The sequence below is a fragment of the Buteo buteo genome, chromosome 16, assembly GCF_964188355.1.
Source record: "Buteo buteo chromosome 16, bButBut1.hap1.1, whole genome shotgun sequence".
NCBI lineage: Eukaryota > Metazoa > Chordata > Aves > Accipitriformes > Accipitridae > Buteo > Buteo buteo.
Window position 1 is genome coordinate 27,155,680 of NC_134186.1, and position 137,999 is coordinate 27,293,678.

The 137,999-nt window shown below is 39.6% G+C and overlaps 4 protein-coding genes and 1 long non-coding RNA gene across 17 annotated transcripts; 4 read left to right on the forward strand and 1 right to left on the reverse strand.

Moving 5' to 3' along the window:
• Positions 1–10,614: 10,614 nt before the first annotated feature.
• On the reverse strand, positions 10,615–19,940 carry DHCR7 (7-dehydrocholesterol reductase). 4 transcript variants are annotated; one of them, XM_075048246.1, is made up of 8 exons: positions 19,816–19,940; positions 17,208–17,311; positions 16,124–16,346; positions 15,282–15,372; positions 14,403–14,616; positions 13,728–13,932; positions 12,700–12,831; positions 10,615–12,111 (listed from the first exon to the last, which is right to left on the reverse strand). In XM_075048246.1, the coding sequence occupies exons 2-8, from the start codon at positions 17,303–17,305 to the stop codon at positions 11,647–11,649; spliced, it is 1,428 nt and encodes a 475-aa protein (XP_074904347.1). In that variant the 5' UTR covers positions 17,306–17,311; positions 19,816–19,940; the 3' UTR covers positions 10,615–11,646. The 4 variants fall into 4 exon arrangements, with proteins under 4 accessions (XP_074904347.1, XP_074904349.1, XP_074904346.1 ...); XM_075048248.1 differs by having other exon boundaries at positions 17,208–17,371; positions 19,793–19,939; XM_075048245.1 differs by having other exon boundaries at positions 19,793–19,920.
• Positions 19,941–20,816: 876 nt separating this feature from the next.
• NADSYN1 (NAD synthetase 1) lies at positions 20,817–40,650 on the forward strand. 2 transcript variants are annotated; one of them, XM_075048249.1, is made up of 21 exons: positions 20,817–20,925; positions 21,185–21,245; positions 21,705–21,821; positions 22,696–22,749; positions 23,178–23,267; positions 24,179–24,230; positions 24,961–25,049; positions 26,495–26,612; positions 28,304–28,435; positions 29,214–29,288; positions 29,462–29,586; positions 29,803–29,851; positions 30,521–30,623; positions 31,305–31,473; positions 31,840–31,975; positions 33,458–33,564; positions 34,358–34,489; positions 34,969–35,038; positions 35,856–35,984; positions 36,709–36,885; positions 39,759–40,650. In XM_075048249.1, exons 1-21 carry the CDS (start codon positions 20,841–20,843, stop codon positions 39,810–39,812), a joined length of 2,124 nt encoding a protein of 707 aa, XP_074904350.1. In that variant the 5' UTR covers positions 20,817–20,840; the 3' UTR covers positions 39,813–40,650. The 2 variants fall into 2 exon arrangements, 1 of the variants encoding a protein (XP_074904350.1); XR_012653196.1 differs by lacking the exon at positions 39,759–40,650 and having other exon boundaries at positions 34,969–35,067; positions 36,709–36,849.
• A 2,481-nt stretch (positions 40,651–43,131) lies between these two features.
• TPCN2 (two pore segment channel 2) lies at positions 43,132–77,100 on the forward strand. 8 transcript variants are annotated; one of them, XM_075048250.1, is made up of 26 exons: positions 43,135–43,305; positions 45,515–45,579; positions 46,878–46,954; positions 47,646–47,823; positions 48,525–48,641; positions 50,478–50,584; positions 51,511–51,583; positions 52,243–52,311; positions 54,661–54,760; positions 55,062–55,127; positions 55,496–55,560; positions 58,547–58,644; positions 58,965–59,046; positions 60,444–60,530; positions 61,594–61,713; positions 62,028–62,087; positions 62,171–62,299; positions 62,974–63,023; positions 65,504–65,603; positions 66,585–66,656; positions 69,362–69,435; positions 69,811–69,901; positions 70,022–70,104; positions 71,207–71,288; positions 72,829–72,914; positions 73,637–77,100. In XM_075048250.1, the coding sequence occupies exons 1-26, from the start codon at positions 43,194–43,196 to the stop codon at positions 73,713–73,715; spliced, it is 2,322 nt and encodes a 773-aa protein (XP_074904351.1). In that variant the 5' UTR covers positions 43,135–43,193; the 3' UTR covers positions 73,716–77,100. The 8 variants fall into 8 exon arrangements, 7 of the variants coding, with proteins under 7 accessions (XP_074904351.1, XP_074904353.1, XP_074904354.1 ...); XM_075048253.1 differs by lacking the exon at positions 43,135–43,305 and adding an exon at positions 47,071–47,154 and having other exon boundaries at positions 43,399–45,579; XM_075048255.1 differs by lacking the exon at positions 43,135–43,305 and adding an exon at positions 47,071–47,133 and having other exon boundaries at positions 43,400–45,579.
• Positions 77,101–99,509: 22,409 nt separating this feature from the next.
• On the forward strand, positions 99,510–118,217 carry LOC142040395 (uncharacterized). Of its 2 annotated transcripts, none has more exons than XR_012653198.1 (6): positions 99,510–99,859; positions 108,015–108,111; positions 110,998–111,061; positions 113,905–114,073; positions 114,706–114,798; positions 118,080–118,217. It is a non-coding gene; the product is annotated as an uncharacterized LOC142040395 (long non-coding RNA). The 2 variants fall into 2 exon arrangements; XR_012653199.1 differs by lacking the exon at positions 99,510–99,859 and adding an exon at positions 107,053–107,183.
• A 270-nt stretch (positions 118,218–118,487) lies between these two features.
• SMIM38 (small integral membrane protein 38) lies at positions 118,488–135,848 on the forward strand. The gene is made up of 5 exons (XM_075048258.1): positions 118,488–122,347; positions 123,013–123,066; positions 123,564–123,685; positions 130,300–130,464; positions 135,620–135,848. Exon 1 carries the CDS (start codon positions 118,641–118,643, stop codon positions 118,770–118,772), a length of 132 nt encoding a protein of 43 aa, XP_074904359.1. The 5' UTR covers positions 118,488–118,640; the 3' UTR covers positions 118,773–122,347; positions 123,013–123,066; positions 123,564–123,685; positions 130,300–130,464; positions 135,620–135,848.
• The last annotated feature ends 2,151 nt before the right edge of the window (positions 135,849–137,999 follow it).

Consider the following 137,999-nt stretch of genomic DNA (forward strand, 5'->3'; position numbering starts at 1 on the left):
CCCCCCCGGGGTCCAGGACAGGGACCGAGTCCTGCAAACCCTTTCCCAGGGTTTTAGGCTGTCCCACCCGCGCCGCCTGGGACACGGGAGGACGCTTGGAACCAGTTCAAAGGCTGACAAGTCGATTTTAAAACACGAGGAGGACTTTCCAGTCCTTGTCAAGCTTGTAAACCTTTTGACACCTGATGGTGTTTAAGTGAACATTACACTACGAAAGGCTACCAAGGAATTACCCTAATGCTGAGCACATGCCGAAATAAAAAGCAGTGCCTCATTTATGACTGTCCATGCTCCGGTTAAAGCAGGGTGGGAGAGGAGGAGTGGGCAGGCTGTATCGTAAAGCACGTACAGTGGGGCAGAATAAGAGTTATTAAGGCAATTGTAAATCCAAGCTCTAATGCTCAAGGGTTTGATGTTGCAACCGTAAAAATATTCATTTGGTGTGTCTTTGTAGCTTTCTGCAACTACTTTTAAGGGGGGGGGGGGGAAGTATTTTCTCTTTGTAGAGTTGTAGCAAGGCTCTCATTTATCATTAGAGCAGTATTTACCAGTTCAGTCAACCCCTCCCCAGCACACAGCAAATGACCAAAATAAGTTGTTACCAGCTATCTTGAAAGAACTGAAAATGCTTGTTGGTTAACATTGTGGGCTGGTGTCAGCTGGAAGCTGCCCTTATTCCTTCCTCCCTCCTCTTCGTCTTTAAACCATGGAAAAATCTCCTGGTCAATGCAGTGTCAACCGATGGAGATCTGAATAGGTTTGGAGGGCTGTGTGCGGGGAATTCTGATCCGGGAAGAGGAATCCTGGGCTGGCGCATCACCCATACTTTCAGCTCAGTGTTGCTGCCTTGGAGAAGGGATGACTCTTCATCACATTCTTTGAGAAGTTCATAATCTGTTAGTAAGTTTGCCGACTAGCAAAGTTTCTCTGAGGCGTTCAAGTCTGAATGAGAAGATGGAAAATTTCAGCAAAAAAATTCAAATGCTTTTTTTTCTTTATTTGGGTGCAAGAAATAAAAAGAAACTTTTCACCGTACTACAGGCCTTGGGCTTGTCAGATCTCATGCTGAAAACAGCAACAGTAGCAGGGATTCACAAAAGTCACCAGAATACTGTAGAGTGCAGTGGTACCTTACAATAGAGTGGCTATCAAAATGCTTTAGTCATGAAAGCTGCTTTGGTTTTTTATGACTGCTGATAGCGCCTTGTACTTTACATGAACTTCAGCTGAGATTTTCAATTATTTTAAATATGTTAGTAAGCTGTTTATGAGGTAGGTAAACATTGCTCAGAGCACTCCTCTTACACACTTGGTTTTTATTTGCTTTTCCTGATCTTTTTACTGTCTGATCTTCCTGTCTCAGGCTTCGTTCTTCTACCCTCCTTTTTTTTTCCAGTCCCAATTGCCCTTTCATCCTCATTTGTTGTCTGGAAGGAAAGAGAGCGCTACATTGGGATCCACAATAACTGCTGAGAAGAAGACTCAGAAAACCATATTCCAGGAATCTCGACATTTATGAGCATGCTAAATCAGTATAGGAGGCTATTCCCCATCAAGCTCTTTTCATCGAGTACTGCAAGGTTATTTCTCTGGCCTGTGCTGTGCTCAGTCTTGTGGATCACACACCTACACCTGCACCTGCACCGCTTTAAGTCTCCTTCCACAACCTTGCAAAGGTGCAAGTTGAGCACCTCCTATTCATGCTGCGTATTTAGTGCTGGAATATCCCAAATTGTGTAATTTAGGCCCCCAAGTTGACTGAAGGAACGAAAATAATTTTTTTTTTTCCACTATCAGAGAAAAGTCTTTGTATTTCTAAATTCTTGTTTGTTTTAGGGTGTTAAAAAAAGGATTTAAAAAATTATCTGCCATGGAACATGTTCGCATCACCAAAGAAATAACAACTGTTATTTGTTGTTGTTTAAATCAGCTGAAACTGTGTTACGAATTTTTTTCTTAAAGCTAGTACCTTAAGGAAGCAGTTGCAAATACCATGGGCATCTGCTGTCCCTCCATGGTTACTGAGAAGTGAGCAAATAATAGAAACCTGATGCAAACAAATACAAGAGTTCCTTCACAAGAATACTTGGAATGAGTCCAGAAAAAATTAATTCTGATTGCGGCTACTGGAGGCTGCTCACAGTACATTGGGAAAAATTGCTTTATTCCAAATAAACTACAACTTGCTTTCCCAACGTTACTGTGGAAGAACAAACGTGGTTACTGATAGTCTGCAAGTTTGGCCAGCAATCAAGATGTTGCAGAATAAATGCAAAATCAAATTCCCGTTGATGGGTTAATACAGATTTTCCTTCCATATGCAGAACTGCTACACAAATAGATATTAAAGCAGCTCTAGTTGATAAAATAGAGAGCTTTAATTGGGTTCAGTATCACAAAATGTTTTATAGGATTTTTAATACAGAAATCACATTGGGGAAGCTTAGGAAAAAGACACTCTAAGATACCACAAAAAGATTTGGTAAGCATTTATTTTGCTGCTTGGGTATGTAATGGATCCCCAAAAATGCAGAAATGCAAAAATAAAACTGAAGAAGCGTTAGTGTTTTCCAGTTCGAAAGTTTGTTTGGCATGCGAGAAGTTAGAATTTGTTAAAACAGAAGTTAGTTTGATATAGATTTTCTGCATTATCTGAGACTATTTCACAAACCTGAAATCACGTGGTATGGTATTGTATGATAGTATGACAGTTGGTAGCAGTAATTACAGTAGTATGCAGTCAATTTTCAACTTGGTCTTTTTTGATCTTTGTTACCTGTGGATCTCAACTCTAGTATCCTTTTTTTAATCCTCCAGCTTTTCCAGAAGTAGGAAAAATTAAAGCTTTCCTTCTACCACATCTACAGCTGGCTTTACAAAAGAAGCCATATTTGATATTGCTGAAATCTAGAGGAAAGCTCCTAGCAGAAGGCAAGATTTGGTCCTCAAAGAACAGATGGGCAAATTTGCATTTAGAACTACATACTATCTTTATCGTGGTTGTGGGTTTTGGGACATACAGCGGTTACTGATTTATTATTACTATTTTTTTAATAATCAGCCACTATTATCTCACAGTATCTAGTGACAAACCAAGCTTAGGCAAAAGGTTTTGCTGAACTAGCTGAAGACAATACATCCAGGCTGAACTCAATAGTTTTTAAAGTTTTTTTCAGCACTTTGCTGTGCTATTAATACTGCACTGTTAACACATCTCATTTATTTATACTTAGTGAGTGAATCTGCTCAAAGTAAGTGTTTGTATGAGCAAGAACAACTTCTACTGGTTCACAATCCTTATGAGACTAAAAGACATAGATTAAGTGCATTGTCTTCAGAAGTTCTCAAACAATCATACTCCCTCCCAAACAGCCTTTTTCAAGTGAGTATGCCTGTGATTAGTGTCATTTCGATTAGATAACCGTAAAAAGATACTTAGCTGTTTAGCAGCTTTCAAATAGCATTTTGCATTCACTTCACTGGATAAATGACAGAGAAGCAAGTATTAAAAAATGCCATTAAATCAGATCAAATTACATGAAAATTGCAATTTAAATACTATAATGCTTTTTTACTATGGCAAATCATCAAATTATGCATTTTGCATTTTCCTTTATTGCTTTCAATGCTGTTTTACGAAACAGTAGAAGTAATAAGATTTTGCACATAAATGTATCTTTTTCTGAAGAAAAAATTAGAGGGCACAGATAGCTTCTAGAAGTAAACTGAACACTACTTCCTTATTGTATTGCTCAAAACCCCCCCCCCCCAAAACCCAAAACCAAACCACCACAAAAAACCCAACCACCAAAACAAACAAAAAAAGCCCCCAAAACCCAACCCCAAAAACTTTCTCCAGTTTTGCAGTACAAGGAGTTTTTATGGAGCCACAGGAATAACGCCATAGTCCCATAGATCACCCCTAAAATAAATCCATCAACTGTGTCTGTGAAATTTGAATAAGATGGATTGTATGTATCCTCAAAATGATTCAAATTCCTTTTCTAAATTATTCATGCATAGCCACTCACAGCCAGAGGCAGTACAGAGGCACTGAGGTACGAGACAATAACTGATGTACTCCAGTTTGCAAGTTCTCAAAGGAAAAAGAAGTCCGTGAACGTTGGCCAAGGGTTCTGCATTGCCGCTCATGAAACTGAACTACCAGGTACGTGGCAACATACAGACTGCCTGTGCATATTATTCAGAGACAGATTTCTTTTCAGGGAAGATTTCTAAACTTCATATAAAACAGCATGCCATACCCCCAAGAAAAGTACAGTTTGGAGATGCTTATGCATGAAGTTGAAGTGCTGGGGTTTTTATTCTCAAAATGTTTAATATGTAACTCCCTTTTCATCTAATGTAAAGAAGAGCGCCAAACAAAAAAATGGATTTTTATTAAGCTGTTGTCTATAAGGCAGTTAAAAACCAGGACACAGTTGGTGGCACTCAACAAGTGAGGAAAAGACACACAAATAATGAAAGCACTGAAGAAAACTAGATGTGTTGAGTACTGGCTTGTGGGTACAGCTTTCCCAGCGTTTCGTGAACAAATCTAAGCATGTATCACAGTGCTGTCTGAATTTTAACTAATAAAACCATCTTTTAGAAGAACTGACATTTTTATGGTTAGGGAAGTCCTGATCTGATGTCAGGTAGAAAGCAAGAGAACTCAGTGGGACAAAGCAATTTCTTTCCTATGCTCTCCACAGATAACAAATAAAGACAATGTTGCCTAAAGAGACTCGGATCATCCTGGAACCATCAGGCTGATGTGCCATTTGGCACTGCGTGGACAACTCTTCTTTCTTCCTCTTCATTTTTAGATTCTCAAGACTGTACGTTGCATTAGAAGCATGATCCTTCAGGTACTTGACTTTTTTTTTTAATTTTCAAACACAAAACTGCTGGCATCAGGACAGAACAGTTATCTGAGAATGTAAAAGTTTTACTTCAGAGCAGCCTCACTTCCTTGTGGCTGACCATAATGGATCTTAAAAAACATAGGAGGAACATTTAGAACATGTGCATAGTCTGCATTTCCTATAGCTGTGGCTTACGTTCAAATGGCAGAACTTCGTCTCATCACCACGGGGAGCCACTTCATTTACCTCACTAACTACAAAAAGCATAAAACCAGTGTAGGAGCAATCAGTCAATTCAGCCTCATGCAATTCCACTGAAGTTACACAACAGATGATATTAAACAATAGAAGACATGTAGTTCATTGTTAATGGTCAGAGAAGCTTTGCTAATCCAAAATAAGGAACTGCATAGTATAACCGAGGACAGAATTTATTCTGTCACATCAGTTTGACCTCTAGGGGATAGAAATACATGCATGTGTTAAAATACCAGACTCAGGCTACCCAGCTCTGCTGGAAGCACTGACACAGCTGAACAACTAGAAAAATAGAGCTATGCTAAACAGAAGCAACTCTGGGAGGAGGGGGGGGGGGGGGAAGTATTTACTGGTCTTGTCTTAAAACATAGGCGAAATCACTGCAGTAAAACAGCAAGCCAAGTGCCATCTTCATGGCATGTATGATACAATCCAGAAGACAGAGTTTTAACCAGGAATTGTAGAACATCAATGTACTGCTCCTGGTAATTTGTATTAAACTGTGCATTTCAGCTGCAATATTTTGAATGTTAACATCATCAAAATTAATTTATCCCACGTTCATGCTTGATTTTGCTTAATTGCCATGAGCTATCTTCTTAGGTGCATTTCACATATTATTTTTGTTGCTTTTTTCTCTTCCAGAGAGGGTAGCAACAAGCATGTGTTACACAATCAAAAGCTGACACTTGTTTTGCTCAGAGAAAAAAAGGGGCCCTCTTCACTGACAGGAGCTGAGATTTTTACTAGTTAGTTTGTGGTAGTACAAACCTTTCAGCTACAACTGCGCAAGGGTTACTCAAGTTTGTCATCTCTGTTTTGGTGTCTTTCTAACCCTGGCGTGTCTTTTTGTCAGCTGGAGTTTTACACACTAAAACCTACAAAACTTTCAGGCTAATACAGACCTAGAAATGCTTAGAAAACTATTTCATACATAAGCAAACGTAACTATCACAAGAGGAGGCATCACTCCAGTAACATAGTTTTATAAGGAAAACACTTAAGTATGTCAGAAGCAAGCAACATTTCAACATCTGATAATTGTCCTCAATGCTAGAGCATCCATTTCCTTTCTCTTTCTCTCTGTCTCCACCTAATTACACCACAGCTGCAAACCACTTCTCCTTAACCACCACACCTGGGCTCAGGACTGCCTAGTACATTGAATGACTGCATCAAAGCCTTGCTTATATTTGACTTACAGGGGGAAGGGCTCTTTGATATGTGACCTGCAGCATTATAGAGGAAACCCATGACTAAGTGATCCTCAATAGTAACTACAATATGCCAGCTGGAAAGCCAAACATTACAACAAAACATACTTTCCAGACACTGAAATGGTTACTTATTGCCAACTTAAGAAAAAAGAATGGGCACATTTCAAGATATTTGGGGAGTTTACGATAGCCATTTGCTTGCTATATTAATTTTTCAGCACAACTGAAATTCTAGCAATGATACCCATTTTTTCTCACAAGTGATTAGTCTTGTAGCACCACCCACTGTAGACAGTGAACAGTTAAATGTGTTCCCCTCCACCAGCACATTTTTTTTTCTGTCTGCAGAGAGGTTTATCTCTTGAAAGAGCAGTTAATTTTACACACATAATAAAGTGATAAATTCTGACTTGAATTAACACACTTCTTAATATGTACTTGGGTCACGTCTTTAAGGGCCTTATTCTAAGCACGTTGAAATTGATAGTAAGTTTTCTTTTTCAATGAAGAGAGATGAACATGGATACATGGTTATAGACACCACTGAATTGGGGCAAATAGTACTGCAGTGTGAAGCATATCACACCAAGAAAATCATAACCATGTCATATGCATTAGTTATTTTCTATCCCAGTACTTACGTAGCATGCAAAAATATTTCATTGTCCTCTTGGATTGTTTCTGTCCTGCTTCCTGACGTACTAAGTTTGCCTGTAGGTCAAAGAAGGACAGACTCAAGCTTAATCAATGTACTTATTACATGAGTTCATTCACATAACCAGGCTGTAAATATTTGGGACTTACAGTCCTTAAAGCATCACCTCCCAAAGGGAGATTATTAACAGAAAAATTAGCTAATCTAAGTACAAAGCTTAAGACAAGTCATGGAAAAATAAATTATTTTGATTCAATTCTTTCAGTATTTCACTAGTCAGAGAACTGAAGCCCTTATCATACTAGAGAAATTTGTTTTAATGTTACTGTATGTCACAAGATTAAATTCTGCAGTTATAAATTTTGTTCATATCAATGTCAAAACTATATCCTGGAGTTTTGCATTCTTTGTAATCACAGTAGCATGAATTCTTTCCATGTAGTCAGTCTATTTGAATTTATAGTTGATGGCTGATAATGCAAAAGGGAAGTATAAGGAAAACTCTCAGCTGGTTGTCCTGAAAGCATTTATCTCGCTCCACAGTAACACAAACAGAAGAAACAGAACCACTCTCTTCTTGCTAACTGCTGCACCTGCCTTAAACATTTCCCCAAGCACTCCTGACTCCCAGTAAAAAAGGGCAATAAACATTTTTATAGTCACAAATGAAAAGTTTTGTTCAGCTGCTAACTTAAGCCTTTTGTATTTCAGGAGGGAGACATCTGTAAGGCATTAAAAAGAAAGCCAGGGCAGAGATTAACACGACTGTTCAGTTTTCCATTAATACATATAAGATCTACAAAAAAAAAATGTAGTAGTTTCATTACCTGTCCAGTTGCCATAAAGTAGATCCATATCTGCAATCTAAAAATAAAAAAAATAATTAAAAAAAGAGCTTTTTTCCCTTTTGATTTGACACACACATTTAGGCTTTTTTTCCTGTACGAGTTCAAGCAGAAAAACTATTCCAGTTTTATTTTCAACTGCACATCACTTTCAACCTCCAGTGAAGACAGGGCATTATTTATAATAACCAAATAACCCAGTGCAGTTTTAGGTTAAGGTTAGCACATGATCAGAACTTAGACCGATAATTTCGAGCAGAAAATATTTTGTGGCTGCCACCATGAGGCAACAGCATGTACTTCTGTTGTCATTCATATCGTCTGAATAAAATGAACTGAGCAATCACATTTCATTATGTTCTAACCACAGGTCTTTGGACTAGTCACTGAATTGCTCAGAGGTATAGATTTAAAAAAGGGAGTTTACATATTTATGAACATGTTTAAAGCCTAAATGCATTATGTATGCTATAGTCCACCATTGAATTGTGTCAGCATTCTTGCAGGCTGCATGGGAATAAACTGAACTGTACCTTTGCACCAAGTGTTATAAATGATTAACCATCCTTATGCTGAAAGGTGGAGCCTTGATCTCAAAAACGCTATCGTATCGTCATGCCATCTCGTGACAGGGTTTTTAAATGTGGGAAGGCATCCTCCCTCCCTCTATGTATTGGAAGATCCTCTCTCCCCACTCCCCTCCATCTGTAGATTGAATACTGACCATCTATAATAGTTATACACCACAGGATTCTGATTTTATTTTTCCCCCCTTAGGTAGATCTATGGCTATCTGGAACTTGCTCAGCTTGCTGTGCCCTCCCGCTCAAGTAGGCATTTGTTACTTTTCTTCCTACAATAATCCAACCAAACTACTTCATTACTGCTCCAAGAAATTACCAGAAGCATTTGCTGTATTTTCCCATTAGTTATAACCCAAGTTAAATAAGTATCATTTTACAAATATTGGCAATTCTATATTTGAAATTCCCAGCATACTACAGAGACATATGTTCTCAAAGCTTGATAGGTGATATTGACAGCATATTACAAATAAATATGAAATATCAGGAAAAAAGTTAATCTAATATACACACCCACAAATCCAAAGAAAATATATATTGTTGGTTTTTTTTAAATTCTGGAGGAAACAAATTTAAGAGCGCTGCCATGCATACAACAAAATGTGACACAGGCATCACCCTGTCTGAAGATGAGCAAGTTGATAGCCTTTTAAATGATTCAGTTTTAAAGGGCGACATTAGTTGGACACTGCTTAGAGTACTGCTTCCACATTGCTTGTGTTAGGATGGAGCTTACATCACCTATCAAGAATAGATAAAAATGTTTTTCATGCTTCTCCAAAAATTATTTATAAGAAATACAAACCTGAATAGAATTAGCACTTTCTTTTCCAGTCAGATGCAGATCCCTGTATACGTACAGTATATACTTAGTCTGTATGCCACACGGAACAAAAAAAAGAAGATCTGTGTGGACAGCAGACAAGCCTGAAGAAGTAGAATCTATAACCCTTACAACAAAGAGGATGCGAGTTCAGCCCAGTGATGGCCTCTTTCTTGAAAGACCTTGCAACTAATTGCTTCCTACCATGAGTTTAACACTCTGGCCCACAAAGGGTTCTCACTTGCGGCAGCTAGGCTATCTGCAGGGTAAAGTATTCTCAGCAGGAGTAGCAGTCTGCAAAGAAACGGATAAAAGGGCTTCCATGCTCCAATGTCAGACAGTACAGAAAATCCTTTGAGCAATATTAGATATAACAGAAATCGCCTAAAAGAAGCATTTGAATGCATAATGTTCTTGCTACTCACAATACTGCCCTTTTGCTTCAAATTTCCTCAATTCTGTTTTTAAAGTGCTGATATTTTTATTGGTCTTTAATGGGCAATTTTTTCCACTAATCATCCAGGATTTATCACGAAAAGGGAGCCATGCAAGGCTACCATGATTTAGAGTTCAGATTATCTAGCAATATTTAAATAGCCTTGGCATTAACAGCAAACTGTCAGTGCAATTTCCAAGGCTACACAGAAAAAGGATGCAAGTACAGGGTCTTAGGGAAGCTGAGAAAAGAAACTATCCAATTACTCCAGCAAATTCAGGGGCAGCCTAAAGCAATGCAGTGCCAGGGACTGATGGGGTCCAACAGTCCTAGAAGCCCACACCTCAGTTTTCCCTTCCTCTGAACTGAGTTCTCTCAAATCAGCCACTTTATAAGCTTTGCCCCTTGGTGAACTGTTAAGGTACTGGGCTATATATTTTCAGTAAAGGCAACTGGCATCGATTTCCCCCCCTCCATTTCCATATTTGTATTAGAAGTCTTCTTCATTCATAGGAGTGCAAAGTTCAAATGTTCTACCACAGCAATACATCTGTTGCCAGTAAGCATGCTATTATGATGGCCATTATTCCTCCTGTTATTAACAACACTCTAATGTATCGAAATTGTTAACTGCAACATGGTGATAAAACAGTTATGAGGTCTACAGATAGTACTGGTGCCACAGTTAGGTTTCTAAGATCTGTCTGCAAGAAGTCATCTCCTACACTCTTGTACATCCAGCTCTGAAACAAAGACAAGCTACAAGATACATTTGTTTCCTAGGTTTGGAGGGATCCTTTTTTCCTGCCAAAACTGTCCTTTCAAGGAATACTGCAGCAAAACCAAAACACACACTCACCAACACACCTCATTCAAATCTGCCACGAAGATCCGTGGATTTGGCAGCTCCTACAAGAAACCAATTTACACAGTTATCTACTTACTGCAAAAACTATTACAAGATGCATGGTTAACACTATGATCCCTCTTTCTTTTTATTTGTTTCTCCTTTACGCATTCTTGAACCAGCTCTTGGAATTACACTCTTTGAAGAGCTCCTTTTGAATCCGGTAACTTTGAAATATAACTATGTAACAAGAAAAGAAATAGCTGAATGGAAAATCAGCAGCATTTTTTACTTGTCTTGGAACCAAGCATTTATTTCTTAAATTTTTACAAATAAGTTCTTGTACAAGTGATAGAGAACCAAGTTTTCTATCCACACTAAAGAAGTCAATGTATGCCCAGTATCTTCACAAAGCAAGTTTGGTTTCAGTATCAAAATGATACCCAGTTGGTCATGCACCGTATTCTCTGGTGCGGTCAACTAACATAACTTTTGAACTATACCAGTTTATACCAGCTTTCACAAATATTTCTATTAGATTATAAAAATCTTCCCACACACCAGTTTAGGATGAGGTTCCCCAGTTCAGTATTTCCCCGGTTAATCTCTTGAAAAGCAACAAACAATAAAACGTCCTTTGGGGAGTTACTGACTGTAGGTTATGACTGTCACAAGCAACCACATCATACAATTTCTTTCATAAAGAGATCACACAATTATTTTCCTCCTCTCCTAAGTCACTAGAAACTGGTTCCAGAACCCTGCTACTCTGAAGGGTAAGGCTTCCTCCCAGCTTTGGGAGATTTCAGGAGTCCCAATACATGCAACTTTTCTTCAATTCCAAGTTAATTTTGAGGGGGCAGAGGGGAAGTTCCAGGTAAGACAGTCTTCTAAAAAACCAGGCCATTTCAGTGCCTCATTTCATTTACTTTAACAGAGTCTGCCTGCATGTTCCTTCAGTACAGCAAGGATTATCATCCAGCCACCTTTTCTCCTTCAGAACCGTATAAGCGTCCTTCACAAAGTATTTTTGTAAGTTTAACTGTGTGGATAAACTCTCTTCACCTCCAAAAAAGGTTTCTTTTTTTCTTTCCCATGGATTCTGTGTTAGCCTTAAAATATTCCTGGTATGAGCCGGTAAGGCACTGCAGCAGTGTAGCGCTTCCAGTCCTTCCCATATTTGCTGAAACAACGGTGTTCATCCCTAATGCAACGGTGCGTTAGCAGAATAGTCATATAAACAATGTAGAAGTAAGGCAAGATGTGTTCAAACCCACAAGTCAGGCAATAGGCCAGGGAGCCCATCAAATCTCCTGTGTAGTTAAAATGGCGTGCCCACCCCCAGAATCCTGAGGTCATCAGTTTGCTGTAGTACTTGGTCCCATCCACAGACATGTAGGAGCACTCAATATACTCTGGTTTCTTCCCCCATATCTTGCAGTTGCCATTTGTACGACGGAAGAGGTCCTTCTGGTGGTTGGTCATTCTGAAGATGTAATAACCAATCAAGCCCAACATCAAGATCCCTATGGCATTAGCTGTGCGCAGCTGGACAGGGTGGTAAACCAAATACAAACCCTAGGAAGCAGAAAAAAAAGAGACAATCAGTGATTTACTTGAAATATATGCTCAGGATGCCAGACTAATCCCTTGACCTACAGTGACCCAGAACAGATGAGTAGAAAAAATAGGAAAATCCACCCTATCAGTAAAATTGTGGAAAACTTTCAGAAAACTCTGCATCCTACATTTTCTCTCTCTCAAATTCTATTTCTTAGGTGGAACAAGAAGAAGAGAGGAGTTGCAGGGATGCAAACAAACCAGGACAGAAGGAAAAAAAAACCAAAACAAACAAACCACCACCCACCAAAAGAACCCTCAACATGCAGAAGTACAAAAAGGGACTGAAAGGATTTAGAAAAAGAGAGACACAATGGATAGTTACAGAAAAGGGCACAAGAGAAGAGGAGGAGAGGAAAAGATGTCAATTCCATGCAGGAACAGTAGGCCTTCCTGCAAGTGAATTGTTACAAAGAATGTTGTAATGGTTACTCAACATTCAAACTGTCTAGAAACAATTTAAGATAGAAATCAAACTGCTGGGGAGAACGTTTCTGGAAAGTTTCTTTCCTTTTAGCCCAAACACATATTGTACCCCATTTTTACCTGCAAAGTATAGAGGTAGGGCAACCAAACACAGTCTCCCCAGCCCAAATACCATCCAAAATGATCATGGCAGATATCAATGGTTTTCAAATACCAGGCTTCGTTCCAAAAGAAGTCCAAAACATAAATACCCTGAAACAGAATAGTTTCACATTAATAACAGCACTGTCACTAGTTATCCTGTTTAACAGCATCTGCCTAATCTTTCTGTGCTGTCTTGTGACAAGATCTCAAAACTGACTTGTGTTTTTATGTTAACCCCTCAAAAATAGGTTATTAAGAGGAACATATCACACAAATATACTCCATCTAGACAGATAAAGCAATCATAAGTAATGCAAAGCAATATTAAGCAAGATGACTACGGCAAGTGTGCTACTTAAGGACATACACGTAGGAAGGGTACTTATATTTGACCACCCCTTCCTCTCTTCAGCTTTAAGAGTCTTATCCTTACAGAGCGGGGGAATAGAGCTTCTATTGAGTAGGCTTCCATTTACAAATACCAATGAATAAACCCAAACTATTATCTGTACTTATTACTTTGGGATCTCTTCAGTAGAGACCATAGCACCTGACTGGCTGTTTTTAAGTGTGAGACATCTATAGCTCTGCATGTCTCTCACACACACAAGAAAAGTTAGGTGTAGTGCTGCCCCCAGGAAAAACCCCTGCCCAGTCTTGCTCCAACTAAAGCCGTGGAATTTGTCATTGTTCTCTTTGGATTCAAGATCAGGTAAGCCTGTTTCCAGAGCTTAGGCTCAGAAAAGTATTTCTTAATTTAAGTTTACCCTGAAATCTGCTGGTGCAGACATGACCATGCCACTGGTGGCACTCTGAATGAATACACACATCCAAATAAATGAATACATGTGTCCAAAGAAGCAGGTCCCAGTGCATTATCACTGAATGAGACTGTTTAGGCCAGGAAAGACCCTACAAGTTCAATCACAATGCAAGGAGTTTTTTTCTACTTTAATACTAGTTTATTTCCAAATTGGTTTCTTATTTTCCTCCTCTGAATTTACCTGAAGGACATTGACAAGGATCATGGAGTTAGTTACTTGACCATACAGCTCCTGTTGTTTAGCAGCATAGGAAAGGTTAATTAGAGTCCAGGCTACAATACCAGGGCGCCCATTGAAGAATAGCTTGAAATCAAACCATTTTCCTATTCGAGGGTTAAATTCAATCCCCATCATGTAGTCATAAAAGAAGTTCCCAGTGAATTTGCTAGAAAGCATAAAAAATTAGAAATGTATGCAGTTATATACAAATACAGATAATTACTATTCTGACTATGCATTTCAGATTCGCTTGATGTAATGATAATAAAAATCATAAAACCACATAAAGTTGTACAAGATAACACAAACTGACCCAACCAAAGCATTACATTGGTAGAGATAAAATTTAGTTTCAGACGTACCCTAGCTTATTCTTGGTAACACTTTTGAACAGTTTAACTATAACCTTACTTATTTCTTACAGATAGGATGGATAGATCTGTGACACTGAGGCTGCCAGTCACATGACATGCAGCAAGAAACACAAAGGCTGGTGCTAACAAAGCAAATAACCACAGTCATATATTGGCCTATCTATCTGTGCCAGTAAAATATATTCTGTCATTATTATTCTGTGCAGCATTCAATTTACATGTCCAATTACCTAGTATTCTCTCATTATTGAAAATCACATACCAGTCTTTGGCATTGGTAGGGAAAAAGTAGCCTTTAATCATTGCAAATGTGGAAACTGCATATCCCAGGATATTGGCACACCACAGGAGAGGAATCCAGTTGTCAAAAATGATGGTAGGCGAGAAGCAGTGGAAGTAATAGGCATTTGCAAACCAAAGCACATGTGTAATGATCCAAGCCTGAAGTCCATTGATTTCATACTTATTCACTACACCTAAAATATGAAGAAAAATTTGAATGTTAGTGACGTCGCATTAATACAACTTTTTATTAATATGGATATGGATACAATATATAGAAGCTCAATCAAGTGCTAATGAAATGACCTCGCTCCCCTCACCCTCCCAATTAAATGTCTTGTGGCACTTTTCTGTAAGTTTCATTAGACTCTGTTGTTATCATCAGGCTTTGTTAGGCTGAGTTTTTTTCTTCACTCTAGCTTCACAAAACAGTCAATTTAGAATCTCCCCTAAAATTGACTGATGTAACAAGTTACCTTTTCTCACACTTAGTTCACATCAAGCATTTTGTTCAAGTCTTGTGGGTTAACTTAGCTTCAGCAGGTGCAACTGCATTGTCAAATACTAGCAATAGTCCACTGCCAATTTTAAGCGCCAATATTATCAATCTCTATTTTTCCATTGCTGGTATGGGGCCTGCCATATCAATAATTTTACTAACAGTAAGAGATAGAAATTCTGTAATTTATTCTAAAAGATGACATAGGTATTTTTGTTTGAAGTGAACATATGAAGAAGGTGAAAGCATTTATGTCCACATTTCCTCCAGATACACATGGGTCAATAAAGATTGTAAGTACAGAAATACTATCGTTTTAAAAGATTGTATGGTGTGCATATATTCTAAGGAAGAACTTACCAGCAGGTGTGACAGCTCCTTCTTGTACACCTCCTACATATCCAGGAAGAAATTTATGGCAGAAGTCAGGAACGAACACATACAAAAACACCTAGAAGAGAGAGAATGTATTAACAGCAAAAACAGACAAGACAACACCCCCCCCCCAATCACTATCCCTTTCATACATGTACCAAATATAACACATGACAGTTTCAGTTAAGTATTAGATAAGCAAATACAGCAAGATTTAGCTGTTGTGATTTTAGACTAGTAATACATCCAAGCTATGAAACAATTCTAAAGATGTACTTCACATATGGTTGTCATCCTTTTTTGGTGGGGAGGCAGGACAGTCGGTAACTAGATTCAAGTTCTTACCCTTTTATTTTGCAGTTAATCTGTGTTACATGTTGTTTTCCAATTTGGAAAAAAATTGGAGTAGTTTGGTAAGTTTGAAGATATTTTACAAATGTAGTTATATTTAATATGTGAATGTTCTTTTAGTGCCTGTCTATAGAAAATATTACCCCTTCTGCGGTGTTAGTTTATGATATATTTATTCTGTATTAACTTAAAACAAATGGGTATTGCTGTTATAGTTGCTTTTTTCCTGAAAACCACATCAAGGAATATGTCACGCAAGGAGTATTACACAAGGAATATTTGTTTATATTCCCCACATATTTATTTTTCAAGTGCATAAGCTTCATTTGGGTTGCAAAAAGCCATGGGAAGCGAAAAACACCAAACAGTAAATGCCAGCGCAACATTCCATTTTCCTTCGTGTTAAAAGGGTTAATCGAACAGCTGTTTGAAAAAAAACACCCGCTACATCTAGAGCATAACTCAATAATATATACCTGGAAAGTGACCCAAAGGGCATAGATGCCAGCAGCCCTATAGGTCAGTGTAGGAGTCTTGTTCCAGATGTCAGACAGATGTTTATTCCCCGTAAGCAAGTCAATGAGTGGGTCAATCAGAGAGCATTGGTACTGGTCACAGGACATTACGAAGTAATATACGATAAGTGGCGCAAACATGAGCAGGAAAAGGATGCTTGCCAAGGAAAACCAGTCCACCTCCCTGTAATCCAAAACAGGGCATTTTTTTTTCCAGCTTTCAGTTAGAACAGTGGTTTGATTAAGTCAGGCAATGTTTTCAGAGGACCTTCTAGATTAACCGGATGAAAACTGAAAATGTTTTCAGGGCACAGACATTTCTTTGGGTCAAATAGCTATAAAAAACTTAGCATGTTACATACTTTACCACAAACTGTTATAAAACTATGCTAGTTGATCAGAGCAACAGAATACATAATATCTCCCCTCCAAAAAGCAGATTATTATTACAGCCTTCATGTTTTTGATGGCAATCATGGGTATAACTGGTAGAGTCTTCAGTTGGAAGTGGTAACAGAATCACAAGAATATCATGCAAAGCTTCAAAACACAGAAAACACAGACCCTGGACAGCCAGAAGTTGAACTTGCTCTACCACACACTGTCTGTAGTGCCAAGCCATATAAACACCCACGGCTGTTTCCAGCTGCAATACAATACTCCACTAATATTTGCACACTCTTTGGGAACAGGGATATGACTCATAAATCTTGCTACAGCAGGAGATGTCAGCTGGCAATACCACAGATATATGCCTGTTTTCCAAATATCAAGAAATATTTTGTTCAGCCCTGAAGGAACTACAAATTTTACTGATTTTTATGATTTGTTAAACCCAAGCCACCTGGCAAGCTCTCTATCTTAAAAATCTTCAAGAACTCTTTTTTGGCATCCATTATTAGAGCTCATTATCCATGAGCTTTCAATGGAAGGGCAATGCAACAATCTGTTATTAATAGAGTGAAGTTTAAAAGGAATGTAACATCTATAAAAGTATGAACCAATTTGAAATACAGTGACTAATTAGGTCATCAGCTTCTCTCACCATGCTCTTCCCCACTGGACTTGAGATGTTTGAGTATCATTTTGGGTGCTTTTGTGTTTTCTTTCTTCAGAAGTTTTTTTCTCCTGATGGGCTGCCATGATGTCCTGTATGAAAGAAAATACTCATGGTATTACTCCATCTGGTTCTCAGTAATTCTTCTGGCTCTACAGAAGAGAAACACAATTAAAAGTTATTAAAGCTATTATATAGCCTTCTGACAACAAGAAATTTGGGGGAGGAGGATAGGAAGTAAAAAATCCTTCCCAATTCCTTATTATCTTCTATTCAGCAAATCATAATCAAAACACTGATGTCAAAGTAATCCATTAAACTTCTTGCTAACTGGAAAATTCTTTCAAGCCATATTGTGTAATATATGGCTTATTACTTACATGCGAGATGCAAAGGGAAAAAAGTGTTTTGCCGCATATGGGATCCATGCCTCCCTCCTGTTTAAAGGCCAGCAATTGCCACCAAGTTTTGCCTTTCTACAGAGCAATTTAAACAACAAGTGCCTACTTAGGACTATTCCCCGAAACAGATACACCCTAGTCCAACAGACAGCTATGCTGGCAGTAACAACCTCTCATGTTCAGAACTATTCGCCTGTCACTCAATACATGCTAATATTTCCGGATCAAGACTCCCATTGAAATCATACTCCTATTAGTAACTACTTCAATTTCTATTAATGCAAGCTTTCTGTTAGCCCACTAAACACACCCCAAGTATTGCCTTCCTTAACCCTTAGTGTGGTGGGTTGACCCTGGCTGGATACCAGGTGCCCACCAAAGCCGCTCTATCATGCCCCCTCCTCAACTGGACAGGGGAGAGAAAATATAACGAAAGGCTCACGGATTGACAAAAGGACAGGGAGAGATCACTCACCAATTACCGTCACGGGCAAAACAGACTCAACTTGGGGAAATTAATTTATTGGCAATGAAATCAGAGCAGGATAATGAGAAAAAAACCCAAATCTTAAAAGCACTTTCCCCCCCACTCCTCCCTTCTTCCCAGGCACAACTCAGCTCCTGATTTTCTCTACCTCCTCCCCCCTGCAGCGGCACAGGAAGACGGGGAATGGCGGTTGGGATCAGTTGATCACATGTTGTCTCTGCTGCTCCTTCCTTCTTAGAGGGAGGACCCCTCACACTCTTCCCCTGCTCCAGCATGGGGTCCCTCCCACAGCTGACAGTCCTCCACAAACTTCTCCAACGTGGGTCCTTCCCAAGGGCTGCAGTTCTCCACGAACTGCTCCAGCGTGGGTCCCTTCCCCGGGCTGCAGTCCTTCAGGCACAGCCTGCTCCAGCGTGGGTCCCCCCCCGGGGTCACGAGTCCTGCCAGCAAACCTGCTCCAGCCTGGGCTCCCTGCAGGGTCACAGCCTCCTTCGGGCATCCCCCTGCTCTGGCGTGGGGTCCTCCCCGGGCTGCAGGTGGAGATCTGCTCCACCGTGGATCTCCCTGGGCTGCAGGGGGACAGCCTGCCTCACCATGGTCTTCACCACGGGCTGCAGGGGAATCTCTGCTCTGGCACCTGGAGCACCTCCTCCCCCTCCTTATTGACCGACTTGGGGGTCTGCAGAGTTGTTTCTCTCACATATTCTCACTCCTCTCTCCTGGCTGCAGTTGCACAGGTTCCCCCCCTCACCCTCCCTCTTAAATACATTATCCCAGAGGTGCTATCGCTGTCACTGATAGGCTTGGCCTTGGCCAGCAGTGCATCTGTCGCGGAGCCAGCTGGCATCAGCTCTATCAGACACAGTGAAAGCTTCTAGGAGCTTCTCACATAAGTCACTCCTGTAGCCTCCCTGCTACCACACCTTGCCACACAAATCCGATTCACTTAGTCAGCTTCTTAACAAGAGCCTGAAGCAAAATTCACAATTCAAATATCACCTGGACAGAGCACTCCAGAGAGAATTCTTCCTCTGAGTCCAAACTTCAGGGCTAGGTGAAGTACTGCATTACTGCTCACACTGTGCTAAAGGAATAAGCATGCCAACCACACAATTCGCTTGGAAGCTCTCCCCATTTGGTGTCTAAGCCACGTATCTAATGTACAGTTCAGTCACATAAAGTCCTTCCAAGCAATAATAATAAATGTGTTTGATGCTTTTCATCAGCATGCTCTGGACTTACTGGAGAAAATCTCAACCAAGTGGAAGCATGGGAAAAAAACCCTTTTAGATTCCGTCCTACAAAAGTAAGGCAGACTCCTGTTCACAAATACGTATTTCAAAGGAAAATCCCCAGCTAACACCCAGTATTCCACAGATCCCCGTGTTTTGAGGAACAGAGCAGCAGGCTGCCCAGGAGGGGTTCAGCAGACTCACACAGGCAGCACCTTTCCGTACGCCAGGCCCCTCAGGCGAGACACGGGTACCTTGGGGAATATTACCGGGAGCCGGGGACGCAAATTAAAAGCAACCTCCGGAGCCAGGAGCCACTCACCGAGCCGACGGCGCCGCAAACGCTCCCTTCCAGCCCCGCTTCGCCCCTCCGCTCCTCGCCAAGGCCCGACACGGCTCTCGGTGAGGTCCGCACGCTGCCCGCTACCCGGAGACGGCGCAGGGGGAACTCACCAAGGCAGGGACGACTCACTCACCGGTACCGGCCGTCCGGTACAGCCTTTCCCCCAGCGGAGCTTCTCCCGCGGAGAAACAACCTCCCCGGCGTTACCTCAGCCGCTACCGGCGGCCCGTCCCGCTCTCCTCAGGCCGACGCCTCTCCGCCCCGCCCCCGCCCCATGGCTCTGACCAATCCCCGCCGCGCTCCGCTCCGCTCCGCGCCACCGCATTGGTGGAGCGCGCTCAACCCATGGGCTGAGGAGAGGGAGTGGGCGTGGCGGCGGCGGCGGGGGGCGGGAGCGGGGCCGGAGCGGCGGCGGCTTCGGCGTCTGCCCCTCGCACCGCTGGTTAGGGCAGGTCCGGGTGAGCCGGTAAAGCGACGGTGACCGGCGTTTTGCACAGGGCGGTTGTACGCGCAAGGGGAAGGCGTCGTTCGTGGCCGTTCCCCTGAGAAGGCCCGAAGGAGCAGGCAGGCTGCGGGCAGCGGTGGCCTCGGAAGGCTCGAGTCAGATCGCTAAAAAGAACAAAAGTTTTTTGAGAGAAAGGGGACCGACGTCCGAGGAGGCAATTTAGCGCAGAATTAATTTGCAATCCCGTCTGTAAGGAGGCTGCCGGCAGCCGGGCGCGTGGGGGACACGGCTGGGCTCCTCTCTCGGGGTTTGCACCCCGGCGCCGAATCGCCAATAACGCGCAAAACTCCGGTCCCTGCACCCGCCAGCGCCGGTACTCGCACCCCGAACTTGTTCGCAGGGACACCTCATCGCAGCCCGCAGGGCTGAGACTGCATTCCCGTTATTCCGGGCTTTGGGGGGGGGGGGTACCAAATTGCCGAAACCGAGTAAGGGCGATGCAGCGGAAAAAAGCCGCCGGCGGAGCCGCACCGGCGGCTCGGCAGCAGCTCTCTCTCCACGGAGCCGGCGTTCGCGGAGCGGGGGCAGGGGTTACCGCCGCCCCCGCCGAGCGGAGGCAGGCCCTCGCCCCCGCCGCAACGCCGCGGCCGGCCACTGGCGGGCGCCGGGAGGGAACGGCCCCGCCGCGCCCCGGAAGCGGCGGGGAGGCGGCCATGGGGCGAGCGGTGAGCCTGGCCGCCTGCGCCCTCAACCAGTGGGCCCTGGATTTCGAGGGCAACCTGGAGAGGATTTTTAGGAGTGAGTGGGGCGGCGGTACCGGCTTTGCTCCGCGGGCGCCCGGTTCCAGCTCTGCCGGAGCCCGCTGGCTGCTCCCCCCCCCGCCCCAGGCCGTCGGGAAGCGTCTCCTCCCTCCGCGGGTTTCTGGTCGGGGCGGCAGCGGACACCGGGCCTGTTTTATGCGGTCCGGTTCCCGGCGGCCGGGGGGCGTCTGAGCAGGGCAGGGCGGGCCGGGCCTGAGCGTCCGGCTGGCGTTTAATCCGTCCGACCGTTCTTCCAGGTATCGACATCGCAAAGAGGCGAGGAGCCCGGTACCGGCTCGGTCCAGAGCTCGAAATCTGGTGAGAGCGCTTTGCGGGTTCTGGGTGGGGTACGTTCCCGGTGAATTCCCGCAGAGCGGTCAGGGAGAACATCAGGCACGTAGTACCCTAATGCCCAAAGCATGCGGCTGTCAGTGGAAACGGGAACATTGTAGTTGCAAGGGGAAGATTGGTTCTCTTGTCTTGGAACCGTGGCCGGTACCGGTAATTTGTGACCTGTTTCAGCGCGTCTGCCTTCGCAGAAACTGCAGTGCTTTGAATTCCGCCTAGGCCCAGGCTGCTGCTCTTGAAGGGAATATCCCAGCGGTGCCACCGAGTTGTAAATGCTGTCGGGAGGGATGATGTTGACTGCGCTGCTTCTGCACGTTGTGTATAAATTGCCCGTGTGAATGAGGTGTTCCTTGCCTGGAGTAGTTGTGGTCCCTCATCTCTGGCACTGACGTTGGCTGAATTTTTTATTTCTTATCTTTTTATACGCAGTGGTTACGGCTGCTCGGATCACTATTATGAGTCTGACACGCTCTTGCATTCATTTCAAGTTCTGGCAAAGCTTTTGGAGTCTCCAGCGACTCAAGATATTATCTGTGATGTGGGAATGTAAGTTTTTTTGGTGTAAATGGGATAAAGGGGTAGCTCCTTTAGGAATGGTTCCCCTCCTGTGTTTCTGGGTAGCGAGGGCTCTGCGCCAAACTTCTAAACACATCTTAGGAACTGCGCTGCTTTCCCTTTTGCTTACCATGACTAGGCCTGTGACATGCAAGACACTTTCTGAAAGATAGTCCTTTCAGAGATTTCTGGTGGTTGAGCCCTTCAAGAGAGAAATAGGATAATTACAGTTATTTATTGGGAACCTTAATGGCTGGGCCCTATTGCCATGGGTAAGACTTTGTATTATACATAATGCAAAAGGCTTCATAGATTTACTCTCTTTCAGGAATGTCAGGGCTCACGTAACTTGCTTTGATTGACAGGCATCTTTAGGCAACATACCCATATGTCAAAATCACTGAAACCGTTGCAAGTCACATACTGGCAGTGAACAGGGCTAAATTATAACTGTAAAATTAACATACGTACACCTACTTGTTTTAGTATTGATATGAATGTGTAAAGCCAGCTTTATTTTGAACTAGCCTGGTAGTATCACAGGCAGTCAGGTTTGATTAAATAAGGTAGCCAGGGGGATTCTTCTGGCCTGCTTGCGTTTCTCAGGCATGCCAGTGATCTGGCAGTTGTTGATGTATCTGAGACTGACAGAATGGTCAGTAACTCTGATTTTTGCAAACAACTACTTGAATTAAAACATTAGAAGCTAAAACTTGATATATTGTTTTGTTTGATTCCCTTTAGTGATACAGTGTAGAAGTGTTGTCTTAAAAGTAGTTTTTGTGCAGTGAAGTAGATTCTGTAGCTGTTCTTTACTTCATTTAATGAGCTTAGCCACTGGTAACTTTGCTGCTTATTTTCACAGGCCTGTTCTGCACAGAAATGTTCGCTACAATTGTCGAGTGATCTTTCTAAATAAGTAAGTAGTTCTTTTCTTTTTAAATAAGTAAGTATTTTATAATAAGTAAGTTCTTTATGCATTTTGTGAGACAATACGTTAATGTATCCTTTCAGAGACCTGTTTGGCCTTCAAGAAGGATTCTTCAGTGCTATGTAGAGCAATGGAGTTGTCTTCCTATCTGCCAAATTTTAGAGAGAAAGCTAATGTTTTCCATTATCTCTTTTTCCTTTTTGAATTTGTAGAAACTAAATTTCCGCTGCTTTCTGAAAGACTCCAGGAAAAAAAACTTAAGTCTGCAAACAGAAACTTAAAAAATTATTGTGTGTAGTAGTTGTTTAATATACATCATAATAGAAAAAAAGAGTTGGTATTGATCAGTGTTTTTATTTAGTCGTGTTTGGCTGTACATCAGGTCTTAACTCACCCTTTCTGTTTTATGTTTTAAGGAAAATTCTTCTGATCAGACCAAAAATATCACTGGCAAATGCAGGAAACTACAGGGAACTTAGATGGTTTACCCCATGGAGCAAAGCAAGGTGGGCCAGCTACTGTTAAAATTGTGTTTAAAAACACAGCCTGCCGTTTGCAGCCACAGCAGAAGGATTGAAATCTCTGTAGAAATCCATCAATGCTGCTACAGGGTGAGCAGCAAGACAGTCAGCTAAGCTACCTAATTGAAGCTCAGTTAGAAAGCTTATTAAGTACAATGAAACTCTGAATTGCTGAGCTGGAAGGAAAAGTGTGGCTGAATGATCCTGCAGCCAGTGTAGTAGTGTCATTTTCCTTGTGTCTACTTTCTAACTATATGCAGTTCAGGATTGGAAGAGCCTGTGTTTATCTGCTTGATTGCTGCATCCTGTTCAATATTAAACTGGAAAACAATGTGAAATGGATGCGCTCTGTCAGTATTTTAACAACTGCAGAGGATGAAAGCTACGTACCTTATGATGATGCAAAAGATGCTTGATGCTCATCTCTGATGCCATGCGCTCATCCAGTAGTGAGAGAACGGTTCTAACTTGATGGTCTCAGTAAAGTATTTCTGAGAGGGCCCCTGAGCATCTGTCGTGTTAACCTCAGTCAACTCCAGATGAGTTCTGCATTACTCGCGTAGTAACACTGCAAAAAGAGAAACTTTTATTTGGTATTTGGTTTGCATGGTGTCTTCTTTGTTAGGTCTAGTTTATAGCTAGGATGGAGCGTTGTTTACCATGCATTTCTGAAGAAAAGTGGGATGTTGCTAACTTATAGTCTTAACGTTTCTGAATAATTTCACAGAAAGTACGAAGGTCCTTTTTTTTTCTTTTTTAAACGTAACACAGCCCTGTACAGCTGAAGTGCAATTTCTTTAATCAATGTTAGAAGGTGACAGAATATAGAGATTAGAATCAGTTTTTATGCTGTGATTTCCATAACGATGTACTCACAACTTATAAACCTGCTTTAGGCATGTGGAGGAGTATTTTCTACCCAGAATAATTCAGGAAGTGACTGGACAGGTAAGTTTGTGAAGGATTTTTTTCTTTTCTTTTTAACTTTAGCATCTTCCAGATTCAGTAATTTAAATGAATAGAATTTGTGGCATAAAACTGTAGCATGCCAAATTCTGCTGTCAGTCATGTTGCAAATTCATAGGTTTCAGTGACGGCTCTCAGATTAAATGAGAGCATAATTTAATCTTGTTTATATTAATATTTGGCAGCAAAACAAGTAAATTTTAAATTTGCCTCAGTTATTTATATATACAGGACCTTGAAGATTGACTTATTTTGCACAGTTCTGGTACAGAGTTTATCTGTGCTTGAGACTAGAAATGAGTATATGTTTTGAGGTAAAAAAAAAAAATTAAAAAAAATTAATCTTCTCGATTCGGAAGGGTCTAAAACTTAGGTTATTTTCCGCTAAAGCATGAGTGTGATTCCTAGCAAAAGACAGTATCTGTTTTGTAGATTGTTTGATTCAAAAGCAGTTGTCCTGTCCTGAAGCAAAGCACTGGATCTTAATACTACTGAAATTTCAAGACAAAATTTCAGTACATAGATTTGCAGTTTAGAGCTTTTTTTTTAGCTTGGTGTATAATGAAGGAAGGTGTAATGTGGTTGATACTGTGTCACTCATTTCACAGAGGTGAGTATTCAATTTTATATTTTTTTAGAATTGTAGTAAACTTTTTGAATGGAATAGATTCTTCTATTACGTGTGGGTAAGGATGTTCTTGTTTTTTCTCAGGAAACTGTTCCTTTTGGGGATGCAGTGCTAGCAACCAAAGATACCTGCCTAGGGACAGAAATATGTGAAGAACTCTGGGCACCAAACAGGTAAAGGAGGAGAAGGAATGAAAAGTAAACGAAAACTTATTCTGGATCTGCCTGAAATAAATGTTTGAAAAATTCTGCTTATTATTCTTCCAGGTAGTATATCTTTCAGGAAGTGCCAGTAAGGTAAAATATAATTAGGAGCAATAAATACATCATGGGGAAGATTTCACTAGGCTAGATGCAGGGTGGCAAAAGAAATTTTAGGTACTTTAAAAGAAAAGAGAAGAAGCGGAATGAAAAAGGTGACATGAGGAAACAAATGACAGATAACTATAGTGCTCTCATTCCAGACATTGTTCAGCTTTTAGTTCAACCTGGTGTTGAAATGTCCTCTCTGGATCCATCTCTGTAACTTGATCTAGGGTCAAAGTGACAAAGTTATTTCGTATTAATTTGTATTATCAATCTTGTCTAGCAAATATAATCCTGTATTATTCCCACTTATTGTGCCTAGTTGGAAAAATTTGAGAGTACTAGTAGGTCTTTTTACTTACTTTATTCTTTTTATCTTCGGCTTGGACCAAGTCCTCCAAAGCATTCCATTTAAGAGACAAATTTAGCTCTCTTATATTTGACAAGCTAGAGCATAGGCTTCTAGGCAACATCACTTTGAGATGTATCATTTATGGTTTTTTCTATTTAGCTGTTAGCTTAATCATTCTGCTTTATTTTTTATCAAGCATCAGACAATGCATAAAGACAATGCAGAAGGAAACAACAAAAGGTCATTGAGGGAAAGGAAAGCCTAGTGCCCTTAAGTAATATTTCCTGTTGTTATTTTAGTTCGTGCTACAATTTAAAGTTCTTCCCAACCACAAAGAAGATCCCATTCATAAAGGTCTGATGTGGGGTGGGGGTGGAAATTAACGCAAAATAAACAAAATGTTCCCGATGTTTTTCCAAATCTCCCAGTTACAGACGTTCACTTCCTTGTAACTGCAGAAGGTGTGGCATGTTACAGGCAAAGATGTGATTTTTTTTTTTTTAGTATTTCTTTCTTTTGACAGTGGAAAAATCAAAAAACAGTAAAAGTCTTTTCCTTCTTGTGGTTCTGCTTGCTTTTATGCTTTTGGGTTTACCGAGAGAGAAGGAAGATGGGACAACTGACCTTGCAAGAGTATCTCCATGTTACCTTTTCAGACCAAGATTGTCTTATTCTCTCTTTCTTTGGGACCCAAGCTTCCATAGAGTAAAGTAGAAGGCATTTTATTTAGAACAGAATGCGCAAAAGCCCTTCTGCCCTCTGCGACCACTGCTGGTCTTTAGAAGAGTCAGGCCATGCAAGAAAACATGTTTTTGAGAGTCCTATCCTTGTTTGAGCTAAGACATGCAGAAAACTGACAATGACGTAGATGTTTTTATTTGTCAGTGGTTTTAAATGATACCTGCAGTATTCACAGCATAGTATTGCCAGCTGAATTTTTTTCTGCCTTCTGCTTTGACAGTCCTCATATTGAAATGGGACTTGATGGTGTGGAAATTTTCACTAACTCTTCAGGGAGTCACCATGTGCTGCGGAAGGCTCACACCCGGGTGGATTTGGTGAATTCTGCCACAGCAAAGGTATAAGCTTAAAAAAATTTTATTAACTTCTTGGTTATGCACCTCTTTTTTTGTTTGTTTGTTTTTGTTGGGTTTTTTTTGTTTTGTTTTTTTGGGTTTTTTGTTTTCAAAACAGTGTCCTCTCCTTTGACAGGACATAGCATGAGCATGGGGGCCTTGACTGTCCTTGTTAGTTTCTTGTTTTCTTACCTGTAATTACCTTCCCGGATTGAATCAGCTAGAGGGGAAGAGCTCTCTGGCTGGGGGACTGTACTTCTTTGGCACACCCTGCTAAATATCATGCTCTAATGTGAAGCACTGTAACTTGTTTCCAGCTCTGTGACCCCAAATGCCAGGGGCTGTTTGATTGCAGGTCAGCTCTGTCTGGTCTGTGGAGCAGCAGGCTAGAAGAGAGGCCATTTGGTATTTGCATGGGAATAGGGGAGATACAAACCTACCTGTGTGTGTGCAGGGGGAACTCCCTGATGAAACTTTGCATGGGACCTCATAGTTCTGCACTGGCATGCCAACTATATCATCTAGCTTTCATGCACATCTATAAAGAAGAGTCAGAATACATTAAAACAGTTTGGTAACTCCCAGCTCTGGCGACTGATGTTCCAAAAATGTATTTGATGTCCTCGATCTTAATTCCATTAGACATTGAAGAAAAAAAATATCGCACTCCTATAATGGATAGAAAATAGTTAATCAGGGTAGCTGACTTTCAGTAATTGGAAGTATGAAATGCTGAATCCACTGCGTAGAGAGTATAACCAGCTTGAAAGGGTGTTGTTGAATGCACATTCTGCACAAAAGGCGAACAACCAGTGGCTGTGGTTGCTCCCTGTAGTTATCTGTGCCTAAACAGTCTCCCTCCATATGCATTGTGTACTGAATGGCAGCTCGTTGCCAGCTTGTAATTTGGTCAACAAATTCCTGGCACATACAAAAGCATCCAAAAGTCTCTTTCGTTTCCTTAAAATGACAGTTTCCCTGTTCACATAGCAACATTATGTTGGAGAGGAATACCGGTAACTATTGGGAAGGGGGAATAGAAATCAGTGTTTAAACTCAGACTTCATGGATTTTTTTTCCCCTGCTGTCATCTTCTTAAAATATATTATATTCTTCTACTTTGAAAGTTCTGTTTATTTTAGAGAAGACATTTAGTTATTAGACTGTAATCCTGTCTAACAGTGATGGGGGGACAAAAACAAAGTAATGAATGTATATTACACTGTGAAAAATGTTTGATTTGTACAACTGCTTTGTCAACGTTCTTTGGTTATATTTAACAGTATCTGCTCTGTCCTCAGATATCCAAACACAGCTTCTGTCATCATCTTCCTGCTTTTCTCGATCTCTATTTGAACTTAAAATTTAAATTTAGAAGTGCAGCCCTCTCTATTTGAGCTACGGGAATGACTCTTGCTAATAACAGAAGACACCTGTCTTCCAACAGTGTGGAAGGGATAGAGTTCACTTACTACATTTACTTATGTAATTACTTGTTTCTGTCATGTATATCACATGCAAAGTACTTTTTCAAATGACAGGAGAGAGTCCCGGCCATAAATCATTCACAATGTAAAGACAGAGGAAGATTGTAAGAAGGACAGGAACAGAGAAGTAATTTTGTCTTTTAACATTCTGTCAGGTGCTGTATTCTGAAAAGCATTTTTTTGTCTGCATGTTTGTTTTCCTCCTAGAATGGTGGAATATATATTTTAGCGAACCAGAAAGGCTGTGATGGTGATCGTCTATATTATGATGGCTGTGCCATGATTTCGATGAATGGAGAAACAGTTGCACAAGGATCCCAGTTTTCACTCGATGATGTGGTAATATATTCAACCTATAGCTGCTACTTACAGCTGAAATTAGCATGGCTACGTTTATGCGCTATGCAGACGTTCCATCTACTAGGTCCATGTCTCTAGACTAAAAAAGATATATTTTTACTATGCTATTCAACTAGATCCAAAGTTTTTCCTAGTCAAACTGCCCAGACCTGATCTACAGTAGCTCTCCTGCTTTTGCGAGTGAGGAAGAGCTGTCACAGTGGAGGAACTTCATGAAAATGTTTGCATATGCAATCACCATGTTTAGGAGAGACTCTGTTAACTTATATTCCCTTGTCTAAGAAAAAAAGGGCAAAGGTTGCGGTGTTCTAGTTATGACCCAGGTTGGTAGACAAAATGTTTAATAGGTTGAGCTTCACTTCAAAGAGCCCTTTCTCAGTAAATGTGTCATCAAAGCTGTATGTTTCCTCACATTATGTGTCAAATTAATCTCTTTCCCCAGTATGCTTCTTGCCTTTTCCTCTTGTCCTTTGCCCCAGCTGATGGTGAACCTATTGTTCACCCATCTGACAAGCGCTATAAATTTGTTGCGGTTTATGAGCATCCTAGTGTACTCGGTGAAGTGAGTCAGTTGTGCTTGCTTTGTAATGGAAGTAATTCTACTAAGTCAGAAATGACTTGTGAAGTGAACATAAAAATCTGTGTTGAAAAAAGTTGCATGCATTCTTCTTCCCCAACATTTTTTGTAGTCCAGGCCTATCAAACATTGTTTATCTGTTTGTGTAGAATTAATCTAATGTTGAAAGCCTTTCCATAGGAGGTGCTGGTTGCCACGCTGGACTTGGAGGACATTCGAAGTTACAGAGCAGAGATTTCATCTCGTAACTTAGCGGTAATAATCTTTACGGAGGTGATGTTTGTAGACTCTGCCAAGTTTGAATAGTTATTGAATTTAAAAAGTAGTTGCATGTCTTGATTTTTGCAGTATTCTATAGATCTGATATTTTATAGGTATGTGCTACATTAAAATTGATGTCTTCCCAATTCTTTTGTACTATTGCTTAGGCAAGTAAAGTGAATCCTTATCCCAGGGTAAAAGTGAATTTTGCTCTGTCATGTTCTGATGATGTAGCTGTACCTACTTCTGTGCCAATCCAGTGGAGACATCATAGTCCTGAGGAGGAGATCAGGTAAGCACATAGTGAATCTGTTGCTTGAAAATTATTTTGATTAAAAAAACCCCAAAAGCCAAACTCAAAAACTCAAACAAACAAACGAGATAAGCATAAGATCTTATTTATATTTAAGTAAAGAAAGTATCTCACTGGAAGACCACAGTAAATATGTTGACTTGCTTAGGTCTTATTCCATAACCCTGTTGGAATAAGTGTATTTTGTAATTTCAGCCTTGGTCCTGCATGTTGGCTTTGGGACTATTTAAGGCGCAGCAAACAGGTAAGAACAACTGTTTTTGCTCTTTGCCTTGGCATACACATCATCTCCTGTGCTGTAGGGACAGTACACATTGCTATCCTGTGCTGTCGTTAATGCAAAGTGATGTTAGTCCAAGGTGCCAGGTTTGAGTTTTTCACTGGTAGCTCATTCAGACTTAAAACCTGTATGCAAAGTGTGACTTCAGTATGCTCTTCAGAACTTTTCCTCAGGAATCATGCTTTCTTTGAAAGCAGCAGTCAAGCTTACCTAATAAAGGGGATTTCTTTTTCTTTGAAACATTGTTTTTTCCAGTAAGGAAAATATTTCAGTGGCATAATGGAGATGTTTAAAATAAGCAGAGTGACATGAACTAGTAATTCAGTTTAATAGTGAAATATATATGAAAAATTTCATCCTTTTTATTAGCTCTTCAGTCTTACTAGAGGGTAAAGACATACTGGAAGTTTTTCTAGCCAAAGGGTTTACACTGACTACTTGTTTGATTATCCAGTCGATGAGAGTTCAGAGGGTTTGCTAGGTCTGGTTTGTTTGTTTGTTTTTCCTCAGTAGAATATAAGCAGACTTGAACAATGCGTGTGTAATTTTTTTACAAGAGTATGTTTGTGAATGGTACAATATATATTTTTCTAATTTTGCTATTTGGAACGTCTTCCTTGCTCTATTTTCAAGGCAGGATTTCTCCTACCTCTTAGTGGTGGAATTGACAGCTCTGCTACAGCTTGCATAGTATACTCTATGTGTCACCAGGTTTGCCTGGCAGTCAAGAATGGAAGTAAGTAGATATGCATGTCTGGACAGCCATGCTTACTAATGGTTATGGACAAGTTAATATTAGCTGGGTGCAATAGATGCAAGAGGTCATTAATGGTAGACTCTTGCCCAGTTGTTCTAGTGGAATCCTTTGTATCTGTTCAGAAATTCCAGCAAAAATGTGCGTCCAGATTTCAGGTTCTTTGAATCGGCTTAATAGTTTTCATTTTGGGTTTAAGAATTGGATGTGGAACTCAGACTAGTTTCTGTCTAGAGTATCGTTCAAAATATTGGCTGATGTAGTTTTGGGATTTCAGTTAATCATGAGAGTTTTCTCCTATTAAATTCTGCACTACAAAACATGGTTAGGCATGGTTCAAGCTCTGAAACTGGCTTTAAATAGACTATATGCATTTAGCTAAGCCTTTGTACGTATTGGATCATATTTTCTATGAAGTTTCTTTAAGGTATAAAACAAAAGGATTTAATATTTCCATGTTCAAAATTAGGAGCAATATCAGTAATTCTTTTATTTGATATATGAAAATATGTTTGGGGAGTTAGATGATGGAGTTGTCTTATTTGTGAGGGGCAGTGTAAATCTTAATTGGAATACAAGAAACATAAAAGTTACTTACATATCCTGGATAGCAGGAGTGCAACAATTTCCACTCTTGTTCTATTTCTTTTGCTTTGTCCTCAGATGCGGATGTGCTGGCTGATGCGCGCAAGATTGTGAATGATGAGACCTATGTCCCTGAGGATCCTCGAGAATTTTGCAAGCGTGTCTTTACCACTTGCTATATGGCTAGTGAGAACTCCTCCCAGGATACTTGCAACAGGGCTAAACTTCTGGCTGAGCAAATAGGCAGGTACAAGTTGAGAAGTGCTGGAAAAAAAAAATCACATTCTGGCAAAGACTTTCATGTAAAACTTTTAAACTCTTAAAATGGGAAAAAGTAGGAGAGGAATAGTAGGTGTGTTAAGCAGGAGTATTACAGACATTATTATATAAGTGTGTAAATGTTAGGCAAACGTAAAAGCATTTGGTGAAGGACATGGAAATTTGGAAACAGACTCTGGAAAGTGTTATTCTTTTCTAAGTGTCTTCATACCAGATCTGAGATGATAGCAGCCTTAAAACATCATTTGATGGGTGGGGTTTTTGCTTTTTTTTAATGCTATTTTATATAGTCAGATTGTGCTAGTTGAGTCACTTCTGCTTGAATTCTTCTCAGCTATCACATCAATCTGAACATAGATGCGGCTGTGAAAGCTATTGTGGGAATTTTCAGCATGGTGACAGGTCGAACTCCCTGTTTTTCTGTCTACGGAGGGAGCAGCAGAGAAAACCTGGCACTCCAGAATGTGCAGGTGTGTTTCATGTAGGCTGAATCAAGTCAGACCCTTTTTTTTTTTTTTTTTTTTTTTGAAAGACTACAAAATGGTAAAGTAACAAGGGGCCCCTTCGTCTGCATTGCTGTGAAAACCTGAACTTGTTGTGGTGTGTCCCTGAAGATTCATGGGCTTCCAGTAAACGCTTGGCTGCAGCAGAAATCTACAATCCCACATAACTCAGGAGAAGACCAAGATAATTACTGCTTGTGTCTTTTAAAACTTGGTCAGGAGGAAATAGTACATGCCTGTATCTCATCAATAGCATTGATCTAGTTGCTGTTTAGAAAAGCATCCCAAGAGAAAGTTGCCAGGTCAGGAGAATGAGCGGCAAAGTATTCTAATAGTTGAGTTTGAGTCCAGTATGATTGTGGCAGCTCAAGACTCAAAAATATTGCTGATGTATACTAGACTTTCCTCTGGTGAACGTTAGCAGCCTTTAAAAGGCTCTGCGTGAGACGTCAAGCTTACCCATTCCAATTTCTAGATGTCCTCAGTTTTAGAAGGTAGAAAGTTTTTATACATCAGAAGGTGTTTAATGTTCAAAAGGCTTATAAAAAGCAGCTCCAATACACATTTCCAGTTATGTATTTTCATTGTGTCAGAACAGATTGGTGCTGTGCCTGGGTAGCGCTGGTGTACGTATCCTACAGAATCACAGAAAACATAGTTGCCTAGTTACTTCTAGTCCCTGGCTCCAGTTGTAGACTTTGTTGTCTTGATAGCTTTCTTTTTGGCCTACTCTTAAAAGCTTCCAACCTAACCAGCGACTCTGTTTTAATTCTGCCTAAATGTTGATTATCGTGTTTGATAATTTTTGTTAGCTGAGGACTTGATCTTTCTTCCCCTGCTATTACTGGAGGAAGCCAGCTGTCTCCTCTGGAAGCCAACACTGAATCCTTTATCAGCTTTTTGGCAATGGGATAGGCTTTAGTCACAGGGGAGTGTGGCGATTTGCTTAACATCGCACACAACTGTGCCTAGAGCTGGAGGCTGAATCTCAGTTCTGTTCAGTATTATTACCATCCTTGGAAAAAGTTGAGTTTCAGGATGGGGACTAAAGCAAAGAGAACTTTTTACAAATTTTATGTAAATAAATCCCTTTAGTCTAATACTCCACAAAAGGGCATGGTAGACAGATGGTTTATCTGCATACTCCATCCGTCATGGATCCTTATTAGTGCTTGTAGGAGGTAGAAAATGGCAACTACTCCCCATTCTGCAATTCAGAGTAGAATAAACTTGCTCAGTCATGTAAGTTTGTGCCAGTAGCGGATATTGAACCTGGCTTTCCTACGTGTGTTCGGCATCTTCTCCACAAGACCATCCTTCTTGCAGTTACACTTACCCCTCTCGCATTTTGTTCTTTATGGGTTTGTTTTGGGAATTGATTAGTAAAAGTGATTGGGAAGATATTATTTTGCTCTGTAAATTTGCTTTATTTTTCATTTTGCTTTGCAGGCTAGAATAAGAATGGTCCTTGCCTATCTGTTTGCTCAGCTGACACTGTGGACTCGTGGGATGCCAGGGGGACTTCTCGTGCTAGGATCAGCCAATGTGGATGAAAGGTTGGTGAAAGTTAGAAATCTAAAACCAAGTGAATTGGGAACAGGTCACTTCATTTCCTTGCAACTCTACCAAATCCCAGTGTACCTCAGAAGAGGTAACAAGCTAAGAATACACTGATAGCAGTGAAATTACTGAAAATAGCTGAATTGGCCTGAATGTAAAATTGTGTATTTTTCAGTTTAGCCAAAGCATTGTCATAGTTTTCCAATAAAATGCTGTTCCTTCCTTAGCTGTTTTCGGTAGAGCTTGCCTGTTTAGTTGACAGGTTAACTTTCCAATCTGTTATTTGTTGTATTTTCAATTACTGTATTAGGAATTAAGTTGTGAACTTTGAGTTGAAAAATAGATTTTAAAAAATCTGGAGTACTGTTATTAGAGCTGACTATTTGAAGATTAAAGCAATCCCCATAAGATTGTAGAATTGATAACCTCTAAAGCTGTGAAAGTAGTGTGTGCTGATTCTATGGGGTTTGGGGGTTTATTTTTTTTAATTGGTCAGGACAGTATTTTAATTGTTTTGCATCAAATGTATCACCTTAGCATGGGCAGTCTTGTAATGCTTCCTAGTTTAAAATATTGTCTTTCTTCTCCTGGCCATTTCATGGCTTTAGAATGGCCCTGTTGTAGCTGGATGTGTTTGGCCCTTACGTATAAATACATTTAACAATATGCAGTCTGTTTCTCCCTGTCTTTATACTACAAACATGTGCTCTCTAGTATAAACTATTACATGTTATGCTAATGTTACATTATTATTTACTATTACTATATAAAATTTCTTCTCTTGCTCAGTCTCCGAGGTTACTTGACGAAGTATGATTGCTCAAGTGCTGATATCAATCCCATTGGTGGAATCAGCAAGACTGATCTGAAGAACTTCATACAATACTGCATTGAAAATTTTCAGCTCACGGCCCTCAGAAGGTGAGTAGTGAAGCAGTGATATTTGGTGACTGTATTTGTATGCAGTATATCGTGGACTTCATGGTTTGGTTTTCTCTACTAACAGAGCTAAGCTGCAGTAATATTGCAAATGCTAATAAAGCATTCTGCATATCCCTCTGTTTTTAAATGATTGTGTACGTTTACACAATGTAAACTGTTGGGTGCTGAAAATACCAACAGTCTTATAGGAGTTACCGTGTGCAAGCATTTGTGTTGTTAATTCCACTGAAGGAACTGTTTGAACCAAATGCTTTATGTTTTTGGCATAAAGCATTGCTTTTTAAACGTGGAACAACTTGCAAGTACCACTTCTTTAGAGTTACCTAGTTCTTTAGCAGCTTATGCCCTGAAAATGTTTTGAATAAAGCATTTGATTTTTAACAAACCAGACTGTCTGTTAACTAGTACTCATGAGACTGGATAGAATTCATGTTTTTCTTTTTACCTTTTTCTTACAGTATCATGTCAGCTCCACCCACTGCGGAGTTAGAGCCCCTGGTGGATGGACAAGTGGCTCAAACTGATGAGGTAATGGGCAGTGACTTTAAAATGCTCTGGTAAGCCTTATCCCAAAATTTGTTTGTTGTCCAGTAACTATTGTTTGCTCTTGTATGTATCCATGCTGATTGACAAGCATGTTGTAAACAGTCTTAAAGCTGCTGACAAGGCACTACTATCCCATACCAGCCTTATCTATGTTGACAACAGTTTCCGAAACAGCAAATTAACTTTTTTTTGAATGATTTTATATTTGGGGCACTTAGAAAGATGGCAGTTCTGAAATTCAGCTTGTTTTAAATTTTCTTAATATCAAAAGAGAGTTAGGGCCTTACTACTATTAAAACGACTGGTGGCAAAGCCCTTCTTTTTCTTCCCCTGTCCTTCTCTTTGCTGTCCACTTGGATAAGAGAGGGCTGGTAAGCCTAACAACTACCTCTAAGGGCTGTTGGATATTTAACGGTAGGGTATTGTAAAACTCTTTATCATAAAGCAAAGGGTTGCTGAACTAGAATTAGTGGTTTTCTTCATTTGGCCTTACCTTACTGATACACACTACATTTAAGCTCCCTAGAAGGGAAAATGAACAAATCTCAGGAAAGAAATGTTTTCACTGGCCAAATCAAATACATTCATGGAACAATTTAAAATCTCCCATTTCAGAAAGCTTCCATTTTTTTTTTCCTTCTGCTCATAATATTACTATCTCGTTGTCTTTTTGATCATTGGCAATTTCATTTTGGTGTTTCTTTGATTAAACTGGGTTATTGTAATTGCTCCATAAAACTATTAATTATAGTTTGCATAGTAAAGATTTTCAGTGATTTTTCTGTGTGTGTGATTTCAGGCAGATATGGGGATGACATATGCAGAGCTCTCAATCTATGGCAAATTAAGAAAAATTGCAAAGGCTGGACCGTACAGTATGTTCTGTAAGCTGATTAATATGTGGAAGGAAATTTGTACTCCAAGAGAGGTAATACACACAAAAAAATAAAAAAAATTCAAATCATGTAATATCTTTGCCAAAATAGAGTCTATCTGGAAAAAGGTCAAGTAGAGTTCCTTTTGACTGAAAGGGATAGTTTAATTATTCTGTGTTTAGAGTTTGTTCTACAACTGTAGCAGAATATGCTGGAAAAACTGGTAAGCATCTCTTAAATTAATGGAGCTTGTTGTCTGTGTTGCAAACTGTTAGAACAATGACTGGGTAATTTGAAAACAATTACTTCAGAACTATACCCTCAGGGGAAAATTATTCTCTGAAATACACATGGCTAACTACTCTTGAAGCCTTTGGTTATGTCTTCTAAGACAGAAAACGGCTCTTGCTTTGAAAGGCTATCTACACTGAAGAGGTATCTGCTTTGCTGTTATGCAGTTCTTCTTTTCTTGGGCATGAAGGAAAAAGTTCAGATTATCACCCGAGTTGCAGAGGCTAGTGCTTACTGTTAGATTTCTTACAAGGCACTTCCTTATTGGTAAATGTTAGGTGCGGAGACCGAGGTGGTGTCTGAAAATGGTCTTAAATGCCTCTTATATGTAGGGTCATCCACAGTGATTTGTACTAGTTGTGGTAGGTAATTTATGTAAATGTTAATGAAAGAAAATGGATGTGTAAAGCTAGAACACATTCTTAGCTAAACTTTTAAATACTAAGAATCTTCATCCCATTAAAAGCTATATTCTTTGTACACCAGGTGGCATCAAAGGTTAAGCATTTCTTCAGGATGTATTCCATTAACAGACATAAAATGACAACCCTGACTCCTTCCTACCATGCTGAAAACTACAGTCCAGATGACAACCGATTTGACCTGAGGCCTTTCCTTTATAACACCACATGGTCCTGGCAATTTAGGTGTATAGATAAACAGGTAAATGCCCTCTACTTCTTGTATGGTTTTATATTTAAAGCCCTCGCAGTGGTACAAGCCCAGTTCCAGTGAATCCCTAGCAAAAGACAACTAGCATTTAGGAAAATAGTTATTACAGAAATAACTGTGATTGTTCTTTTCTCATAACTGTGAGGCTAAGAATTCTCTGGTTTCAGTGTAGGCTGGTTTTTAAGAACAGCTTGTCATGTTGCTAGGAAAGCAAGAAGAAAAAAAAAGAGATACATGAACTGAGGCCAGAAACTAATAGGTGTACCCATACTCATGAAGTCTTGTGCTAATGCGGAGAACAAGCTTATGTGTTTCGGTTTCAGTTCAGGACCCGTCTGAAGGGATCTGCTTAATCACGGGATTAAGACTTGACCTACATCTGTGTGGGAAGAGCCAGTAAGAGGCAGCAATTCATTGTGAATGCTTCTCCCACCTGCTTCTACAACAATACCTTTTTCGAAACTTCAAGTCAGTTGACTCCCAAATACTTGTTTGCTCAAATACAGCAACGCTAATGGTACAGTGCTTAGTTTGAGCACTGTGAGGTGTGGAGGGGCTCAAGAAACTATGGGAACCGTGCTTAGCTTTTTGTAGTTTTTAGTCACACCTTCGATGTTATTTTAATGAATTTTTTTGAGGCAAAAAGTGCTGGGCTGAAGAATTTTAGCACCTTGAAGTTTTTTCTGCCAGAGATTTTACACCTCAGTTGCTTTTAAGAATATGTTTATATATGTAATAAAATATTAATTCCCTCGTCTGTGAAATGCCAGACATGCTGTAATAGTGTTTTATTACCTTGAAGCCTAGGATAAAAGCTACCACGTGCAGTGCTTTTTTGTAGCTCTGTATGGTGGGTTTTTTCCATCGTTTTGGACTTTTTCCTACTGAAGTCCAGGACAAAATTTCTTTTGGCCTCGGCTGGAGTTGGGTAAAATATTTTTGTAGGGTCTGGACCAAAATATAATTATTTTATGCTTACAGTAAATGTGATTAAGTTCTTTTAATGATACAGGATATTGTTACACTCTTTAACTAGATTTGTATGTAATAGCAGTTGTGCTATGCAAGGGTACTAGCCATTGCAACTTACTCCTGAAAATTGGGAGTCAGGTCTGGGGAAGAATCTGTTATGTAGGCAGCAGTAACCTGAACTGATAAAAGTTCAGCAGTAACCTGAACTGATAACTCATTTTTACGCATAGCTTTTTGCAAGACTGAAAAATAATGGCTTGCAATAATGTGAGTCAAATCTGCCCTATTCAAGAAAGGGAATACTGTAAGAGTTTCTGCTTATTGTGCATGTTCAGCACAATTGTAATTCCCAAGACAATCACTCTCTAGGGCAATGTCTCACTGATAATTATGCTCCTGAGACTTCATCAGCACTTAAGTTTTTTCTGGTGTAGTAACAGGACTGTGAAAATAAGGCATAAACTCTAAATGACATAAAAAACACCTTTAGTTAGGTAATGCCAGGTTTTCCTGTAGAAGAGTCATGTTACAGCTTGATCTCACTGGTGAAGGGAAATGGTTTGAAGTGCTAATGATAGAGAAATCTGTTGAATTTGTGGAAAGTACGTTTCTACTTTGCATGTTTGTAGTGTAGTCAAGCCAGTTTAGTTATCCACTGTTTGAGTGCAAAATTTCCTCTGTATTTGCTGCAGAAGGAACAGGGGTAAGAGGAAGTTGAGATCATAGCATTTGCTGTGAATTGCCAGATTTGCCCTTGGAGTCTTAATGTCATTCAGCTCTACCTAGCTGAAGGTTCCACCTGGCTGATGAAATTTCTAGTGGTTTAGAGCAACCCTAGGAACTCCAGTAGCACTGTCTGTAGCTTCTGCCTTTGAGTTATGCCTGAGGTAAAGGATGTGTGCTCAGAGCATGCACTTTTGCAATTTCTAGGTGCCAAAATGTTCGGTGGGGTTTTAATAGCTGGCATAATTTGAAGGAACTGTGACATAGCTCAGAAGAAAGCTGGCACATCTACCCCCAAGGATTACATATCTGTAGCCTGTCTTCTGCTTTTTCCAGTGCTTACTGGTCATACCACAACATTAGCTGCGTTTGGTCAAAATGAAAGATTTATCAACCTGAGTATCTTTGTGCATCACTTTCGTGACCCGTAGCAGATGTTGAAGCAAGAACATAAGAACAGGGAATTTATAATACGACCCTCCCTTTATATGCCCATAGATTTGAGGAATGTAGAACTGAATTTTCCAGAGTTAGAGATAACGTGCAGAACATTGTGTTTACTTTGTGCTCTTGGTCTATCCTCCATGAATTTGTAGAATTCTTTCTGAAACTATTTATATTGTTAGTCTTAACAATAGCTTAGCTTAATTAAGGTAATTCCTTTTTCTTAAGTTTTAAGATCAGTGAAAGTCAGTTTTATAAAATTGTGTATGTGTGCATGAAAAGCATTTTCTATGTTCGTTCTAATTATTCTAGGCTCTCTGTTACAGGCAGGGTTCCAGGTTATGGCCTGCTCTGATCTGACAGCTGTCACTGGAAGGGGCAATCTTGCCTCCCTTCCTGTCTCTCCTGGCTTCTCGGATGGCTTTGGTGCTTGCCTCGCTCCTTGGTCAGCCAAATGAAGTCACCAAGCTGACAAAAAACTAGGAACTGACAGGAGCATGCAGCTGAAGGGAGGTTAAGGGAGTGGGTGGGAAGAAAGTTTGACCGTCTCTTTTGACTGCAACTGAACACCCTGTTCAGCTCAGTTGTCCCCTGCAGTGTATCCCACTGTCAGTTCCTGGTAAATCTGGGCTCTACACTGTTTTGTGATGGAAGCCTGAAAAGACAGGAGAGTTTAAACGCAAACTTATTTTTTACTATTGAATCAGTTTCCTTTTAACTTGCAGGTATCCAAGCTAGAAAAAAAGGAAGGAATTTCTGTAGTTGAAGATGTGGACTGATCTGCTGTCTTGTTTAACTGCGGTAATTAATTTGCTAAGCAGAATGTTCAAGACTGGAGTATACTGTGAAGATGAGCAGAGATGACCCAAACAATTGTTGAGATGACCGTTGTAAATGGTATTTGTAATCGGGTCCTTTTTTTTTTTTTTTTTTTTTTTTTAATTGACTCCATTTTGTTCCCAATATACTTAAACCATAGTTTGGCTAAGGAATCATTTATTAAGAATTTTCTTCAACTACTGGAGTTAATTGCCTTTAATTGCAAATATTTGGATAAGCCCATCAATCATAAATAAATGCAGGGTAGTCTTTTGTGAAAGTGAATACACATACAAATATTAAGTTTGGTTCTAGTAATTTGGATATGATTTTTGAGTAACATTCAGCTGAAAGTATAAAATTTTAACAGTTCTGGCATGTGCTATTGAGAGGACAAACTCATTTTACTTTGCAATAAACTTGTAATTTAATAATGCTAATTGACTCAGTTCTTATTTTAAATGTTTTTATTTATCTAGCATTGGCTATGTAGGCTGGTCTAGTGTTTTGAATGGCCACGTAAGGTCTAATTCAGCAGATATTGGAAGCATGTCTAACTTGAAGCAGATGGGTAGTCTCCTTGTTAGCTGGATCCAAATTAGAGTTCAGCTTCTTGTTTTTGCATCTACTTGCTGTGTAACTTGTGGCAATTAACTTTAAAATCTCTGACTTAATTTTCTCAGAGAGGAGTAATACCTACTTCATCAGGATGTTCAGGGATTGTCTGATTGTTATTGCTCTCCAAGATCCTCAGCTGTATTTTAAGGATTTTGAATAAAGTTCGCATGGTGTCTTTTCCCTCCTGGCATTTTTGATGTGTAAGGGTAACTTGGCGTACGTGAAATAAAAAATGTCTTATGGTGCATGGTATCTTGAATAGAGAGGACACGAGTTTGGTATCCATGCCACTGTTGTCATTTCTATATGCTCTGCTGCTGCCTGTCCAGGAGCTGTGATCCATTATCACTGACCATGCCATCAGTGAGTGGTTGGACTTGCCCGCGTAATCCCTTTACTGTTGGAATCGAGCTCGCTGGGTGTAAAACATCTGGGAATGAAGTGAGTATTGCAGAATGAAGTATAGAGCCAGCTTCCTTTGAGCTCAATTAGTTTGTTACCCACCTTCCACCTACTGTTTGCAAAAAGTTATTTTAACTGCACTGATCTTTTAAATGTGTCCAGTGCTGTGGAACAATAAAAAAGGTACAAGGATAGGCTTGTTCCTTCACTTGAGTCCCTTTTCTGCTTGTTCATTTAATGTTTGGCCATTTTCATTGCTTTTTCTTAATTTGATTTGAAAGGTGCACTTTTAATAGGGGAAACAAGAAATGCATTTCTGAGATTCTGGGCAAACAATGCTATAACTGCAACACAAGGGGAGCTTAGGCCAAGCTAGATCATTTTGTTAAAATGATCGTACATTGTGCTAATGGAAAATGTCTGCCAAAGGGCATGTTCTCCACCTTTGTTTTCCACAATCCACAAAGACAGAGTTGATTCACTTGGGGTTGAGGATGCTGCATTGTTCTTGGTGGGTTTATTATATAGTATTCGTTTAAATACATAGCTAACTTACCTTAGTGGATGTTGCTGGTACTAAGAATGTTTGTCTGATGTAAAACCCTAGCTGAGATTCGCCTTCCTTTACCATCAGTTGGGTCCTTCCACTTCCCCTTTCCAGCCAGAGGGAGTGGATGAATTTTGAACAGAAGTTCAGGAATCTGTTGTATATTTGAAGGCTTCTTAATTTTTTTTTCTTCCCAAAGTTATTGATTCTCTTTCCTGACAATCACAGAAGAGGAAAAAAGGAAACACTTGCTTTCGTTCAAATAAAAAATAATAGCAAAAATAATACAAGTTGATGTGCGTTTCCTGTTACTGTGGTTACCCTGAATATTTCAGACACTTAGCGAAAGGACACTTGTGTTTCTTAGCAATGGCACTTATGGCATGTGTGCAAATTGCATTTTATTTCTTACCTGCTAGTGCTGAATACAGATTGTACTAGCCCACCGCTGCTTTCCTTTCACTATCCTGAAATTTTCACTGTACCTGTTCCACCTGATGCCTCTAGTTCAGCTGTTATCTAGTTCAACGCTAACCCCAATTTTATCAGTGCTTTGCTCTCTGCTGGGAATGGGAACTAACATGTAACTGCTGCTGTTCACTTTTTCCTAGTGATGACTATTATCGTAAAGGTAATGTCATGGAGTTTTCCTTTTTATCTTAAGCTCTCCAAAAAGGCTGGATCGTACCCTGACTTACACAGAGGTCAGTGTGAAACTGTGATTTTTTGACCCATCAGTTCTGCAGCTGAAGGCAAAAACTACCCCTTCGCTAATTAAAGAGTAGAGGATGGACCTACTTTTACTGCTCCGACTGGAATACCAAGAGGAGGGATTGATACACCTTCCTATTTATTGTTAGGCTGCCATAGCTCCCAGTCTGTGGCAGAAAAGAGGGTGGAGTTGTCAAATTATGCTGACATCGCCCCTTTTGAAATTGCAGCTTCATGAAATTGAAGGGTGAAAGTGTGTACGAAGGGGACCATGAGGTAAAGGGGGAGAGTAGCAAAAGTGAAGCATCTTTTCACAGTCAAAGTAGCATAAGCTAAGTCCATAGTTGCTTCTGGGCTGCCTCGGTGACTAAATACAAATTAAATACTTTCTGCGACTAGAGGTGTAAATGATCATTTGAGTAAGTGAATACAAGCAGGAAGCAATGATTTCTATCCTGGCTCTTATTTTCTGCAGAAGTCCTAAACCCAACCCCCACAGGGCCGCAGTGTTGTTCCACAGCTCCCCCTGAGGCAGTGACTGGCTTAGAGGTATAGCTCAGCCGAGGGTACCGAGTTTACAGCTGCCGTGAGGTAAAAAAGCCGCAACTCCTCGTGAGGGATATTTTTCTTAAATCGTAAACGACGTCGGGGATCTGCTCTCGTCAGTTCAGGCGAAGAACCGACACTTTTTACCACAGATTTACCGTCACGTCTTCCATCGACCCCCGACCGCCTAAAAAAAAATCCTCGTTCCTGAGGCGGCGGACGCTGCCGGGGGGGGACACGGTGCCCCCTTTGCTGCCGGAGGCAGACAGCGGTCTGTCAGGGGACAACGCCGTGACCGAAGCCGTTTCCCGGCGGCAAAACCGGCCGGGAGGTTTGGGGCGGGGGGAGACGGGCCGGGGCGGGCAGCGGCGGGAGGAGGCGCCGTTCCCGCCCTCCCCCGGCAGCCGGTCACGTGCAGCGGGCGGGGGCCGCCCCGGGCGGGAGGGGCCCGCCCCGGTCCCGTCCCATCCCATCCCCTGCCGGCGGCGGCACGGAGGGAGCGCGGCGGTTGCTGTCGATGGAGGCGGGAGCCGGCGCTGAGGCGGAGCCGTTGTTGCCTCCGCAGAGCTGGCGAACGCGACGGGGGCTCTGGCGGACCGGTGGCGGTGCCCGCTCCGCCGCTGAGGACGGTGGGTGCCGTGAGGCGGGCGGGCGGCGGCGGCGGCGGCGTGCCCCGGGGCCGAGCCCGCGGCGCTGAGGGAGCCGCTGCCTGAGGCGGTGAGGCGGGCGGCGGCGGGGGGCTCGCCTTTCCCTCAAGGCTTGTCCGCTCCCCGGAGCGGGGCGGGCGGGCCGGGTACCGGAGGAGGAAACCCTTCCCGGCCTGCCGAGGGGCCGGGGCTCGGCGGGGGTCTGCCGGCCCGCCGGGGCTTCGGCGGCGGCTGCTGCCAGCGGCTCCGCCTTGGGACGGCTGTGAGGGACCCGCTGCGGCCGCCCTGGCTGGTTGAACACGCCGAGCCGCTATCGCTGACCTTAGGCACAAGCCTTGGGCTGCTTCAGCCTGAGGCTTGATTTTTTTTTTTTTAATTTTTTTTTTTTTTTTAAAGTGCTTACAAGTTTTTTTCCCTAACTCAGTGAACGTTAGAGGTCAGACTTCTCAATTCTCTTAGGAAAGGTTCTTTTGGTGACCTCAGGTTCTCTGTTTTCAGGGTATCGCATCATTTACGTGAACCTTCTCTTTTTGTTCCCTGTTTGTTCAGTGTCAAAAGTGCAGTGGGGTCTCGGAGAGATCCTGCACGCCCAAACTGAGCAGTACTTTAATCATCACTTGTGACTAAGTGTCACTTGCTGTGACTAAGAATTGCAGAATAAATTGGACATCCTTGGAAACATGCAGGAAGAATGTGTGGGTTTTGTTTTAGTTTTTTTTTTTTTTTTTCTAAAGAAAAAACCAACCTGAAATTGCTGAAGTAACCATTTCTTGGTAATTTCCCTGGTTTTGTTTTATATTAAGAACGGTTGCTTCAATTCTGCCCCTTCAAAATCGTTGGGATCAATGCTAGGCTTGGTGTGTGCTCCAAGAACCTAAAGCTTTTGCTGTCCTTGCTATCCTTTTAACTAATACTATTCCTTTCAACAACTTTATTTTTATCTCACTGGTGTGTCATGTCTTGAAAAAGGTAAGATCTTTATTGCATGAGCCTGGCTTGTCTCCTGTTTATGCTCAATCTTCTTGCACCGTGGTTCATATCAGAATCAGTACAGTGTTGTTGCTTACACTCAGATAAATAGTGACATTTAAAAACTGTTTGCAGTCGTTGTAGAAAATTGATGCCACTGAATCATGTGGAACAGAAAATCGTCTGGGACTCAGATCAGTGGTGTTCCTGGCATTGCATGGAGAACGTTGTGCTAGCCCTGGGACTGACTCTTTCTCACTGTGTCCCGTGCTGTGTTTGCTGTCTCCTGAGAGGGGATGGCATGAAGTGCTCCTTGGGCCTCTTCCCCGCTGTGGGAAGGTTACACTAGCACGTATTTTTTGTATCTCTAGCCACCTTGGCTTTCTCTTTTTTTTCCTTCCTTTTTTTTTTTCTTTCTCATTTTGGCCATAACTGCCTTTGTCTCTCTTGTTGTTTTAATTGCCAGGTGGGTTACTTAAAGGTCCTAACTCAAGTGAACGCGAGTGATTGCCCTTTATACTTTATGTATACATCTTCATATGGACTGCTTAGTAATGGGGTTTGAAATGTTGCATGGTAACTAATTTGGTGATATTTTATTTCACTTTGTGTATTTTCACCCCTTTCTGTGTCTTGAACTCTGATCTGTTTGGTATGATAATAATAACTATCAGGACAAATTAAAAAAGGGCTTAATTTTGTTCTCATCTGACTAGAGATTTCTGTTGGTTATGGAGAGAACAAGATTGATCTAAACCTCAGTACCTATATTAAACAAAAGTAAAAATGCCTAGAATACTATTCTCTGATTTTTCCAGCTTCACTTGACTGTACACTTTGTCAAAGAATAATTTGATTGAAGCTCCATTACGATGCATGTGACTTAGGACTTTTCTCTGTATAGCAATACTCCAGCCTTGTGATAGCTATTTAACTACTAGTGTAATCTAGCTACTTAAGCTAAACATAAGAGAGAACCTGTACACAAAATACAGAAAGATGCATGATGCGTTTGAGATGATTATTATTTATTTAATTTAATGCACGGTGCTGCTGACAGAGCAAACGTGGCAGGAGCTTTCTTTTTACTTTTTGTGTGTGTACAGTGCCCTTTGTCATGAGAACCACGGTTGTGGAGCTTCTGTTAACTAATAAGCAAGCTGTAGGCTTTATCCAAAATACAGCAAGTGATTCTTCTTTTTTTTTTTTTTAAACTTCATAGGTACTGGAACTGATAATGACCTTTATATAAATCAAGCTGTAGTATTTATTGAAGATGCAATACAGGTAAATATAACTTATTTGTTAGCTATTATGCTTCCTATGCTGGATATTTGTCACACATTCTGCTAGCTTTTAAGTTTTTATGTGTTCAGGTAACATTGTTCAGGTAACTCCATGTAATATTGTCTTGATTTACAAATCAAAATTAGAAATCCAAATTCCTGGGGTATGCAAGTTTCAGTGAACTTCTGCCTAGGAGAAACATGTTTTTCCACACAATGAAATAGATAGTGTCTTCTCTTCAAGGTTGTCAAAAGACATGCTGGTTTGTGGGGTGGTTTTTGGTTTGGAGTTTCTGTTTTGGCGATTTTTTTTTGAGAGTGACTGGCCTTACTGCTATGAGAAACTATCTGAGCAAACCCTGTAATTTGTCTCTAAATGTGACTACTGGCATAGCTTAAAGAGCTGGTAGAGTTTAAGGCTAGCTTCGAGCGAGAAGGTGGAACTCTTGTTTCAGCTGTACTTAGTGCCTTTGGAAATATTCATTCTTTCTTTGTCTCTCCTTTACTGGCCGTTACTGCAGATTCCTAGATACTGTTATCTCCCAGTTATTAGTTGCAGGTAGTGGGAACGCTGGAGGGCAGTTCTTGAGCTCTTTTGCTGCATTCAGGTAGCTTTTGGTTGGGAGATTTCTGGGGATCAGATATATTTAAGGTATGCACACCTTTCTGGAACCGGATACTTCTCAGCGGAGGCAGAATAACAGCAGCCCAGGAGCAGCTGCTGAGGAGGGGCTGAGCAGACTTCAGCAAAAGCAGGCCCGTTCTGAAGAATCACGGGTACTTCCTTGAACTTAAAGCATGTTTTGTTTAGAGACCTAGGTTGAGGTCTCTTGTATTCAGAACTAAATTCTTTGCATCTTATGGCTTTTTGGAAGAGAAAGACAAAAGAAAATCTGTGAATGGAATGAATGCTAGAAAGGTAACCTAAATGGGTGGACCATTTTGGCAAGTAAGTAGACTAGGCACTGAATTATTACAGATGTTATTTGTAATGGTGATAATGCTCGCTTCAGATGACTGCCACACAGTTTGATTATCTGTGCAATGGTGCGGTCTTTAGATTAGGAAAACTTCATTAAAATCTTTCCCATTGCATACGTGTAGGCTACAGCTATGGTCATTGATGACTGACACTTTATTAACTTGTACAATAATTTCTTTATCTTATTGTGAAACTGGAATTGTCTCAAGACTTGAGCTTTGTTAGTTAGCATTTGGTTTATTTTGGTAACTTGATCTTTGTCTTTGAGACAAACTGAATGTAATGTTTGAATTGTCCTTTTTGCTTTCCGCCTTCAGTATCGATCTATAAATCACCGTGTGGACTCCAAATCCCTATGGCTTTATCGATGGTACTATTCAAGAACTTGCCAGTGGTAAGAACTTGGTATTCTTTTTGCTTTTTTGTTTAGGAGTAAGTCTTTATAAAAAATTATTCTTAATCTTTCTTTTTAGCTAAATAATTAGCTAATTGTGCTTTTATCCTTATAAGAACTTACTGTAGGAAGCAAGTGGATTGACTACATGTGAACATGATAGAAGTGGAAAGCAACAAGTTATATGAAAGTGTGATCATGTAGATGGCTCTTTGGAACAGCTGTAGGACTGTTGCATGAATGGACTATTGGCATGATTTACAGCACTGTGTGTTGGAGTTTTTCCAGGTGTCTATTTCTAAACATGTTAAATAGTGGTAAGATTGCTTGCTGCTGTTAGTTTCAAAAGAACACCACCTAAGGTTATTTGGTGGTCAGCAGTTATGTTGTTATAATGCAGGCAACAGCATGCTAATCAAGTTCTACGTTTTGGTCTAACCCATTTGTGTTAAATATGATATTATAAAGCTTGGTTTACTTCTAAGAAAATTGCTTTACTGCAAGTACTTTGTTATTCTTTTGAGTCATTTTGTGGATTTGGTGTTTTTTGGGGCATGGGTTTTTTTGGTTTGTGTTTGGTTTTTTGGTATTTTTTTTTGTTTGTTTGGTTTTTTTTGTTGTTGTTTGTTTTTGTTTTTTTTTTAGTTTGTTTTTTTTTTTTTTTTTTTAAATTTCATCTCTATCCAAACAGGATTTTGAGTTTAACCATCACTATAATCCTGGCTTTGGCTTTCATTGAAAAGCCTTCTTCGCTTACTGTCACGTCAGATGTACGATACCGCCTTCCTGCGTGGAATCCTCCGTGTGGCCTAACAGAAAGCATTGAGCTGCTTTGCTTTCTTGTGTTCGTGGTTGATGTATCTGTGAAGGTGAGCATCATGTTCATCTCATATTGAATGAAATACTAGGTGTGTTGTGCAGCTCAGTAGGTATAGTCAGTGTGGCTTTTCTCCATTTTATATTTTGGTAAATGCAGTGGAGCTATTATTCAAATCTTGGATTTACATGATGAGGTTGCTTTGCTTTATTAAAGCCTTACTTTCAGAGAAATTAGAAAGTGCTTATATCCTGAATTAAGAAACTTACTGCCTTTTTTTTTTTTTTTTTTTAACCTAAGAAATATAAAGTCTTGTTTGTGTGGAATCAGTGACATGAATTTTGCTAATAATACAATGATTCTGGCTTAGCTGCTTGTATTAGGCTATAAAAATTGGGTTTTATAATAATCAAATATATGCCAGTTCATTTAAACAAAATAGAAATAGTCAGAAACTGAACTTTTCTTCGGGTGTTTGTTTCTGGAAAATCTTTTTATGCTTATTAAATGGACATTTTTCTTGCATTTGAAGGATTCCTCTCGCATGGACTGTGTGTACCTCTCACTTTTACTGACCTTTATTTAGTTCTTCTGGAAGAATTCTCTGATCCATATACTTGTGCTTGGATTTCAGGGAGCTCTTTATGACACTGGTGTAAAATTACAAATACTTGGTAAACAATTGGTGCTGACTCATTAGGGCATTAGAATTTATTATTGAAATAAGTTGTTTGTTTGTTTTCCCCTCCCCAGAGTTACTTAATTGGATGGGAAGAATTTTGGAAGAATAAATGGCTAATGGCTTATATACTGACATTAATTGTTTCCCTTACTGATTGGATTGTATCACTGAGTTTTCTCTGCGCAGAGGTAAGAACTGCTTTCTGCAGAAAAAATCAGCAACTTAATTGTGGAGAGTGGCAGAGGAGAAGAACTTGCAAAGCGATAGTCAGCAGGGTGTACGTGGCATATTGGAGAATTAGGGGAAGAGAGTGAGGTGGTTCATTTTTGGTCTTTGATAGCTGGGTAAATACACTGAAACACAGAAAATGTTTGGTGTAATGTAGCTTCTCAAGGGATTCTCTTTGATTCTTAATATAAGATGTGAGTTCATTGGTAAAATTAAATTAGGCTTTGTTGCTATAGTCTGTCAGCAGTCAAAGAGTATAGAGGAAACTCTGGTTGCATAGCGCCAATTTTGTCATACAGTTGGAGAATGATGTTCTTGATTCAATGGCAGTGTCTATGTAGTGATGTGTAAGTAAAAGGTAATTGTATAGTTTAATAACTGCTTTCTAAGATGAAGCTGTGGTGTGTTCAAAACAATTGTGTCCTGAGAGGAATGTCAGTTTTGTGAAACAGTTCTGCAAGTGTCCTCCTTTAGGTAATATTGCAATCTCTCAATTGATTTTCTCTGCCATGACATAACTCTGCATGAAATTAGTTGTTGTTCACTTACAATCATCATTAAGAAAATACTAATATGGTAAAAATGCTGGGAAGCAAAAGAGGCAGAAATCTTGAATGTTGCTTCTTATGTTCTTGTGTCAAAGCCATTATCTGTTCATTTATCTTCAGATAACTTTCAAACCTATTTCAAATTATTGGCTGTATTAGTCAGGATTAGGCTGGCTGCAGTTGCAACTATTAGTAACACACTGTTTAGTTGTTTATGCTTCAGTGGTCATAGTTGACCACTGGTCACTGCTGACCAGGATGTGATGTACTATCAGAGAGATGATCCTAAAATGTTGAAAGAACATGTCACTTAAGCTTACAAGCATCTAACTATAAGAAAAATGCCTATGTCCTTTTCATATTCAAGCCAAATAAATATAATGTGGCTGAAAGAATTTAATTATCTAGGATGAAGATTGTACTTACAACATGGGGAGGAAGTGATTGTGAAGTTTTTAGGTATGATAGCGGACAAGTAGTTTGAACAGGAGCCTCCCATACAAAGCAGTGGCAGAAGGAGCATTTTAACTGCTGGGATGTACGAACAAGGGAATAGTGAGAAAGAAAGTGATTTTTTTTGTTGTTATGTGTGGCCTTGAGAAGACTAATCCTAAAATGCAGGATGATGAAATACTTGAAGTAGCTGATAAGTCACAGAAGTATCTTGAAGGCTGGCAAGTGTCTTGAATGCAAGGATCAAACAGCTTAATTGCTTTAGTGTATGTTAAGGAAAATAAAGGCAATAACCTGTTTGAGTCTTGTCAGAGGCAGAAAATGATCAGTAATTAGCAGGCCCTTTAATTATAAAAGGCTGAAAATTGAAATCAAGCACTTATTTTCAAAATGTGCATCTGTTTTTACTGAAAGTAGCTTGCTATTAATTCCCTTCTTGAAATGGACCTTGGCAGAAAATATTAAAATGCCATCTCTTGACCTGCTTGTTTTGTCTACCCAGGAGTGAAGTTAGATTGTTTATAATTAGTGACCTGATGTGGCTATTGAAATGCAATGTGCTTTTTTAAAGCAATCTCTCATTCTATTAATGAGGCACCCGTATGTATAAAATCTTTTGTGTGCTTTGTGACTTCAGTGGGAAAAAATTAGCTTCTGAGGACGGCCTTTTTATGTTACACTGTTGACTTCGTTGATACGTGTATCAGTGGTTTTTGATAAACTTGTATGAAAAATATTTGTGGTGTTTAGTCTTATGGGAACTCAGTATCTGAGCCATTGTCTTGTTTTTTACAGGATGTGAGAATAAGAAGAATTCTTCGTCCTTTCTTTCTCCTTCAGAATTCTTCTATGATGAAGAAAACATTAAAAAGTATCAACAGCACATTGCCTGAAATGGCAAGGTAGGTAATAGCATAGAAAACCTCCTTTCACAGCAAGTGTGTAGTTACCATTAGTATTCTGCAGTGACACCTGATGGTCTAGCTGAGTGGTTGGTGAGATCTGGTAGTAATGGATGAAGTGTTGTGTTAACCCTTTGGTTCCTTTAGTCTGTAAAATTTCTCTAGAATGCATGTGATGTGACTCTGTATGTGCCAGATAAGGTTTTTGATGCTAGTTGAGTGGGTTTTTTTAATTCTGTATGTGTTACATACAGCCCTTCTGTAAGGGAAGAACTGAGGCATCACCTGGGCAAAGGTCTATGCTGTGTAGCTTCTCAGAGGTATGGGTAGACACACGTGTACTTGTCTTCCAGTCATGAGTGCCACACAACAAATAACTCTTTCTTTATACCTTCAAAGTGCTTCAGCTTTTTCATTTCTAAATGGTTTTGGCCATATATGTGTTAAATTTTACTGTCATTAGAAATGTTGAACAGGAAACCCCACTGGTAAAATCGTAACCAGGCAGCAATATGCTTTTTGAAAGAGATCGCTTCCTGTGACAAGAGTTGTGTGTATGTACAGCTTATAGAACTCACTGTCCTTGCCTGTTAGTTTTTAACTAACAAGTCCCAGGGGAATCAAAGGTGTATGCAAGCCAAGATGTTGTATTTTGACCAGAGGGTACAAATACGGTCCTAACTTTAGAAAAACAAGTGTTAAATTCTCATTGACCTCACAACTGTCTAAGCTCGTGCGGAGGAGTCCTGAACAAGTGTGATTCTTATTCTGAATCAAAACTTAGATCATCTTCTGTTAACTCCATATAGCTTCTTAAAAGTACCCATGGTTTTCTTTATATGGCATTCTTTTGCATTTTTAGCAGAGGGTATTAAGAATAAGATAAAGTTGGTATTAATGCATATGATACATTTTCTTTTCAACAGTGTTGTTCTACTACTAGCTGTTCATCTGTCTCTCTTTACCATGTTTGCCATGCTGCTGTTTGCTCGAACAAAGGTAACCAATTATATTTATGTGTTGGTAGATCTCAGTGTTTTGGTTTTTTCTTTACTTGCATAGCTGCTGCATGTCTAGTTTTATAATCAAACTAGTGAAACTTGTTTCCCTTGAAAAGGTCATGTTACCTTGTCAAGCTTACTGGGATGAGTTTAAAGTTCATTTAGGGATATTTAACCTGTGCATAGTATCCATGCTGTTTCTGTAAGTGTGCATTAGAAGGCCCCTCAGAATAGTGTTAGTATCTCTTCATCCTTTAGTGAAGAATTTTTTCTAGTCTCTACTTTGCTTCTTAAGTGATAATGCTCCTTCCTACTCCACAACTGAAATCTTTCACTCTTGCTGTATGCTGTGGCATATTATTTTATCAATCTAGCTCCACTGCTCAGAGCGAAGTTAGATGGTTCCATACTAAAATGTGATCAACATCTTTGTTTATGGTCCTGCATGTTATTGGTACTGATGCCATTATCACAGGTGTGAAATTGAAAGTCTGTTTATACAAGAGACTTCCTTATACAGTTCTCCAGTTTGATCCTTTGAGTTACTTTCTCTGCTTTTGTTGAAACAACCTATGCTGTTCTGTGTCCAAAGCTCTTAATCTTGTCACTTTTTTGTTTATATTATCACTCATTTCTCTTTACCTTTTCCTTATCTAGCTTTTTGCCAAGTTTAGTTTCTTCTGTGTTTTCTTATCTTCCAATACTGGTATCCCTGGCCATTCCTTGGTAGGTTTTTGCCTGGTTTTGCCTGCAGCACTCTGATGTTTTGGTTTCTGATCTCTTTGTTTCTTCCTCTGTTTTTTCTCTTCCCGCTTCCGAAAAGCAAATTTGAAATATTGTGGTTAAAAATCACTTTTGTGTTCCAGTGCTCTTGGTATGTTCCCTCTCTCCTAAACTTCCTGTATCTTACTGTATCATACTTGGATTTTTTTTTTTGTCCTTACTTTTTAAGGCCTTCCTTAACTGTGCTCCTGTGAGCACAGAGATTTGTTGCGTATTTCTCCCAGTAATTTTAGTCCTCTCCTTAATTTCAGTTTTGCACCTTCATTCCTACTGCAATTTGCACTTGAGCCTGCCTCTAGTCTTCCTTACAATCAGCAAATTCCTTGAATTCCCATGTCATAGAATTTCTGAAATTAGAAGCAGAGCTCTATTTTTCCCCTTTGTTTAGTTGCATGCTGAATCTTTGTATTAACTCTGTATGTCACATCTAATTTTAGTTATGAGCTATCCCAGCAGATGGGAATATAACTTGTATACCTGAACCAGTCAAATTTGTATATATTTAAGTGAAAAATAACAAATTAGACAGCAGTCTTTCCTTCCTTTTTTGATTTGCTAGTCTAATACCCTTTCAAACTAATTGTATCTAACCAGGCAAAATACTGGAAGCGAGTTCTAAAAATACATTTAGTAATGAAATTCATGCCTCTAGATTTTTGCCTTGTCTTGTGTATGTCCTCCAGAGGTACATTTTTTCCAGTCTTTGCAGCAGATTCAAGGGATGTTTGTTCTGTGCTGCATGATTTGTGTTTGTATTGTTTGCACTCTGCATCTTTTTCTAGCTGTCTCTACTTGAACTTGGGGAAAAAAGTAAAATTATGCAAGATCAGCCTCCCAGTGTGTTTTTGATGAAAATTCTGATACTATCAGAGCTTTAGCAGATCATCTGATGTTTCCACTGAGCCACAAAATAATTTTTATGACCTTAGTTACCAAAGTATTTGCAAATATTTTTTTGGTGCTGTAGCACTGATCTTTGTTTGTTTGTTTGTTTGTTTGCTTTTGTTTTTTTTCCCAATATGTTTAAGCTCTATGTGATGTTTTCCTTGATACTGCACATAGCATTTTGAATCTTCATTCTCTTCAAAACAGAACAGTTGCATGTTTTCCACCTGCCCAACAACTCCTGTAATGTGCACTAATGCTGGCTATAGTGTATTGCTTTATATTGTGTGATCTTATTTGTTGTAAATATTTATTTCCTCTAAAATAAGATGAGGACTATACTTGTACTCATATTTTAAGTACATCTTCATGTACGTTATTGGAAAGAGACCTAAAACTTGTCTGGCTGTGTTCTGTGTAGATGTTACTGTAATTAAACAGAGCCCCTTCAGTATGTAAGGGGATAACTGGGGAAAGGGGAAAACCTCTGGTCTGAGTAGTGGTATTAATTTTTGTGCAAATAACTAATTCAGAGGATGTTAAGTTTTCCATCTGAAAGTCAAAGGGGAAGTGAGAGACATTTCATGCACAGAGTATGCTAGTAGAGCTGTAGGTGTTTGAGAGGAGATCAACATCTATAGGCAAGGATTTTTGTAACACCGTAGTTACTGAGGGAGCTCTTCATTACTGAGGAAGCTGTTTTGTTTTTGTTCTTCAGTGCAGACAAGATCTATTTTAATATTGTCCTCAAATTGTATTCTGCTTTTGGACAACTCCTGGAGTGTAGGCCAAGAGTATACAATTCAAGGTGATTAGGTTTCCATCTATGCCAAGTTACAGCATGCTGTAGCTGGAATAACAAAGGAAGCAGCTTCTGTTCTATGCTAAATTTTATAATACAAGTTGATACTGAAGGTGGTATTAGTCTGTGATTTTTTTTTTTATTATTTTTTTATTTTTAAATCATGTTTAGGGAATCTTTTTATCTCCACTACACTAATATCTCTTGAAGGCTGAGAGGTGATGCTTTTTATATCAGTCAAGGGTGGCTTCAGATTCCTGTATTGTCTGTTTGTGACACTATTGTTCTTCCTGGATCTGAGGTGCTAGCTAGACATAACTTCTCTATTGAGCTTCCTGTGTCTGTCTTAGCTTTCTGTTCTTCCTTATGTTTTTAATGGCTGTTAATAACTGAAGTGAGTGCACTGTATTCCTACACATTGTCCTATTTTTTTATGCTTGTCTCGTGCTTTTTCATGGGGTAGATTTGATTGTGTGTGTAAGAAATAAATTGTTCACTGAGTTCTTTTTTTTTTTTCTTTTTTAAATGTTTTGTTCCCCTTTCTTGGTAATACAGTCTTAGTGAATCTTCAGTGTTTCTTTAACAATGAGCATCTCTTTGACTAGGATGGCCAGCAGGATAAGGAGTGGGTGGGGTATTTCCGGAATTTGCCAGATTCGCTGACATCACTGCTGGTCCTGCTAACTACTGCAAATAATCCTGATGGTGAGCAGTCTTTCAGAAATAACTCTTGTCTTTCTTTTCAAAGAGTAATAGAGTAAGGTTATCTTCAGGCTACTATAACTATTGTTTCAGCTGATAGTTCTTAGTACAACGAGAGGAAGGTTATGTAAAGATTTTTCATGCCTTTAGTAACTTGATTCTTGCCTTTCCTTTGTAATTATATATACAACTCTAAAGTGGAGCTATATAAGAGCTTTTGGCAATTGTCAAAAACTGATAGAGGTATCCAGTTTTCATCTTAAGCATTAAATTCTTATTTCCTTTTTTGTTAAATCTGATACAGTGATGATTCCTGCATATTCTAAGAATCGAGCATATTCCATCTTCTTCATACTCTTCACTGTATTAGGTAAGTTACCTCTTGTCTTCAGTAATTTAAATGCACTTTGTTTGACACTTGTGCTTACCAGCTGCAGTGTGGTTTTTTTTCTAGGAAAGTTTAATCATAAATTTCTCTTTTTCTATGTTTCTTCCAATTACTGTGTAGTGTCTTGTAAGATAATTCTTATGGAAGGTACTCATAGTTTGGGTTTTTTTCGGTAACGTATCATGGGGGAGTAGATACAGTATATTCAAAAATTAAAAACATTTTGGAAATCAAACACAAAAAAAATAATCCTTTTTAAATTTTACATCTGATTTACTATATACATTGAAACTTCTTTGAGAAACAGATATGTATACTAATAATTCTTACTGCCTCTTTTTCTCTGATAGGCAACTTGTTTCTAATGAACTTGCTTACAGCAATAATATACAACCAGTTTCGAGGATACCTTCTGGTGAGTAAAGTATTCCTAATTTCTGTCTTCTACCATAACCTTAAAAATGTGAAGCCCTGAGTATTAAAAGTTTCAACTGTGTTAAAGCAGTGTGCCTATCCTAGTTGTAGATATGGTTTTAAGATACTAAAGGCTCTTTGCTGTAGATTCTTTTCCCCACCTATGCTGTTGTAGCTTGATCCCCTTCCATGACAAAATTACCTGCTTGTATACTTCCATGTACGCTGTATATCTGCAACTTTGACTATTATGGGGGGAGGGGGGGAGGGAATCAAACTATTATAAAACTGAACAAGGACAAGTGAACAAGTAACTTAAACTCGGTCTCTGAAAAGAAAACCTGCTGTACTATTTGAGTAGCTATTGTTGCAGCTCGTAGCATTTAATTTCTCTGAGTAGAACACCATTAGAAGCCTTCAATAAAAAAGAATCACTGACTAAAACATCTTCGTGTTTGGTATTTTTTACTGCATCCTTACCATGATGGGTGGGTGTGATGTTAGAATGATTAGGGCAGTCTGCTGCCTCTAAAAGATGGACTTGAGCCTTGTAATTGACTTGTACCAGAAGCAGTTGCCAGTAGATATAGTAGTTATTCTTGGTAGTATTCAATCTCAAATATGCTTACCCTCCATGCAATACCAGTCATCTGTGTAATACTTTAATGTGCTTCTGGAAGATGCCTGATCATATGTGATTCTCTCCATTTTGTGGAATGTGAATCTCATTTGCAGTGTAATGACCTCTTTTGATTCAGGTGTCTCTATTAGAGAAGTAAAAGCTGACAAAGTCAGTGTACTTTTGCATGTTTTTCAAGGAGTGTGCAATCTGTGGTAGTGATTAAACTCATCACTAAAAGTTTTTTTTCCTTTGTTAACAAGCTGTGCCGTGTGTGTTGTTGCATTACGTACACCAGTTGTTTAGTCTCCAACTGGGAGTGTAGTCTGGATTCCCCTAGCAGGAAATAGTGTAAGTGCTTTTGTTTTCTCTGTGAGATAGTGCAGTTGAACAATCTAGGAGGAATTGTAATAAACTGAAGCAAGAGCATTTTAGAAAGCAAAGTCAGTCAAATGAAAGATCATCTCAGTTACTTCCAATAAAATGTACTTCATCCAAGAAGTTAAATTTGTGACTTCCCTATTGCTATTACAAAAAGTAGTAACTGACTGGATAGGTGGTGGTGGGAAGAGGCTGCATGGGTGCAGCTGGAGAACTCTAGAAGTGGGTATATCTCCAGCAATGAATACAGAACATCCAAGGTGCTTAGCAGTTAACACACCTTGCTGCTTAGCAGTTAACACACGTGGTAGATTAGTAGAAATAACACAGTGCTAGGCTAAGTATTAATGGTTATCACACTGATGGCACACAACTGAATCGTTGGTCAGGCAGTTATCAGTCAAAAGGGAGCTGTCAGTCTTTTGCTCCTCAGAACAGGCTGAGTCTTGATCAAACTGTCTTCAAACTGTTTTGAGTTTTTTCTTTGAGCTTTGTAACTTCCATGGTGAAATTTTTCTCTCAAGTCTTGAGTTAGTTCTTCAACAGTTTCACTTCCAGCTGTGTTTTTTACTTTCCTCTTGCATATTTTATAAAAATTCAGTCAATAGCAATGTTTTTGGTAAAGCTGAGTCAGGGTAGCACTATGCAAAAGCACTGGAGTCTGACAGCTAAGCCTCTGGGCTGTATGTTAAGCTTTTTTCCCTTTCTGCCAGTACAGTGATGGCCTCTGTAGCTTGGAATGAAGAGCGGTTCCTGACTGTGTACCTTCCAACTGGTCTTTTCTCATGCCTATACTTTCCTTCAGGCTTCGTAGCGGGGGAAACTCAGTGACTTTGATATTGGGTGTGATTTCCCCCTTGCTTTACATATGGTCTTATAGTTCCTTCATTATTTACTTCTCCCTTTATATATAGTGTTATAGTTTCTTCCCATTACTTAGGTAGTTCAATAGTTCATTCAGCCCTTGAGAGGAGTGGAGTTGAGGGCTTGAGGGGGAAAAGTGAAATAATAGCTGCTCTAGTAGGGCTCCAGAGAGAAGGTTAAGTTTGTTGAATAGTAAGCCTTAGGCAATATTACACAGAAGGAATGGCCCCCACCCTCTTGTGGGAGAGGGGTGTTTAAACCTAATATGTGGCAAGAGGAATTTTTGTAATCCTTTACTCCTGCTCTGTTTCCTCCTATCTTTCTCAATTTTCTACTTTCCTATGTGAGAGCATGCCATAATCTGACTCCCAATAAAGTAGCTGAGTTTGAAAGTGATTATTTTTGGGAAAAAAATGAAGCATGAAAAACTGTGTCTCTGGCTTTCTTCTTTTTGGCAAGAAGCTGGAGTTGGACAAGCTGTCTAACTTCTCTTTGCACAGTAGTATGAATTTCTGTGAACACTCGAGCTTTGCTGTTGCCATTGTGTCCAGAACAGGCATGTGCCTATGCAATCCAGAATTAAAAATAAACTGTGACCTGGATGTTTACTTGAACTCCAGGGACTTGTTTGCTTGCTTCCTTCCCTCTTGTATACAGAGTTCTTGAAGGGAGCGAGGCCTATGGAAGTCTCCTATTCTGATCTCTAATTGCAAATCTGGCTTGTGTGCCAGAGGATCAGTACATTATCTGACCATAGGACATAGTACTGCATGAGGAGCTGGGTAACCCTGATCTTCCCCAAGTCCTTTTGGTAGGAATGGGCTTAATTGATTTCAGCCTACGACTCTTCATGGTATTCCTTTTAAACTGTGGAGTGTCTGTCAGGTTGGGCCCAGTATCTGGACAACTAGATTTAGTGGCTAATGACAGGGACTTTGGTGGTGGGAGAAAGAAAACAGTATTTTGTCTTCCTGAAAAAAATATTTTAGTTGAACAGATACGGCCCTTTCTGAGACTTGCAGTAGGTTCTAAGGGCTCGGCAAATATTTTACGGGTCTTACTTGTGTTGTATGGTTGGATTTTCTTTAAACAAGTGCAAGTAAATTGTCTCCTTACTGTCCAGAAATCGGTTCAGTCCTCCCTCTTCAGGAGGCGACTGGGAATCCGGGCTGCATTTGAAGTGCTTTCTTCCCTGAAAGAGACTCCTGCTAATGCACAACAGTAAGTGAAGAATGTTGAAACAGTAGGTTGTCTGGGAGAAGAGAGCAGATTCTTGGTTGTCCTCCTTTGTTTAGTATATTTACTGAGGATCCCTTCTTGAAAAATGGCACTTTGTTGCTCATCTCTTATCTTTATTCTTTGACTGGATGTTTATAACACACAGTTTGGGACTCTTATGGGGTCTGTTCCCTTTTTATTTCTACTTCTAGTTTTATCTGCTTTTCAGAAAGGGAAAGAGGCAGGAATGCATTTGCAACAGCTTTTTTTTGCCATCAAGACAGTTACCTGTTTCAGGGCCCATCCTATTTTCTTTTAAATAGGTCATATGTCAGTGTTGGGGCCTTACTACAAGTGCTGCAGAAAGTTGAAATGGATTGTCGCTGCAAGCAAGCCATCACGAGAGTAAGAACTGGATTTTCCTAATGTTTATGTTGGTGAATGTCAAATGCTCTGATGGGACAGCTGTGGAAACTGAAATTTCCTTAATCATGCTGTTGATCTAGGAGTAGTAGTTTCAGCTCAGCTTTCTTTATGCTGCTTTCTTTAAGTGTGAATAGAGGCCTGGTTCAGTGTCTGTTTATGTTTTGGTCTTCAGAACAAAAACAGTCTCTAGGCAGTGATTTCACCTTAAGATTGCTACTCCTTGGTTGGTGTGATGAGGAATGCATTTACCTGTAGAGAGGTGTAGACTAATGAAAACTCTTCTTTTGCAGGGCTAATTATTTCATTTGTTTTACTTTCTCTTTGGAAGCAAGTCATTTCTCACTGTGGTGTAGAGCTGCTGTCTATAGCAGCTTCCCTCTACCATTTGAAAATGCCTCTTTTCACTGGATTTTAGCTGTACGGCTCCCTCTAGGTATTAATACTTGTATTAGGATACAGGGAGAGTGGCTTTACTTAACTGAAGACTTAATTAAAGGTACTGTTCGTGCCATGATTTTCAGAGATTAGGGAAATTATTTGGCTCTAATAAGAGATACAGAGATTATTGGTGTGGTTTCAGGAAAAATTATCTAAAAGTAATGTTGCTTTTTGAGAACAACAATGCAGCAGGATTTGGAAAATCCATATTGTAAGATCTTCTGCCAAAAGGAAGTGGCAGTTCAGAGCTGATGGTTATAGCATCAGCAGTTGGCTGGCTCCAATGTGAAGAAGGTTGGAAGTAGAATGAAGAGGTATGCGTGTATTGCTTCCAGTTGTTGCCTGGGATAGGGGACATGTGAACAGAGTTGCCTGAAAATGAATGCCCTGCTCTGTAATTATGCTGAGCTGTCCCTTGCATTGTTAGTTAGGGAAGCAAATCCAAGTTTTAGTTTTTCTTTTTGTTGTTAGTGGTTTTTTTCCATTTCTTTTGTTGCTGTGTGTGCTACAGTTGCAGTTAGTCTTTAGCATGCTATAGAACTGTCTTCATCATGTTCCAATTTGTGAAATAATTCCATCCATTTGGGTACTAACTTCTGTAGAACAGCTATAACTGACATAGTATCTTCATTCCTTGGATCATAACATAATAATGGCAATACTAGATGAGACTAAAAATTCAAGTATGTCAAAAGAGCATGCTCCTTCTTAAGCAGCATGTGATCCAGAGAGAGAAAATAGAAAAGGTGAGACAAATCCCACAGTCATGTGGCAGTTTTGTGTTAAAGCAAAGGAATATTGAAGCTCGCTCTAGTACCTTGATGTGGGTTGTATTACATCTCTGTTCCTAGACTTATAAGGTAGTCTGAGGATGTTGGCACTCTTTGAAGATGCACCTATTGCAGGTGTTGATCTGAATGTTTCTCTTGCATGTGAAGTCACTCAAAATGTGCTCCTGTGACCAGCTGTCAGCTACCCAGTTTCAGAAGCTCTTTGAAGAACTAGACAAAGATGCCATTAAGCAAGTAAGTATCTGACAATCATTTATAAAGTGTCATGAGTTGAGTGTGGTCTTGTGCAAAAATAAGTGCTGGTATTCTGCTGTCAAGCCTATGAACAAACTTCACAACTTGTTGAATGCAAGGTGAAATCAAGTGTCATTGATTTTTAAGTTGTTCATGGATTATTCTTATAGTCACAAACAGTATTGCTTTGCGGGCTTTTACAGCATTAGTTTGGGATTGCCAGGTAGTGTTAAATATACAAAATGCATGGCTGTTTAATCTGTCAGCATTTTTAAGTATCTTGGCCAGACAAAATAGATGAGGGCTCTGTGTATTTTTTTTTAATAGGAAGATTCGTTACAAGGAAACAAGGTATAGGAGTTAAACTTTTAGCATAGCGTTTCTGAAAAGTGCTGTGGAGAAATGAGTACCTCTGTAGTAAATTGTTTTTGATGAAATGTGAGGGATTTGTCTTGTTGTGACAGTCCTATATTAAACCAATGCATCTCAGCTATATATTAGTCTTTGCAGGGTAACAAATATTGTTAGGCAAAGTCTTTTCTCCAGTCCCTGAACAAAGAATGAAATGTGGATTCTTGAAGTGTTCAGATGAAGATGGGCAGAAAGCAGATTTTTTCCACTTGGAGAAAGAAAAAAAAATAAATCAAACTTTCTGAGGGTTAGGAAATGTTCTCTTTTATGTTTGCATGTAAATAAGACTTCTGAATCTTTTAAGGGAGATTAAATGTTGGGAAATGGGGAAGGAATGTATACAATTAGTAGCTTGGTGTTTAGTTTTACCTGCTTGGGCCACTGGAGTGAGGTTGGATCATCTCCCTTCTTTGCCATTATCTTGTGTTGTGCCATAACTGTCAACCCATTTGCTAATCAGAAATGATCTCCTGCTGCTAATAGCCAGAGCTTGAAAACGCTTTCTTACCAAAATGTCAAAATTAGCATGTGGCCTTGACATTTTGCTTTGAAAATTTCTGTTTCTCAAATTTGAGGTTGGGTGTGTTTTTCCTGCATTATTATTAAAATGCTTACACTTTCTGTCTCAGCAAATCCTTTGTGTTCTTTTCAGCATCCTCCCAGTCCGGAGTACCAATCCAATTTTATGCAGAAAATGCAGTTTGCCTTTGGCCACGCCTACTTTGGCTACTTGGGGAATGTTGTAGCCCTTGCAAACATTATTTCTATCTGTGTAAGTAAAAGGTTTGGGGTTTTTTGGTTGGTTGGGTTGGGTTTTGGTTTGTTTTTTTTTTCCTCTGCTACAAACTTCAGTTCTGTTTTTGTTCTTTAGTCTCTGTTCTGATCCCCACTTTTTGTAGCAGATGTCCATGTTTGGCATGCTTTAGTCATGCAAAGTCTGAGGAGAGAATACCTGCAGTTAAAAAAATATGTTCTGAACTGCTTGAAAAGGTCTGTGCAAAGCATAAAAGACTGTTCTTGTGCTTAAAAATCTGTTTTATGCAGCAGTAAAGCAGTGGATTCATAAAATATTTCTTGTTGTTTAAGGTGGTTTTGGTGATGGATGCAGATAAGCAGCCGTCTGAAAGAGATGACTTCTTCCTGGGGGTAAGATGCAACAGATTCCTACAGTTATTGCTGTTCCCTCAGGTGTCAATAATTCTAATAATTATTTTTATTTTGGGGTAAAGGCTATCAACTGCTTCTTCATCCTATACTATCTGCTGGAAATGTTGCTGAAAATATTAGCACTGGGCTTGAAAAGATACTTGTCATACCCAAGCAATAGATTTGATGGACTTCTGACTGTAATTTTGCTGGTAAGCTTTTTGTTAGCTTTTGTATTCCTGGATGTGTTGACCAGTATGATTAGGAACTGCAAGAGCTAGTGGAATTGCTTTTTATTCAACAGTAATATGCCAAGTTAAACAGCATGAGCCGGTGTTGTGGTTTTCAGTGGCTTGAACATTTTGGTGGCACATGGTTCTCTTAGGGTCTCCTTTCTAGAGGTAGGCTTTTTTAATTTGATGGAAATTTGGTGAGCTTTCTTATAAGTAGCCTTTTAAATGTTGTTTGGAAACATTCAGCTCTTGGAATAATTAGATAAGGAATTCTGTTACATAGCTGAAATTCCCTTTGTGCTTTTTGAATTTAAAAAAAAAAAGGTGGCAAAATATTGGCATTATTTGGTAAAAGCCTGAAACCCATATGGCAGGTGAAGCCAAATACACTGTTAGTGTAATTCACTGTATATCCTTTTATGTGTCACTGTTGGATGATGTGTGTATGTTGGATTAATTTGGGGAATACCTGGTCAAATATGACAATTGCAGAGCTTTAAAGTGAGTCAAATTAGTGGTTTAAAGCTCTTGAGAATATTCCCTGTCAAGAAATTTACGTCATTTTTGAAACTTAGAATTACAGAGTAAGGTTTTGACTCTTTTTTTTTTTTTCTTTCTTTCTTTTTTTTTCTTTTTTTCTTCCCTAACTAAAGGTTTTGGAAATTGCAACATTTGCTGTGTATGGATTTCCTCATCCTGGTTGGTACGTACTCTCTGTGAACTGTTGCACTTTGCTCAGTGTCTGGGGTGGGTCAGGGGAGTATATGCACGTGTTCATGCACGCTGATGTCGTGATGCTATGATTGTCCGCCCAGTCCATAATTTACCAAACGTAGCATTTCTCACCCTTGTAGAGGCCATGCAATATGGATAAGTGAAAGAAAAATTTTTTTTTTTTTTTCATAAAATGCAGAGCTCTGTTTAGTTTTCCTGAGAAGGATGCATTTATATTACTTGTAATCTGATGTAAAATAACAACTTGGCAGACCTACGCTTACTAAAGGTGCAGGAATGGGAACTTGGTACAACATACACAACCAGCTACTAACCTAGTATGTTTCAGTATCAGATTGTCCATAAGCCCAATTATATGAATTCCTAAACAGCTGGCGAAGCCCCTTCAACCTTGTATGTAGATTGAAGTCTAAGTTTTGTTTTGTGCTGTAAAATTTAGTAGAAAAATTCCCATGGAGTTAAACTATTTATCTATACTGGAATAGCAAGCTGTTGTATTTTGATTTTCTTAAGTTGAAGCAGTTCTTGGATAACTATTGTGATCTTTTTTTTTTTGTTATAAAAAACATAAAAATCATTATTTTGTCTCTTAAAATTTGAAAACTGCCACCACAACAGAAGAGGAAAGCAAAGGATTTCTGCAGATTTCCTGAATTCTACTTTCAAGGGTGATTCATAACAATTCTGATACTTTGTTTCTTTACAAAGCTCACTGTTAAGACATTGGCTTTCCCTAATTTTTCAGGATGTTATGTTGCCATCGAGAAGTTACCTTAACTTATACTAGTATCTAGGAGGAGACCTGGTAGACCTTACAGCTTTAAATGGGTTTATTTTTGAACACTACTTGCACTCCTGTCACTCAAAAGCCATGGTTGCCATAAGGATATTAATTGCTAGCAATCTAATGGCGTTAACTATCGATTTAACTTACAACTTGGGTTTGATTTTTGCCCTTTGATTCTTAAATGTAGATGATTTTTTGCACTACAATAGTATCTTGAAGCGCCAGTAATACTTGTTAGATCTTTGTGTCAGTCACTGCAAACAGGTTACAACCCAGATGAGTCATTCTGAGTCCTAATGCTGCTTATGGTGTGTGCTGTTGGTAATTGCTTGCTCTGTAGATATAATGTCTTCAGGACAGGACTAAGATGTGACTGTTACTCCAGAATATGTGTCTATGCAGCGTTGTCTTAACTAATTTATTTTATTATTGAACATATTGCTGATGCAAATCACGAGTTAGCATCTGTGTTACTAAGGTCCTTTAACATCTTTGGTCCCCCACCACCTGCCCACCCTTCCAGCAAAGAAGCATCCAGCATGCCAATGTACAAGTCAGCTAAAACTCAGGCTGAGATTTGAAGTGTGTGTGTATCACCTGTGGAATATGCATATAAGGAGGAAGGTTGGCAAGACAGTCTGTTAGCTTAGTGCTTTTTTTGAAGCCTAGCTTCAGCCAAGCATACCCTGAAGGATTAATGCACATCTTTGTGCAAGTTCCTGAAGTGTCTTGCTCGAGCAGTATTTTTGTTTTGCTTTGTTTCCTGAAAGGACTGTCTTTGGTGCCTCACCCCCCCAGCAGAATGGAGGCCACTTACCCAGGGATCTTAGTACAATCATGCACATTAAAGAGCACTATATGTACGTTTAGGAGCCCAGGCTAAATGGATCGCTTCCTTCGTCAGTTATTAGAGTTTACTATAGCTGAGATTTCTGATGAGTAAATTAGTCTACTTCCTGTTACAGATTATAGATTTTTATATAGGATAATCAGGCTGGAAGAGACCTCAGGAGGTCTGTAGTCCAGCCTCCTGCTCAAAGCTAGGCTGGACCAAGTTACTCAAAGCTTTATCCAGTTGGGTCTTGAAAACCTCCAATCACAGAGACTCGCACAACCTCTCTGGATAACCTGTGCCTCTGTCTTACTGTCCTCGTGGTTGATAAGTTCTTCCTTATATCTAGTGTGAGCCTCCACTGTTTCAGCTTACACCTGCTGTCCCTTGCCCTCCTACTATGCACCACTGAACAGCCTTGCTTCTGTCTTCTTGAGGACCACTTCAGAAGTATTAGAAGGCTGTTGCTAGATCCTCATGACGCAGGGGTCTTCAGGCTGAACAAGCCCAGTTCCTGCAGCTTCTGTTTGTAGGGTAGGTGCATCATCCCCTGACCATCTTGTTGGCCCTCTGCTGATCTTGCTGCAGTTTGTCCCTTTCTTGTATTGGGGATTCCAAAGCTGGATGCAGTGTTCTAGTCAGTCATAGGTTACAAATAGAGTTAACATGAGGAAATAAAACTTTTTTTTTCTCCCCAAATTTTTTAATATGCCATGGATGTTAACCAAAAGTTGTGGGGAATTTACAGTTACCTGCAGCCCAGTAGATTTAACTGTGTCTTTGTCATGGGCTGTTTCTCTGATTTGTTATTTTCTTCCATCTTTCCTAGGAGACCTGAGTTCATGGGCTTATTATCTCTGTGGGATATGGTGCGATTGGTGAACATGTTAATTGTGTTCAGGTTCCTGCGGATTATTCCTAATATGAAGGTGTTTATTTATCCCTCCACGCTTCTGATTTCTTTGTTGGTCAAATTATAAATTTTGTTAAAGCCTTTCAGAATAACACGTAGATTGCAATTCTCTTGCACCTGAGTGGGATTACAACTAAGCTCTAACTGTCCAGACTATTGCACAGCACCTCACAAACTCACTGTCTCTTTGGCTGGTTTTCTCTGTTGAGGTGGCAAGGAAATTCTGTTGATGTCACTGCAATTGATGCTGGTATTCTAAAGTGGGTGAATGCATCCAGAGACGCTTGTGCAGTGCTTCAGTCTTAATTAGATGAGCGGATATGATATCCTTGAAGAACTTTGTACTCAGGACGTGATGGACTTGCTTTCACTAGATACTGTCAGACATTTTGGTCATTTAAATGGTTATTTGGGATGAATCCCTCTATCTGCTTTCCTAGTATGGGTATTTCCACCAGAATACATGTACTTAAATCTGAAATCACTTTGAGTTGTTTGATTGTTTGTTATAATCCTGCATTTAGACTTGCTTGAAAGCGAAGTCCAAATTAATGTCAGGTGCAGGACTTGTATCTTAGTTCAATAAGCCATAAATATCTACCTGATGTAATCAGAGGTCATAACGTCAGGGGAAAGTGTAAACTAGAAATTATGTGGATCAAATATGAAGCAGTCACTCTGGAGCTGTGGGGTGCTTGTCACTTTTTTAAAAAATTTATTTATTTTCCCTGTTCTAGTCTTACTAGACACATAGCCCTTTAAGTCACAGTGCCTGTGTATATTTAAAACTTACCATAATGTCTGTGTATGAAAAGGACTACAGCACTGTTCATTTATTGTAAGTACCTCATGGAAATATCACTGTATAAAAGATGCCCTGCATTTAGATATAGCTCGCTTTCTTAGTTGGTATTTCTTTATCCTTTTAGTAAAAATAGTTTGATATGGATTGGAAGTCTGATGAATGTCATGCATGTAAAATTCTGCTTTGTTTTAGTTCATGGCTTTGGTTGTTACTACATTGCTGGATCTGGTAAAAAACTTGAGAGCCTTTGCAGGAATCCTTGTGGTAAGTCATGATGCAAGGTTGTAATTACTTTTCCTATAGTTAGTAGTATAATAAGGGTACGTCATCAACAAAGTAAACAAGGTTCTTTTGAGAATTACTGTGAACAGTAACATTTCACTTTAATCAGCCAGTTCTTCTCCAAGGCATGTCTTGCAGAGCCGCAACAAGCTACTGTTTTGTTATGGGCTGTGCACAGTGACTGCCTCATTCATCAGTTTCCTTGAGGATTGCCTTTATAAGATTGTTTGAAACTTCCTCAGAGTGCTTGCTTCAGGCTGGATACTCTAGTTTCAAATAAGAACTCATCCGATGCTAAAAGTAGCCTAGTTTTCCTTACCCTGGCTTGCTTATGTTAAATTCAATAGCAAAACAACTTCAAAATTGTTTTCAGTTGAGAAGGTCTTGAGATGACGTGTTTGGACATGCCTTTTATAAGCCTCTGCTATCCTGTTTTAGGTATGTCGGTGCAGAGCATATACTCTGTAAACATGGGATTAAAGGATGGATCACAATGTGTGATGTCTGTTACATAAATCCTCCATTTTGCAACTCCTGAGTTTCTGGCTTTGCAACAATGTCTTCCTGGTAGAGCAAAGAAGTGCCTGTGTAGTTTTTTTTGTTGTTGTTGTTTGTGGGGTTTTTAGGTTACCTTAATTTGAGGTAATGGTTAGAGACCAAGGATTTGCTCTGTATTAGGCATTTTCTAAAAAGTTGTTCTAGTCTATATACTTAGCTTGCCATTTACCCAGAATATCTGGTTTTGTTATTAGTAATCTCTGTTTTTATCTGTATGGGAGGGACCTTAAGCTGCAGTCTGGAAAGTTTGATGTTGCAATTTGAAGTAAAGATACCGGTTTGGGCAAAGCTAAATTGGTAGCAACTTTGTTTTGCTGTACAAGTCACACTTGCCACTGGGAGCTACTCTTGAAAGTGAGAAATGCTTTGGGAGTGCATGAACTGGGAAGTTAGCCTTTGCAGGTGCAAGTACATTTTAGGAGCCTAAATGCTAATCTTGCGTATGGTAGGAACAGGTTTAGTATAATGAAAAACTTTTCATTACTCAAGTAGTTACTCAATGTACTAAGCTGTCTAAAGGCTGACTGCAGTTTCACTAATTTTGTCAGTTCTTGATTAAGTACATACATCATGCTAAAGGAGCAGGCATTATCTTGTTGCCTCTGTCAGAGGCTGGTGGGGTTGCATTGTGGGTAGGTGGGGGAGGCAGTGATTGACATTGCTGCTGGATCTGACATGGCCCAGGCTTCAGAGCCCTGGGAGAGAGCAATTATGGGGTGAGCTGTTTTGTGCTTTACACTAGGACCCCAAAGCTGTGGTGCTACTGGTATGGCTGCACCTGGGCTGTAGTGTTCTGCTGGAAGCTCTTTTCATTCCTGAAAGACATAGCTGAGATGGCAGGAGCCTGTAGTAATATGTTTGATTTTATTTTTAGGAACTACGCGTTACTGTTTCAATGTGGTGTCCCTGCCCATATATGTAAGACATAATGCTCATGAAGTGGTTTAAGTGTCTGCTGCTGATTGTCCTTAATGCTGAGAGTGTGAATTGTAGTTTTGCACTAATTGTGAGGCAAGTCTGCCATAGCATTTGCCACTTCCGTTAATTAAATTTGCTTTTACTTGAGGCTACTTGGAAGCTGTCACTGAGCTTCTACTGTAGTGAAGTCTGACTCCATTACCAGCTGATGCAAAACAAGTTTCCTGATGTTAGCCTGGAACACATGCTGATAAAGTAATGTAACTGATTAGCTAATTTTTCAAGCAGTGCATGTTTTAAAGGTATCTTTTTCAAAGACTAAAATTAACTTTATTATTGCTGGGCCAGATACCCCATCTTCTGGCAGGCTGTGGAATGTCAGCTTCAACTTATTCCAGTAGAGTTCAAAGTGCTGCGGTTCATAGGTCAGGGCAGTTTCTCTTCTACTCCCCCCTCGTGGGTCTCTTTTATGGCAAAATACAGAAATATGACTAATGACATTTTCATTTGAAGACTTGGCTTGTTTCAAGCTGTCCTAGGACAAATGGCTCTTTACTCAGAGGGGCGAAGTTGTAGGTTACTACTAGAACAATCTTTTTAGGATAAAAATTGGAAAATCACCTAGGCAACTGCTGAAGACTTGTGAAAGGTACCTTTTTAAAATGAAGTTTGCATTTCTAACTAAAGTAAAAGAAGTTCTGAAATCCTTTGTGTTGAAAACTGTATTTTTAGCCTAATATAACATTTTTAAAGAAATTGCTGATGTAATATAAAATACTGACTTAGTTTTGTCCTTCAGTTAAGTTTAGTAAAAGCTTCTTTTCACTGAGTCTAGCAGAAAGCTCCCCAGATATTTACATTATTCCTTGTAAATACAGGTACTGTTTTTTGGTTTTGTTTTTTAAGTCACTATTCTGTAGTGTTAATAGTTAAATATCAGCATTCTGAGGCACAGAAAAGTGAAACAGATCATAAAGTAAAATGATTTAATGCATTTTAACAACTGAAAGTTAAATAGAATATTAAAAAGTAAGAGCAGAGAGTTAATTAATACAGACATTGAGAAGTATTTTCACTTTAATAGCTTCAGGCATTGTTCTTGACGAAATTCCTTTAACTGTGGTACTAACATGACTTTCATGTTAATTGCATTGTTTTCTTATTTAGTGACAGAAATATTCAAAACTAATATTTGCTTATATTCCTTCCAGGTGGTTTTCTATGCATTTGCTATAACTGGCATAATGCTATTTAAAGGTGCTGTTGTTCCCTTGGGAAATATCAGGTAACATTCTAAAGATCACTACTCAGAATCTGTTTTTCAAAAGTATCTGCAACTTGGTACCTCTGAGTTGTTTGTGGTTGGTTTTGGCTTTTTTAAACTCTTATTCTTGGAGCCACCCTTCTTTTAATGTTAAATTACACAGACTTTTTTCATCTGTTACTCCTTCTGTTTCTTCTTGCTGTATTGAAATTGCAGGAACACTTTTCTGTAGCTTGAAATTTTACCCTGCTGTTGCTTAAATACTTTTTTAACTATTTCCTTTGTTTTCTGCCCGTATGAGATAGTTAACTTCCTACAAGGGACTCAGAAGAATCTTGGTTTTAAGATGTAGTACATAGAAAGCTATGCTCACATCAGCCTGTAATTCTCTTGCAGTGCTGTCAATACAACATATGATAATGGCACTCTGCAGTGTGGGACCTACGAACAGCTGGAATATTGGCCGAACAACTTTGATGACTTTGCTGTGAGTGATCGTTGATGGAATCCGTCCCTCCTTCCCTCTCTGCTTGTCTCTTCGCCTCTTTTTCTGAGGCTTAAGTGTGTGGTATAGCTACTCAACTTCTGTTTTACTCATGTTATTTAGGCAGCAGTGGTGACCCTCTGGGATGTGATGGTGGTAAACAACTGGCAAGTCTTTTTGGAAGCGTTTTCAAGATATTCAAGTCCGTAAGTAGCAGTAATAATACTGAAAAAGTCCCATATAAATCTAGCTTATAAGGTAACTGAACAAGAATTATGCACATAGCACAGTTCCTACCATCTGCTAAGAGGGGTGCCGTTTACCTTTCTTTTGGGTCAATTCAGGTATATAGGAAATAATATAGTTCTTTAACTTGTGTAACTTGATGGTTGGTCTAGTGCTTGGTGGATGCCATGAAATCTGTAGTGATATTTAGAAGGGATTGGAAACTGGCTTGGTAGTCATCTTCTTCCAAAAAAGAGTGAATGACTTAAGTTGATTATAAACAACATGTATTGGGTGAGTGGCTCTTACTGTAGAGCCAATCTCACAGAACTGAGGTATTAGTGAAACACTGTAATTAATTTTGGGCTGCTTCTGTGTTTTCCCTGTGGGTGAACAATTTTTTGTAGACTTAAAACGTTGGACATATATTTCATTTGTGTTTGATTACTTTATGGGAATGTTTGAATGAACTGGGTGGGTAGCCCCTCGGTTGAGCTGTTGCAGTGATCCTTGGCTGGTTAACCCAGCGTGTAGTTAAGTTGTGGAATGCTCTTATACAGTCTGTTGTGTGTGATAAATGTTTAACGTGGTCTGGTGAAGACTGGACAAGTCATGAAAGAGAAATCCATTGGGTTCAGCCATGAATGGAATCTACTTCTAGCCCAAGAGATCTCTGAACTGCAAATGGTTGGAGATTGGGAGAGCTCCTAGGGGATAGCATCATATGTATTTTGCCATGGTTTAGCACTCTTTCCTGTGGTTCTGCTGTTGACCACTCTCAGAGGATACTAGCCTAGATGGATCTTTTGCTGTGATCCGGTACAACTTCTTCCAGGCTGTTTTTCTGTCCCTTCAGAGTTCAGTTAGGTATGTTGCGTGGGGGGAGTGAGCTTGTTTGGCTAACTTAATGAAAGGCTAAGATTCTTTTACTTTTTTATTTTTTTTGTTCCAGACCTCCTTTTACATTAAGACAGTAGTAGTATATTTTAAGGAAAAATGTGATGTCATGGCTTGTTTTGGTGACTTTCAGGCTGAGGTTATTTACTGCTTGCTTTACTTACTGTTTGTTAATCTGATCTGCAGGTGGGCAAAGATCTATTTTGTAGTCTGGTGGTTGATCTCCTCTGTCATCTGGGTTAATCTCTTCGTAGCTTTACTTCTAGAGGTAAGGAAGTGTGTTTATTTTGCATTAGATCCTGAAGACAGGTTCTAATTTGTGTGGGAAATGAAAAGAACCCAGGTATCTTTTTGGGAAGAGTATGCTGGTTTTGTGCGTATGCTTCCTTAATCTTTCACATTGCTGCCCTTCTCCTGAGATGTTGAGGAAGCATTTTCTTTTTCCTAGACAATTGTATATGTCACAACTTTGTCACAAATCTGGTTGTGTTTCATTGGGTGTGTACATTTGCCATTATAGCTCACTTTATAAAGATGAAAAATAATTTAAGTATTATAAAATTGCTTGTCTCTACATTAGCGTTTAACTTCAGCAGTAGTTATTCAGGCTGCAGGCTTTTTGCATTTTGATTTGTCAGCAAATGAATTTAGCACTTCAAAATTTGCATTTTTATTTGGTTGTCCTGTGTTTCTTCCCACCCCAATTTGAATTAATACCCTTTTAGTGTGGAACTGATTACTTATTTTGAAGATACTATCTTCTAGAGTTTTTTAAAGCAGCTGTGGAAATGTAGGTACCTAAGCAATGCCATGAAGAACATGTAGTTCCACTGTTTTCTTGTGTATGCATACTTCTCTGCAAATCCAAATATGTTTGAAATTTTTGATGGTGAAGGCAACGTTAATCATAGCCATCTAGTCCAGGTTAATAATCATAGACTTCTCTTATAAGTAATGGAAGAAATTGAGTACCTGTAGGGGGCACTTCACCCCATCTTAAAACCTATGAAAATTCCTTTTAGAGATGTTCTTCTTGTTGACCTCATTGAGTAAAATCTACTACTGTAGGCAGAATAGCAAACTTCTAGACAGAAACTTAGGTATGAGCCTCATGCTGAGGCTCAGTCTTGCCCATAAACTTTTCAGAAAAGATTTTCTGTTCTAGTTGGAGGCTAATCCTATGATGTCTTTTACCTGCTTACCTCCGCAGGGCTGTGGCCAAAGTTTGCTGTAAGAGCCAAGATGCAGCATTCTGTAGCAGGAGTGCAGGATGTCATTATTTTTCTCCTTTTTTTTTTTTTTTTTTTTTTTTTTTCCTGAGCTGTCTTGTCTACTTCCCAGGTATTGATATGTCAGAGTAATTCAAAATGGCTAAGGGAGCACGACATAACCAGAAGCTGAGTTTAAGTTGTGATGCCTGGACTAGGAGTATGTTTATGTAATGTTGGGTCTTTGAAGAGCAAAAAATTCAAAGCAGGTGAACTCTTGTGGGTAGTTCACACAGTTATCTTGGGGAGGCAGTCCTTGCTAGGAGTAGAAGGCAGCAGGGCTGTCCTCTGCTCTACTGTTCTTTCAGTGTGTGATGAGAAAGTTAGTTCATTCCTGAACAACAGGCTCAAATAAAGTAGTGACCTGCAGCCAGTAAATATGCTGATGCTTAAATAAATCACTGCTCTGACACTCTGTGTTAAAAACAAACCTCACTCTCCTCCCAAACCTTTCCCGCAAACATACTGACCTGATGTAACCTCTTTCCTGGTGTTACCAGAAGTAGCCTTTAGGGTTTTTTTCCTGTTCTTACATTTCAGAACTTTATTCACAAGTGGGACCGTCGCTGTCATCGGGAGCCTCTCTCAGATATTGAATACCAGAGGACAGTTGAACTAATGTTCAGGTGAGTTGAACTGGGCTTGATAATCAATCTGTTTTTTTATGTTCATCTGTTTTAAAGAAAGTGTGCTGGCTGCAAGAGGGTAAAAGGCTTGTCTTCTATTTCCTCCATCTGAAGCAAACTGTTTCATCTGTTGGTTTGGAAAAATTCAGTAAGTGCTTTAATTAGGCCTGCTTTAAGCTGACTTGGTAGCCTAACCTTTATATGCTTTCTGCCCATAGCATGATGGGAGAAGAGGTGTTGGGGACGGGGGTGGGACGGGGGCAGCTGTGCTGAGAGGGAGGAGAAAAGGGAAGATGAGGAAAGTGATGCACGTTCTTGGCTTATTATGAAATTGTGGGTGGTGAGTTGATACTCAATGATCACGCACAAGTAGAACTCCTGGTGCACATTGGATATTCAATAGTAGCATTGGGAACATGTTCTCATTGGGGAGTTTTTTCAGAAAAACAAATTTACTGACCTTCAGTTGTATTGTACTGTGTGCAGGAAATTGCTTCCCTGCTTCTTATGGGAAAACAGCTGCTGGTTTCCATGACACATCTGTAAAGGATAGATCACTTGCAAGTAGATGCATCTTTAGGGAGCATCAACTTATTGTAACTTTAATTCCTTGTTTCATTCTTGAAACAAGCACACGTTACATCTTAGTTATGTGCATTGCAAAAACAAATGCTGAGAAGTTCCCTTTGCTGCCCCTAACCGCTCATGCTTTTTCTTTGTAGAGATGTTTTGGAAGAACCTACAGAGGAAGAACTGATGGAAAAACTGCACCAGCATCCACACCTGCAGTTATGTAGGTGACTGGTGGGAAGGACTGATTTATTTAGACCTCTGTTTTCTTGAGGTTGTCAGCTGGAAGAAACTGAATGGCTTTTCTGTGAGGTGCTGTTAGAGAGGCTTGTAGGACAGTATGTGAGGTTTTGCTTGGCAGTTCTCTGCAGAAAGAGGTTTTTTATTTTTGGTTTATATCTTTTTTTGAAAAAGATTTGAATCTTGCGAATTTGACTTGATTTTTAAGTTGCGATTTTAGAGGAATATTGTAGCTGTTATTTTTATAAACTGTTGATATCAGAATGTTTTATTTTCTCTTTTTTTAAGATGGGAAAGTGTGTTTAAAATGACAGTGCACTTTAAAACATGAACTTGGTAACCACTAAGCCTGCTACTTGTTTCAGCACAAGAAAATGGAACTGCCTTTTCTGGTAGGTGAGTGTGGCGAGGGCTGTGCCCTGCAATTCATGAATGGATTAGGCAGGACCAGAACAAAATCCTTAAATCTTTTTGTAGTGAGAGTTGAAACACTATTTTTATTGAAATGTGACACCAGCATATTTTACCAAATTTTCAGGAGTTAATCATGTCAGAACACAATCAATTTCAATAGTAACAGGGACTGCCTACTTTGCACATCCTCTCTTTTTCTTTGTTTTTGATCTAGGGTTTGTGCTGGTTGCATCTGCTGGTAACTTTGAGAGCAGTTATAACTTTGAATGGAGCAATTGCACTCGTGGTTTTCAATGTGGTAAAATTGAGCTCTCCTTTAGAGTAAATATTCTCATGTTGCTTTTTAGCGAACCTCTTTCTTTTACTTTCTTCCAAGTCCTGCTCTACACTGTATTGTATTCCATGAAAAAGCTGAGAAGGATAAACTTTGGCCGGAATGTAGCACCATGATCACTGCGAGTCTCCCACTTAAACGAGGGGAGAAAAAAAGTTGAATGGGATAATCAAAGTGCTTAGCAGCTCAAATTTTCACTTGAGTCTGTGGGAATTGAAAGTGCTCAACCAGTATTGCAAGATCACATTCTTTTACGGCTTAATGACCACATGTTGTATACCACTAACTTTAACCTGGGTAATACTTTTTTGTTAAATAACTTCACCAACAAATCTAAAATGGAGAACTGACAGTAAGCTGTGTCCATGTGCTTTTCATTATCCCGTAGTATTCCTCTAAAGAAAGGTGGGGTTTTTTTTGAATCTTTGTCATATAACTAGTAAATCACTATGAAGAATACAATCAATCCCAACTATTTTTATATGTAAAAATCAAACTACCCTTTGGGCTGCTGCCTTGTCATTGAGACACTTGTCGCCAAAATAGACATTACTGTGATCATCTCTGCATTGACAAAGGCTTGGGGAAGGTAACTGGCCATAAAACACTGCTGCTATGTATAAGTTATTTGATCCTTTTTTAGATAACAGAACATTTTTCAAAATTGCCAAGCAGTCATCCTTTATACTTTTCCTCCTCTTTTTTTCTTCATTTGTCTTTTCTTTCTTTCCTGCTTAAGAGAGAGGAAAATATCTGGGATGATGGTGCATTTTTGGTCAAAAGCGTATTTCTGCCTTGTCTCACTGTTCTGAAGTTGTGTAGTGATTCTTGTCTGTTTCTTTATCTTCTGCTTATGTTTTCCTTGTGCTATGGAACAAAAAGTGTTGTAGCTTGCACATGTGTAGAATGAATCTGAACTGAGCTCTGGGCTACTCCTGCAATCTTTCTTTACTTGCCTCCGAAACCATGCTCTTGTCTGTGTTCAGTATCTTGTCTCTGTTCCAGAATAATCTACCCAGTAACTCACTTGGGCTTGTTTCAGTGGTGTTACCATGCTTGTTTTCAGTCATGCACTTAGAACACACGTCATGGCAAGTAGATAAAGGCATCAGCACAGTTTTTTTTCTAGATTTGAGTTTGTTTTTTTCAGTATGGCTTTATGTCAGGATGGTCTCTGCTCCTTCTGGCATGATGTAATCACTGCCACCAATTTATTGGCACTTATGAACAGAGGTTAAATAGCCTATTTTAGCTTTTTACTGAAAAAAAAAAAAAAAATTTTGTTTTCCAGTTTTCTGAACACTTGAAGAAGTAGCTTTGCCTTGCCAAAAAGGAAGTGGCCGGTTCTTATTAACCTGCAAGTTCAATATTATTTTTTTTTTTTTTTTTTTTTTTTGTCTCTTAAGGTTGCTTGGGTTTGGGGGTTGGTTTGTTTAGGGATTTTTTTGGCCATTACGTTCCACTACAGTCTACCAAAGCGACACAAATTGGTTTGGGATTATCATAAACATCACAAATGTCTCCTTATGCAATCTTTGCATCTGGACAAATGTGAAGAAGGCTTTCTGAAGGGAATAGTCTTAGTCTTGTTCTTGTTTCAAATATGTGTAATTGACTGAAAGTGTAACTAGAATTTAATACAGAATTGTGGTACCTAGTGTCACTTGTATTGGAAGATGTAAACGACCACAAGTCTTATGCAATAATTGTAGAAATCATGAAAATGAATGTACGTAACTGGGTAAAATTTGAGGTTTGCATTATTAAAAAAATGTTCCTTCTTAAAAGATGAAAATAATTGAAATGTGTTGAAATGGATTCTTGTGGTTTGTTTTTGCTCTTCCCCCGTTACTGATTTCTGCTGTGCTTAGCATCTATGCTGCCATTATCTTTACTAATTGAAGGCTGGGCCCATGGAAGAGGTTACATGCAAGTGGGACTTAGGTGCCTGGTTTCAAAATGCAGGACCTAAAGTATACTGCTCTGTTATTCTTCAGTTCTAGAGGCGCATAACAGCATCTGTAGGTACTTGATATGCTTAATTTTTAAGGTGAAACTTCATTGGAGCTGAGCGTTGAGGGTGTTGAGCAGCTTGATTGCCATTTGCATTTCAGTCTTTGCATCTGCAAACTAGGTATTTTTTCTTTTTTTTTTTTCTTGAAAAGATTAGTGCAATAAGCATTCTCATAGCATTTCAACTGGGACAGATTTTGCACATAGTTTAGTACTGTCCATGGCATTCTTTTGAAACACGTTCTGGTTCAGTGTCATGGTTTTGGCTGGGATTTTCTCCCCCACTGGATGGGCGGGAGTGAGTGGCTGCGTCGTGCTTAGTTGCTGGCTGGGGTTAAACCACGACATTCAGAAGATGATTTTTTTTTTTAAGAACAGAACAAAATCCAGTTCTGGGTCAAGCTAAAGGCTTAAGTTTGCTGATGTCTCTGAAAATGGCTGTTGTGGATGCTTAGGTGAAGCATGCAAAAGCCAAAGCAAATAGAAGATCATCTTGCATTAATAAATCAGGCTCAGATTTTTCTAGCTTCTGAAGGAGGGCCTTAATCACCAGACTGTTGGCTAATTTGGGGTTCCTCGGGTATTATTTTTTTTTCATTCTTGAATTGCTATGAATTTGTATTACTTAAAGATTTAGGAGTGAAGGGAGAGGATGGACGCAATGGAAGTGTTCTTGATTCATTCAGTAGAAATACAGTGATAAACCTTACAAGCACACTTAACTATGAAGAAACTTAAAAAGCTTGTATTGATCAGAGCTGCAAATGGGGTGGCTAGAATAACCTAGTAACTGTATAGAAATGGCAGACAAAGGAAGAAATAATGTCTTGAGTGTCAAGGGTTTGTGCGAATAAAGTGCACGAGACGTGCTTTCTTGGCCTCTCTTTGGTGTGGTGGTATTGTACATCTCTTGACACATTTTAGGCAATATTGCTTTTTCATCCCTCTAACACTTTTTAATGTGCATAAAACTACAGGCACATACAAAGCTATAAGAAAAAATGGGGTCTATAGGAAACTGATGCAGGGTATAGATTAGTTACCTTTACCTCCCATTTCAGAGATACATTTTATCTTGTTAGATGGTTTATCTTTTCACCTGCCAGTATATTACAAGGAGTACATAGTGTTACCACAGCTTCTGCTATTGTTTAATAATGTACTTTAGTCAGTAGAAGTCATTTCAGTACTCCATCTGTCTTGGTTTTTTGTTGAAAACAAAATAAAAATAGGTGTCTGCCTGCTTTTTTTTATGTAGGTACTGATGATTATTTTTTCTTTCACTGGATTTTTGTCTAATTAAAAGCCCATTCAACTGATGGGAGTTTTCACCAAATCAAATGGTTTTGACTTAATCTGAGTATTTATAAACATTCAGAGCCATTTGTTATGTGAACTCTGGGTAGAAATAATTTGGGGGTGGGGGCTGGAGACTTAAGATTTGATTTCTATTCCAGCTCTAACCACTTCACTATGTAGGATACTGTTTCAAAATGACCTTGATAAACTAGAGGAAATTGCCAAAATTATCAGAGTAAAATTTAAGAGATGAATGTGGACTGTTACAGTTTAGAAGCACAAAATGTAGAAGTACGTAGCAGGGAGTCAGTGGTATTAGAAGACAAATATTATAGGGCTTAGCGTACTACAAATTGAATGAACTAACAGCATCTGAAAGAGATCAAAAGAAAATAATTTTGCTGTAATTTGTAATCGTACTTCCCTTTAGGCCCCACTATTCCCTTTTTGGGCCCTGCATTTTAAAATAAACAGGTGGGGGGAGGTATTTGTTATAGGACAGTAATAGAGGTCTTAAGAAATTTGGAAGGTGTGAGTTGGGAAGAACTTTGAAGGACGTAATTTGTTCAGGTAGACAAGAGACAGGCAAATAGTTTTTAAAGAATATTCAAGTATGTAAATCGTTGGGAGGAGCAAACTGTTCATGTTGTGTAATCTCTGTGTGCTGATTGTAGGACAAGTCGTAGTCTGGATTTTGGCAAAAAAGAGTTGCTGGATATGAGGGATGCTTCCTAACTCAGAGCACTGTACTCTGGGAGGTCACAGGCTTCCCTTCACTTGAGTGCCCTTTTAGGAAGTCACCTGCTACAGCTTTGTCTGGATGTTTGTGAACCTGCCCCTGCTTGACGGTGCCTCAGCTGGTCCCTGAGATCCTGTCCCGCCTACCTCTCTGTGGTTTCACTGGAAAGAATTCCCATGGCTGTAACAAACCTTGCTTTTGTTGTTACAGCATGTGCTGTTGGTTCTAGCTAATGGCTTACAAATGTTTACAGCATGCAAGTATTTTTACAAGTAGGGATAGCAAAAAAAAAAAAAATGTTCCTTCAGCTTCCCATTATAAACAGGAAGATGATATTTAGTTGTATGTGCTCTGTTGCTAATACTCGACCAGCATCCCCTGGTCCTTGCACTATCTCCCTGTAGTTCTCCATGCAGTTCTCTCTGCTGGGTTCCCTTTAATCTCATTTCTACATCCCTTACCTTTTTGGGTAAGTGGAAGAACATGCTGCCCTTCTCCCAGTTTGTGTTTGCTCACTGCGAAGCCAAGCAGATCAGGTAACTTGATCTTTCCCTTCACGAGAACACTTAATTTGGGCACTCTGCTCTACTTGCTACCAGTTGTCACAAAATGCGTGACACTTACATCTTTGACATTTTAGCTCTTCTATCAAACTTGGTTTGACGAAAGAATTTAACAGTTATTACCAGCAGGCTGATGCTGCATAATTCCTAGAAGCAGCTAGAAAATCTTACAAAAAGTAATGCTGTGTTGTTGGGAATTACGTTAATTGAAATTGGTCTGATGTTTCACTGGATCCAAGGCAGCTTCCTGGAGGATCTGTAGTCCTTCAGTGAGAATTGAGCACTTAGAATTCTCAATTGAGCAATTAGAATTCTCCCCCAATGGGGAGAAAAGGAGATGGTCCAGAGACTTAAGCATGGTCAGCATCATTAGTCAGTTTGTAGAACTGTGAGCTGGGCTTTCCTGCATCGTCCAGGGATACCATTGCTTTTTTTTTTTTTTTTTTTTTTTTTTTTTAGAGATAAAATAGATCATGGAGTATCTAAATGAAGTTAAGGTCATGGGAAATCTGTTGCTAATTCAGGAATAAACACCAGATCCTCAGACTTCTTTAATCATAAACTTCATATTTCATTCTGTACTTAAATCTTTTTCTATGATTCTAGAGCTACTATTTTCCCCAGCATAAAGTGACAGAAAATGTTCAGGAAAAAGCCTCAAGGCTGAGATGGTTTTCTTCAAATACTAAGTACATAGTGATGTGCACAGTAAATTACTGGAGGAGCCACCTATCATTATCTCCCATAAAGAATATGAGAAGAACTTCAAGACTGTGTATAAAATGGAGTCACAAGGCATAATAAGTATGTGTGTTTTTTAAAAGTGTCTTAGTTAACTAAAATTGTTGCAATTCTGGAGGAAAAACTGTGGTATATAGTTACCTCCATCATATATGCACTTGTTTGCAAAGGTAGCAAAATGATATTTTGTCATGAATTATCCATGTTGCCCACTATAAGGGAAAACTTAAGTGGTTTCTCTGACTTACAATTCCAGCCATTTATGTAGTTTATTTGCATTGATTTTCATATCTAGTCCTATACTTAGAATTTTTCCACAGTAATTGTATAAAAAATGGTTTATTGATGTTGGGTTTTTTTTAACTTGGAACTGTAAGTTGAAGATGATTGCAGCTTGTCCTTTTCTTTAATGCTAGAAATTCCTTATAACAGTCTCGATCATCTTTTTTCCATTAAGCTAGTTGAGCAGGTGTTGTCTTTGTTCTGTACAGATACTTTCATGGCCCCCATCATTGCATTATTTGAGTGCCTCCCAAGTATTTTCCTGAAAACATCCTGCTGGGATAGGAAAATATTACTATCCTTATTTTGTAGATGATCAGCTGAGATATTTGGTGATCTGCCCACAGCCAAGCTTGAAATCTGTGGGAGAGTTAAGAATAAAACCTGCAGTCCCTGGTCACTGCCTTTGCTAACAGACAATACTGCCTTCTTTTTTGCAGCAGCTGTGAACTTCAGTTGTATGTTTATAAGATGATGTTGACATTTCCACATCCATTGGTTTATAACTTTGCTACTGCCTGTTCTTGTATGTAACTTTTTTGTTTACTTTGATTTAAAACTGCAGAAAAAATCCTGGAAACTCTAAATTTCTAACTCTATTTCCCACCTTATCAAAAGAGGAGGGAGGACTATTAATGATTTGCCATCTGATGTATAAATATTTAGTAGGGATGATCTGAGGCTGGCACATGTGCTGGAAGATTCCAGTAATTAAGGTACTACTGTAGCTGTACAAAAACACAGGAAAAAATACAGGATGACTATCCTAAACAGCAGTTATTTGGCAGCTCAAATTTTCATTTTTTTTCAGACCTGAAACTCACTTCAAGAATGCTTGAGTTTTTCTTTAGCCTCATCTTCCTTTGTACTGCTTGTATTTTGTTCTTTGAGGTGAGTGAATGGTCCAGCTTTTCAGAGCTGGTGAGTGCTTGCAACATCATACTGAGTTTGGAAAACTGTCGAAGAGGCCAATTGCCCTGCATGATCTCATTGACAAAGGATCATCAGCATTTGAAAGAATGGAAATTCATGTCAAAATAGAAAATGGAGTGCACTTTCAAGACCAAGTTCTATTGTATAGCAGGTGTGTGTCTGTGTACTGTGAAATACAATCTCTAATATGACTACAGGTTGCCCGGTTGGATGCAGAAATAACTGAGTCAAATTGTAAGAATTATGTTGCACAGCCTGTCACATCAGGTAAGCATAAAAATCAAAATACCTTCTGGTCTTAAAGTTAGGGTTATTGTGTAGGATTCTGGCTAAAATCAGACTGGGTTCTGCTAGCTTCCAGAAAAGAATTACCATTTTGTGTGTGATGCAAAACTGTAACACTATAGCATTGAACTGTATAGTGGTAGTATAAAAATGACCTTGTACAACGAGCATCCTACTGAGGTGAGCCAGAAAGCCAGTCTAGCCTGTATTCTTTTATTATGTTAGGTCTCCTTCTTGTGTTTGGGAATGAATTGGTTCCATACATAATGTGCTGAGCTGTTGCCAGTGCTCTTTTTCATTAAGTAATGATCTTAGAAAGTAAAACTTAAGTCTTTAATGTGTCTTCCCTTACCTGTTTAATACCAGTGAGAATAATCTTGTATTTCACCAAAACTACAAGTGTTTAGTTTCTAGCATCCTGGATAATTGGTGGTTTTTCTGAAAAGACTTGAACAATTGCTTGGTATAGAAAAACAGCTCTAAAGAAGTTCTCTGTAAAATCAAAGGTGAAGGTGTTAAACCCAGACAATAAAAGTTAGATCAAAGTAGCCAGCAGAAGGGGCCATAAGAGGAGCAGATTGGCCTTTAAGCTTTACCATGTTGTGTAAGGTGTTACCTCTGTCTTTCTCTAATCAGATTTCATGAAGAAAGCAAAGGTTTTCTTTCCTGACGTAATTCAATCGGAGCCCTCGGCTAGATCAGCAGGAAAAGCACCTGCCTTTCTTGCTTTAGATTTGGTTGATAGACCCCAGTTTTTGATAGGAGTTGGTTAATCCATAACCCAAGCATGTGGCTGCAGCAACACCTGCCATGCAGGTGAGCTTTTAGTCTTGTTAATATACAAATATAGTATAGATTTTTGTATTAACCGTGCACACATACACACCCAATAGTGAACGTCATAAGTAGGAGAATTTAATAAAATGAGATCATAAATGTCTAATGTACTTTTTGTTGGGCAATAAAGTTGCCCACATGTTGTAATTGAGGTCTGAAGTTAACTTGCTTGCTGGGGCCTTTCTAGGGTAGATTACACAGACTAATAGAGCACATGGAAAAATGTTTTTCATGCTCTGCTTTTTCTCCTGTTTTGTCCGCTGGCCTTTCCTCCTTAACTCTGTCTTGGGTTGGTGCCCACTGTAATATCTACTGCCATCAAACTCAGCACTTTAAAATTAGGCACACATTTGAAACATCTGCTTGATTGAGACCCTCCACAGTGACTATTAAGCTTTTGCCTCTGACTTTTTCCAAAGTCCTTAGTTCTTTTCCCGTCTCCTGAGTGACCCTGATGTAGTCCTCAGGAGATTTGTAAAGCAGGCTCCTGTACTTCCTAATTGTGCAGATACTGGAAAGTGAAGTGTGGGCTGAAGGTTTGGGTTCAGGCCTAAATTTTCTAAAACTCATCTACATTTATAGGTGGCCACTGTGAAATTTTGATCTGGAACACCTTATATTCGGTTCTGCCCCAAAGTTTCATGCGTGTGATTTCCAGTTTGCACAGGGAGAGGTGTTACCTGGCTTTTCATCAGACACTCGTGAACAGGTGTTTGGGGAGGACCTCATCTAATTTACTAAATGAGGAAGGGTTGAATTAAATTGCATACTGATAAGATGGTGGTTCAGATAAAAGGGTTGTGACCCATCAATTCGTGTAAGAATCCCACTGAGAAGAAGGCAATTTCACTGGGTAAGAAGGAATTTGGCAAGATTTGTGCCAACTAATGTTATGTTACAGGTATGTTTTCTGTGGCCACCAGCGTGTTAGTGTGCTAACAGACTTACCAGAAAACAGAACTAATGTTTTACAGAACATCATACTGTATCATTTTACAGAACAAACTCTGGATGGAATATCTGTGAGGTTCTAGCTCTGCTATTTCATTTCTACACCTGCTTTCTTCCCCAGCAAATTGACGCTGGCTTGTGCCCTTAAGTGAGACTATCAAGGGGTGTTATGGTGCCCCATGACCTTCCTTGATGCTGCTTTTCCATGACCTTTGGTGATGGCTCTGCTGTTACATTATATGATTGAGGTAAATACCTTCCCATGCTTTGATGGGTATTGTATCATTAGATCTGATTGTCTGTCTTGTACCTTGCAACAGTGTTCAGGCTCAAGTAAGGTATGTGTAAGATGTTGCCATCTGAATTTGGCAGTACCTTACTGCAAAGGTGGGCTTACCAGTGGGGTTAATGGGACTGGAGCCCTCTGACTAACAAAATCTGCTTTGCCATGTATGCTTCAAGTCATTTTATGGGTTATGGTCACAGCACTGCACAATCTTTCTGACCGTACCTTATCATCTTAGCTGGTTAATTGTGTCTTAGAAATGAGTACTCCTGTGGAAGATCATGGTGGGTCAGACACAGTGCTCTAAAAATATTTTTGGAATAAGTTTTAAAAAGCTGAGTTATATGACTGATCACAGAAGGCACTGAGGGGACACCGAGTCTGCTCTGTAAGCTCCTTGGGGGCAGAAATCCTGTCTCTTGTAGTCAAAATAGATGAAAGGAAGAAGACAAGGAAAGAACACTTTCCAGAGAAGGAACTGAGGCAAAATGCTCTGGGCATAAGAATTTCTCTCAGGAGTGGGGACTGAATCCAAATCCTACATTTGCCACTTCGTTATGTCTGGTAGACCATTCGCCTCAGTCAATTTGACATACAGTTGTAATTTTGGTCCTTGGCAAACATGTCTTAATTTGCTGCTTTGATGGTGGATTTCTTTCCAGCAGTTCTCCCACCTCTTCCTGTAAAGGTCCTCTCATATTGATCGCTTGTCTTGTCACAGATACTGTGCTCTTTGTGATCTGTCGACACCGCTTAATAAGGAAGTTGTTTGTGCAGGACTCATCTGCAGAGCTTCCCAGTCACAGACCGGTGCTTCATGGGAGCAGTAAACGAGGAGATCAGGAGTTTTCCTTTCAGGTGCTGTAACCTCACTTTGAGACAGCAGCTTGCAGGGGTTGGTAGGCTTTGGGTAGCAGAACACTGGTGGGGGTGCCTCTGAAAGCTGGAACGCTTAGGGGCAAGTGCAGCCACACAGAGGGGCATCCTTGCCTCTTTACCCTGCCCAGAGGAGAGGCAGGAGCCCAGGACAGTCTTTTTCCCCTGGAAGCAGCAGCACTGAAGGTGTCTATCACCTCCAGTGAGATGGAGAGGAGAGGCCAGCTGTGGGCAGGAAAACGTGAGGGTGGGAGAGTGTTTTTTTGGAGGGTGTGAAAGGAGGTGTGAGGTTATACAACTTGGAGAGCACAGACAGAGGACCCAAGGCTTACCTTTGTGAGTTTGTATTTGGTATGTATTTGTAAGCTGAATTGCAACCCGAACTTACAGAAAATAGGAAAGCAGGGAGAAAGATGACGTTAAAAAACCCAGGACACTTAAAAAAAAAAATAATCCTGAAAGAAGATATAAACATTATCTTTATTGTATTTTTAAAAATTTTTTACATGCTATTTGTTGTCTTTTTTCTTTTGGGGCACCACAGGATTTTTTTAATTCTCTAGTTGTCATTTTAGCCAGCAGAGGGAGTTCAAGACCCCATTTTAGACTGACCATGCAGGTTGGGCTGTATGATCAGCACTTCTGGATGCACTTAATGGAACATTCTCAGCATAGTTAAGTGCTGGGGCCTGAACCGAGGGGTTGGAATACAATCGGGTTTTGTTTTTCATGGCAAAACGTAAAAAGGTATGTTTTGAGGTAGTGAATTATTAGTAATACACATCTGTTTGTACCAAAATGTTTGTATCTGGAACACTTCTGCCTTGTGCTTGGAGTATGAAAAATGTAGGAGTGAGAAAGTGAAACTTCTTACAAACTGCCAAATCCAGTTTCATTGACCCATCTGAATGAAATATAGTTAAATACCATTAACTGCTAACAAGTCTCAAAAATCTCTGATCTTTGAGAACTCCAGAGAGCAGCAGTAGACAAAATGTTTTGAAAATAACCTCTAAATTTTAGCACAATGATCAAATTTTCTTGTAGATAGTTCTTGGGAAAGAAGTTAGTTCTTCTTTTCTTTAGGTTTTTAGTGTATATTCTAGGAGTATGTTCTGTGTATGTTCTGGTGGCAGGGCCATCCTGCTACGTCTTATGTGCCAAAACAACAATAACAATGAAATATGTGAAAATAAATCAAGCACTGCTGCGCTTCCTTTAAACCTATAATTGTGGTTCCTCTGTGACAATAAGCTCTCAACTGAGCATTCATCTGTTGAGCAGTCAGGGTCTTTCATACCATCTCGAGCTGATAACTGAAAATTTAAACCACATTTTAAAGTAATTCACTGTATAAACTGGTCTTGCAAATGTTAAATTATACTAATTTAAGCAGATGCACATGTTTTTGCCCTAGCAATATGGACAAATTCTTAAGAACTGAGCAGCTTGTTCTCATGTGCAAATACATATTGGCAAAAACTTATTTGCTAGTTTCTTGAATTTCTTTAAATCAGCATTCTACAAATGTATATTTTTACTGAAAGGAAAGCTGAATTGCTTAAACCTTTGAAGACTTAATTATAGGTGGGGTGAAGATACAAGTAGCAGAATTTGCCTTTTCCCTTCAACCTGATGGGCTACCACTTGTGTTTATATACCATTGCGAACTTAATTTAGATGTAATAGTAAGGACTAAAACAAGTTGTGCTTTGTAAAGAGACCAAAGAAAAGAACTGAACAGTCCCTGAGTGAAAACAGTGAGGGGAATCGGCGTGTCTGGCATTGACATAATACTGCGAAATCAATGCTTTGATCAACTATAAAGCATAACAGCTGTGTGAAAGGTTTGCTGTGGTTAGCTGGCATTATCTCTTGTGTAAAGGAAAGTACATTGTAAACCAGTAAAAATTAACTGCCAGAGCACAATGATGTTTTTGTGACTTGGAATTCAGATAAAGTTTTGCTTCTTTTGGCAGAATGATAGAAAGAATTCGGTCCATTTGCATACAGGTGAAGAGAGGCAGCAATGTCCCATGTTCCACAGGGGCCAAGGCACCACAGGTATACAAAGTGCTTCAGCTCTAAGTGCTGCCTTTAACTTAACTTGATTTTTTTTTTTTTTTTTAACCTGGTTAGTTATGAAGTATAAAGAAATGGTCTTCGGAAATGGGCAATACCAGGAAAAGTCATTGGGTGGCAGCAGAGCATTTACCACTTACCATGGCATCCCAACAAAATAAAGGCAGAAAGAACTGTAATTCTGCGTAATTTTGATATAGGTAACTGAAAATGAGATCTCAGAATGGTATCGATGGTGAGAGAGTGCTCTGTGTTTGAGACAGGAGATTCGTCTCCAAAAGTGTGTTTGCATGTGTGTGTGTGTATGTGTGTGTGTGTGTATATATATGTAAAAATATATTTGTGTATAAACATATGTATACATGTACAGATAAAAACGATGTCTGTGTGTGGTGTCTGCAGGTTTTAGCTCTATGATAGAGTAGTGAGGAGATTTAATGTGATTACTACAACTACCAGCTCCCAAATTAGATTCCTTATCCCTGACTGTTCAAGCTTGTTCCTAAGATATATAGCTTGATGCCGGTGTGAATAAAGCTGTGTAATAGTTCTAAATTACTTTTCTGCTGGAATGAATCAAGTGGGTCTGTGAATGTGGCCAGCAATATCCACTTTCATCAAAACTGATAATTTTTATTAGTCATTTCTGGTTCTTTGTAACAAAAGTATGTCAAGCAGGACAGTTAGTAATTATTATCCTTTTAGGAAGGAATTAACCTCTCCATATTTATTCTACAATGTAAATATTGAGTCTTTTTGGATAATGTGGATGGTGCTTGAAGGACTTCTGAAAATACTGTCCCTTTTTTTGGAATTAGAAGCTAAGTGTATTTTGGGTGTGTTCATGTCAGTGAAGAGATAGAGAACTTTTATTTATTTTATATTTTCCTTTAACATCAGCTATGGAGAGGGCTGATGCTGTACACCTCACGATGTAGTTCATACAAAAGAATGTGTTATGGCCTTAAGTACGACACAAACTGTAGCGTGCATACATACAACCATGCATGTTTCTTTTTCATCATACCCGTTATGAAGTTAAAACTTTGCTAGCTTTTGCTAAGTTGTTTGTGAGTTGCTGCTATTGTAAGTAAAAATCTTACCTTCTGACTGCCCATTCTGCTATCACCACTGTGGAAATGCTATCAATCTAATACTTTATGGACAGTATTGCTGCAAATGTGGAAACTCAGATTGAAAGGAATTTAACATCTTTCTTGTTCCCCAGCAAAGTAGCAAAAGAAAGTTAAAAATGGGCAACTGTAGAGAAGTATTCCACCATCAGGTTTTAATTTCTGCTGTGTTTGGAAGGCCCCACTATCATTTCATGCTGGAAGCAATCCTCCAAGAAGTATAGGTTGAACTACACATTTTGCAATGCTATGCTACAGAGCCATATTTTATTTTGAAGATAAGCATATAAGGAGTTTGGGGACAAATGTGTGCATTTAGGGTACTTGAAGGCAGTGTAAGAGGCTGCCCCCACGGACTTTCTACAGGCATCACGGACAGGCTGGCTTGAGAATTGCATGCCCCTGCAATAGGGAGGGACTTCGGGTTCACAGCTCCCACTGAGCACTGATCTGAATGCGAGCTACCAAATCCTTACAGTCTGGACTCCAGGTCTTGCCTTGGTAATGCTGAGTTTTTCTCAACTACACTGATTTCTGTTTGGTTCAGGACTTGGCTGGATTTGGGGGTCCCTGCAGAAGCCAAGGCCCACGACCCATAGAAACAAGGTATTACCTCTGAAGAAGAGCTGCCCTCTTTGCAAGATCTCCCTGAGCTCAGAATTCAGTGCTTGCTCCTGCATCTCCAGATGTTATTATCTTGTAAGAAACACATGTAAGAGACACCTTGTAAGAGGCAGCTTTCCCTAGATCCCAGCTCCCTAGGAGCCCTAAACCGTTGTTCACTGATGACATACGGCCTCTTCAAGGGCTTTTGGCTCCTGCAGAGCTTAATAAAGCCTATTTTACACCCTGTTTTGAGTCCTGTTGGGAACTCTTTGAAGAACAATGTCTCTAAAGTTATATTACTATTTTGCTTGTACATATTACTGCTGGACATAGTTACTAGAAGTTAACACATTATTTGACAAAGACATCAGGTGTTCCCTGCCGAAAAGCTTATAAAATTAGGCAAGAAGCAATGTGTGAAAGGGAATCTGTTCAGTTATAGGAAGGTCTTGTTATTGTTTTCTTTTGTTTTACTCACCCATTCCAAGCAAGAAGACATGGCATGGAGGTGAACTCTGGAAAACCTGAAGCAGGAAACAAACTCCACAACTTTAGTCTTCACCAAGTGCACCTGGACTTGATCCTTTGTGATGAAATCCTACCTCTGTGTGTTTGTGTCTCTGTCTTCAGGAAGCTGAGAGGGCAGGGCATCACAGCAAGCGCAGATGTTTCAGGTGATCTCAACTGTCATGGTAACAGAGAGGGGAGGCATTCTTGGAGGCATCAACACTGATCTGGTAGGTTAAAGTGAACACATTGCTCTCAGTAACGACATAATGTACTCTCTGTGATCAATGTAAGCTACCATGCCACTTAGGGAACAATTAGGGGGTAGATGTTACAGCCAAGGGAGCAGCCTAGTGGAAGGCACAAAACAGAGAATGGGGAAAGATGGCAAAGATGGTATAATGGCAGTGAGACTTTGTTTCTTGTATTTGGACCAGATGTCATGAGGTTACTACGTTAGATGATTTTGTTTGTTGTATCTGCAGTGATTTAACTGTAGTGAATTCAGGACATCCCTGCCATTTCTCTTATCAGCTTAAGTAATTCCCTTGTTAATTTTCACATCCACAGAGCTCTCTGCTTATTCGTATTTGCCTATACAGGGGGAAAATGTTCCCTCATGCAGTGTTTCATTATTTATTTCCATGCTTTCTGTTAACTTTTGCAGAATGTTAAGGTGTAGACTGGAAATGACAGGAATTATAGTACTGAAGGTCAAGTGTACAAACTCTTATGATACCTCTCTTTGGCACTAATGTGCATACTAGGAATGCAGTCATCAGTGAGAACGTGATGGTAGAAACAACACTTGAGCTTTTTATCTGTAGAGAATTTATTTGAAGCCACTTTGGGATTATGTCAGCCTGTGGCGATTAAGAGAATTAGTGTTAGAAAATGAAGGTGACTGATGGGAGTGCTGTCAGTTTTTTGTTTGTAGTACACGTAGCAGAATTTTCTTCTTTTCTTTTGGTCAAAGACACTGGTTGAGAAAAGAGGCTGATACTGGAAAAACTTATAAGGGTATTTTAGAAGTTCATTATAACTGTTCTAGTACTGACATTTCACGTTCTTTTCAAGACTGTTTGCTGCTTCTGTTTCTTTGAGGAGTCAGCTCTCAATCTAAATTATGTAACCCTAAGTTATTTAATAGTTTTTTTGAACAAGTTGCCTTTGGCTTTCATTTTCTTTGCATTCGGGGATTTGTCAACCTGATTGCAGAAAAAACACAGTGCCTATTGTCCTGTACCTATTTTACATGCTGACAATGGAAAAACTTTCTTTTTCCCACAATTTGCAATGACATCCTCATCTTCTCTAGGGGTTACTTCAAGAGGATAACCACCATTTCCTCCCAGTTAAGCTTTCCTGCTTCAAAGATGTTTGATTGTTTCCAGTGGGTGGAAAGAGGTAGTTCGCAGGCTGATAATTGCATGTGTACCTCTGCAGGCTGTTGTGAAGGATGCTATCTTAGGGCAGATCTCTAGGAGACAAAAACATCATGTTAACAACATAGCATGAAGATCTGCAAGACAGGCACTGACTGGTGTGTAGAGTCCCTACAGCCTCAGTGACTGCAACCAAAGGTCAGACCTGCTAGTAATGCTAGCAGGAATCCTGAAGGTTCCCTTGGATCTGCCTTGGATTCAGCGAAAGTGCATCCAAACCTCACACATTTAAAAGGGTAATTTTTAGGCTCAGTGACTTGCCTGTTTTAATGAAAGTTCGTTTTAGCTAGAAAGATTCAGACTCTGTAATTAGGAAAGACTCTAAACAAATTCTTGAGCAAACAAAGGGGAAAGAAGGTACTGTCATTTTGAAGAAGGGCAACCTAAGTCATTAAAGCATTCGTGTATTTTTGGGGCACTTTGAGGTGAAATGCAATTACCCTGAAGTGACAACTCTGTAGATAGGAAAGCAATGTACATATGACCATATGAGCACTAGTGGCATCTGACAGTTTGAGGTGCCCTGGCGTCCTAGTGTGTATACTCTCCTCATGGCGCAAGTGATTTCCCAGGAAAATTGAAATGTAAAAATTGTACAGTAATTCGCTTGAATCTACACTGAGTATGAGCTATAATGTTGACAGGTAGTGGTACAGTTATCTCTGCATGTGGTAAATAGCTGTCAATAATCCATGTGGTTGCATTAATACCATGAATTCTTCTGTAATATGGTCTAGGATGTTTGAGATAAATTCTGATCATAGATGCCCAAAGAAGCGTCTGTGCTTCTTTTTCTTCAGCATTTTGAATGTTCTTGTTTAAGTCCTGACTCGTTACCCTCATTCAGTAGTAAACTGGTGGTCCAATTACAAATCGGGGTTTTATGCCTCTTTTCCAGTGTACCACAGACCTTTGGAAGTTCACGTGGTCTTATGTAAAAGAAAATTAATGATTATGTATTATTCATAAAATAACATTTCCATCATTTTGTCCATTTCCTCTCCTTTAATTCATCAGCAGAGGGCTGAAGGATTTAGCACCTACTGAATTTAGCTTAAATTCACGGATGAACTACTCAAACTCCCCTCCTGAATGAACGGTTCCCGTCAGGATCTAAAACACGCTGTGCTTTCTGAGTGCATGATGTATGCTGCATACAATAATAAGCTATGAGGTACATCCTCTCCATATCTGAGTAATGTTCACAGCAAAAACTTCAGATGTCCCTTTTCAAGCAGTATGGCATTTTGAAGCATTATTGTTTTACTTCAGAGCTGCCAAGTGGATGCCTTTGTGGAATGTGCAGTTTTAAGCTTTTTAGATCTGCCTGATAGTTTCTGGTCTGTGTGAGGGAGATGATTAGATAAGGTGGCTGTAATGGTCCATCTTGATCTGAAACTGATGTCTCTTTCTACAGCAGCCTTAGCTGACTGCTCAGTGCACGCTCAGGGAAGTTCCTCTACTCTCCTTGTTGCATGCCCTACTGAGTTGGGTTAAAAACAGGACATTATATTCTGAGAATGTAGCCAAAGGTGGAAACTTGAGCTTCATGGGAAAGAAAACAGATCCTTTTGACATCTCAGAATGGGTTAGTCCTTGCAATAACCCAATATGTTTTTCCCAACTAGAAGGCTGGGATTCTGAGTTTGTGCTTTCTCAAGAGTGGTAGAAATTCATCTGCTACTCTGCAGAATTTGTGGTTAAGTTGCTTTTGAGCTGTTCTGCAGAAGAAGGAATTATTTCTTGATTCTAAGTCCACTGAAGAGTCTGAAAGATTTCCACTGGTTTCAGTGGCCTTTGGTGAGACATGTGATGTAGTATGAAAACAGCAGAGAATGTCACTGTGGGGTTTTTTGACCCTAAAAGCAGATTGGCAATATACCTATAGCCTAGCTTTTCATATTTTCCAAGTGCTTTGCCACTAAGAAAATGAAGTAAATCTTTGCTATAAAATTATCAGTAAAACATATTTAGATGCTGAACATGTTCAGAAACAGTTTTTAAAATGGTTTTCAGGGTGTCTTCCAGAGCCTTTTGTAATTCTTCTATATACAAATGTGGTCTCTCATAGGACAATTTTTACAAATTGAATGTTTTCCTGATTTTATTCAGGCAGTTAATGAAGAGAAAGGAATGATTGTGAACAGGTATGAATTACTCCTAAGTACCCTGAAAAGAGAAATGAACAAGACTTGAATAAAAACAAATTTGCCACCATGATTTAATATTACAGGAATGCCTAGAGTAAAAGTGTGATTACATTTCATGGTATAAAATTTGTTTGAAATAATAAATATTTTTTCAAAAGAGAGAATTAGGTTCTGTAATGTTTGACATGTTTGTTACGTGCTTTCTGGGGCTCCTTTTGCAAAGATGGATAAATATGATTGATATCACTTGAGAGCATTTACCTAGGGCAAAGGCAGCTTCTTTTTATTCTCAGCTTCTTATGGTAGTGACTAGAGGCTGGTTAAGATCAGAGCTGTGTTGTATTAGTACACAGAACAGTAAATAATCCCTGTCCTAAAGAAACTGTAACCTAAAAAGGCAGCATGAGGAAAGGGATATACAGAGAAGTAATGATATAATAAAATTAATATCAATTTCAGTGTTTTTTTTTCTTTTTTTGAGATAAGGTGTCTTCTGGGGGAAACTAAGTGGATTGGTGAAGGAAGGGAGCTGGCTGAACCTGCACAGGAGGTAAAGGATGATGGAATGAAGCTGAGGTGAAAAAGCTAAGAAAGGCGGGGAGAAAGGTGGCTCTGAACTGGGTGGACAATGCTGACTCAGAGCCTCTGAATGATCTCTGACTGGGGACCACTTTTCTTTCTGTTGAGAAGCATAGAATGTTTTTATATATATATTTACATGTGTGTATGCACATATGTGCTTGATAGCAGCCATCTGTCTGCATGTACTTTACCTAGTGGTTTCTCAGGAAGCATATCTGTATGAATGTTTAGCAACGTTTTTATCATTGTACTAGGTTTTTATTGTTGTCTTGGGAAAAGCATGAAAGACAGAATATCCGAGAAACATACTTTTTTAAACCTGGCTTCCCATAGCGTACAGTGCCTCCTCACTGCTTCCTGTGTTATGGGCACAAGGTGAGATACTGCCCCAATGGTAGCAATGGCAAAACTCCAGCATGGTCAGTGGTGGAATATCTCACGGTTTGAGGAGAAGTCCTGACTTGGTGTAAGGCAATGGAATATTTTATGGCAATGGTTTTGACACAAAGGTTATAAAGCTGTATCAGTTTTTCTGTATGTCATGGAGTTCAGCAACAGCTTTGGTTTCTGAGGTCCCCCAATCCTTTTTAAAGGGCTATACATTTTGTGTCTCTCCTCAGAGTCACGTTATTTCCTGGACAAGGTTTACCATTCAGAAATAAATTTGGGGTGTAAGGGTTCATGTTTTCAGTGGCTCAAAAGTGTTATAGTCTAACCTCAAAATTTTGATTAGTCTGTTCCTCATTCATTGATAGGGAAAAAGAATAGGTAAGCTGGGAACTTTGCTCAAGTTTCAAAAACCAAAGCACCCAAGGGCCTATTCTCTTTGCAGTAAGCATCTCTGCCTAAGTGCTCAGAAAAAAGTGAGGGCATGAAACACTAGATATTTTTTCTGCAGATTGGAGATGAGTTTGGAGTTATTTTTTCATTTAGCCAGGCAAGTTGATTATCATTAATAATGCTACTCTAATGTTTCATTGTAATCTTATTTTAAGGAAATATTTGAGCATTAAGCATTTTTCCCACAGCAGTGAAACAATGTGCCTTTCTCTGCCAAAGATCATTCACATATATCCTCCTCATTCCTATAGCTAGAAGGTGAAGTTTGGAATTTTTCCAGTAGCCCAGGTGCCAATTTACCATCACTGATCATTATCAGGAGTCATTTGACTGAGGTGTCTGATGTATAGCAAAGCATGTTCTTGGCTGTGTGCGATATATTAGCTGTGTCAAGTCTTAAGGTCCTGCTTGTACTGGTTTATGGAAGGCTGCACTTCATAACTGGTTGTGGTTTGCTGAGAGATAGCTCCTATGATATAATTAAGTTGTAGTGCACTGATTAGTTGGGGGGTGTGTGCGTGTGTGATGTGGGGGAAAGAGTTTGCTTGACCCATGCTATAAACGGAATACCTAATCCAATGCCTTGGCACTCAGTGGAAGTTCAGCTATTGAATTCAATGAGGGGAGGTACATGCCCAGCGTTCTTCTGACTTAATATTCAACTCTGTGTCCCCCAAATGTTACACTATTTGTTAAGAAAGGTATTATGAGATTGTGTGAGTTACTTGCATTTGATATAATCCTCAGTTAAGTAGAAAGAGGAAAAAAAAAAAAGGAAAACAAAGTCTGTTGGAAGCTGTTACGTCAGTTGAAAAGAAATCAGATTTTTGTCATGTGAAGGTACCTCAGTATTTAGTACCATAGAGTTTACCAGTAAGTGAGATTGCAAGAACTTGTCACATTATGATAATACACAAGAGGCTGTAAATGCTCTGGCTGCCTATTTGAGTTAATTTTTAAAACCAAGATCTCATCACTAGTGATATTTTGGGGTTTTCTTCTGTGGCAACTGAGAACTCAGACTCAGCATCATGCTTTGCATCAATGCCTTGTTTCAGCAGCGTAGCTAGTAAGCTAAGATATAAAACCAAAAGGCATTTTAAAATTTCAATTGAACTTAGAATTTTATGTTCTTTCTATTTTGATTTAGTGATGCTAGTTTCATTTTGAGTTTTTCAGTTCTGCATTATTAGGATTACATATACCATGTGAGAATTTGTTTAAAGATCATTTTTATTGGAAGTAAAATAAAAACTGGAAATATTTCTGTTATTCTGAGGCTTTATAACAGCTTGTTTGTACAAAGTCTAAATTTGGAGCCAGATTTGACTTGTTCTTTAAAACAATAATAGCCTCAGAACACTGCTAATAAATGCTGGAGGATTTGTCAGTGCTCAAACAAGTTTGAAGGTATTTGAATTGTTTGCCAGACTTAGCCTTTACACTGATGGAGTTTGGGCTAGAATGTATGGGTTTGCATTGTACTTTCTTAAATAGCTGATCATTTAGTATTAGCTGCGTAACAGCTATCTTTATTGTTTATGGCTGTCCACACTTTTTTAACATTTCCATAATCTATTAATCATTTGTTAACCCTTTATAAACCATTTATAAATGTACCCAGAATAAAAAAAGTGTGACCATTCAGTTTTTTCCTCAAGTTTAATATTAAAGGCAAGTCCAAGGTCAAGATGGGCACAGGGAGGCTTTAGGGAGCTGGTGTTTATATTTTGGCCAGTCAGCTGAGGAACCACGTGGAACTAAAATTAGTAAAATGTGTGCAGTGAAGGAAGTTCACACGGTGTAATATGCTGTGGGCAGTATTAGCGTTGATTTACCCAATCTGTTAATGGTGTGGTCTGTCTAGACCTTTGGAACATTCCTTAGCTCCTTATTTAATGTAGGAGGAATCATTTCTGAAATTAGCATATAAATTGTCCAGAGTCAGCAGCCCTTTAAAACAGTGTTCTACCCTTGTGTCATGGCACAATAACTGTTCTAAAAAAAAATAAATTTCCTAATCAGGCATGTTCTTACGAAGAAGCTCTCTGCTTTCGATTGCATGCTGCAAAAGTGCATAAACCTGAGAAAATTAATTAAGTTTAAAATGGGGAAATGGTCAGGATTTGATTTAGGTAAGTTTTATTTATTTAGTCATGTTAGTAAGGGGAAGTGTATTATGATAAGGAAACATCTGGCAAGGTCTATTCATGTAGAAGGTTTACGTATGTGTAATTGAAACTGGAGGCTTTTCTGACTTTGACGTTGTTTTTTTTTTCTTTCCTTGGTCTTCTACCTAACTTGTATATAAGCCATGCTGTATGGTGCATTCATTCCAGGGCTCAGTTCAACTGAGACTCGTATGAGAACAAGTCTGCTCCTGGTACCAAACACCAGGGTGCTGCAGAAAGGAGGTGCAAGGAACCTGTCGGAGGCAAGTCCTCCTCCCTGGCTGTTGTTCTTTTGTTGGCTCTTCTGAAGTCCTGTATTTACTTCTTCCCACTTTAGTTGCCAAAAGTAACATATGGTGCCCTGTTCTTACATTACCTTCCCTTGGATATGATAATTTAACGCATTCAGGTTGTGAATTTGTGCAGGAATTGCAAACTTGCTTTTTAGAAAGAGCAGATTTGTACCCAGAGACAGAAAATAAATGACAATACGGTGTGGTAGGTTTATTTGGCATGAATCTGAGATGACCGCACTGAGCAGTGAAGCCAATAAAATCTTTGTACTACAAAATCATGTGTTCTGAACATGCCATGTACTTTACAGAAAAACTATTCCAGGAATGTTGCTAGAGAGTTTTATATGTTTATTTGGTACTTATTTTTCGTCTCCTTTGCTCCAAAAGCCAGGTGCTTTAATCACAGTGAAATCAATTGCCCAGGTCACAAAGAAAAAGAAATGGAAAATCATGTAATTACAGAAACTCCTAAAAATGATCTAAACCAACATTTTTATATGTAACTGAATAATAATTTTAAGTTGGGATATTTCCTTACCTCCCAAGGGTTAAATACTGAATTTGTTACTGAAAATGCCTTATTAAAAAGCTTTTTCTATTCCAGAAAGGTTTGGCTTGTGGCCAGGAAAGCCTCCGAGATGCTAGATCTTAAATTTGTCACAGTCCCAGTGTCCATCCTGTATGTCACCCTAGTGTTGTGAAGAAAGCATGTGTTTCCGAGGAGGGGGGGAGAGAACTTTTTTTCCTAATAAATAGTGAAGAACTGTTCAAGAAGGAAAAAAACCCCAACAAAACAAAGCCAAAGCCAGCTCCCTCAAAACAAAATAAGTTGCTTACCTGATGCTAGAGTAGGGCATGAGTAATTTTGCAAACTCTTTATTGTGTCTTCTGTTCAAGTACCTTTATTTTATACATGGGCAATCCCATTGACCTTCTGATTGTGATGTCATGCTTAAGCTTGTTTTACTTTTAGTATGAGGATCTCAAAACAGTAGTAATTTGGGGGGGTTGTTTGGTTGTTGTTTTTTTTATTTTTAAACTTAAACTCAAATGGCTAAATGTAGGAATACTGATAGGTGCAAAATTACGTGCAGCGAGTAGGGTTTGTGTTCTGTGCTAGTGCTCTGCCTGGTGCAGGGAGGCCTTGGCTGGTGTCTGTGGGCCCTAAGCTTGATGCAAAACAAAAATCGCAGTAACAACGTGACAGGCAAACGGTATGGCTTGAAGTAGAACACAGGAGTCCTGGCTTTTATTTACACGTTCCAGCTGGGGTGAAATGGGTACACCGAGCCTTCCCGCTAGAGTGAGCGATAGCAGTTATTTTGTGACCGTGAGCTTAGCAACCGAAGACTTGCATTTATTTCACAGGCTTTAGAGAGTGTCTGATCCAAAGATAACTGTGCTCAAAAGTGTCAGAATGTACTAGATGAATCAGTGCAGGCCATTGTTCATGCAAACGTGAGGTGGATTGTAGTGCTTTCAGACAGGCACAGATTTGGAGAGGTGCTGTGCAAAGTCTCAACACGCTTTTTGTACGTCTACTGCACCTCTGCCGCAGCGCTCCTGGGCCCCGCTGCTAAGTTTGGGATGGTAGTTGTGATTTTTGACAAGTAACTCTGAGGGACTAGCCTTGGGACTATTTCACTAGGTTTGTGGCCCAAGTCAGACCCAATCCTGTGACATGAAAACTTTCTGCATTCGCTACAAGGATACATGGTGTTTGTGGGGCACAGAGTTATATTCTTACAGTGTGCATGTTGTAAAAGCCATATTTTTTTGAGTCATCCCCAGTGGAGAAAGGGCTTTGAATTTCCTTATCTATGTCCCTCTCTGATATTTTGTGGCTTGTGGTCAGTGATCTATGCTTGTTTTTATGTTTTCCTTTCAAAATATTTCTGCTTCTGCGGCACTTTAAGTGTTTGAAGGGTTTTCCCCCCCTCCCTTATTACTCAATTTAATTGGAATTATGGTGCCTATCAAAAAGTATTACTGCAAGGTGACCTGGAAATAATAATTTTCTTTCATCTGTACCAAACATTTGTAGATCGTTAAAATGTCACAAATAAAAAAGTTTTATTCACAAAGAAATGGCTTTATATGAGCACAGTAAAATATGAGATTTCATTATATACAAAAAGGCTATGTTTTGTATTCCTGGTTCACAAAGCAAACCTCCAACACATGTGGAATGCATGGCAGGATGTAGGACCCTCTAAGGGCTGTATACAGATATGTGAAGGGGAAGAGGAGGGGGGGTGGAAAAAGCACTTGTGGGTCTGAGGAAACGACCCCTTTCAGTAACAAATGGAGCATGTGCTCTGGGTCTCTGGGAGGATTTGTGCGGGGATCTTGCTCTCCATGTGTGCGCATTCCTCTGAATCAGACAGGTGTTAAAGTGAAATGGTGCCCAGAGGACGCAGCACCCTCCTATGCTATCAGCAGCCTAACCACATGACGGATCCAAAAGCAGCCAAGCACAACTGCTGAGGGGTTTGCCAAGGGGTTAGATGCCAAATGCGGAGAGAGAGTATCCTTGCCAGCTTGGCACCTTTAGACCATGTGGCTGCTGCTGGCATGGAGTTGTCATTGTAATGTGCTGGGGAGAACAGAACCAGAAACTGTCTTAATAGTTCCTTGTGAATGAAGATCTCTTATTGTTGTGAATATAAAATATTAATTACCTTACAAATGCGTCTGAGAGGCTGTGCGTGGCTTTGGCATCTGTACAGACTTGCAGTGGCGAAATCAGAGGATTGCCTCCTGGCAGTTGAATTTATTTATGCTCCCCCCCAGCATCACACTGGAAATAAGAGGAGAACTATTTGAAAAAAATTGACGTCTGGGGAAAGACGTTCGTTGGCTTCTGGGATTTGGATCAGTCCCTGAGCTGGTGCCTTAGGAGTGGATTTAACCAATGCTGTAATCTTTTGGCACCTGTTGCAGTTTTTGGCAGTGGCACAGGACAGCTTTGATTGCACTGTGACTGGAGTAGCCAGCATATGTCTAATGCCCATCCCAGAAAGAATTATTTTAGTGCCCTTAATGCCTTTCCTATTGTTTTTCTTCCGCTTTCTCTTATTCATCAAGCTGCTGTTAGTAGTTATCATTGCATATAGACAAGGACCTAGCAGCATCTTCAAAGTAAACAAATCAAGGATAAAGCAAGTGGAAAACAGGAACTGGGAGAGTTCTGTATTACCAGATTCCAGCCGCTTTTTGCATTTGATTTTGAATTGTTTGTCTGGCCCTGGATCTTTAAGAAGTGTGGTAAGCAAAGGACTCTGGGCAAAATGATACATGTGCTAGTCTCCAAGATGTAATCGGAAAAGGAGTATTTGGGTTTATAAATACATTAATTGAAATAACCAAGTATGTATCCTCAAGAAAAGAATTCAGTGGACCCATTAAAGGAAGTCTCTGCCTACATGTCTCTGTACTGATTGTACATCTGTAAATGGCGGTCATCCAGCAAAGCTCTTAAGTGCATGCTTAACTCTCAGCACAGCTTGGCTGCAGCAGTGTTGCTAACTTTGGCATGTGAGCTTTTATGCGTTTGGGACGTTCACATGCCTAGTGTGAAGCACATGCTTGTGTGCCCTTCTGGATAACTAACTCTTTCTTGTGTCCTACAGGCCTGTAGCCAGGAGTACGAGTCCAGTTTCCACCTCAGTTTCCTGCTCCTGTAGAAGGTATTGAAGATGACAATAGGGCTGCACATCATCTACAGTTCTGAGGTTTTTACCCTTCATTTGAACATCACTGAAATAAAGGTACAAACCCCTGAATAATGTTATGAAGCCTACCAATGATGTGTCTACTTTACCATTCCTGGTGCCTTAGAATCAGTCCAAGGATTTCCAGGGATCTATCTCTTGAACGTAGTCTAAAATCTGTTAATCAAAATATGGTATTTGCCTTCCTGAAGGTGTCTGTCTGTAAGCCACTGCAGTCACCAGAGCAGTTCATTAGGCTCTTATGGACAGACCTGTTCTTACAGATTAAATTAGTAGGTTTACTAGATATAATCATATTGTCCATAAAGGTCCCCATGTTTTAAATCACTATTTTATATATATTAGCAGTACAGCCTGTGCAGAATTTAGTGTTGTTTTTTGAAAATGACTCCAAGTAACCCATGCAAAATTGCGGCTAAGGCAGAGAGCATAGTAGAAAAACGGCGTGCTCAGATATCACGCTTAAAATCCACATTGATGCATCACAGTTGTATGTGTTTGTACTGATGATAGCCTGGGAGTTGTGTGTTAAATTTATCATTGTGTTTGCTGCCTTGTGAAATGTCAGTCTTGAGAGCTGGGGTGATTGGATTTGCAGGAAAGTCCTCAGGCCCTTATGGTGGTTCTTGGAATTACAACTCAGCTTCGTTATCTAGAAAGTCAATAGATCTTAGGCTTCCTGTCTACCTACAGATTTCAAGCAAGATGAACATCAGTAAAGGCAGGTCAGTTGATAAAGCTCTTAAATGATAAATAAGGAGATTTTAATTAAATATAATCTAATTGTCACAGCTCAGATCTCATTAAGTACCTCTGTCAACATACCTGGTTTAGAAAAAAAAAGGGGGAAAGGAAAAATTCCATCAGTAACAAACAACTGTACTCATAACTAAATTCCAAGCAAGCAAACTCAGCAAAATATTGTAGTCTGTGCAGTTCAGAGTCCACTCAGATATCTTCCAGACTACCATCTGCATCAGAAAGTTGCTGGACAAATAACTCTGATTCTCTCCAGTAGTTTCTTGGTATGCCTGAGGTGGGATTCCAAAAGAGGAATAGTTGGCAAGTTGCTGTGTTTTGGTTTTACCTTCACCAAAGCCTGTTTGTATTACAGGGATCATAGTGCATCTCTGGTCTTTGGCACCTGTACTCATTTATTTTAAGAAAGTTGATTTCTTGGGGATCATAAAAAATCCAGATGGGGAAAAAATATTCTGTTATGAGAAAATTCCTATCTGCTGCACTGAAATAACTGAAAATGGCTCTCTAAATAGTCCAAAGAAGTCCACTTATGGTCCAAGACCCAAATTTTCTTTTTTTTTTTAAAAAAAAAGCAAATTTGAGAAATACTTTAAAATATCTTTGTCCAGCTTTTTGCCCCTGGAGGAGGAAGTGAGAAATCTAGAAAGCGGCACATGTGACAGATGTTGCTCAAGATGCTTAACACATTACTTAAAGATGCTCTGTAACCATCATGTTGTGAGTAATAAAAGAATGTGAATGGAGTGGAAGAGGAACAGTCCAGATTTACTGTAACCACATCTGTAGTCTCACTACTCTCGCATGATGTAAAGAGGTCGTCAAACTCCTGCCGGTTCCTGGAGTATTCCTAAAAGTATCTCTGCAGTGCAAGGCAACATCAGATTAGGGAGCCCTCAGGTTACCTCCAAGTGAGCTGGCATGTCTGTAGTAGATTACCACACAGGGATACCAGCTTCAGTGCCAGAAACAGTAAAGCTCTGTTACTGCCATACATAGTTAATTAGCTCGGGTGTCACACCGAGCAAACACAGCTATATTGCTTCTGGTTCCGCAGCTAAGTTAATTGAGGCTGGCTTGGGGATCTTTGCCCCAATGTGCGGTGCAGACATACCCAGGAATGCACTCCTATTGTTGACTGAATACTGTATTTTCTCATAAATGTGGCAGGAGTATAATTGCAGGGTGGAAAAAGAAGGCCAATATACATTCACTTCACTTTAGAAACTAAATTAAACCTTTGACTTAACTCACTTCTATACCAGCTCCCTGCAGGCATTTCTACAGGCTTCATTAGAGCCAACCTAGAGGCCATGGAAAAGGTCTCACAAAAGACTAGCCAGGAAGCCAGTCACAGACCTAGATCCTGCTGCTACAGAATACAATCTGCCTCTTGGCACCTCAGGCTTGCAGCTGCCAGGCACTCTCCTTATGTGGTCACTGGTGTTGGCTCGGAGGCTGGAGCAGATAGACGAGGAGGGCTAAGGGGGAACACATTCATCACTGCCAGCAACGAGTGGAGGCAGTGCCAAGTCACTATGTAACTAGGCACATGTGCCAATTTGCTCAGTAATTGGATTGCTATTTGAAAAATTAAAGTGGTGTCTAGAAAATTCGAACCTTTGCATTTATGAAGTTTGAAGTTTGCAGCTGAGAGGCTGAACAGGAAGAATGGAGGTGATCAAATATAGGTGTTTAAGGAGAGCAAATGTATGAAGTAATTTGATTACTTTCAAAAGTGTTACACCAGCCTCAGAAGCAGCCTCTCTGTACCAGAGAGACAAAGAGCAAGACACAGTGCAGTGGAAAGCTGTAACATTATGGACAAGCTGTAACCCATTGCTTACTAAGGAAAATTAGTGTGGACTTGCCAGCTGAAAGCGATTTGTATAAAGAAAACATATAATTAGAGGGAAAGGCTTGATATACTTGCTGTAATTTTTTTTTTCCCTAAAGAGAAAAAACTGTTAATGGGCATTATTATATCTTTTCAGATTTTTTCTGAGCCTGTGAATTTGTTGCTTCTCTCTACTGTATACATTGCTCTCAAACACATTTGGTGAACAAATCCTATGCACTAATATTAAGCGTAAATGATATTGAATTATCCAGCTGCAGAGAGCATTTCTTATTCAGAAGTATGCCTCTGCCACGAGCCATTTCTGCTCCTCCTGAAGTCAAATTCAGACCTTGCTTTGACTTCAGTAGAAGCCTAACTGTATCCACAAATATGGTTACCTAAATAGTCCTTCAGGCATTTCATTATTCTTTGCAGTTGAACTCACTGGCCACCCTTATTCAGCTGAAAACTTTGAGCATATGGGTACGATGGATTATAAATTGTTCCTAAGATAATATTTGTAGTTTAAAGTATAATCCGGTTGCTAGTAGACGTATAAAAGTAGTGCCTGTGTTCTTCATCACTGTTAAGCGGAAACTCAAGCTGGAAGCTCTGTATTTAAAATAATAAAAAGTAAAAATCTATGGACTCATACTGAGGAAGAACTATTTGGAACCTCTGTGAAATGTCTGATTATTTCTCATGCACTCAGTCCTGGTAGAATGAGGTTAACACATGTCAAAGCAGAGGCTAAGGAAAGTTTGGGTTACATTTCTGCCCCTAGATGGAGTATTCTGCACGCTGGTATATATATATATTTTTTTTTATTTTGGGAGAATGGAGCTGTGTTAGAGGCCTTGAAATGCCTCTTGTTCTGAATTCCCTTTACAGTGTATCAAGTGCTGCCCCATTGGGACTAGAGTAACTGGGTCCCAGAGACCATTTAGAAGAGAAAAATCAAAATAGAGTTTGTTTGTATAATTGATCGGATACTATAAAGGCCACTGCAATTTCTTAGTGTCTCCTATTTGTTTGTTAGTAATAGATATATACGTAAAAAAGCAAGAAGCCTGTACTTTACAAAGTGTCTCTGATTACTATGAAACATCTGATATTTGCAGATTGCAGTGCTGAATGTTTGTGTGATTTTCATGGTATTCCCTTCTCTTAGTATACTGTGAATACCATGGTAACCTTAACCGCTTGTAAAACATTTTAATAGTGACCACTGTAATATAGTGGTTGTGTGCAAACAGCATGCACCATTGCTTCAGAGGTGTTTGTAACACTTTGTTTTTGTCACAATCGGAGTAAAATGTTGCCAGGTTTCAAGAACTGAATCCTAAATTTGCCAAGCAGGGAGCTAGCTGAAAGTAAGTTCTCCTGTTCTCCAGCTTCTGTCTTTGATCATCTCTGGAGTTTCATTGATACATTCCTGCCCAGCACTCACAAGCTTAGTGAACCATGGCTCCAGAAAGCACAGAGTTGCTTGGGAAAAGCATTTGGCTCCAGACGCTGTATTTGGAGGGGGGGGGAGGTGGGTGGGTGGGTGTCAGATTAGAAGCCAGCTTTTGAAAAACCTAGATTGTTTTGTATGTGCGAGTGAGAATTCAGCTGTAGGCTCTTAGCTCGGATATGTTCACATGTGGGCTTCTGGTTTAGCCCGCTCTAACAGGAGGGACCAGCTGCAAAGTTTGTCCCTGGACTGGGAGCTGAATTCCTGCAGAATCCAGGATTTTGGTTTGGACCTTTTTAGATATGATGTAAATGCCAGCAGCTTCCTAACAACTGTTCTTGAAGCTCAGAGCACAATTTAGAGCAGACCCTTGTGCGTTAGGGAGTTGCACAAGATATCCCTTCTCAGAACAGAAAGAAAAAGCCCAACAAAACCTAAGCCATCTGACTAGAGTCCTGAGAAATGCTTTCCAGCTTTCAAAGAAAGAAAGGGTCTTAATTCAGATTTGCCGGAATCGTCTAATTAGTCCCTTTAATGCCATGCACCTTATAGTCTGTGCCACCGGATTCGTCCTATAAATGAGACGATGGGCTAATTCATCTTGGCAGCAGTAAACAGACCTTGTGATTGTCCTCCTTACAAACACCGGCCTGATTTTAGGAAAATGCTTTGACCAAGCCTGCGTCCTTGCTCCCTCCCCCGCAAGCCCCCCCCCCCTTTTCTGAGCGCTGCCTGTGCTTCTTGCCCTCCTTCTTCCCCACCAACCCAACCCACCCCGTCTCACACACAGTGACATACCTCACACATTTGCCACTGCTAACAACAACCTGTCAACTCTTTCTTTGCACCGTGCTAGGCGCCCTTTGTTTCTGCAGCCCAGCAAGCCTTGCAGCTGTTGTCCGAGGCCTGCTCCGACAGCCTGTGATCAGTCAGCTGCAAAATCCTCCCTGAACAACTCGGTATTCACAGCTCTAATCGGGCCAGCGGACTGTTTCCTCCTCTCTCGCAGTAAATCTTTATCACTTGCGCTCTGCTCGTCAGTTAGTGGCGCCAGCTCTTTGGGCTGCTCTATCCCTTTCCCATACTCTGCTGGGCTGTGTGCTCTGAATGCTAACTCCAGCCTTGTTTAGACTCAGTGCTGCCTCAGTGCTGCAATCCACATGTTGGGAAGGTCCAAATTCCTGCTCCCTACCCATCTTTTAAGCCGGACACGTGTCGAGTTTGTACCTCTCCAAAGGTGAAGATACTCAAAGGCTCCCTCCCTCTGCCAATTTCATATTTTATCCATATAAGTTAATTATGTGATCATTTTTCTGTTTCTCCCCAGCAGGCTGTTGTGCTTCTGTTTAAGAGCTGTCTTTGGTAGGAAGATGAGGGTGAGCTGCCCAGTCTAGGGAAGCTGGTGATGGCAAGGGAAACCCTGGGGAAACTGGCACAAGCCTTAATTTGATCGCATGCCCAGGGCTATTAACCTTCTTCCTAATGGTCCCCCCACGGACGGAAACACATTTCCCTCCATCCTGTCCCTGACTTGATGCCATCTCAGTCTTTTAAAAGATTTACATCAAAGATGTTGAATTGTGAAGCAGATTTTTAGAAAAAAGGATCAAAGTATGCTTTCTTAGTATCCCAGCTGAGTTGAGGAGAGTCCACGGAGCTTTTAGGGTGAGGTTTACGTCAACGTGGAGTTGTGGAGGATTTATACTTGTGGAGCTGAAAGTACAATTTTATCTGTGCCTGTTGCCGCTCGTGATACGGCATGAAAACTCCTCCTGCCTCCTTTGGCAAAATGTTGTGGGTTTTATTTCCCTGTACACTACGTTTGGGCCTGGGATTGTAGATGACGGAGAGTGTAATTAAAGCTCAGTTAAACAGCACATTTTGCAAAGAGATTCAACTAGCTTTTAAGTAAAGCTTCCTGGAGATTACTTTAAAAAAAAAACCAAAAAAACCCTATTCAGGATAGTGAGGGTTATTGCAGTTTATAAGGAACCTGGGAAGCTTTTGTCTGAACATTGGTCTGAGGACCAAAAAGTAATGGTCTTTGATCTTGTCTCTGAAGCAGAGTCCATCTCTGGCACTGGAAAACCCATTTCTCTTTCTGCATCAGCTTCCCCCACCATTAAGTCTTTGTTTCGGCTGTTCCAGGTGTGTGTGTGTGTATGTGCATGCAGGGGTGAAGATTAACCAAATAGAGAAATATTCCTTTAAGAGTAAAACATGAACTGGCTTTAAAAATATGTTGTTGCTATTAGTTTTATGAGGCAGCTGTAAAATAGATGCTGCTTGGAAAATCTGTGTTCATTTCTATTCAGAGTTTCTATGCCTCAGTTCCTTGTAGAATAGTATTTGCTTGGTCAAAGATAAGCTCATGCATATAGGATTCTTAGAGCTTTGGCATTGGTGATCTGTTTGAGCCTGTAGAGAGAGACACAAATTAAACCCAATGAAAACGACAGTCGATTTGATGTGCAGAGGAACATTGCCGTTATACGGTATTACGCACGTAAGTCCAGTAATCTGTAGGTAACATGTGGCACTGCTTATTCATTGAGCTCATAATTTGAGTCTGACAGCCTTGGGAATATACCCGTGTCCCATGTATTTGCAGCAGTCTGCAGTGATGTTTGCTTTCTGGCCGTCCTGGTAGTGCTCTGTTGGTGTGCCCTTCGTAAACAGCTCCCACGCACGCTTCCAGGTGGGATGTGTTTTCTCGCTGTGTAAACAGACCTATAAAGCATTTAAGGCTTGATTTGGGAAAATAGCTCAGATTTTGCTGGCATTTGCCACAGAAAAGCCCTTCTGTCTCGGTGTGTTCTTCAGTGAAATTGAACGTTGCGTGAACAGGATTTGAATATTGGCCCTTTTTCTGTAGGCTGTCTACAAGGGCAGCAGTAGAAATATGATCTTGAATAGTATGGAGTGTCCCACAAATAGACTGATTGTGCCATTTGCTGGGGGAAGCTTCTCTGTTGAAGGTGCTGTTATGATCAGAGTCAGTTTGTTGGAAAGTAAGATAAAAAGGATGCAACGCTACCTTGGCAGGCCCTAGGCAAACACCTTTAAGACAACCTTTACAGTTCTCTGATTTACTTTCTCTCCTGTCACTGTTCTCGTTTCCTTCCTTCATGTTCCAGGGTTTTACCTGTCATTCTTTAGTGACTTTTTTTCCCCAGCTCTCTTCAAGGTCTTAATGGGTACCGTGGGATTGGTCCGGTGGCTCAGTTTTGTAGTTTGGTGCTCCTGGCGTAAGTGATGAAAGGAGACCTCCTGTGCGGTCAGCCACCTATGCTTCCTCTGTACTTGTAAGTCTCATCTGTCTTGTGAGCCTTGATGGGGTTACTTTGCCTGCAGCTTGGAGGGCTATATCCTTTGGAGGAAATCCTGGTTGTGTTCCCTGACCCCTACCAGCTAGAAGTGTAATAGCAGAGTTTGGCCAATCTTTTCTCTGTCAAATAGTAAGCTACTCGACACAGTGATTTTGTGATGTGATTGTCTCCAATTTTATAAAACAGTGGTGCTTCACCATGCTTGGGGGGAGTGGGATGGGTAATCTATCCAGTGTCCTCTGCACACAAAGCCATTGATTTTGATGTGTTCCTCAAGAACTTGATGTCCTTTCAAGACATCCTTGTACATCCTAATTTTTTTAAAATTTTTTTTTAAAACTTGTGGTAGCTAGAATTTACACATAACCTGATACATTAGAAATACATACTCTGGCTTTGAATTACAAAGGAAGATTCTAACAGTCTGAATTGAAAGTGAATAGAGCAAGGAAAAGACTTTCTCAAAATTGTTACTATTTTAAAAAAAATGAAAAAAGCCACAGCACAATATTTTGACTCTTTACACAGAAGTAAGCAAGGCTGTGTGTGCATAGCCCAGCATATACTTTCCTTAGTACGTTGCCACTGTCCATGTGTCCTGGTTCTCCTGCTTGTCTACTGATGTTTGTGCCTTGAAGTGAGGTTTGGTTTGGGTTTGGGTTTTTTTTCTTTTTTTGAAGGATGTAGCTGGTGCTTACCTTGGTATAGTTGTAATTCTGTGGTGCTTGATGATATGGCCTTAGAATAAACAATTAGAAAAATGTCTTGAAGTTACGACAGGAAGTTTTTGTCTGTTCTTTTCCTCAGAAATTTGTGCCACGGGGAAAACTCCTCACAGGAGTCGAGTATTACTAATGGGAATGTATTGTTTGAAGCATCTTATTTCAGCTCTCTTGTCTTAGAGGTAAGTTCAGTCCTCTTTCATTTTTACGCAGAACTGCAATGAAGACTTTGTATTTTTCTTCTGTTTGTTTACTGCTAGAAGAGGACTTGTTCATACCTGTAGCATGAATAGGATGAGCAGAATTTGAGAACAGCTTATCTGTTCCCTGTTCCAAATTGAAAGTGGGCTTGACTTAGTTTTCCTAATGCATCTGGATGCATATATTGGGGCAGGATATTTTACTGCTTTGTTTTTTTATTTTTAAGAAGCGATGTCAACTCTTTTCCTAGCTCCCCCCATATCTGTCTTTTAAGAAAATTTCAGACCCCAGTATCTTTCTATGGGATTTTTTTCCTGAGTTATTGATAATATGCTTACACAGTAATTCCATTTTAAAATAGTCTTTTAGTCTAGGAATTTCCTTGTCTGATTTGCCACAGACTTTCCAGAAAAATTCTACCTTGGCATAAAGTTTACACCTGTGAAAGTTCAAGGAAATCGGTTTAGCTTTCACTAAATGAGGAAGGGGTTCTGCCAAAATTGACTTTATGATGAAAGGCTAGTTTAAGCATGGATAGACTAGTTTCTTCATAAGTATTAGCTAATATTGGTGTATAATCAGTCTCATAAAGAAAAAATATGACTAAATGGATTTTATATTGCTTATAAAAATGAATTTTTGTTTCTTCTTTGGCTACTCAAGGAAGAATGCTTACTACTAAACCATTGCTTTTAATTTTGTGAGTCGTCTCTTGTGTGCAAATTTCCTGTACATCTTGAACAAAATCATGTAAGAGATAAACAAAGAATGAGGGGAAAAATTATAAATGGATCCATGTGACTGCCTCTTCTCCAGACAATTTTTTTTTTTTCTCTCACTTAAGAAGTTTAGAGGGGAGGCAGGGCCATGCAGTGTTTGTTAAAGCTGATGGAATATCTTTCTTCCTCAGGGTATTTCTTTAATCAATGTTTCTTTATACCATTAGGTCATCTCCTCTATTTTTTTTTTTTTCCTGAAGAAGCCTTGTTTTGTACTTTTCATGCACCCTGATGTTTATTCTCAGAATTATGGCCTGATCACTTCCTCTCTTTTCCTCAAAATCTCTGTCTTTTTATCTATTTTAAGTGCTGGAGCACAAAGATAACCCCATCATAGTTCTCTCATTTTCCCCAGCAGTTCCCCCCCTTCCCTCCCCGCAATGAAAAAATGAAAGGTCTCATGGTCTTACAGATTTTCTTTATGCTTATTTTGGCCTATTTGCAACCCAAATACATCATCACGCTATAAGACGGCTCTCTAAGGCTCTTGGATCAATTAAAGGTAGCCCTATTCATTGCCAGTACAAACCTTTGCCTATTAACTCTTTCAAAGGGCATTTGTCATCGCAAAAAGCTGTGAATGCCGTCTGGGTTCATTGATTAAAAAAAGGTATTGTTTTAAGGCTGCTGAATATCTTAATTAGTTGTAATCAGAGGGTAGCTTGTGTCTGTAAAGTGATACAGTTACCTTTCACCTACTTGCTTTATTTTCTGTGTTTTTAAAAGAAAAAGATCTCAAATGTAACTCAAGCATACTGTTTTTAGGGTACAAGAGGAGCACACTTGCTGATTAAACTATAATTTACGACATTGTTTTGTAAAGCCAGATATTTAATGTGGTAACCCAGAATATGTCTCATTGGCCTATGATCAGCCAAGAGCAAGTAAGTGGAGCGGCGCTGCTCACTGCCAGTGATCATACTCCTTTCTACACTCAGAAATTCAGTGTCTGTATTCGGGAAATGTAGAAATCCACCCCAACTCTGCAAGCACTTGCACATGTGCTTGGCTTGGGCACGTGAATTGTCCATTTATGTGATACAGCACTGTTTGTCGGATCAAGGTAGAACAGGGTAACCTTTTTTTAGACCGGTAGTTCATTTGCCACAATTGTTGTCTCTGATGATTTGAAGCTATTTATGAATGTGTACCAAAGCTCTGGCAAACTGTTTTAGCTGGAAAAATGTCTTTTCTGCTGTCCCCTGAATCAAAACATTTTTTCCAGTAGTTAATAATACAAATCTGTTTCCTATTTAGAAAGACCCTTTCGAAAATTAAAATCAACACTTCTTGGGCTTCATGAAAAGTTTTGTTTGTGCTTGTTGCATTCTTGGTTTATTTTCCGGAGAAAACAACATAGTTTATATTTCTCCTAAAATACGTTGTTCAAATCAAATGGTTATTTATGTGCCTCTAATGGAGGCATTGGGGTGTAGACAGAACCCTTCCACTCGCATGTCTCAATGGTGTAGCAACGGCTTGCATCATTTGACCCTCACCCTCTGGAGATGCATTTCCAGAGGTGATTTGGGGTTATATGCTTTTCTTTCTGTATTTGTGCAAATATCTTCTTATAGGGAGGAAAAAACACTTGACAAAAAAAATCCTACGCTAAGTCACAGTTGGTATAAACGTGTGCTTTTGCGCTTGAATAAAATATTAGATACAGTGATAATAGTAAATAGCATTTAATTTGTTTCATTATGGGAAAGGGAGGGGACACAAATGGTGTCTTACAGGGAGTGCCCCTCATGTGGGACAAAAAGTCTGTAGAAAATACCTAACATGCTAACCAGGTATATCAAATTGCTGGTGTAGTTTTGGTCATCTGGGAAGCAGGGCAGTGCCATGTCTTGGAACGACCAGACAAATGAATCCCCAACACTCACACTCAACTTGTGGTTTGCTTGATGAATTTTATTACAGGAAATCCATGCATGTACATGCATGGATTCTCAAGGTAATATGGCAGAGTCACATAAATGCAAGTGGTACTGTATTCAGTCTCTTATTTTCCAGTGAATAAGTACACTAGACAATGTATGGCTTGGAGTTAGAATATGTTTATGATTTATCTATTTCTTTCAGAAGCCAAGTTTCCTCGCAGTACGATTCTGCTATACATGCCTAGATTCTGCATGAAGTACTTCTTGTGAGTACATTATCTCCTTTTTAAATTTATTTTTATTTTTACAAAAATGCTTCAAAAAATCTAGTTTTGTCTTCAACTGACTGTATAGATAAGAGCCTATTATCATCTCTATTTCATAGATGAGGAAAACCAGTCTGATAAAGATTAAAATCCCAATTCAAGGAAATGCATAAACTTAAGCACATATTTTAATGTTCCTGTGATTTTGGCATAAACTATTTTGAAAAGTTTCTCTGGGACGTTGTCAGAGGCAAAAATAGAACATGCATTTGCGTTGCAGACGGTACCTCAGCCACAGTATTCCTCACTGCAGTGTGTGGACATAAGAATTTTTCTTTTTATACTTGATAAAAAATGCGATGCATGGCATGGTCATACAATAGAGATTTATTTTCGTAGTTGGTTATTTAATTCAGTGGTTTATATCCTGTCGTATTGAAGCTTATTTTGGTGTGGAGATCAATGCAGTTCTAACCTTTTTCTTCAGCTTTGTAGACTTTCACAGAAGTGTGTTGTGTCTTTTCTTTGGTCAGGTGCCTTGGAAATAAATTTGGAGAAATAAATATGCACATTTCTACTGTAGCTGTGCTGTGCATATGTATTTATATATAATGGTATTGTGTGTCTTGCTCTATATAACATTTTTAGGTGTCTGTACAAGTAGGAGATTTATGAAGTGTGACTCATTTTTCCTTCTCCACACTGTTCCAGTGGAAGAGCTCAGACTGCGATGAGAAAAACTAGTACACGTTATTAAGAATTCCGATAAAGTAGGCTGAATAAATTTGTTTTCTTTGTGAGCCTTAATCCTGTGTTGTATTGGCTTCTTGGACATGGCTAATTTATTTGGAATTCCATTCTGTTCCCGACAGCATTCCTGATTAGCAGTTTGATCACCCGGAGCAAAGTTACATACCAGCTTTCAACTCTTGTAATCTAGCAGTGTAATTTTTTCAAATGGACTCTTTTCTTTCCTTCTTTGCCCCAGCTCCCCTTCTTTTTGTGTGCAAAGAGACTTTAAAAATAAGCAGGATAACCTGTTAGTAGAATGAAAAACTTGTTCAAAACACAATATAGTTTTCTGAATGCCTGACTTGGGTCTGGCCACAAAGCCTCTGTTGCAAAGTTCAGACTGGAATATGGAAACTTCCAAAATCATAGTCAGATTGGCCTGTTTATTGTAAATCTAGTGTTGTGTGGCTATTGAAAATGAGACTTAAGAAAGCAAACGATTAATGAAACAAAGCCGAAGCATAGAGCCTAAGCCATGCAATCCCACACCATTATTATTATTACTATTATTATTTTTATTTTTTTTTAAATTTAGTATGATAATGGTAGGTCTGATAATACATTATTACTCACATGGTTTTAAATAAACTTAAGAAGTTTTTTCTAGTTACGCATGTATTTAATAAGAAACTTGCTGAATGCAATCTTATTTTTGATCATCTATCTTCAAAGTTTCCAAAACCCTGTTAATTTCCAAGTAAACCTTTATAAGAAATATTTCAAATATAGCTTTCAGATAATGTAATTTCATTTTTAAATAGAAAAATAAGGTTCGGAGCTGTGTCAGTGCAGCATGTGAAATGTTTACCTTCCATCACTTATAAAGGATAACAGTTTTTTTCAGTAATTGCATTTTATGGGTGGTGCGATACCATCTTCGAGTTCTTTCCATGGTCTGTTGTTTGCCAAAGCATGTTTTGCCTATGGTAAGTTTTAGAAACTTTAGCCTTAGCTACTAAATAGAAGTTAAAGTAAAGTTTGTCACATGCTGGACCTTGTATGGAAATTGCAGTTGCGTCATTGTTCGCTTTTATCAATACTGGCTTATGCTGTCAAAACAAATGACGACTAGGAAACCCAAATTTAATTGTAAACCAGAGGCAGGTTTTGATCTGATCTCTTTTTGGTAGAACATAGGAGGAGCATCATCTGAGTGTAACTAGAGGAAACGTAGCATGTAGCAGCCCCCTTCCCTAAGTGCTTAATCTGCCGAAGACATGTAGTTACAGACGAGAGGGAACTGGGTTTTCTATCCTGTGACATTTCTTAAGGTCCCACCCTGATTTTGTACAGAGTGAGAAGGAAGCAAGGTTTTTAAGTCATGAGAGACTCGGGAATAGCTCAAAGATAGGTGGCCACAGCACTCGTCTAAAGACTCAAACTGTGGTTTTATGGATGAATGCTTTGACTGTATAATGTTTTGAAGAGCTTGATCTGTCTTTCTGTTTTGTTCTGATCTTGAATTTTATGGATCTGAAAAGCAGCTCTTGACAAATGTTTCATCAGAGTTGGAGCATGTTTTGCCAGATTTCTGGTTTTGAAAAACTGGTGTTTCAATTGAAACGCTATTTTGTCAAAAATAATAATAATAAAAATCTCTACTAGATTGATGTGAATTCAGTGAGAAAAAAACAGAAATCCACTGATGCCACTGATGAAAGGAGAGCACTGAGAAAGGATGGTTTAGGGCTAGATCCATTATGTCTGATTGAATTCAGCAATAATTCCTTAATTTCCCCAACAAAAATCCAGAGGTTCTTTCCAACCAAAAAATTACACATCTAACTGAGTGTGAAGACTTAGCAGATAGTGTAGGGCCTCTGACCACTTAAAGAGGGAAACGGACGTAATAATTGCTTTATAACAAGCTATTCTGAACTTTGTAACATAAATTCTAAATGTTTATACTAGGCTTTTTTCGTTTGACTAAATATTTTTGTATTTTTATGTTTGTTCACCTTTAGGTGGATATTTTGGTTATTACTTACCTTTTAATTAATTGATGTGATTAAATATCATGGCATATACGTGGTCTATTCTGCTACTTCTAGATCGTGTTCTGATCACAATCCTGGTAAGAAATTCCTATAAATGAAAGGGAAGCGAGATGTCTACTGCTGAGCATTGCAGCATGCAGCAGCATATGAAGGTGATAATGGAGTGACAGCTCCGAAACTGCAAAGGTCTCATCAAGTCTTTTTTAAATACAGACCTCTTCAGGTAATCACTTTTAAGACTGATTTATGAGTTTTTGTTTCATTTTCTCCTAGTCCTTTTCCCTCATTTTTATTACTGTTTTTCCTATGATCTGTGCGTGTGTTTTGCTTTTAAATTTTACTTTTGACTGTGAGGCCTTTGAGGATGAGCTAGAGTTTTACAAACACTTCTGGTTTTATGGACAGTGAAGTTATTCTTAAGAGAAGAAATATGTAATAAATGAAGTATCTTATTTCTGTCCTTGTTTTTCTTGATCATGGAAATGGGCATATTGAACTGACTGTAGTGGGAGGAGCATGTTTGCTGGGGATTTTCCAGTAGAAAACCAGTGGGGCAGGTGTTTGCTTTCCTTTGACTCAATGCGACATTGAATGATCTTGATATGTGCATGTTATCACAAGTTATTTGAAGCAGGAATTGACTTTGAATGTCAGATTTTGTCCTCTAAAGCTATGAATACCTTGATCTGGCTTTTAAAGTGGTATTTTGTTTTCAGTGTGATGTAGAACACTTGTTCAGGAGATTTCACGTGTGTAAACTGGAGCAAGGTGCCTTTTTGACTCTGATAACTATAGAAGGCCACCTGATTCTGAGACATAAGTGCTGGTCTTGAATTTTTCTTTTTTTCTTAACAGTGAACTGGGAACTTCTTGTTAGCCATGCCGACACCTGCAACTCTGCCGTTTTCTTTTGTAGATATCCTGCCTTTTGAATGTGTGGTAAATACAGTAAGTAAAATATCCTTTTAATGCTATTTTATGTATGTTTGGGGACGTGTTTCAAACTGGTAACAGTGGATGTTTTATGATTATTGTCTTATTGTCTGCTTTGTTGCTTGTAAATTCACTTGATATTTTAAAATTTTAGGAATGTAGTGGTATTTTAGGAGGTAGACTGCTTCATAATTGGAACTGAAAAATTAGATGTGAAATCTGTTGCCTTACATTTTAAAGGTCAACAAGAATGCATAATACATACTTTTTTTGTTTGTTTGCTGAACTACCCTTCAATGGGCACTGATTACCATGACAATTAATTATGTGATAATTTAAAAGCAAAATATAGAATTTGTCTTGGAAATAGTTTCAAATTAGAGGATTTTAATAAATGTTTATAGCAGAAGAGGGTAATAATGTTATGTGATGAAAACATGTTAGTAATAAAATATCATCCGTCAGTAATACTGTCCTATCATGCCATTGTTCTCTAGAGAGATGATTATTTGAAAAACGATTTTAACAAAATAACCTATGAACAGAGAGGATGCTTTTATGTGTGATACAGCATACATTCTTCGAAAAGGCAAATCATTAAAAATGGTGCCAGGCATTAGGAATATCTGTCATGTGAAAAAGTATGTTTGGGAAAATCCAAAAATAATTATCGGTATGTAGACTTTACCTAGTACTTTTCCTCATTCAGTCTCAAAATACTTTACAAAGGAGGGAAGAACAGCTATCCGTGCTAAACTGTGTTTTCTAAAATCTAGCCACACAATGCTTTCATCTGGCACCTAGATTCGCCTTGCTTATGCTGTGCCATTAATTTTCCGTGGGAGGAAATCTGTGCTAAGAAGTGTAATCTAAGCAGCAAAGCACTATCCTTCCATCTTCAGCAACTGAAACGCAGTATGCCTTTGTGTGAATAAATGGAGTACCTGTGAAGAGTGCCAAGTTGACAGCCGTGGCATGTGGAGCCATAGAACTGCTATTGACGAGGCAGCCGTCGTGGAAGCTTACTTGGCTTTATGTCAGCCTGTCCCAGGCAGAGCCCAGCGCCAGGCATGAGGGTTGTGCGGTTTCTGTTCCGGCTTTGACACCTCTCGGGGAATGCCAGAGGCGGCATAGCTGAGAACCACTTGTGAGCCCGGGGAGGAGGCACCTGTTCACTTGGCACTGGAATCAACCACCAATTCGTTCCTCATGTGCCCTTAAATACCCACCGGGCTTCTCTCCGCTAACAGATTGAACCGGAGCTGATGGCCAAGGCATAGGATGTGCCGTATTACGTGACAGTCCCGTTAGCTAATATTGAAATCGGTAAAACCCTGCTGGTGGTTTTCAGCAATCCTGCTAGAGCATGGACAGCAGGATTGCACCAGGGTGAAGGAAGATGGTTGTCACAGAAGATACAATTTCAGGTATAGCAATTGCATCCATCTGGAGGAGTCAGATATACAGATATGTGCTTTTCTGAAAAAAAGGCAGATATCATTGCCTCAACCAATAAATTACTTTACAGCTACAAAATGAGCCAGTTGCCCAAGTGAGTATGTAACATAGAGCCCCTGGCTGTGGGCTTACAGTGGTTGCATTGTAGCAGATAGAGCCACTGAACAATTTGTCCAACTGTTTTTCCTGCTTAAATCCCTTTCAGATGAGACGATGGTTTCCTTTCTTCTCATCTGTGTAGATGTAGGTCTCTTAAAAAAACAGGTTAGAGAAACAGCTGTCAGGAATGGCATAGTTGATCTTGCTTTAGGGCAAGCTGATAGATCTTTTGGGTCCCTTTCATCCTTTTTCCTATAAACGGAGGTGGCCCTAGTAACATATATATGTATATATATTTGTTCTCTCCAGCCTGCTGCATTTTTTCAGTAAAATCTTTGTTAGTTGAAAGGAGTAGTCCCTTTAAACTCAGCATCTTTTGAAGTCTGTAGGTAGAAAAAGACATTCATTGTTTGGTGCACCTCCACAAAGATTCCTTCTTAATCCTGATTGTGTGTACTCATCCCTTGGTTGAGCCTTCCTGTGTAGAGGAATTTGAGTTGATTCACATTCCTTCATAAATGCACATAGGGTAATACATCAGACTTTCTTTCCTTTTAAGCAATCTGATCAGTTCTGACACTTTCCAATTCCATTAAAAAATCCCTGTAGTAGTTAAGAGCACCTATTAGTGTGAACAAACTCCTGAAACCTCTTAACGTATTTGCTTTGCCATGCCATTTAACTGTTTACAAAGCCTGGAGCTTTCCTTCTGATACACAGTCAATAAAAGGGAACAGACTGGGGTTTTTTTTAATTGTAATGTAAATGTATTTGTGTTGTCCTTGTAGAAGGCAACGTGTTGACTCTTGTGAGGTTACCCCAGTCAGGACAAATTTGACCAGAAAATGGTACTGTAAGAGAATACTGACAGTCAATATTTTGGTAAGCCATTTGGTTTAATGCAGAGTTTTGAAAATCAGGGAAGCAGTCCTGACACTGTGCTATTGCTTGGACCTTGTCCGAGTCATTTCACTTACTGCTGATCCTTCACATTTTTGCCCTCACAACTCTACTTGTCCAGGTCCAGTTGCTGAAGTCCAGGCCCAGGCAAAGCATTACTTGAACATCTATAAAATTTCCTTGTTTTCTTCTTGAACTGGGTTCTAGAGTTTGTACTTGTTCTAGTGGGGACTTGGCATCAACAGGGACCTCAAGGTATTACTGTACCTATTCCCTGATTTTAAAGGAAAAAGAATGTAAAATCCACAGAGCTTTACATCTCTGAATCAGGCTTTAATTTCTTTTTAGATGGAAAGTGTGGTTTCTGGGGAAAGGAGCTTGCTAGTTGAGTAAGTTCAAAAAGATCTTAGCCGTTCCAGTAATTACTCATTTCATCAATCCATCTATATTTAAAGTGAGCTAAACTGAGTTCTTTCCTATAATGTAGAGCAGCATTATTTGAAGTAGACGTTTGGAGAGCCAAATAAGGAAATAGAACATAATCTTACAGGAGTTTCTTTCCCTTTTAGTTCGTATAGCTCAGAGACTTGCTGTAACAAGAGCCCTTCTTTCTATGAAACCTGTTTAACATATTCGACTAAACAAACTATCTCCTAAAGAAAGTAGGAGCATTTTTTTGTGTGTGCCTTGCTCTAGCATTGGCTCTTGAGGACATTTCTGCATTTGTCAAAGTACTAAATGAGCGATGCATTTTGGACAGCTTCTGTGTTCTAATTTGTTTTGTTGTGCTTTTTTTTTCTCCCCCACTCCCTCCCTTCTTCCCCTTTTAATTTGTCTAGGAAAAAAAAAGCTCCTCCAATGTTGTTTCCTGCAAAGACCATTCTTAAGAGCTCGTTGGACAGCGCAGGGCTCTTGAAGTGATAGCTAATTGGTGAAAGAAAGGCCCTGATTGTCTTGAGGGAGCTGGAAAGTGCTGCGTGTGCTGCTGAAAGGGACTAGGGAGAAGGTGCCTGGTTTCGCTCAGCAGCTGCTGCTGGAGATGTTTGGAGATTACATCAGCATTGGAAAAAAGGGGCAAAAAAAAAAAAAAAAAAGTCCAACTTCACAGAGACGGAGTTTATGGAGTTTTTTCCCCCTTCCAAAGGTCTTCTGACAATACTGTCATTGTCAATATAAGAGTTGTTAATTCTTTATGAATAGCACATGGGGCCTCTTGACTAAATAGTACGTTACATGTCCCAAATCTGTCAGCTGGACTCTTCTCTCACATGCTAGTGAGATCACTTTGATTGGAATGTTACAGGAATTGCTGGGCTGGCCACGCAGAACTGAATACTGCATTATATAATTAGATCTCCCAGAGTATTTTTTTCGCATTACCTCATTATTCTAGCTTAAATATGGAATCAGTCCTTTTGATGATTTTACTGGTTGTAATTATATTAATACGATTCATTTTGTGGTCCTGTCTTAGTGCTTATATAGATTATAAACTGTCCCGAAGGTTTCCTGACACAAGAAAAGAGGACTAAGAAACTTCAAAAGGCTCGTTCAGATTTGAATTGACAATGGTGAGAACTGGATAAGGTAAATGGAGCTAGAGCAGGTTTTACCTTGGGATTTGATGAGAGAGAGAAATGACCTGTTGAGACTGCAACTGAGTGAAGATTCTTCAGAAAGCCTCATGCTGACAGAGGGGAAAAAAAGAAAACTGATTGAGTCAGATGACTTCCTATCAAACTCGGGCATGAATTTATTGTTGGGAACAGACTTGCGGACTTTTGCCAATTAAATGATCTGGACAAGCTGGAAGGAATTCTATTGCTGGTCAGTCCAAGTCTGCCAGTGGCCCAGTCTTGATACGTGAATGTGATGGCGTGCTGCCTGCTGGACTAACTGCTGGTCTGTAGGTTAAGATGTCAGCTGCACAGCCTGCCTGGATGCAACAACTGACAGCGCCTGGATGAAGCTGAAGATTCCTGGCCAAGCTCGGTGTCCATGTGCCATGCTGTGGACTTGCAGGAGTGGATTTTTACCTGATTTGTTACCAAATTCCTCATGGTTCTTCCTGGTCAGTTGGATCAGGAACTGGCTGAATGTTTTTAACTGACCGTAACCTGCTGAATATTCGCATTTCTTAGCACATTTCTTATTTCTTATATCTGAGTACCAGAATAAGCTGGAATAGTCTGTTCTGTGAAAAACAGATCTGTGCCGCAGAGATTGTCTGACAGACTCTAGCTGTGCTTCAGCAGCAACGAGGGGTGGGGGCACATGAGAGCACAGCATGCAGTGAGTTTTGACTCCAAAGCCCTGCAAGGTACCTTCGTTTCTAGCCTTTAATAAGGAGCTTACTAGGACACCAAAGGATTTGACTACTTGCTACTACACAATTCTTAGTGACGTTAGGATTTTTTGGTTAACTCGTCTTGCAAAATGAAAGAAGTTATTCGAAGTGAAGTGTCTGCTTTCAAATGGACATTATACTAAGTCAAACATCCAAAAATCTTACTGCCTATACAACTCAATTTAACATCTGCTTTTAAAAACTGAATTTTTCTACAGTAAAAGTAGGAAAATTGTATTGCCTTGCCTGGGAAATGCAGTGTCCTTGGCCCAGTCACCTTTTAAAAAAAGAAAAAAAGGGTCCTTTTTGCATTGATAACTTTCTGCGTTGTGTAAAAGTGAAGGTTGCCACTTTATAAACTGGCTTCTATATTTCTTGGTAGCTCACATGATGATATCAGAGTTCAGCCTAGGTAAAAACCTACAGCATTCCCATAAAGAGTTTCTGGCCCGTTCATGACTCTCACACTCCTACAGGCTTGTCTCTGTAGTAACTGTTAATCAGCCTTTATAACTTTGTCTTTTGAAGCCTCCTAAAATTCAGACATGAGAGCTGATATGTTTATGCTGTGGAACAGGGTAAATGTCAGGTCAATTGATTTCAGCCTCAGATTTTATTTGTGGTGGATGACCAATCTACAAAACAGCCTGCAATGCCTGAAGATGCACGTCATTGACTTGAAATCTACTCAGACGACAATAAATTAAATGTAGATGTAACTAACCCCCTTGTCCGTTTCTGTGGTTCTTAATTTTAATGATGATTCAATCCTTTTTTTTGTCTCCCAACACCAGCAGAACACAAAGGGAAAGTGAAATGTTGTCTACTTGATGTGCAGACATACCTCTAATAGCAAGTAATGGAAAAATAGGCACAGCGATCCAGTTTTCTTCTTTCAGTTAATCATCGCTACTCTTAGCTGTTGTATGCAAAACAAAGCTTGTAGATAAATTGATAGTGCCTTTAAGAAACAAGTCTTTTAATCCTTTATTGTATTTTCATATTGTATTTGACAGTGTCATATTCATATTAATTGTTTAAAAATGTGGATGTAATGAGAAATGGTACAGGTGAAGTTTGGGTTAATGCCTTTAACATTTGGTAATACATGGAACCGACACTGGTATGGAATTTACAGCTTTGATTCCTTTGTCCCTGCAGAGCAGCATCTTAAGTTTTCTATGTAAATCAGAGAACGTGCTTTTGTTATGGGCCATAATCTTACACAGGCCAAATTTTCGTTGCCTTCTGTGTGGCACAGTCTGTGGGGAATCATCAGAATGTTGTCATGCCTGAGATGTCATAAACCTTCCACTTACTGACTGTGGTGAAAAAGAGGGCTGGTACTGGGTGAATTTACTGATTGCTAGACTTAGTGAAAAGTAGGTATCTCCTGTAGACAACCCCTGTCACAAAACTTGTCACTGGCCAGTTATGGGGAATGGTCTGTCGGTAGGCTGATTCTGTTGATATTTGTCTATTTAAATAATTTGATTTGGACCTTTGGTGAGTTACGTGATTATAAGAATGGTCTAGCCAATGTTTGCCATAATATTGATCTGTATAACACACAGGTAAACTGGCTGGAACCCTAAGGAGTTTATTAGAACATGGAATTTTTGAGGCCCATTTAATTAATTTAATAAAAAAGTATATATTTTGACTAAAGAATTCATTGGGGTCTTGTTACGTACTGAACTCCGTATGCATTCAAAGTAATTTTAATAGCATCTTGGTTAATTTCTGTGGATTCATATTGTTTTTATCCTGTGCTGCAGGACCTTTTCAACATGGGAGGCTGTCCTGTTTATACTGTCATTAGAAAATTAGGGCTATCACAGTTTCAAGAGTGTGAAGTATAAAGGAAAGGAGGATCTTCCTCTTTATTCCCATAGGCATCTGCCCTTTCTCTTTTCATGGAGATAATAAAAATCTAGGCCCTTTAAGTGTCAGTCTGGTATGATGTGAAAGTGTCTACTAGTATTTCCTGGTGTGGTCCTATGGAGGGCTGTGCTGAGGTGCCCGAATTAAGAAAGAGAATGCTAGCTCTAGAGCTGAAAGAAATATGGCTCTAGTCTGTGGTAATGTGTTTTGACTAATCTTGACCCCAAAGCCGTGTCTCTGCTGGACTGTGCCATGGTGATAAATCAGCTGGGCTGGCCATGCTTTGGTTGGCGTTGCCCTCTAGTCATTACAGGTTGCACGGGTGAGCCGCTACACTGAGTAACCACATCCCTGGGGTACGCCCGGGTCCCACTTTCTCATGGCAAAGAATAGAGATGGTTTGCGGAGCGTTCCATGAAGGTCTGTAACAGCTGGAGGGGGCTTCTCTCAGCCCCCCAAAGAAGAAAGGCCAACTCATCTGGAGTGTGGGGAGCCTCTGATGCTGATAGGCAGCATCCTGTTATTCCCAAGAGTTGGTTTGTGGAGTCAGAATTCAAACTAGAATTGTTCTGTTGATTTGGAGGGAGCTCACCTGGAGCCGGCTTCTGACCCACCTTCCACCTGAAGCAGCTGCAATGAAGGTCAAAGTTATTTTTCACTGCAAATGCGTTTGGCCCTGCTGTGTGCTTTCTGATGTATCCTCAGAGAACTTTTCTGGCATCTGAAAGTTATTTAAGAAGATATTTATGCCCCACTGATTTTGTTTGCGTTCAAGGATGTAGTTGAAAATCAGCATGTGTTTAGTGGCAGCTTGAGCTGTGGACAGTGTGAATGCAGCTTGCAGTGTGGAGCCCCCTTTCAAGACATGAAACAAAGGTATGTGTAAAGAAATAGCAAAATAATAGCTATTACTGTGATGATATTAAAAACCTTATTAATGTAAAATTAATTATATTTTTTATATATAGATTAAAATCCACTACATATAAATATATTCTTTATGTATTTGTTAATTTATATCATAAACATGTTAAGCAGTGACCAAAATTACCATGTAATATATTGGGAAGAAAACCCATTTTTTTTCTTTGAGACATCAACCCGAAGAACGTCTAAGATGGGGTTAGGTTCTATTCGGATTTATTTTTGGAAAAACAAATTTTTGTGACTCTGCCAACAGACTTAACTACAGATTTTGTCTCACACTATGTTTGATACTGCAATACCATTGTAACCAACAACTAACGTTGACCTGTTGAGGCATTACTAAAAGCAGGTGTAATTACAGAAGCTTAAAAGCCACTTACAATGCAGTTAAAAAACCCTCTCTAATATTCCACTGTTACTCATAAAATTTTCCGTTGTGTGAAATGTTTTCTTGATACATTTTTTTGCTTATCTAGTAGTCTATATATATAAAAGACTTTTATATTTATACATATAACACAAAACCGTATGACGTAGGGATGCAGAGCTGTTCCAGTGATATTGTAACCGTATGTTTCTCATGTTTATAGGATTATGCTTTGTTTTGGTTTCAGCCAGTGATTTGAACGAAGTAGAAGAGTTGGTACCTAAGTGCTGTTTCCCATTTTGTGAGTACCTTAGGAAGGTTATCATGACTTCCATGTCTGCATTTCCTCCTCTGTAAGATCCCTGTTACAATGAAGTTCTGCCTTACAGGTGATATTAGGGTCAGTTTATAAATGTTGCCGAGAGTTTATGAACTTTGGCTATACACACTTGGCAGTAAGCGCATACAGATATGTGTGTGGACGTGTGTATAGGCATGTGTGTGCACATGTATTTTCATATAGGAATGTTAATATTTGAGTATCTTGTGATAACAGCCCTTCCCACTTCAAGCAACTCAAGCTTGTGTCATTTTGAAAGAAAAATTATGGCTTTAGCTGCTTAAGTAACTGAAGTTGCAATATGCCATTTACGTTGGTTTATGTTAGGACTGTGTTAATTTATGGTGACTGTTTTTCTGGTACCAATGGTACCAGTATAACCAAATTTGCTCCCAAACCAAATAGCCATTTTCAAGTTCCACAACTGATACTTTTTTTTTCTTTTTCTTTTTCCCCAGGGCTCAAAATCTTTCTGAGCTGTAAAAGCTCAATTGATTGTAAATATCCTGACATCTGTAAATGTCATTTCTGTCCGACATCCTGTAATGTGCAAAAAGTTGGCGTTATGGACTGCATTATGGTATGGAGAACTAATTACAGATAAGCTCATGGTCTGATGAGCACATAATTAAATTTATTGATTAAAATAATTTTACAATTTTATTTTCCAGTGCCATTACAATGGCATCCACTTAAACAATTACTGTCAAACCATATAAACCAAACTGCAGAAAGACTTCCTTAAAGGGATCTGGCGATGCAACAGGTGGTCTAATTACTTTAGGTAGGTCCATTACAGCAAACTTCAGAGTGGAGAAGCTGAAGACACAAGTAGGGCTACAATTATGTTGACTCTCGCAGAAGGAATCTGAACAGCTGGGGGCCCGATGGCTTGTCCGCCAACTGTTTACAATGAACTGCCACATCATAAACTGAGGCTCAGGGGAAATCTTGTAACCAGCACTGCTACCCGCATATTCATATTCCATGGCACAGCACTAGGGAACGGAAAAGTATTGTTAGGATCTCTCTATCAGGCTTTGTGTAGGCATCAAATTGTTGGACAATTAAATGGCAGAAGTCTTGTCTTGGTTATGTTAGCAGGAACCCAGGGTTACTCCATAAAATGCAGTTGGTTTATGCCTTATGATCACCAAAGTGAGTGACATTATAGGGTGGCCGTTTGACTCTCACTACAGGCAGGGCTAGTAACAGCATCTATTACTAAGGCTGCCAGGCACTTACAGTCCTAAAGGCCTATTTTCAGCTGTTCACAACTTTGTCAAAGTAGCTTTTCAAACTAAATTTTTCCATGTTGCATTGGGTGTCTGCCTCAGGCTGAATTCTCTTCAGAAAGTTTCAGCCAGAACAGTTTAACATCTTCCAAGAACAAGACTAGAAGAAAATACATTGTTTTACCCATGCTAAAAAAAATATTGGCAATGTTTTTCTCTGAAAAGATGTAGTTGTCCCATTCTGGGAGATTATTTCCACCACCCCCACCCCCAATCAGGGGTACGTAACTCTTGTTCACATGAAGGAAATTACGTAACTCCCTGGTCCAAATTCAAGGGGGACAAGACCAGGTCTGATGTGGGATAACGAGGATAAGGAAATTGGCAGGAAAAAAAAAAAACTATAAGGAGGTTTTAGGTAGAGAGGGGAAGTGGGCCATGCCTAGCTGATGAAAGGCAAACTGGGCTGCACCTCGTAGGAAGACTGGCACTGTGAGTGAGCGACAGAGATAACGAGGGTGGACAGGAGCCGCTGGGTTGGTGGTGAGAATCAAGGACTGTTGCGGCAGAGGGACTGGGGCAGAGAAGTAATGGGATACTAGGAAGGAATTGAGGGAGGCTGTGTGTACAGATCTGATAAGGAATAGCAGTATAGCAGGGAGAGCTGGAGAGAAGCGGGGAATGAAGCTGAAACGAGAATAGCCAGTGAGGATGTGGACACTGTGGCTGGATATAGGGGCTGAAAGCAAAACCCACATAGAAGTGGGTAAGTGGTTGACTGAACACCAGACTGAGGTAGGAGACAGACTGGATGAAATTAGGATAGTTTGGGCTAGCAGACAGGACAAAAGTGAATTCTGAAATACATGATAAGGCTGAAATTGGGAGGCTAAGACTTACTGAGCAAAGTGATTTGACCTGGAACAAGAAGTCCAGGATACTGTCAAAGGAATAAGAGCTGGATGAAATGTCTGCTGGATCACTGTCCCTTTAAAATATCAATATAAATCCTAGGACTCAAGCTTCATTGTTTTTTGGCTATCAGCAAATTTCTGTGAAACTTAGTGTCAAAAATTCCTCCCTCCCATCTACCACTCATCCTCCAGCATAAAGTACTCTGGGTCTGTATACTCCAGTTTGGTTGGTGAAACACAGAAGTGTCAGTGTAGTATTGTATGCTGAGCATCTACAGGGCCGTATTAATAGGATGTAACAAAGTTGAGCACTGCGATTAAGACAGTGATAGAATTAAGGCTTTATGTGCAATTTTTGTTCTGCTCCCTAAGTATTATGATACAGTCTTAAACCACGCTTTTCCACAGGTTCCTTTGCTCACTTATGGCACAGGATGAAATACTCTGGGATTGAAGCTTGCTGGAACAATGCTCTGAATATTCTAGAAATGGAAAGATGGAGTATGAAAGACCAGAGCTTTAGGAAGACTAAAGTGTTGAGTGCACTGATGAGGAAATTAATTCTGGCTTTGCCTGTCATTGACTTCTAAGTGAAAACACTTAGAGATATGTTTTCTCTGGTGTTTGGCCGCTTACCTGGAGATCCTGGGTCTAATTTGCTTAAGTGTCAAGCACTAGAAGCTGCAGATTGTCAGTTTAATGCAAAAACTAGTACTAGTTTAACAAATAAACTGGTACACTGAGAATCTGAAGTGAGATATCTAAAATAAGTAGATGAAAAAAGAGTAATTCTTCTGTACTTTGGTTTCTTATTGCAAAATGAGGTAATGTGGATATAACAAAAATGTTAATCAACATCTGCAAAACATATGAACATTAAAGGACATTCAGGAGGAAACTAATTATTCTTGCGCAGGGGACTAAGCACTGATAATGAAGAGAACATGGGAACTCATTAAGCAAGCACTGTCCATCCTGTCCACTGAATGTGGCAGGAATACCTTGGTAAAATAATCTACTTGGCAAATGAGTATAACAAAATAGGGGGAAAATAACTTTTTCTCCCCACGTGTAATAGAAGAAATCAATAGTTGCTTCACTCTAAGCTGCTAGTGGGCTCTTAACATGTCTACTGGATTAGGCTGCTCAAATGAGATGAGTGGCCAGATAGGTCTAGATGTGGAACTTCCAGCACTGAGATGCAAGTGCTTTGCGTATATGCAGAAGAAAAAAAAAAAAGGACATTTCTGTAGAATAGAGACATGCATATCATTTAGGTACACACGGGAGATTTTTAGGTTTGCATGTTGGCCTTAGATCCCTAGACTGGATATCAGTGCTACATGTCGAAATCCTTTTTCTGTAAAGGCGCAGGTGAGTTTGGAGCCTGGGTCCTGTTTTTAAAGGAATGCTTGAACTTAGGATTGGCCTATGTGACTTAAGAGGCTGTTTTCCTGACTGCCTCCCCTTTGAGAACTGGCAGCCTTAAAACTCTTCTTCTGAGTTACTGATTGATACTTATGAGGCGGATAGTTTTTCTTTTGTTCTTTCAAGAATAAATTTTTCTTTGCCACTAGGTTATAAAAAAACCCAAATAATTACTACTGTATTCTGGGAATTATAAGCAAATAATAAAATCTAGAAATAGATATTTCTCCTCCCTCGTCTTTGTATTAAGACAAATTCATGGAAGAAGGATTCATCAAGGGCTATTAAATGCAGGAAATCCTTGTGCTACAGCATGTCGAAAGCTGAAGAGAATATTATGAACTATCACTATATGCTTGCCCTGTTCTTAGTTTCTTCTTAGACATCCACTGTCGATCGTGATGGGAAACAGTGCAGAGTTAGCTGATTCTGCAGGGTTCTTCTCTCCTGGTCCAGGACACACTCTCTTTGCATCTAAAAAATACGAATATGTTCATTATATTATTAAGAATTGGTCAATGGGACAAATGCTTTCAGAGGGTTAGAAGAACTGGCTTCTACTGCCTGTGTCCTCAACAAAGCAGTGTCCTGCTGAAAGGATGAAAAGATGACAGTGAGAATTCTGAGCTACCTGAAGACATGCGACTTTAATTTAACACTTTCTGTACCAATCCCAGAGCAGGTACTTGCAGTAGCATACCTCTGTGGCTCTGGTAGTTGATGAGATATCTGATTTTATGCCTGCGCTCACTGGCTCGCTCTTTAGACATGCTTTCTTTGGCATGCATCTCAGACCGAATATAGCGACTTCCAGATTTCTAGTCCCTGCAAAATGTCTCCCACCACACCTACATTTAAAAGGGCGCAGGATCCAGTTAGCTAATTTGTTCCTAGGCAGTTAAACTACTTTACATGAGCTCCAGACCACGGAGTAGATTTAACATACTATTTTAAGAATATGTGAAGAGTGTCGTGTAGGGGGACGTATCTGTATCTGCCTTAGAGCGATAATCGAATTGGAGGTCGTCCTTTGTGTAACCCTGTTAACGTTTTAGACTATTCTGGGAAACCCTGTGGCCCGAGTACTATGGAATGTAGTTAGGAAAAACAGTGTTTTCTCAAATATTTCAGATGTGGAATATTTATTTTGTAGCCAGAGAAACTTGTTTTGTTGCCAAGCAACTGACCATGAGTAGGATCTGCTGCCAACTGTACTTGAAAAAAAGCAAAAAAAACCTACTTACCTCTCTTCGGGCTGCATGTGAGCATTTGCAATGCAGTGAAGAGAAATCTTAAAATAAAATCTGTGTGACAGGATTTATTGTTAGTAGCCTCAGGTTGGTTAGGTCTTTTCCCTCCACCTTCCCCTGAGTCATATAACATTGACAGAAGAAGCCACTAGTGAAAATATTGGTGCAGGAAATCCAGTCACTTTCAAACACCTTCCACTTTGAAGTTTGCTTCATCAGAGCCCCAGGTAATGGAGTTTGATCATTTGCTCTTTGCCAGGCTTCTGGTCCAAAAGCAGGCAAGGACCTTAGATACAACTTGGAATTCTGTTCAGATTATTTTATTGACTTGATACATTAGCTTGAGCAGGCATCCAGATGTTGAAATATTGTTTGTTTTAGAATTTGGGTACATAAGCTGGTTTTCAGAGGAGCTAAAGATGCTCAGCTTGCACTCAATGAATGAAGGTTAAAATGGGACATAAATTGCTTTGAAGGAAGCTTATAGCAATGTCGTTGTATCTGTTTCAGCACAAGCAAATCACTCCCTACTGCATGAATCTATTGAATGAAAAGTAGTTAGTTGGGGAGCTGCCTGTTGGTAAACAAACCTGCCCATTTCACTGGACTTAGCTTGAGTAAACAGTCCTTCTGGATTAACCTTGATGTTACTGAGATTCATTCCTTGCAGTGGGTATGCCTGTAACGAATGCTTCTACCTCTACTTCTGGACTGGAGCATTTATCAGCCATAATAATGGGGAAGAGAGTTCATTAACTGCTCTTTTAAAATATACATGGCCTGTTTGGCCACAAGTGGGCACAATTGAAAATGCTACCCACCGCGATAAACAGGAGAAGGGGAATATTAATGTTGCTTGATGTAAGAATTGGGCTTGTAGCTAAGTCTTATGGAGAAGTCGGTCGAGAAACTATAAAAAGATGCAAGACAGCTGTGAAATTTGAGGGTTTAGGAGCAGTCTCAGTAATATTTCGGAACTTTTCATGGGATATTTAAGTACTGTTTCTCATAGCATGAATCTTTTGGGGTTTCTCAAAGACGTCCAGGAAGCACCTGTTTCTCCATGTTTCCAGCGCGTATTAGTTTATCTGTTCTTTGTTGCGTGTATAGTGCAGTTCCATGCTTCACTGCCTACTTTGGAGAAGTTGCTTGGGTTTTTCCCAGGAGAGGTCAGATGTCAAATTCTTTATGTTTTCAAGCACAAAAGGAGCTTGCCCATGATGCTGCTGTTCAGATCCCTAAAGCTTCCTCTCCAACCTTGGCGGCTCTTTCCATTTTGTCCTCCTACTTCAGAATAATGCCTGTCGGTTGACCTCATTTAGCAGTCCAGGCTCCACATGGTGGCATCACCTGTTCTGCAGCTTGATCTTCAACCGCTGGTGGAGATTGTGTGCGCACATGTTAGTTTGGTTAGCTTCTGTGACCACAGATGATTTTAAAATTATAACGTTCTGTGAGGCATTTTCGTGGCGCTCGTGAATTAATTGGAAAGTTCAAGTAGTGGATTACTTCAAAAATGCTAGTTCAGATTTATTCCAGTTACGTAAGAATGATTATTCTTCACTAAGACAGGAAAAGATTTACTGAACATGAACGTAAAGATGCTTAGCACATTTCTGATGTGTTTGGGGGAATTAATCTCCCCCAAATTCTACTCATTATGTTTTTCTCTAGCTGAGAGCATGTGTAACTTCTGTGCCGATGAGTTTGAGCTTTTTATTAACATACTTTCATTTGGGAAAAGCTTTGAGGTTTCAGGCTGGATTCCAAAAGTGTAGAGTTATTCAAAGTGTAGTTCTCCACCATAAAACCAGCTAAATTTAATTTTGGTGCAAAATAGTGCATGAGTATCAGTGATAAATTCAGTTTCTGTCCTGTAAGTGTTACTGTAATATTATCAATAAGAAAATAAGTTCAGCAGTACATAATGACTCTGAAATGTATAATCTTTTGTTATAATTATATGTACAAATACATAGTTACTATTTACAGTCTGTGGCGTAGGTTGGACAGCCTGTGATAATATTTCTTTCCCATACTTTAAAAAATTTTCAAAGACGAGCATTGGGAGCTGTGAGATCTCTCCTAAATACAACGATGATAATTTATGTGCCAGTAATACCTATGTTATTCATGATTGGTGATCCTCTATGTTGAGCCATGCATAGGTATATGCATGTGCAAAAAGAAAAAATATGGATTTGATACTATTTTGGTTGTAGTAGCTCACGCTGTGAAAACATTAGATACTGTTGTACGAACTGCTTTGATACTGAAGTTTATAGCCTCCAAAGAGTACTACAATGGAGTCAGTGTTTCTCTGCTCTTTGCTAATGAATTGTATGAATTTCATACTATCTGATCCAGTGGCCTGTAACAGAACTCATCTGAGTAGTTACCAAGAGAGAAGAGGGAGAGAATAGAGAAATGCCTTCCTTTCCTTCCAGCTTTGTCATTCTGTGGCAGCACAGCTGAGGATCAGCAGCTCTGCATGCAGGAAACAAGTTGTGTCCACGCAAATCAAACCGGGAGGTAAGTGACTGCGAGAGCTGCGTTGCATTTTGGAAGGACGCGTGAAAATATGAGTTATTGTGTCTCTGGATGCCAGAGGCTTTCAAAAAGGAAGATACTAATCTCTCAAATTCAAAAGGTGGAAAAGTTTTGATAAAAAATTTTGTTTGGAAGGATTTCTTTGATTCCAACCTGAAATGTGAGCTCAAAATAAGAGAGCCGAGCTGTGCCTCAGGGCTCTGGAGTGGTTAATGCCCTCCTTCATGTAGCCACCTAGATCTGGCAGACCAAGTTCAGATGTCTAGTCCATCTTGCTAAAATGAGACACTGACACACTACCCCATGCGAGTCTTGTGAATTTTTAGCTATGCTAAACTCTATCGCTGTCTCCAGATCAAAACTGGAAAGATGTTTTTATGTGGAGTAAAAGGATGATTTTTTCTTTCTTTCTTTCTTTTAAATATTAACCTTTCTGCAGCAGAACTGGGGCACTGGTTCCTTCCAAGTTCTCCCTTAGCCCACTACTGGGAAGTGTATCTCCAGGAGATACCTCACAAACTGGGATTAATGCCACAGTCTAGTGTTGTGTGTGGAAAGAGAGGAACCTCCCTTGAATATATTTGTTTCCTTGTCTTCAGATTACACTGATGTCATTTAGAGGAAAGCTGGAAATCTTGTCCGTTCTTATGCAACTAATAGCTCATTGCATTCTTTATGTGAGCTAAATCACTGAAAAAGTTGAACTTCTGAATTGTCAGTTACTGCCTGATATTAACTCCCATCAGTGGAAATCATAATATACCACAGGCTGTATTTTAGGCAGTTATGTGTACTGGAGATGAATAACGTCTCACAACAGTGTTGTGTTGCTGATGGTAGTGGAATTTATCTCTGATCCAGGACAGGAAGTATACCTAGGAGGGACAAGATATTCCTTCTTTTTATTCAATTTTTTTTTTTTTTTTGTAGTACGGGGGATATAATTTTCCAGCTTAAATCAAATGCTGACATACCTATGGTTTGTACTAAATACCAGAATTTTGGGTTAACCATTTAGCATCTTGACCTCAAGAGTATGGGCATGTGAAGTATTGTACTTGATATCTAATAATTAATGAACCTGTGTGCTCCGTCTGCATGCAAGTTAAACTTAAATGAACGCTAAAGAACATGACAATTTTTTAAATGATGCTCACGGCGTTTCAGTCTATTTCCTGCAGACAATTTTCTACCACCAAAAGCAGCAGAAATCTTAAAAATAATATGCAGATTGTGGCTGCCTAAAGATCCAGCCTGGAAATAGTGTTCAGCCATCTTGAAATCTTTCCTGTTTGTGTCACATAGTTGTGTGATGAGGGAACAGAGGCAATCCTATCTGATTTTGCTGTCCAGTCATAAACAAGAATAACAGCTGATGAAAGTATGATCCAGCTCAGTGTTTTGGAGAAATATGGTTGTGCATATTTTTAAACAGATAATTTTGAATAACAGGCACGACAGGATTTGTAAAACAGGGAAGTACGTATTCCCTCTTTTGATCACAACAGCTATTGAAAACATTACCAGCTGAAGCTTGCTTTCCCAGCTCTAATATGGGCACGACATAGCGGCTGTGGTATATTATGTATTAGTTTGTTTGAAAATCCTTTGTATTTTGCGCTCTTACTACGTGCTGTGGCTGCTCGGAAGGTCGTTATTAGTCGTCCTGGCCCTGGTTCTTGGCTATGCTGTAGTTAGTTTGCACTGGTCTACTGGATCTATACCATGAAAGACAGTCTATAAGCAAGGTAATCCTTTCCCGTCACTCTGTTGCCGTAACAATTCCTGTGCTACATAGGGTGCGAAGCTAAAAGCAAGGGAGTACGATCAAACCATCCCAACAATGCCTGAAAACTGCACTAGCTCGAAGTCACTGACAGCTGATGGAAAGCAGAACAGCTCCGAAGATGCTCCACTTTACGCTAGGGTTTGACCTGGAGGATAGCCAGTCTCATGGTCTGGGGAGCTCTGGTCGTGTGTACCTGCCTTGGCTCTGCTCTGGGCTCTTTTTGTGCAGTTTGAATGCTGCCGAGAGCCTGGCTCCGTGAGTGTATGCTGGCTGCGGTGAGACTCTCGTCTTCTGAGTGCTTGTACGTGTTGCATGCACATTGCTTGTGGCTGGAGCTGCAATGAATATATGTATAAGCTAGAGCTGGCAAGCACGCAGCTGGTAAATAGAAGAAATAGAAGTGAGTCAAGTAGTAGAAATGTGCTTTCACGCTTCTCATGGTTTGCAGGTATTATTAACCACATTTTACTGTAAAATTTACTGGTGCACCTAATGCAAAAGCAATATTAAATCATGTATCTGCTGAAACGCTGCTTCTGTTTTTTCCAGGATTGGAAAGTACTGAACTATTTTTATTTTCCATAAAAGATAGTGTTGAAGGGTAGTGATAGTTCATTGCCAGAGATTTTTAGTTACTTGTTTTGTCCCATTCTTACTTTTTCTGCCTGTCTTCTACTGAGCTGAAAAAAAATGGGCTACGCAACCTTAACAGTCACCTGTGGAATAGTTAGAGCAAAGTGTAATATTCAGAGGCTCCGCTTTCCCAAGGCTTCCTGAAGGAGTCTCTGTTTATCATTCAGCCTGCAGTGCCTGTATTGGGTTACACTAGGAATGTGGAAAGCTATATGGGAAAATCTGTCAGGCTGTGAAAAGATCTCAGGCTTTGAAATTTTATGGACCACGCTTGCTAATGCACATTCCATATTTCAGGGTGTCTGGCTACCTTCGCTCCTTGTAAGGATGTGACGTACTTTGTAGAATATACGTGCATGTTTTGTTACAAGTGTTACTGAACTGATAAACAAGACCATAGACCTAGGGAAGCCACAGAGAGGAAATCCCATTAGGAGATAAATTATAGTGACACCTACTAGTGTTGGTACAGTTAAGGGTCAGTCCCCATTTACAAAACATGATCTCTAATATGGTGAGGAGCACTGATGTAACTCCTTTTCCGCACCAGCATTCCAGTAAAATCCCAGTTTAGGAGTGAGGCCCATGTTTTTCCTATATACAAATAATTATGAGAGACTCATCTACAGGTTAGATATTCAGCCTTTATAAATCAAGTTTGTACTCACAAGAGTCTTTCAGATATTTCAGCGGGACCTAAATTTGCAAGTCACTAAGTGCAGTTAGTAGGACTTTGATCAGATGTGTTGAGTTGTGCATGTATTAACTACAGCGTATATTACATGTGTTTTGTAAAATAAATAAAAAAACCCATTAGCTCATGAAATTAGCCTTTGCATGTACAGGATGCTGTATAAACAATTTCAAGAGTCTGAAACTGTGGACTGTATTGAAGAGACTTTTTTCCTTATTTTAACTTCAGTTTGTCTTGTAGGTTTACATACGTGCCCTGGTAAGATAATTAAAAATAAAACAAAACAACCCAAAACTTAGGAAATGGAAGGAGCTTCCCAATTAAAAAGCTGCAACAAAATGTAATGATTAAAACATTTTCCTCTTTTTCCCTCTCTGTTGAATGTACCCACCGACTTTCCTGACTACCTGTTAAAAAGTTGGGATATTAACAGCAAATCTACTGGTGGGCAGTTAAGATTGGATTATCTGTACATATGTGCTTATAGAAAGTGAGGCATAAATTGCAAAACTTCAGGAGTTTGTCTACACGGTCATGTCCGTTAGTGTTTCTATAAAGCAGAAGACTCCAGGTTTATGAATGTGCCATAGAGTCAAAGTCAGTCCCCAGGTAGGCGTATCCAAAGCCATTTTAGGATTTTATACATCAAAACGAAGATGGCAAACTTTGCTCGGAAGGCAGTAGACACCCCATTCAGATATAATTGATGTCCTGTGCATTTAGGGAGAGACTCTACTTAATAAGCATTCCTCTGCAGATACACAAAAACTTAGTTTGTTGGATGAAATTCTGGGGCCTGGTTTATGCAAATCGGACCATATTATTGTAATATAACTGTACAATAATTCAATAAATTTCTTGAGTAACTCGGTCTTCTTTGTTCAGTAGCTCCCTATTTTAAACAACAGTAGTTGTTTAGAAGTTACTAGGGTTTTGTTTACCAGAAAAAAAGAAATGCTGGTCTCTGGCAGCCGCTGCTCCCTTGAGAAGACCACCCTTAAGAAGACATGGCCTGGAATAAACTTCAGGCCCTAATGAGGGACCATGGATTTCACCCATGATGCCTGTCTATAGCACCTGGATAGTTATTGGCCAGACTGAATCCCTAGCAACACCTCAGCTTATGCGTATAGGTTCATGGATTCATTAAGGGTGATGGATTATGGACACCTTTCCCTAACGTTTGTGTTGTTTTGTTGGGCTTATATCCAGACCTTAGTGTTATTCAAACCTCATACTTTGTTTAAAATATGAAGCAAATGCATTGTGAAACTGATATATTTCCAAACAATTTTGTCATCGCGCAATTAAAATATCATGTGCTATAAACATCTCTAAGATGCTATGGATGGGAAAGTTGCCAGTTTCACAAGTCACATTGCTTTCAAAAGTACAATGAATGTACAGTACTCCGAATGGTCTGGAAAGAAAAATCATTTTCCAGCTCTTAAAATCTTTTTTTAGCTTTTTGCAGTGCTCTGAAGTCAAATTATGATGATTTTAAAGGCAGAACTGTTAAGTGCCAATGATTTGTCAGTACTGGCACACTTAAATTCCTAAGAACATGGTTGGGCCCATGCTTAATATCTTAATTGTGCGTATGAAATGCTTTTAAAGTAAAGCTAGCCAGAAAGTGTGTGCTTCTTGTATTAAAAAAAAAAAGAAAGATCGCTTTATTATATTGGAAAAAGCTTCAAATAACTTACACTTTTTTATTCCAGTGTTGCTGTTTCTGGCTAAGAATATGACTGTGCAGACTAGGAATTTAAAGAGGGGTCTATAAGGTTTGACTCTGACATGATTAGACACCAGATTATTTTCCTTGACTTTGAAAACTACATTTCTCATGGGCTTGATCAAATCGATTTCAATTTATAGAAAGTGAAAAAGCATCTCTTGAAGTAATTTGTTAGCTTTAACAGAAAGTGGTGTGAACCTGATGCCTTAGAAATGTAGTTAGAGGTCTGAATGTAATGTGATTAACTTCAGGCTTTTTGATTTATTATTGGTCTGTGTCTCAGTTTACTGAATTGCAGGATGAAGACAGGGGTGTTGTGCCTGCCAGAAGGTTTGCAGTTTGGTATCTCGTCTCTTGTGAGCATTCAGAGTGGCAAGATAGCGTGTGGGAGAGCCAGGTACTGTTCCCTGCACTGCCGGTGCCTTCTGGGATGCTTTCAGAGGAATCGTTCAACAAGGTGCACTCGGTGAACGATCATAAGCTAACTAAAATAAATGTTGTGTATTCCCTGGAAATTGTGGTCATGAAGATCTTCAGTGTAATGTACTTAAATAACATTCTAGAGCCTGTAATCGTTATCTGAAAAGAAGAAAAAACAATGTGACAACGTTAATGACCAGTCCCAAAGTAATAAAAGTTCATTTAGTCTATTGTTGCTTTTAGGAACAAGAATTCCAATGGGAAAACCCCAGAGGAGTGCTAACAATTGGAAACTTTTACCTAAACAATTAAGAAGATTGGCTTGAGTAATATTATTATTTAGGAAGTACAGCGGGCCGTGTATGCGGTACGTTGACATTCTAAACATATGCATTGGATAATGCGCTTGTGTCCAGGTGACTCGAAGGAGTCTGTCTCAGCAGGGGAAAGCGTAATAGTATCTTTCTTCCATCAGTACAAACAGAAGAACAGAAATTCAGGCTGAGTTTTGCAATCTTAACTCAATCGCAGCCAGAAACTTGGTTGATGGGGCTGCTTTTGGGCATTAGACGAAGCAGGGAGTTGCTCTGGGAGAGGCGGGGGGGGGGGGGGGGGGGGGCGCAGAAAAGACCCAGCAATGGTCATCCCTTCTCCTGGTCCTTGGTCTGTCCATCAATGCAGCGTAACTGACTGAAAAAAAAGGGTATTAAGAAGAGCACAGCCTGCTGCCAGGGCTGAGCCCTTTCTCAGCAGTGCCCTGCTCCAGCCCTTCCCCTGCTCTCCACGGCGTGCAGCTCAGCAGCGGGGAAAAGCCGGGTTCAGGCAGCCTGGGAGTCTCTGCGCTCACCAGGCACCTTGCAGGGCACGTACAGACTTCCCCAAGGCTGCCTGTCCTGTGCTTCCCTGCTACTGCCAGCAGCAGCATTTTGAGCTCCCTGCACTGTTCCTCTTGCGTGTCCCGTCACCCTCAGGCTGGGCTGGAGGCAGAAACCTGCAGCCGGTGATACGGTTCTGAGTGGGCAAGTTCTGCTGCTGCCAAGGAGCAAGAGCAGTACCACGGCTGCCATTTGCTCCGAGAAATTGAGCTTTGTCAGCAGAAAGATGAGGGCAAAATGCTTGATTATGTGTATAACTATACCAATACTTTGGCAGCAAAACATAATTTTGCCCGTGCTGGGGAGGACCGTCAACCTGTTGTATCCTCTGCTGTAAATCAGCCTGTCTGCAGTAGCACTGAAGCAGTTGCACCTATTTATACTGGCTGCAAACCTATCGCATGGTCATATCCAGGTAAATGAATCCTGTGACTTTCCTAACTTAAGAGACTACTGTTACTCAGATGAAGATGTAACCGACGTGGCTGTCTTGGCAGAAGTGCTAGGTGCCTAGGAGAATTTTGCCGTTTTTTATTTTATGGGCTGTGTGTGTAGAGACACTGTCTTGTAGGGAAGAGGTAGTCTCTGGTGATAAAGGGGTCACAGAATGGAATATTTGAGAAGAGTATAGCAGAAAGAGGATTTCAACGCAAATTTGGAATGTGTTCTTAGTAAAATGTATGTATTTAAAATTATAGTGTTTTCAGAGACAGAAAAACCAACTTCAAAATTTTTGAAGAGGAGGATCTTATGCAGAGGTACCTTTTTGAATACAAGGTCTTTGTCTCCTTTATATTAACTAATCTCTCATTTTACACTGCTTTGGCAATGAGAAAGAACCCTTATAGTGAGGGTATATTTAACACTGCTGCCTCTGGTGCCATGTTCCACTTCAGGAACGATGTAACTGAGAAGCAAGTAATTATGGACATACGCTGAAGGTGTTATTGCATTCTGATCTGCAATGTTTTTGGAAAATTCACACTTAGATTTTTGTCAAAAATTGTATCTGGAAAAAGAAAGCAAGTGGTTCTTCTTTTCTGATGCTTAGCAATGTGGTATATAAATATGACTGAAGCAACGAGCATGAGATTTCACTGCAAGTGCTGAGGGAGTAATAGGTGGGAATTAGCAAAAGAATAGGAGGAATGAATGGGGATATGCACTGAGCATTTATTCTCTTTGAAAGATGATCTCTCTGCCTCAGACTTAGAGTTACTAAATAGCTAATGGCTGATACAAATGGTTGCAGATAGGATAGATGGCCTCAAGATTGATGGCTGACTGTTGTTGGTCTAGGTTTTTAATCCAGGCTTCTGCTGGAATGCAAAGTTCCTAGCTCAAGATCAATTATACAAGGACACCAAG

Bases quoted from the DNA above. Each gene is read 5' to 3' on its own strand.
- DHCR7 (XM_075048246.1), bottom strand. From the start codon at position 17,305: ATGGCAGCCCATCAGGAGAAAAAAACTTCTGAAGAAAGAAAACACAAA. The intron at 15,373-16,123 runs GTATATATTATT...TCTCTCTTCTAG, and splicing joins CCCTTTGGGTCACTTTCCAG to GTGTTTTTGTATGTGTTCGT. The intron at 12,112-12,699 runs GTAAAAATGGGG...TCTGCTTCCTAG, and splicing joins CCTACCTCTATACTTTGCAG to GGTTTGTATTTGGTTTACCA.
- NADSYN1 (XM_075048249.1), top strand. From the start codon at position 20,841: ATGGGGCGAGCGGTGAGCCTGGCCGCCTGCGCCCTCAACCAGTGGGCC. The intron at 21,822-22,695 runs GTAAGTTTTTTT...TTATTTTCACAG, and splicing joins ATTATCTGTGATGTGGGAAT to GCCTGTTCTGCACAGAAATG. The intron at 26,613-28,303 runs GTATAAGCTTAA...TTTTCCTCCTAG, and splicing joins TGAATTCTGCCACAGCAAAG to AATGGTGGAATATATATTTT.
- TPCN2 (XM_075048250.1), top strand. From the start codon at position 43,194: ATGGAGGCGGGAGCCGGCGCTGAGGCGGAGCCGTTGTTGCCTCCGCAG. The intron at 59,047-60,443 runs GTAAGAACTGGA...TTGCATGTGAAG, and splicing joins GCAAGCAAGCCATCACGAGA to TCACTCAAAATGTGCTCCTG. The intron at 61,714-62,027 runs GTAAGTAAAAGG...TTGTTGTTTAAG, and splicing joins CAAACATTATTTCTATCTGT to GTGGTTTTGGTGATGGATGC.
- SMIM38 (XM_075048258.1), top strand. From the start codon at position 118,641: ATGGAATCAGTCCTTTTGATGATTTTACTGGTTGTAATTATATTAATA.